This window comes from Carassius auratus, chromosome 48 (assembly GCF_003368295.1).
Source record: "Carassius auratus strain Wakin chromosome 48, ASM336829v1, whole genome shotgun sequence".
Taxonomy (NCBI): domain Eukaryota; kingdom Metazoa; phylum Chordata; class Actinopteri; order Cypriniformes; family Cyprinidae; genus Carassius; species Carassius auratus.
In genome coordinates, this window is record NC_039290.1 from 6,226,147 (window position 1) to 6,370,325 (window position 144,179).

General features: G+C 37.5%; 6 protein-coding genes and 1 long non-coding RNA gene across 11 annotated transcripts; 3 read left to right on the forward strand and 4 right to left on the reverse strand.

The window, feature by feature from the left end:
- Nucleotides 1–2,465: 2,465 nt before the first annotated feature.
- On the reverse strand, nt 2,466–12,261 carry LOC113065297 (growth hormone-releasing hormone receptor-like). Its single transcript, XM_026236532.1, has 8 exons — nt 12,211–12,261; nt 11,332–11,485; nt 9,236–9,296; nt 8,754–8,823; nt 8,519–8,610; nt 6,144–6,273; nt 4,040–4,081; nt 2,466–2,567 (listed from the first exon to the last, which is right to left on the reverse strand). The coding sequence occupies exons 1-8, from the start codon at nt 12,259–12,261 to the stop codon at nt 2,466–2,468; spliced, it is 702 nt and encodes a 233-aa protein (XP_026092317.1).
- A 1,557-nt stretch (nt 12,262–13,818) lies between these two features.
- Nucleotides 13,819–16,122, reverse strand: LOC113065356 (uncharacterized). Its single transcript, XR_003278996.1, has 3 exons — nt 16,014–16,122; nt 14,689–14,796; nt 13,819–13,911 (listed from the first exon to the last, which is right to left on the reverse strand). It is a non-coding gene; the product is annotated as an uncharacterized LOC113065356 (long non-coding RNA).
- A 17,763-nt stretch (nt 16,123–33,885) lies between these two features.
- LOC113065650 (FYVE and coiled-coil domain-containing protein 1-like) lies at nt 33,886–56,785 on the reverse strand. 4 transcript variants are annotated; one of them, XM_026237093.1, is made up of 18 exons: nt 56,673–56,785; nt 55,334–55,440; nt 54,817–54,923; nt 52,459–52,584; nt 51,405–51,511; nt 48,644–48,787; nt 48,355–48,448; nt 45,722–48,208; nt 45,121–45,213; nt 44,310–44,428; nt 43,940–44,107; nt 42,152–42,304; nt 40,738–40,961; nt 39,125–39,266; nt 37,607–37,699; nt 37,287–37,497; nt 35,991–36,100; nt 33,886–35,388 (listed from the first exon to the last, which is right to left on the reverse strand). In XM_026237093.1, the coding sequence occupies exons 2-18, from the start codon at nt 55,392–55,394 to the stop codon at nt 35,313–35,315; spliced, it is 4,515 nt and encodes a 1,504-aa protein (XP_026092878.1). In that variant the 5' UTR covers nt 55,395–55,440; nt 56,673–56,785; the 3' UTR covers nt 33,886–35,312. The 4 variants fall into 4 exon arrangements, with proteins under 4 accessions (XP_026092878.1, XP_026092877.1, XP_026092875.1 ...); XM_026237092.1 differs by having other exon boundaries at nt 55,334–55,443; nt 56,673–56,773; XM_026237090.1 differs by lacking the exons at nt 55,334–55,440; nt 56,673–56,785 and adding an exon at nt 55,124–55,317 and having other exon boundaries at nt 37,607–37,696.
- A 3,199-nt stretch (nt 56,786–59,984) lies between these two features.
- On the forward strand, nt 59,985–61,699 carry LOC113065357 (chemokine XC receptor 1-like). The gene is made up of 2 exons (XM_026236580.1): nt 59,985–60,868; nt 61,309–61,699. The coding sequence occupies exons 1-2, from the start codon at nt 60,092–60,094 to the stop codon at nt 61,366–61,368; spliced, it is 837 nt and encodes a 278-aa protein (XP_026092365.1). The 5' UTR covers nt 59,985–60,091; the 3' UTR covers nt 61,369–61,699.
- Nucleotides 61,700–69,092: 7,393 nt separating this feature from the next.
- Nucleotides 69,093–72,314, forward strand: LOC113065358 (uncharacterized). Its single transcript, XM_026236582.1, has 4 exons — nt 69,093–69,305; nt 69,930–70,993; nt 71,083–71,399; nt 71,592–72,314. The coding sequence occupies exons 1-4, from the start codon at nt 69,096–69,098 to the stop codon at nt 71,942–71,944; spliced, it is 1,944 nt and encodes a 647-aa protein (XP_026092367.1). The 5' UTR covers nt 69,093–69,095; the 3' UTR covers nt 71,945–72,314.
- A 2,082-nt stretch (nt 72,315–74,396) lies between these two features.
- On the reverse strand, nt 74,397–77,844 carry LOC113065298 (protein-glutamine gamma-glutamyltransferase K-like; the record flags this gene model as incomplete). Its single annotated transcript, XM_026236534.1, has 11 exons — nt 77,382–77,844; nt 77,056–77,247; nt 76,674–76,925; nt 76,440–76,558; nt 76,145–76,252; nt 75,888–76,065; nt 75,662–75,800; nt 75,379–75,571; nt 75,145–75,298; nt 74,717–75,001; nt 74,397–74,554 (listed from the first exon to the last, which is right to left on the reverse strand). Coding segments are annotated over exons 1-11 (2,202 nt in total), but the record flags the coding sequence as incomplete, so codon positions are not given.
- Nucleotides 77,845–94,680: 16,836 nt separating this feature from the next.
- On the forward strand, nt 94,681–99,857 carry LOC113065651 (terminal nucleotidyltransferase 5A-like). Of its 2 annotated transcripts, XM_026237095.1 has the most exons (4): nt 94,681–94,753; nt 94,862–95,118; nt 95,276–95,703; nt 96,899–99,857. In XM_026237095.1, the coding sequence occupies exons 3-4, from the start codon at nt 95,317–95,319 to the stop codon at nt 97,679–97,681; spliced, it is 1,170 nt and encodes a 389-aa protein (XP_026092880.1). In that variant the 5' UTR covers nt 94,681–94,753; nt 94,862–95,118; nt 95,276–95,316; the 3' UTR covers nt 97,682–99,857. The 2 variants fall into 2 exon arrangements, with proteins under 2 accessions (XP_026092880.1, XP_026092879.1); XM_026237094.1 differs by lacking the exons at nt 94,681–94,753; nt 94,862–95,118 and having other exon boundaries at nt 95,129–95,703.
- The last annotated feature ends 44,322 nt before the right edge of the window (nt 99,858–144,179 follow it).

The following is a 144,179-nucleotide window of genomic DNA, read 5'->3' on the forward strand; positions in this document are numbered from 1 at the left end:
AAAGTATTTCTACCTGACTTTTTCTAAGTATTACCTGACTGTAGAAATAAAACTTTAGCAATGAAGGTAGAAATATTGTTAAAGGTGAACAGGCTATAAACTAATCTAAAAAAAAATTTAACAATAAAAATAAAGCGAAAAAAAAAATTTAATAATAAGTGATGACTTGCGGTGAATCGATTCATCTGAACTGATCAAAGAATCAATTCGATAAAGTGAATTGGACGTCCTAGTGGTAGCTGCTAGATCCAAATTAGCTACTTCGTAAAATTAATTGCAAAATTGTGTCAAAATTGGGCTTGTTCGTAGCAGATTAGATGAAAATGCTCGTGAAAACATGCAAAAATTACTTTAATAAAATAAACAAATAAATAACGAAGGAGGAAACATGACTTTATTCTCATTAAAATAAGTATGATGAGTAAATACAGTAGTAGTGTTATGTATCGAGCAGCAGAGGTCAGTGTTTATTACAGACAGACTAATCTTTAATAGATTTCTGAAGCCTGGACATTTGGCAATTCTGTAAATTTTTCCTGCTATAAAAAAATTATAATTATATTTTAGACATTAAAGTAGATATAACAACATTCAACCAAAATCAGAAAAACAATGAGCAAACTGAGCCAGCTTGCTTATGGACATACACATGCACATGACAACATCAGCTTAACTGCACTATTAAAGGGAGGAAAATACTAGACAAAAAATCCTAATAAAATAAATAAATACATCCATTACACGGATAGAGCATTTATAAAATTGGTAATATTTCCATCTCTGTAAAGCTGATGATTTAATGCATTTATACACTTAAGGACATTCCAAGAGCATGTGAAAACAGACAGATAAACAAATAATGTATTACAGCTGAAAAAATATATACAGTATAATACAATATTTATATCAAAAATAAGTTTACAATGCTTTTACTAGCTGTTTATAGGCAACAAAATATAAATGCACATTTGGTGAGAATAAATAATCAAAATAATATCTTAACAACTAGGCCTACTAGTTTGTCAAGCAGCATAACGTAATGTTTGAAGTAGGCCTACAGCTAAAATAACTGGAAGTGAATGGCACCAGAAGCCTCACACATTCAAGTTACGAATGCTATGTTAAAATGAAAATTAAATACATCAATCATTTTTTTTAAGTGACCAAGAAAGAATCGAGCAGCAGAAATGAGATACCAGTGCTAGATGTCAAACTTTCAGCTTCGAGGGGGGGTTTAGTTTGAAAGTCAGTTTCTTTATACATTACTTTCAGTCTTTGCTACAAAGATGCTTTTGAACATTTATACTGTTATTGCAGGAAAAAATTATGTAGGAACAAATGATGAGCAAACTGCAGGGCATGTTATCACACTATGGGATTGTGGTATCATTAATTTTTATTTTTTCAGTAAACTTACGATTCTTTGTCATGTTGGTTTTACTATTTTGCAAGTTGTCTGAGCAGTACAGCCTAACTACATAAACTAAGTTCAAATACACATAATATACAAAAATAAAAATAAAAAAAATTAATTCTGTCTTAATTTGCTCATCAAGTTGTTTCAAACCTGAAAGAGTTTCTTTCTTCTGTTAAACAGAAAAGTTATTTTGGAGAATGTGCAACTGTTTGGTTACCCGCATTCTTCAAAATATCTTCTTTTGTGTTAATCAGTGCAGGTTTGGGACAATATGAGAGTGTGTAAATAATGGCAGAATTATAATTTTTGGGTGAACTCTTCCTTTAATGACAAGCGGCAGCATGTTTAGTACTGTTAGACTGCTGTCACTTTAAGACCTGCAAGGCATCTAATATACAGAAACACAGCTGTTTTTCTCTCAAGTGTTTACTTTGACTTTATATGGGGTAAGTTGTCACACATGAGAACTTGACATTAAACTACCTATTACAGGCATTTCAAATGTAAACAGAAATATAGTTATCACACACAAAACAGCTTGTGAAATGAAAGATAAGGACATATAAAAACCTCTGTTTTTGCCAACAGAAAGTGTAGCTTACAAACTCTACAAAATTACAACATATAAAACATGTAAAAACTTGCCCCGGTTACTTGAATCTCACTCAGAAATCCATGAAATCTTCCAATTAATCTTTACATTTCTCTATTTTAAATAATGTACTTACATACAGATAAATACATAAATATTAAACCTGCCATACTGCCTTATATTGAGTAATTTTTTACAGTTTAACATTTCAACAAATAAATAAATATTATAATTAAATATCTGAATTTGAAGTGCAACAAATTTTGCATTACTGTAACTAACTGTTTTGATTGTGTGTAATTCACAGATATACTCTCTTTAGATACACTCTTTAAGTCATTGGTTTTCATATAAACTGAGCAATACGATCTGCATTTAATAAAGCTGTTTCATTCAAATGTTCATGTATTCTGGAGGTGTTGAGGTCTGTATGGAGGCACTGGTGAGTTTTAGTGACTAGAATGGAGTATCCATCTGACTTCCTTTGGCTCCAACAGGGACGACAACGTAACTCCCCTCTTGATTTCGCATCCATCGTAAGCGTATTTCATTCTGAACCTGACAGACAAACATATATATAATCACAAAATCCCACGAGAGACTTCAATCAAAACCAAACCTAAATCTAATGTACATTCTAAAGGGGTCATATGATGTGATTTCAGGTTTTCAAGTTACAAGCTGTTCGTGAATAGATAAGATTCCTAAAGTTGCAAACACTAAAGTCTCAAACCCAAAGAGACATTTTTCATAAAAGTTAAAGACTTGTCTACGTCTTCTTAAAACACCTCGTTTAAACACGCTCCCCGAGTGTCTACGTCACTGTGTGGGAAGAATAACATAATGCCGCCCAATTGTTCACACAAAGAAAGAAGGTGTAACTTTGATTCTCGCAGTTGCCATCGAAAAAGCGGCGCAAGGACTGTAATTGGAATATGGTTTATTAGGACAGGACAATATTTGGCCGAAGGACAACTATTTAAAAATCTGGAATCTGAAGGTGCAAAAACATCTAAATACTGAGAAAATCACCTTTGAAGTTGTCCAAATGAATACTTGGCAATGCATATTACTAATCAAAAATTAAGTTTTGATATATTTATGGCAAATATCTTCATGGAACATGATCTTTGGGATAATAGAAAAATATTTCTTTTTTTTTACCCATACAATGTTTATTTTGGCTATTGCTAAAAATATACCCCAACGACTTCAGACTGGTTTTGTGGTCCAGGGTCACACATATATATGGTGCTGTTAGAGATGTAAAGAAGAATGGGTGCCATCAGAATGAGAGTCCAAACAGCTGATAAAAACATAATAATCCACAAATAACCACATGACAGGATTTGTTTCTTACAAACATACAGTGTTCCCCTTCATGATACATTAACTGATGGACTGGAGTTGTGTGGATTACTTGTGATGTTTTTATCAGCTGTTTGGACTCTCATTCTTACGGCACCCATTCACTGCAGAGGATCCATTGACGAGAAAGTGATGCAAAGCTGCATTTCTTCAAATCTTTTCAAATGAAGAAACAAACTATCTTGGATATAGATTTTCAGCAAGTTTACATTTTTGGGCGAACTGTTTCTTTAATATATTGGATGTTAAAAATGATTTTAATTAAATGTAAGACTGAAATACAATGCATTATTATTATTTATCCTTAATTGCATATTGGCCTTTAAGCAGTCCTCTTGTTAATTTCCCAATCGGTTTCATAATCAAATTAATAAAGATTGGCAAACATGTTTGTCAAGGATTTTATTGGGCCAGATTTTGAGTACAAATGTTGTTTAGGTCTCTGAGAACACTGATTGTCTCCATTCAAAAACAAACCTGACTTTCAGAATCAACTGTAAACAAGCCGGTTTGTCCAGATATCTGACATGCATGCATTTTTACAGTTTGCAAATGCATAAGGGCATTGCACTTAAAGAATCTAGCTTTTAACACATTATTATGAATTTTGTAGTGTATTTTGTATTTTTATGATGTGAGAGGGCTAAATAATAATCACTCACCTCCTGGTTCAGGAAACAGTAGAGAACCGCCACAATAAGACCCTTAAGAAAATCAATGAAGAGAAAGTGAAAATAGAATTAATGTTCCTCAGACCTGTAATAAACAATTCAAAAAGACTCAGAAACGTTCTTTAACGTTTCATGGATGTTTTAAAAATGTTTACATTTGCAAAATTGGAAGTTTATCATTTTAGAATAATTCTGCACATTATAGTCAATGTCTAACACGAGAAATTAAGTTTACAAATGGTATCCACAGAACAGATTGTACTCTTCAAATTTCAAATTACAAACATACAGGTTTGCACACAGCACACAAGGATGAGTAAATAATGGCACAACTGTCATTTTCAAGAGAACTATCCATGTACTTTCAGATCAATAAGCCATACACACACACACACACACACACACACACACACACACACACAGCCTATATACTGCCCTAAAATAGATGTCTTAGGATATCAAACCTGTCACTAGAACCACTGTAGACTTTGTAAACAGGAAATAGCAATCTGTAAATTTGAGGCATTTCTCTGTCTGTCAGTCATTTTGCACATTCAGGGTGAGCTGACATATCTGACTACTCAAGATTAATAACAGTCCTGCTTCAATGTTAGCCTTCAAAGAAAGTAATTAGCATTAAAAAAACACACATCACGGACATCATATAAAACCTTTACAAGAAAGCCTTCATGTTATGTTTCTAAACATCCTGCATGGAATTAATCTTTAAAATTAATCACCGGCCCTTCAGGAAACTCAATTAGGGTTCTATCTAACTAAGTAATATCTCTAAAGCCCCGGTGTCCATCTTCTGTGTCAACAGATCAAAGGTGAGTATGAGGTCTGCTCGGAGGTTGTTTTGATCTGAGCTCATCTGAAGTAAGAAAAAAGTACACTATATGACTTTTACAAATCTGAACAGAACATTAGGCATCATACACTTTCGGATTTTGTAAATCGATGAAAACTGAGAAAAACTGGTCATCATATACCAAACAACTAGGGATAGCACACCGAAACACAACAAAATCTCGCAGAAACATGCGCCTTATTGTTAGTGTGTGTCACATTAAAAAGAAAAAAGCTATTTGCTGCTAGTTAATATGACTACCTTGCTTGTGCTGCATGTTTTTAATTCAGTAAAAAGAACTGGTTTTAAAGTTTTGTGAATCAGACTACTTTTGTTGCTATCTATGTTTTTGATTTACTAAATGGAACCATTTTTAAAGAGTCTTTTGTTTGTGAATCGGACTATACTGTTTATTACATGTTTTTGATCCAATAAATATAAATGGTTGAAAAGAGTCAGTCTGTGAATCAGACTATTCTGGTTGCAAATGAATGAATGTTTACGACTGACTAAAAGAATAATTTTAAAAGAGTTAATTTGTTTGTGAATCGGACTGTACTTTTTGTGCTGCGTGTTTATGATTCAGTAAAAAGAACTGGTTTAAAAGAGTCATTTATTGGTGAACCAGGCTACACTGGTCACTACAAGAGTCATTTGATAGTTATTTGGATTACCATGGTTGTGCTGTATGTGATTCAATAAAAAGAGCCGTTTGAAAAAGTAATTTGTTAGTGAATCGGACTGTACTGTTTGTGCTTTGTGTTGTTATTATTCAATAAAAAGAAATGGTTAAAAGTCATTTGTTTATGAACTACACAGATTGGTTTTTATGTTTTTGATTCACTAAAAAGAACCATTTTAAAAGAATCATTTGTTAGTTATTCGGACTACACTGAATGTTTTAAGACATTTGTTTGTGAATCAGACTGTACTGTTTTTCCCGTGTGTTTCTGATTCAATAAAAAGAACAGAAAATATAAATTTGTTCATGAATTGGACTATACAATTTGTGCGGCATGGTTTAGATTCACTAAAAAGAACCAGAATCAGAAAGAGTCATTTGTTTGCAAATCATCTTCCAAGTGCTGAAAACTGCAGACTGGTTCTGATTTTTGGCAACTAAAGCGTCAACAGGCCCAGACTGAAGATCTGGTCAAAAATGGTGTCTTGTATTCCAGCCTTAATAAGTGTATGCGTGCTGTGTTTGTGTTTAGGCTGTGTTGTGCTGATAGTGGGCTGAATAACCTGGAAGGAGCCCAGACACAGCTCGATGCACAGCCGCAGGCTCACGTTGAAGTAGTCTGGGAGAAAGCTGAAGACCATGTAATGAGTGCCGAAGAGAGGGATGAGGAGGAGGGTGGACTTGGTCAGTCGTCTGAGGGGAGGAGAGATAAAGTGTTATTTTAGGGTGAACTGTTCCTTTAATATTCATTTGTGTCTTCTGTATTTGCACACTGATCTGAATAACCTTAAATGAATAAGAAATACTGTAATGTTGTATTTACTGTATATCTTCCAGTAATATATTTTCTTATGTTTGTATTGTTCTTCATATGTGAGCCAGATAAAAATATGTATTAATGTAAACATATCTGCAGTGATTATTATAATTGCTGATTTTAAAACATAAATGAAAAATGTGTAATTTATAGAACCAACATTCTGAGCTTAAAGAGAAAGAAAACATTCATCTTCTCACACTCCAGACCTGTGATTTTCTTTCTTCGTAGAATACAGAGATTTAGTAACCTTTTTCAGAGAACAAATCTGTATAAAGAACTGTTGCATAAACATAGTCTTTATAACTTGAAAGTCAACTTTGTGTGAAACTGAAAGTGAGCTATACCTTTAAGGTCCCTCAGTGTTAAATATATTAAAATTTCACTCAATTTCACAGTTTAATGAACTCGCTGTGTTTTTTTTATTTTTATGTATTAGCACCACTGCAAATATTAACCATCAAATATTCTGACAGAAACTCTTAAAAACCCAGTTTAGAGAGTGTAGCTGTCATTCACAGGCCTGTGTTACATCTTTATATGTATGATTATGAATATAAACACAACAGAAGCAAACACTACTTTCTGGCAAAAACAAAGAGCCTCGCTCTTCATGATGTCACCATTAACAGGTCATAAAGTCATAATATCTCTCCAGATATTATGTATGAGCTGTGCCAGGCAGAAGTGTACTGGAAATCATCCTTGGACACCTGGATGTAAAAACAGTAGTGAAATTTGATTGCTTTGTTACTTGGCAACAGCTTTAGCTTTAGCTTTAACTTTAACAGTTTAGCTATATGAACTGGCGGAGGATTCGTTTATTGTGATTTTGTTTTTAGCAAAACAATCGATTACAGTTCGAGTACAATTAACATCTTTCAAAAACATAATTCTTCAAAACTTTTGATTACCAGTGTATATAAATAAAATAAAGCTCATTCAAGCTATAATAATTCACAAATAACTCTGCTTGAGGGTTATCTATTAAAATACCTAAAATTGCAAAGCAATCTTATTTCCAGTGGTTGTCATGATCACCAGTGCTGCTATCTGCAGGTCTCCGTGGAGGGAAGTACAGTAGAAACGCTTTAGAGGGTGGAAGAACAAACTCACTTAAGAGAATTACACTTCCATCAGCTGCAGTGGCTAACAATGATCAAAGGATCAGTGACAATGATATGTCGAGTCCACATCAATCTCCTTCAGCGGCATTCTGGGAACTCCATTTTATTTCCTGTCAGTTATTTCCTTGCATCTTAGTTTCACTCCATGCATTTCATTACCACATCCCTGGAGAGCCAGTTTTGTATAACATCCTGTCCTACTCAGATAGACTCAGTACCATAAGACATTATTAAATAATCTGATCTTACAATGACTTTCATTGGCGTAAACTGATGTTGTCCAGTTGATTCAGTCATATAAATAATAATAAATAATAATTAATGCAACCAGTCAGTTTAGATTTTTGCAGCATTTATTAATGTTGGTTCATTTTAACATCCAAACATATAAAGTAAAACTCAAACTATTAAAAAGTATTTTTGGTAATGAACTTGAAATAAAATAAAAACATAAATATTAGATGAAAAACTTGTATTAGCAACAGATATGAAAAAAGTTGCCCTGCAACTAAACTGAAATATGCTGAAGTTCTAAAACAACTTAAAATGAATTAAATGTAAAAAGAAATATTAAATATAAATGACAAAAGTACATGAAGGAATTCAAATTAAAACTGAAAAAAAAAAATCTAATTAAAAATATCAATAAACCCTATAATTGTATACACTAATACATTATAATATTTAAGGAATATATTAAAATTAGCTCATGCATTTATAAACTGGAATGAACTAACAATGAAAAATAGTATATTTATAAACTAGCATCGCCTTTCAGTTCATAATACCTAATGCATTTAATACTAAAGTTGATGCATTGAACCTAGTAATCTGTTAGGCTCCCATCACTTGAGCCACGCTATCCCACAATCCTCCACACAGACCTGCTGCTCAGCTCCCATAGAGAATGAATTGAAAACACCCACTCATGCATTTACTCTCCCGTTTTGATGTCCCTGCTCATGGGTGTGTGGTGTTGCCTTGATTTCTGTACCTGTACTGAGCCGAATTGTTGAACTGGATCAAGCGAGGGTTCAGTTTCTGCACCAGAATCCTGATGATGTTCACGAAGAGAAAGAAGTTCACCTGGTTGGGAAGGTAAACGGGAAAATATGAGCTGAAAAGAGCTCATGAGCTTATGAGCTTTATATATATATATATATATATATATATATATATATATATATATATATATATATATATATATATATATATGAGCTTTATCTCACCCCTATGGACACCACAATTGGACCCTTGATGATCCACCAATAAGGAGAATCTTCATTTATGTCCCAACACCTGAGAAAATAAAAGAGGCCTGGATAAGACAGAGCTGATTCAAATCCATCGCTTTTCTTCTCTCACACAATCCACTAAAAGACTGTGTCCAACTGTGGATCTAATGAGAAATAAAAACACTCAACTGCTCTCAAAGATCATGTGACCCGGTAGAAGGTCAATCAAGTCATTCTACTTTTCAGCTGTTTCGTTTCACTGTGTACTGCTGTATAGAGCTGAAATGATAATAAAGTCTCTCTGACTCTGACTCTGTTCTGGGTCATTAGCCCCAAGTCTTGTACCAGACTAGCAGCCGACTGAAAACATCAAAGGCGATGAGACTGAATCTCGCTTGGCTTTAAGAACTTGTTCAAACCCTAACACTAGTATGAGGAAGCACCACTAAGTAAGGTAAAGAAAAACGTGCAATTACTCTGTGTCCTCAAAATATAGTCTAGAGCAGATCCAGAGGATGATGCAGACCAGGGGAAAACCTGCAAGAAAAGACAAGAGACAGACAAAAAGATTGAATAACATAATAATAAAAAGCACGGATAATATACCTAGAAGCTATTACTTTAAATGATTATCATGGTAATGACACTGCGTGTAGAATAAGTCAGACTTTATTCAGTGACATGCAGACAGAAGCACATTTCAAAAAATCTGAGCTATGCTGCATGAAACATAAAGTGCCTTTTAGTCAAATGACCAAAATTTGGCAAAATTCTAAATTAATAACTTAAGCAATTATGAAAATAAGCTTAAACGTTTATGGAAATTATCCAGCATTTAGACAGTGTTCATTAAGTATTAAACATTTGCACAAGAAATCATCGATTTTCATGTACTTACTATAAAAAATAAATCTCTTAAAAGTCTGCATGGAATGCAGTTTATAACCTCTTCAACTTTCCAAAATGTGATACAAAAGTATGTGAAGCAGGGAAAAGATGCAACACGTGATTTAATCCTCCAGGAATTGACTAGAAGCATTATACACCAAAATGTATCTCAGATTAAAACTAAAAATAATTCTTTAGAGTAATATGCACTGATCACTGACAATAAACTTGTTCACAATAGAACCTGGAACAGGTATAAGAACAAGAACTGTGATTTGCACATGATCCGTGCATCTCTGTATTGAGCATCGACAAGTTCATTTGAACTCTTTCTTTCAGAGTCTGCTCAAATCACAGAAATGCCAATCACATAAGTTGTTCTGACACTTCTCAGCCCTCCCGGGGTAACAGAGACAGGGAGAGGAGAGAGAGAGATATAACTGGAAACTGAGAAACAGAAGGATCCTGCTGTACTTCACTGATTGGAGCAACTGAGACTGTAATAGCTGCTAACATCAGAAAAATAACAGGTTTCAGAAATACACATCGTAATGTACAGTCAGTAATGTAATGGTTATTACTGCAAAAATAAAACCCTAGACTGATCGTGATACACATACATTACTCTTTACATACATATATTTCCATTCCAATTATTAGCATGGTTAAGATGTTTTAATGTTTTACGCTTTTATGCTCATTAAGGACGCAGTTATTTAAACAAAAAAATTAAAAGATTAAGTAAAACAGTAATATTGTGAAAAATTACTAAAATAGCTGTTTTCTATTTGAATCTATTTTAAAATGTAATTTATTCCTGTGATCAATGCTGTATTTCCTGCATCATTACTCCAGTCTTCAGTGTCACATGATCCTTCAGAAGTTATTCTGATAAGCTGATTTGCTGCTCAACAAACATTTATTATTATTGTTGAAAACAGTTGTGCTGCTTAATATTTTTGTGGAAACCATGATGCTTTTTTTTCAGGATTCTTTGATGAAAAGAACAGCATTTATTTGAAATCTTTTTAACATTATAAATGACTTTATTGTCACTTGTAATCCATAATAAAATTTATGGATTCTTGTTGAATAAAAGCATTGAATTATTATTAATATCAATGTTGAAATCAGTTGTGTGTATATATATACCATTTGAGTATCCTGACACTGCAACACTCACTCAACCAATAATATAATTTTGGTGCGGGACTGTGTGTAAATTTGACCAAGGGCAGATGGGATACATTGTTGATGGGATGTGTTATTACTTTTGCTATTTCATTTGGTCTTTGGTCTCATTTTTTGGTCACACTGCAAATATAACTATAATGACACAGAAGAATGATACTGTTGGCATTTTTTTCCAGCTGATAAACAATAAATACACTGACAGCCAATCAGAATCCATCCTGCTTTAAAAGAGCTTGAGCATTTAAAGTGACAGACGACAAAACTGCAATGCGCTTACAATAAACAAAATATTATATTCATTGTTATACGTAGTTATCATTCTTGGTGTGAACAGACTTTTAGTTACAAAAATAATATCAGGACAACAAACTAAATTAAAGTTTTCATTGTTTCTTCCTTTATTAACTCACATAGTCTACACTAGTAGATGAACCTCGTTTGTGATGTCCAGAGGAAAGTGTTTGGGAGAGGACAGATATGAGCGTCTCACCCCAGCCCAGAAGAGCGAAACTCCAGAGACAGCGGCGGCTGCGCGGGAAGGCCGAGACCAGCAGAAAGTTCAGATACACGGCTTCAACCAGCAACCAGAAGAAATTAGTCATGATGCAATAATGACAAAATACCACTGACACCTTACAGGCCACCTGCAGAGAGAGAGAGAGAGAAAAAGAGAGAGAGAGAGATGCTGAGAATGATAAACAGGGCATGACGGCAAAAAAAGAAGAAGAGATAAACAGATGGAGAAAGCCCAAACTCAGCAGGAAATGACAATGACAATGACAATTTTAAGGATCTTTCCATAAACAGGGCACAAAATAAACTCGTAATACATTTTTAATTACGTTTTTCTGTTCTTTTTTTAAATAAAAAGGTGATTTTTCAAACCTTTTTAGGTCTGTGTTAAGATTTATATTTCCAATAAAAGCTGTTCTTTTACTTTCTATTCATCAAAGAATTCTGAAAAAAAAAATGTATTATGTTTCCACAAACATATTATCAGCACAACTGTTTTCAACATTGATAATAATCAGAAATGTTTCTTAAGGAACAGATCATATGAGAATGATTTCTGAAGGATCGTGTGACACTGAAAACTGGAGGAATGATGATGAAAATACAGCATTGATCACAGGAATAAATTATGGTTTAATATAGATTCAGATAGAAAACTGTGATTTTACATTATAGTAATTATTCACAATTTTACTTAATTTTTTTTTGTTTAAATAAATGCGTCCCTAATTAGCATAAAAGAGTAAAACATTAAAACAATTATTTAAATTGTAATAATATTTCACAATATTAAGGTTTTTACTGTATTTTTAATCTAATAAATGCTGGTTACACAATATCAGGCAATATCACATACATCCTTCATGGAGAAAGCAATCCCAGAATGCACTGAGTCACAATCAGTCATGTTTTGTCCAGTTCTCTGTGAGGACTGTGGTGTTGATGGACTCACTGTAGAGAGCGTGCAGTGATCTGTGTCGTCACTGGAGAACAGCGTAGCATCTTTGATAAACACAGCCACCGATTTCAGGATGAAGGTGAAAAACAGCTGCATGTGGATGTAGTTTCGAGCACAGTGTAATCGCCTACAGAATACAAACAACAGGTCACTTCTTTCATTTTAAAGAACACAGTTTTTTACCAACGCTGGAAAATTATTTAAAGATGTATAGCCAGTGTTAGGTTTATTTAAAAAAAATATTACTCACAAAAGAGACTAAATATATTAAAGCAGGCCTTTTTTTTACAACAACTTTCAGGTTACATGAGGGGATTTTGTATTTAGGTTTGGATTTTTCTGTTTTGTCCATCAATAAGAACTCATTGTAAAGGCACAGTACCTGAAGAGCATCAGTATTGCCACGGCAACAGAGAGCGACAGCAGTGATGCTCCATATCCAACAGTATAGGTCAGCTTCACAGTGGCAAAGTATGACTCCTGAGGGACAAACAAGCAGAAATCAATTACATCTGAGACCATGTTCAGGACACAGAGTCGGTTTAAATACAAGAAACATTTCTCTGGATACAGGGGTAAAGTAGTGAATCAATAGATCCATCATTATTTGACGCAATGATGAATGAATGAATAATCATTTGAATCAAACCGACATAATTATGAAACCCTAAAGTCAGTTTATACAGATTTTTTTAAAACTTAAAATACATTTTAAATATTTATTTTTTCAAAAATGTAAATTAAAATTAGTTTGAGTTTACTATTGTCTTTTTAAAGCTGCATTATGCTTTTTTTATTACTCTAAAGTTGCGTTGAAACAATCTGTATTGTAGAAAGTGTTTATAACTAAAGGTGACTTGAACTGACACAAATACACACACACACACACATATATAAATATATATATATATATCCATTTTATATTAAACATTAAATATAAAAAATAACTGTATTTAAATAAAATAAATGAATGTAACTAGATTAAAATTAAGTTAATTAAATGATCTGGAAATTGTATTTACAATTGATGTATTCATTTATTTCTATATTAACTACATATTAATTACATATTAACTTATTTCATCATAAAATGAAAAACTATAAGCCAACTATAAACTATAAGTGAGAATTATGACATACAGACATAATTTTTAAAGCCTAAAGCCTGTTTATAAAAAAAAAAGAAAAGAAAAAAAAATTCTGCAAAAAAAAAAAAAGATTTTTATTACAATAAAAATGTAATATAAAGTGTAGTATAGGTAATATTCAGTTAAATCAATGTTACTAGATTTAAATTAAGTCACTAAAATTATTAAGTAATTCTTATTATGAAACATGTATTAATTTAATAATAACTTTACAATTAATGTATTAATATATTTGTAAATTAACTTCATTTATTAGAACATAAAATTTAAATCCAAAGCCAGATCATTTGGTTTGAGTTCATACTCAGATTCTTGACTGTGTCTTTACAAATGAGTCTGAATTTCAGAGCATGTGTGACCTCTGGGATTTCGTCCTCAACACTGCAGGCCTCATGGTACGGAGGGAACGGATGTGACCAGCCGCCAGGCGTACAGTTACGACTCACTATACCTGGAGAAATCAATGATAGGTCAAAAGGTCAATGACAATAATGCAAGGCAGTCTCTGCAAGCTTTTAAAAAACAACAACTTATAACAAATATGCTAATACGGTCACCAGCACTTTCAGATTAAATGAATAAACACAAGTTGACATTTCATGTGGTTTGTATTGACTTCTTCTCTAGAGAATGAGCTGCAATGCATTAAATTAGCTTGTGCTTAAGCTGAATGTGAAATGAAGCCTGTTTCCTTTTCTACACCAGACAGAGATACAAGGATGGAGTGCAAATTTCATTTGAGAGCTTTCAGATGTGAATGCAGTGTTGGTTGGTCGGGCTTAGACCAGGTTTAGTTTGATATACTGCTGGATCTGTGGAGACTTTAAAAAGTTACTGCAAATATAAAAGCCTTTTTTTGGGTCAAACTTAAGTCTTGGTAAAGTACATAGTACAAAGTCAAATATTGAGGCTGTGCATTTTACCATTTGAGGTTTCAATTCATCTTCTCAATGTGTAGAGTTAAAACATCACATAATGACCACAACATTCCTTTTGATCATTTTCAACAAATAAAAATGGCCCATTAAATTAAAGTTAATTTATTAAGTTCATGTACAAATTTCTCTAGTTAGCATCTCAAATGTTGTTTATAAAAAAATAAAAAATGCAATGTTTTAATTCAATGCTGGATAATTAAAAACAAGCACGAATATGGCAGGACTGTTTTTAAAGTCCTGAACTTTAAAATTCAGTTTTGAATCATGCACAAGTGTGTTGTGTGTCGTACCCGTGTTGTTCTTGATGACAGAGAAAACAGCAGGACAGGGCGAGTGGATCGTCTCACCCACTGCAGCCCTGGGCCAACACACTACTGAATCCCATACTGGCAGACAACCTTCACAACACACACACACACACACACACACACACACGCACACACATACACACGAAGAGCATGTGTTTATTCAGTAAATACCCATGCACTCAAGCAGCATCTGACAGGCTATCCGTGGCATGTAACAGCTTGTATTTGCTATATAAATGTCCAGTTTGCCATGTTGGATTGGCACGAGTACATGTGTGTATGCGAATGCCCTGCAAAGCCGCTGCCAAACACGACTTCACTTCTGGGATTCACTGGGAAACACAAACGCAAGGCGCTGCATTTCAATGAGTCTGATCTTGTACTAAACTCTGTCTCTGAATGTCACCACTGACAGCTTGTGGCAGTGCTAAATGCCATGCAGATGTGATTTATTTTAAATGACATCTCAAGTGTTTGTGACCTGTTTTCATGTCATTTCAAATAAAGTCAAAAAGTTGACAGGAGAAATTACTGATGATGTTGTGGTTTATTTATTTTAGAAATAATACAGAAATTAAAAACATATAGTAAATTATTTTATAGTAGCTGAATTTCCAGTTTGGGGTCAGGTTTTGAAAGATTTTATACTTTTATTCATCAAGAATTCGTTAATTTGATTTAAAAATTAAATAAAATATGAACTCAGTACTGACATTTATAATGTTACGATATATTTCTGTTTCAAATAAATGTTGTTCTTGAACTTTCTATTCATCAAAGAATCATGAAAAAAAATTACAGTTTCCACAAAAACATTAATCAGCACAATTATTATGATTATATCAGAAATGTTTCTTGAGCAGCGAATCATAATATAATGATTTCTGAAGGATCATGTGACACTGAAGACTGGAGTGATGATGCAGAAAATTCAGTTTACATGCATTTTAAATATATTCAAATAGAAAACTGTTCATTTAAAATGTAATGATATTTTACAATATTTTAGTACATTTTTTATCAAATAAATGCAGCCTTGGTGAGCACATTTAAACACATGTAAAAATCTTAATGAACCCACATTTTTTTGTTATATAATAGCCCTGGATACATCTGAGAAATGTTTGAGTTTATATTGAGATCTGTGACTTCTGATTGCAGAACACAGTTTCTGAGGAGAAAAATCTGAGAAGCATTATGCCTTAACAAAAGTCTCCATTTGCTCTCAATTGAAACTCAGCGCTCTTTAGCACGCTTCTCACATCCCACGTTTAAAAATCTCATCAGGAGCGTCGGTTTATTTCTACCTGAGGAGCTGCTGAGGTTCCCGAGATCTGTGATCTCTCTGAGACACCGCTGTTCATCTCTTGCCAACTGAAAGATATACTCACACTCAGGATGCAAACTAGACAACACCTGCCAAGAGAGAAAATGAAATGTGTGAGTGAGTGGTGCATAAAAATGCAGGTCTACCTTATAACACAACACTTAAAGATCCATCTTCAGACACTCAGGCTCAAAAAAAAAAAAAAGAATATTACTATCAATTGCATTTGCAATCCTGACCCACTTTCCAAACACAGAGAGAGCATGTGATAAAAAAGATTGGTATTAACAGCACAGAACAACATTCATTCTGACTGCATTAGCAGAAAGGTGAAATTTCTTATTTTCAATCAATCTTCAATTTAATAAATACACCATTACATTTCAAATGATTGCTTCCTTGGTTTTTGACAAGGGCTACTTCATTAACAGCCTTAACAATTTCAGCATATGTAGTGTATGCACAAACACACGCATATATGCATGCATTAATTATGTACATGCAATCACAGCGCTGATTCAGAGTGTCTCCAATCAGACACTTCAGTGTGAGTTTATGCAGGTTAAAATGTTACTATGATCTCTAGCAGCTTTTGAAAGCAATCACAATCAACAGCAATTTAACAAATATAGATTTTCAAAGGCCTTTCATAAATGTGGTAAACATGTGGTACCAATAATTCATAATATTCCATAAATCATTTATAGTAAAGTTTCTGAAATGGAAAGAGAACTGTTTTTTGTTTTTACTCAATTTACTAAAGATTTACACACAAAAATCTTTCTTAATAAATGTATAATTTTATAGCCTTATACGTATATGGAAGGGATAATGCATGGCTAGCTGTGCATTAAACATTTATTATGAATGGCGTGGAGTTCAAGAACCCTGGTTCCCTATCTGTCGGTCACTACGAGTTATGTCGACCGACAAATGGGGTCTCACTTGGGAGGCCAATCATCTCTGATTTTAAGAGAAAACGCCAATGAAATTGGCAAGTGGATTAACACACCTGAGCCACTCCCCGTGCCAGCGGGTATAAATAGGGCGACAGGTGCATCCACTCATTAGATTTTTGCTTCGGAGCCGAGTAGTCGATGAAGAAGATCACTACAAAGCCATTCATCTTTGTTTTTGGTAGAGCTGTTCCTGGTCGGTGTGACGGCGCGTTACAGTGGTGTCCCTGCGAGCGGCGATTCCCCTGGGCGCTTCGGCTAAAAGAGACAGTTCTCTAAAAGAGCAAATCACGGACGATTCGCGTCTTTTTCAAGATGCCGTTTCGTCCGTGTCCTTCTGGATGCGGTCGTTTCCTGTCTTCGGTTGACGGTCACGAGCGTTGTCTGCAGTGTCTGGGCGTCCAACACGCTGAGGCTGCGCTCGTGGATGATTCATGCGTCTACTGTGGGCGTATGAACATGGCAGCGCTGCGATCGCGTCTCTCACTCCTCAAGGGGAGTGCAGCAGACCCCTCTGTCGCCACCCGTCCCGGTCTCTCTGGCTCGAGCAGAGGGCCGCCGGCTGGCGCTCTGGGAGATCTGAGGATCACAGTGAGAGCTTCTCCGCCGGGCCACGCCCCACGGACCTCTCACTCCTCACGCAGCGACTGTCCCGTGCAGCTGCCGATTGATTCTGCTGGGCCGTCTCACAGCGGTCCCAGCGTGTCTTTCGGTGCGCCGCCCGAGGACCAGATGTCGATTGCTGCATCGGGGGATGGGTTATCGACCTCTGAGGATGAAGGTTCGGCGGGGCTGCCCCCCTCGGGTGTTGTCGCTACTGCCGAATCGGACTTGGAGTTGTCGGCCATGCTTGCCCGGGCAGCCGTGAGTATCGGACTGGAGGTGACTACACCGCCCAGTCCCGAGCCCTCACGGCTGGATGATTGGTTTCTCGGCGCGGGACGCGGCTCACAACCTCGTTCTGCTCCGGTGCCTTTCTTCCCGGAGGTGCATGAAGAGGTGACGAAGTCGTGGACGGCCCCTTTCACGGCCAGAAGCCGCTCTTCTCCCTCTTCCATCCTCACCACCCTCGATGGCGGGGCAGCCAGGGGGTACGTAGAGGTTCCCCAGGTGGAGAGGGCGGTTGCGGTGCACTTGTGCCCACAAAACGCCGCCACTTGGAGGAATCGTCCGCGCCTCCCGTCCAAGGCCTGTAAGCTGACGGCCGCACTCGCTGCCAAGGCTTACAGTGCTGCGGGCCAAGCTGCCTCTGCCCTGCATGCCATGGCTATCCTGCAGGTACACCAAGCCAAGGCACTCAAAACCATGCACGAGGGTGGTACCGACCCGGGGTTGATGCAGGAGCTGCGCACGGCGACCGACTTCGCCTTACGGGCAACGAAGGTCACGGCGCGGTCCCTCGGGAAGGCGATGTCCACGCTGGTGGTCCAGGAGCGGCATCTCTGGCTGAACCTGGCTGAGATGAGGGACATGGACAAAGCGCGCTTTTTCGACGCCCCCATCTCCCAGGCAGGCCTGTTCGGCGACACTGTCGAGGACTTTGCCCAGCAGTTCTCGGCGGTACAGAAGCAGACTGAGGCCATCCAGCACATCCTGCCCCGACGTGTCTCTCCGGCTGCCACCGTTCCGTCGCGGGTAGCGCCTCAGCCTGCTCGTCGCCGTGGGCGCCCCCCTGCGTCCTCTACGCCAGCTCCGCCCCGTGCTGAGAGTTCTTCGAGGCCGGCGCGTCGAGCCCCGCGCAGGAGAGCGGCGCCCCCCGTGTCACTCCCGGCTGCGAAGTCCTCCAGGAAGTCGACCAAGCGGCCCTGACACGGGCAACTCGGAGATGCGGAGAACTGCTCCTCAGGAGATGGCGAAGACAGCGCCACTCCTTCCCCCGGAGGAGGGCCGGGCGGAGAATCTTCAGTTTCTGTTTTGTTCTGTTCCGCCACTGGCCGGACGGCCAGTGGTACCCACATTTTCAATAAAAGAGCAAATTCTCCTTCCTCCGAGTTGCAAGGCTCGTGGCTTGACAATGAGCGACGCACAGCTTCCTCACTCTCACCCACGACGCCCCCTTTCGCCAGCGGCCAAGAGGTCGCGGTTCGGAGACGCAACGCCTCTCCACGCGTCTCTGGCCAGTTCCTCCGGGAACACGAGGAGTGTGGTTGCGATGACCCAGGACGCTGTGCCTTCTGGGCCTTGCGGCACGACTCCCCATCGCTGCACCACTGCGGGTATGTCGACTGTCCCTTTGGTGCCACTTGTACGGTATCTGGGAGCGTGGCTTGCGCTGCCCAACCCGTCACGCTGGCTCATCCGGACGGTTCGACTCGGCTATGCGATTCAATTCGCCCGGCGACCCCCCAAGTTCAATGGCGTGCTCGAGACTTCGGTGGCAGTCCAGGACGCCCCTGTCTTGCGCGAGGAGATTGCTGTCCTCCTGGCGAAGGATGCAATCGAGCCGGTCCCTCCAGCCGAGATGAGGACGGGGTTTTACAGCCCTTACTTCATCGTGCCCAAGAAGAGCGGTGGCCTTCGACCTATCCTGGATCTGCGAGTCTTGAATCGGGCCCTACACAAGCTCCCGTTCAGGATGTTGACGCAGAAACGCATTATCAAATGCGTCCAGCCCCAGGACTGGTTTGCAGCGATCGACCTGAAAGACGCGTACTTTCATGTCTCTATCCTCCCTCGTCACAGACCGTTCCTGCGCTTTGCTTTCGAGGGTCAGGCATGGCAGTACAAGGTCCTCCCCTTCGGGCTCTCCCTGTCCCCCCGTGTCTTCACGAAGGTCGCGGAGGGCGCCCTTGCCCCACTTTGGGAAGTGGGCATCAGGATCCTCAACTATCTCGACGACTGGCTCATTATGGCCCGGTCCCGAGAAGAGTTGTGCGATCACAGGGACTTCGTGCTTCGGCACCTCAGTCAGTTGGGGCTTCAGGTCAACCGAGAGAAGAGCAAGCTCTCCCCTGTGCAGAGAATCTCTTATCTCGGTATGGAGTTAGACTCGGTGAGTATGACGGCACGTCTCACCAGCGAACGTGCCCACTCAGTGCTGAACTGCCTGAGTTCCTTCAGAGGCAGGACAGTGGTACCACTGAAACACTTTCAGAGGCTCCTGGGGCATATGGCATCCGCAGCCGCAGTCACGCCGCTCGGATTGCTTCATATGAGACCACTTCAGCACTGGTTACACTCCCGAGTCCCGAGATGGGCATGGCGCCGCGGTACACATCGTGTCACCATCACACTGATGTGTCGCCGCCTATTCAGTCCTTGGTCGGACCTTGCCTTTCTACGGGCCGGTGTGCCCTTGGAACAAGTGTCCCGGCACGTTGTTGTCACAACAGATGCCTCCAACTCGGGCTGGGGCGCGACATGCAACGGGCAGGCAGCCTCAGGGTCCTGGACAGGACCTCGACTGCTTTGGCACATCAACTGCCTGGAGTTGCTGGCAGTGCATCTAGCTTTGCGACGGTTTCGTCCGCTAGTGCTGGACAAGCACGTGTTGGTCCGCACGGACAACACTGCGGCTGTTTCGTACATCAACCGACAAGGCGGGTTACGATCACGCCGCATGTCTCAACTCGCCCGTCATCTCCTCCTCTGGAGTCAGACGTGGCTCAAGTCGCTGCGCGCTGTCCACATCCCGGGGGAGCTCAATCGTGCAGCCGACGCGCTCTCACGACAGCTCACTTTCCCCGGGGAATGGCGACTCCATCCCCAGACGGTCCAGCTGATTTGGAGTCGATTCGGGGAAGCCCAGGTAGACCTGTTTGCTTCCCACGAGTCCTCCCACTGCCAGCTGTACTATTCCCTGTCCCAGGCCCCCCTGGGCACAGATGCACTGGCACACAGCTGGCCTCGGGCTTTACGCAAGTATGCGTTTCCCCCAGTGAGCCTGCTCGCACAGACACTGTGCAAGGTCAGGGAGGACGAGGAACAGGTCCTGTTGGTTGCGCCTTACTGGCCCACCCGGACCTGGTTTTCGGAACTCATGCTCCTCGTGACAGCCCCTCCCTGGCGCATCCCCCTGAGGAGAGACCTTCTCTCTCAGGGGCTTGGCACCATTTGGCACCCGCGTCCAGATCTCTGGAACCTCCACGTGTGGCTTCTAGACGGGACGCGGCAGACCTAAGTGATCTGCCCCCAGCAGTGGTAGACACTATCACTCAGGCTAGAGCCCCTTCTACGAGGCAGGCCTATGCTCTGAAGTGGAGTCTGTTCACGAATTGGTGTTCTTCTCACCGAGAAGACCCCCGGAGATGCCCGGTCAGAGTCGTGCTTTCTTTCCTGCAAGGTAGGCTGGAGCGTGGGCTGTCACCCTCCACCCTGAAGGTGTATGTGGCTGCCATTGCAGCACATCACGATGCAGTGGACGGCCGGTCCCTGGGAGGCATGACCTGATCGTTAGGTTCCTGAGGGGTGCCAGAAGGTTACATCCTCCTAGGACACCCCTGATTCCCTCCTGGGACCTCTCTATTGTCCTGGCGGGACTTCAGAGGGGTCCCTTTGAGCCGCTGGATTCGGTTGAGCTGAAGTTCCTGTCTCTCAAGACAGCGCTCCTGATCGCGCTCACTTCCATCAAGAGGGTCGGGGACCTCCAAGCATTTTCGGTAAGTGAAGAGTGCCTTGTGTTCGGGCCGGCCTACTCTCACGTTGTCCTGAGACCCCGGCCTGGATACGTGCCCAAGGTTCCCACCACTCCCTTCCGAGACCAGGTGGTGAACCTGCAAGCGCTGCCCCTGGAGGAGGCAGATCCAGCCTTGTCGTTGCTGTGTCCCGTAAGAGCGCTCCGCATATACGTGGACCGCACCCAGAGCTTCAGAAGCTCTGAGCAGCTCCTGGTCTGCTTTGGAGGTCAGCAGAAGGGGAAGGCTGTCTCTAAGCAGGGGTTGGCCCACTGGATAGTGGACGCCATCGCCTTGGCTTACCATTCCCAAGGCGAGCCGTGCCCCCTGGGGGTGAGGGCCCACTCCACACGGAGTGTGGCCTCCTCCTATGCGTTGGCGCACGGCGCCTCTCTGGCAGACGTTTGTCGAGCTGCGGGCTGGGCGACACCTAACACCTTTGCGAGGTTTTACAACCTCCGTGTAGAGCCAGTTTCCTCCCGTGTGTTGGGTAACAGGTAATTGGCGGGAAGGGCTGGCTGGGTGTCTCGCTTGCTGCGCCATTCCCCCTAACACGGGGATGTGAGCGCCTTCTTCTCCCAGTAGAGTTCCCCGGTTGGCGTACCCTGGTCGAGCATCCTCCAGCACCCTCGGCGTCAGACTTGGCGGAGCAGTCTGTCGCCAGGCCCAGTACTGGCGTTAGCATGCCCGGAGCCGGTCAGCCCCCGTACTGGGCTAGGTGTCCATATGGCTGGGTTCCCTGCGGGTAATCCCATATGTGTATTCTTCCACGGTAAGGTTTCCCTCTTGGCAAACCCGTGTCTTCCCTTGACAGATCGCTCTGTCGGTCTCTTCTGGCAGCCGTCCCATCCCTACTCCAAGGTAGGACCTGCCTCAGAGGCCCCTTCCATATGTAGTACTGCCCCCTGGGTCAGTCCATATCAGTATATCCACATGTCACCTCCCTACGGGTAGGATGTGGTCTCCGTAGCGACCCTTCCTAAGGCTCGCTTCCCCATTGTCTTGCCAGCTGAAAGAACAAATAGGGAAGATTTGAAGCAATCTTTCACTGAAGGTTGAAATCCCTTCCATTTACTTTATGTGGGCGGAACAGCAGCATGGCCTTCTCCAGCAGCGATGTACTCACCCTTTGGCCCCTTCGGTACCAAGGTCAGTGAATTTGCGCTGGGGCTTTGGGAAGGTTACGACCTTAAGCGTAGCTTTTGTGGCACGCCAAGGCTTGTCAACAATTGCAGCGCCTCAGGGTTGTGACAAGGTTCAGGTTATGGCGTTTTCCATAGGACCCCATTTGTCGGTCGACATAACTCGTAGTGACCGACAGATAGGGAACGTCTCGGTTACGTACGTAACCCTCGTTCCCTGATGGAGGGAACGGAGACGTTATGTCCCCATGCCACAACCTTGAACCATTCGCTGTTGCCGGGACACGTTCTCGGCTCCTCAGCGTAAAACCTAATGAGTGGATGCACCTGTCGCCCTATTTATACCCGCTGGCACGGGGAGTGGCTCAGGTGTGTTAATCCACTTGCCAATTTCATTGGCGTTTTCTCTTAAAATCAGAGATGATTGGCCTCCCAAGTGAGACCCCATTTGTCGGTCGACATAACGTCTCCGTTCCCTCCATCAGGGAACGAGGGTTACGTACGTAACCGAGACGTTCTTTGATGAATAGAAAGTTCAAAAGAACAGCATTTATTTGAAACAAAAATATTTTGTAACTTGTTTTTTTCTGTCACTTTTGATCAATTTAATAAATTCTTGTTGCATAAAAGTATATATTTTTTCAAAATTCTTTATAAAATCTTTCAAAAACCAACTTAAACAGCGGTTATCACATCAATAGTAAGCCAATGACAAAAAATTCCCCACCATTTGCCAAGAATAACTCCCATTTAACATTTACTTTGATACAAGTTCTTGCCAATAAAACTGAAAAGTTAAATAAATATATTATTTTACACATGAGAGTAAAAGCTCATCACTATGCTCTTCACAGGCCGCCCGATGAGGCTGGTTGTACATGCTATAGTCTGTCTTTAAAGGTAAATCATCTCTAAAGCGGTCACGTCTCTGCTTTCATTGAATGAACAACACAGGTCAGCAGCAGGGTATTGTTCATTAAAAGATTTCTTCAAAAGCACTGAGCCGTTCGACACCATAAACAAGTCTACAGAGAAGGCAGTCGTCTGTGAGGTGCTATACTCTCATACAGCAGCACTATCTCATCCTAATCTTCTCATATTTACTGGGTTTTCTCTACGTTTATCTCTCTTCATCTCCTTCTTTTTAATCCTCAAGCCTTAGAGACGCAGTAAACTGATATTATCACTTGCCATTTTCAGTCTCTTAAGAAAAAATAAAATAAAAATCAAAGCACAGCTGGGAAACAGAAACGGAGGGAAAACTAGAAAAACAATTCAATCAAATAATACTAAATAATGAGAAAGTGGAGTGTTTTTAGAAAAATTTGACTCCTGCACATTGCAAGCAGGGCTTTTATAGACAACTAAAACATCCTGATCAGACATAAAGCTGAAATAAATTATAATATATATATATTTATATAAAATATTAGAGAAAATGCTATATACAGTAGCAATGTATTATTTTGTATACATATTAGAACATTTATTTATATTTTTTTCAACTTTTTTTATTGAGTAGATTTTACATTTTTTGACAGCAGGTAACAAATGTATAGTTAACAAAAAACATTACAAAGTGGGACCAAAATGGCATCTGTACCCGATTCCCTTCCCACCTCACCCCTGAACAGACCCAACACAGGCCCATAAACGAGGACAAACATACAGATACATGTGTACCAACAAACATTCAGCAGTATAGACACACACACACACACAAGTACTTGATAAGGTCAAATTAAATTGAAAATAAATTAGAAAAAATAAATAAATAAATAAAGTAGGGATTCAAACCTCCAAATCAGGGGATAGGTTGAGGGAATCAACCAGCCCTAGGAAAGGGTTCCATGTTCACAAAAATTTTGAGGTAGCGCCTTTCAGAGAGGATCTGAGCTTCTCCAACCTCAGATTGTCAAGCACTTCTTTTATCCAACGATCATGTGTGCGGGGGGCGGGGAAGTTTCCAATTGAGCAGAATTAGCCTCCGAGCTAGCAATGATGTAAATGCCAGGGCCCTTTCCAGTGCAACAGGGAGGTCAGCGTCTGGGGAGACGCCAAAAATGGCTGATAAAGGGTTGGATGAGTAAACAAGGTGTCGAAAAAATTAATCTCAAAATTTGTCAGCTTAGGGCAGGACCAGAACATATGCGTATGATTGGCAGGGGACTGGTTACACCTTCTACAGGCATCAATGACATTAGGGTATATTTTAGACAATTTTGCATTTGTGTAGTGAACTCTATGAAGGATCTTACACTGGATTAGACCATGACGTGCGCATATAGAAGAAGAGTGAACCATAGCCTTAGCATGGCCCCACTGTTCAACCGTAATAGCCATGCTCAAGTACCCTTTGAAAGGGTACCAGGGTGTGCAGAGGTAGATCCTAATGACTCGAACAAAACAGAAATGCATTTTCTACAATTGGGGTGTGTCGCCAAGAGGGAGTCAATCAGTGTTTCGGGGGGACGATTTGGGAAGGGGGTAAATGTTTTCTTAACAAAGTCTCTAATCTGAAAAAAGCGGAAGAGGTCTGAATTTGGCAAATTATGAAGAGAAGAGAGCTCTGTGAAGGATGCAAATTTATCATCCTTATATAGGTCATTAACACAAATAATACCATTACTATGCCAGGCCCTGAATGCTAAATCTGACCTTGAGGGGGTACAGACATGATTTTGGAGCAGTGGTGTCAAGATGGAGGGACCCTGTAAGCCTAAACACTTCCTGATCTGACTCCAGACCTTGAGCGAGAGGGATACAATCGGACATGGGCCTACAGGTCCTAAAGGCAAAGGGAGGTGGGAGCATAGGACCGACCGCAACGGGAGGTGTGCGCTTGATCGCTCCAAATGTACCCAGGCAGGAGGTGAGGCGTCCTCACTACGAGGGAGAGTGGTAGATGCACCCATCGTTCAAAATCACTTGCAGTTTTTGCGACCAGGGGTAAGAAATTATTGCGAAACAAGTCAGATACGGCCGTTGTAATATGAACCCCCAAGTAGCTAAATCCGTCATTACTCCATTTAAATCCTGAAAACGAGCGTGGGAGCTGCTTAGCCAAAGAGATTATTGCCAAGAGCTCACTTTTCTGGTAGTTGAGCTTGTAGCCGGAGTACGTACCGAACCGATCCAAAACATTCAAAATGACAGGGAGTGAGGTGACAGGGTTAGGGATATACAGGAGCAGGTCATCCGCGTATAATGAAAATTTATGTGTTACGCCAAATTGCGTGATGCCATTGAAGCCTTCTTCCGCACGGAGCCAAATGGCCAGAGGTTCTATAGCTATGGTGAATAGGAGTGGAGACAGGGGACAACCCTGTCTGGTGCCTCTCCGAAGTGAGAAAGGAGGTGATAACATGCCATTAGTTTGAACCAATGCTGTTGGTGATGAGTATAATAATCTAACCCATAGAATAAAATTCTCACCTAGACCGGACCTGTCCATTTCCTCGTATAGGTATCCCCACTCGACCCTGTCGAATGCCTTTTCGGCATCAAGAGATACCACGATTTCCAGGATATCATTATTTGATGAGTGAATGATGTTGAGTGGTCGTCTAATGATATGAAAAGATTGCTGGCCCAGCATAAACCCTGTCTGATCTAGTGAAATAATGGAGGGCATTAATCGTTGAAGACGGAGTGCAAGAACCTTTGCAAGAATTTTAAGGTCTACATTGAGAAGTGAGATTGGCCTCATATTAGACATTTTTGAAATATTTCTAGACTAAATGGAAACTAGAAATTTTGCCTTGGCTACTAACTTAAATGTTAATAAATGTTAATGTTAATAAAATTTGAAAGGAAAATAATGTCATGACCCACAATGTAATATCTTCCTTAAACTAGGCTTCTTAATCTGTATGCAGAATAGGTGTTCTTATTATTTAAGAGAAATATGACTGTGACATTTGTTTGTAAGTTTAGTGTCATGCTGTTTAAATTGATGGAATCTATTGACTGGATATGAGCATGAAATCAATCAAACCTCTGTCTGAGATCTTCCTCATAAAAGCTGACAGTGTACGCAGTAATTGAATCACTGCTGTCTCTGTCAGGATTCTGGACTGTTCTGTGTCAGGTTTGCCCCTGTTTCTGTTCCTGTGTTCCCTATTGGATCATGTTCCTGTCCTCGTTTAGATAATTAGTCATTAGTCATTAGTCATTCATCCTGTGTTTCTGTGCAGTCTGTCGGGTCTAACAGCTGTTCCCTGTGTTGGATATATGTTGGAAACTATTAAAATCTCTTTCGGTTATCCACGGCTCCATGAGTTGATTTGTAAATAAGCAGCATCATTCAAGGTCTCTCTCCATTCATTAAGTCTCACACCCACTTCATTACGCAAAAGAAATATTTTCGCCATGCTCCACGCTCATTTCCATCTCATACTGGCGGATGCTAAAATTGACCCGGATACTCCGCCGTGTTCAGAGTTGCAGTAGATTTGATTGATTAGATTAAAAAGGATAGAAGAAAGCCATTGCTTTTGTCACTAATGCTTTTGATTCTCTGGACATGAAATAAAAAGAGAGTCCATTAATGCATTCATGCTGTTATTATGATATCACGCACAATTGGATTCCATGGATTTCAGAGCTGCACGCTGTGGATATTTTACCCCACATGCTCTTCTGTCCGTGGTTTTATTTCTCTCTTTCTGCTATTAAAGAATGCAATTCATCAGAAAAATTCAATACAGTTATGGGCTTTTACTTTATGGTTTTGATCCTGAGCTGCCTAATAGTATTCAGCCATAATAGCACTATGTTTTCACCTAATTATAAACTAATTTTTAATCAAAGTACAGTAAAAAATAGTAATATTGTGAAATGAATACATTTCAATATATTTTTATTTGAATATATATATATATATATATATATATATATATATATATATATATATATATATATATATATATATATAATATTATTTCTGTTGAATTTTAAGTCTCAAGTGATCCTTCAGAAATCATTTTGATAAGCTGATTTGCTTGCTGCTGAAATATTTCTAATTATTAATGTATCATTGAGAGACAATTATAGCTTTTATTATTTTTTATGTTTTATTATAATATTCTCAATTTATTGTAATTAAAGTTTTTGTAATTTTGTTGTTTTTGCCATTTTTAGTAGTTTATAAATACTATTATATTTCATGTACACTTTTATTATTATTATTATTATTATTTTTATTTTTTTTTGCAGTTTTGAGTTATTTTGACTAATCAAGTTAAACCAAATGGGCAATGTTTTTAGACAAATATTTTATTTCCGTTTATTTTTATTCAAGAAAATATTTTTATTAACATTTTTATTTATTTATTTTATTTTTACTAAAATAAGCCTGCAGAATAAAAGTGTTAATTTCTTTACAAAAAAACTGATTATCTGAGAAAAAAAACAAAAAAAAAAACAAAAACAAAAAAAACATTCTTATTATTTCTGCAATTAAGTCGTGCTTTTTTTAATCAGCTGTTTATAATAATAATAATAATAATAATAATAATAATAATAATAATAATAATAATAATAAAAACCTAGCAATTTACAATTCATAAATGAATTACTCTTGTGATCGGATTGAAACAGATTTGTGAAAATGTCTGAAATGGTTTGTGTTTCAGTTTGATTTATTTGGATAGATCGCTCATGCACTGGATCAAAAAGAGCGAGTATATTTACCTAAAATTCACTGACAAAAAAATGTCTTCTATCCTCTGTCAGTAATGAAGCAGCTCTTTATTGCAAGTGCAGTTTGTGAATGATTTATATCCATTTGTATCAAGATATGGGCACACTTTTCTGTGCCCCAGTACTGATGGCTACAAATGCCCTGGATATATTTAGAAATATATCTTGAATCTTTAAATTAATGCAATAACTAATAACTAATCTGAAAATGTCACACAAATGCAACCACTGATTCCACTTATGAATTCCAAAGGCCTGAAATGTTAATGTCCTTCAGCAAAGAAAATGAAAAAGAAAATGCTTATTTGTACAGGCACTTAGAAGAAAAAAAAAAACCACCTGCGCCATATGAAATCACCGGTCTCGTTTACAGAGAGCTCTATTATACTGTGCATTCTCTCTGGAGAACATTAATCTCCACTCTACACGACAGCATGCAGATCCATTAACTGCCCCGTTTCCAACAAGGGTCCCCCAGTTCAGATCGCAGATGGCGCTTGTGCCTCCACATTTACTTCCTATTGTGGTTTTGCAGTGCATTTGCCAAGGAAATGGGCACACAAGTGCACAACCAAATGCACCAGAGGAAAGTTGAGAGCTCACTTATTTTTGACAGCCAGAAAGCCTGAGATCATTTCAAAGCCTTCTCCTGGTGACGACATTCACATACACCTGTATTTTCCAGCTCCCGCAGGAGACGTAATGAAAAATTCAAAACTAAAAGTCATCATCAAACACAGATGAGATGACAACCTTTATTGCAAGAAGGTTAAATTAGATGTGTCCAAAAATTCCCGTATCTGAAGTCATCCTGACTCGCTCTCCAATCCGCACTGACATAGGAGAATTTAACACTCCACAAAAGAGAGTTTTCTCTTTTCTTCAAAACTGCAAACGGCATACTCTAACCTCTAACCTCAGATAGCAACCTTGACACCAGAAATGTTGCAGTTTCTGTTTTTCATCAATGCTGAGGTTTAGAGTGGCTAAAACACAGAGATGTGGGTGATAGAGGAAGATCATGACCGTAGGTCTTCTTTAAAGGTTAATAAGTTATCACTAAAATAAAATTTCCTTAAAGAGATAATTAATGGCACTTTTACTCCTGGAACACTCGGTAACCATTGCTGCATCAAAAATTGCATACTTCCCTACTATATAGTAAGCGAAAAACAGTATGTGAGCAAGTGTGCTAGTAGCATGTCCGAAACAGTATTCAAAAAACCGTGAGCAAAAATAACCAGATGATGAAATACCCTTTTCTTACACTCAGGTTCTGAAGGGTGCATTCTATGGACACTTTACTATCCCATGAGGCCACAGGAGAGGATTTAAGAAGGGCAGTGAAGCAATGCAACTCATGCAGGCAGGTTAAGTTATGACTGACGTGGTGGTGATGTAGAATCAGGAGGCGGGGTTTAGCCTCTACGTCATAGAATGACAAATTCCTCAACCATTCATTTGCAGATTGGCTTCAATATAAGCCATTTTTAGACTAATGAGAAAGAGCTCTTACAGAATGCTTTTATAATGCAATGACCTCTAATGACCAATGTCCAATGACCCCTTTAACGGTGGCAAAGCAAATTCTAAACAAAATGTAGTAACTAACTACTCCGTAGTCTTCTTGTCCTCTGTCTTCTTGAACATGGGCGCAGCAGTAAAATAATTGGTTAATGTAATAAAAATTGATATTAGCTTACCTCGCCCTTTTACCATTAAAAATTAAGGATTGCACTGAAATATTATGTTCAGTTAAGCCCCGCCTTCTTTGATTTGATTGGTCATTGGCATTGACAATGTTAGACCGCTATTTAAAAAAAAAATATGCCTGCAATCATAAATATACAGAAGTTTTAAGCGGCCATGCATTATTATTTTTTTCCTTCTTGTTTTCTCGTTATAACTACTTAATGTTCTCGTTATCTCGACATAACGAAAGTCGCTTTCTCGTTATCTCGACATAACGATAGTCGCTTTCTCGTTATAACGACTTAATTTTCTTGTTATCTCGACATAACGAAAGTCACTTTCTCGTTATAACGACTTCATTTTCTCGTTATCTCGACATAATGAAAGTTTTTTTTCTTGTTATAAGGACATAACAGTTTTACTGTTTCTATAGTAACGAACTCAACTTTGACATGCATCTGGACAACCATTTAGGCGCTCTTACCGTAGCCTATATTTCAGCAAATTTTGCTTCGCCTAGGTAACAACATCTACAATACTGTACATGCAGTAAATAAAGGGTGATTGATCACTGTGGATTTTTCCAGAGACAGTACACCAAACGTTTTGTTTTTGTAATTAACATGTTTAAATGGCAACACCGCGAACACTTCAGAAGGATGCAGAACTATTCTAAGATCTTCTAGAGCTGCTTGGATTTAACTCACTTTTAATTTTCCCTTTATTTGAAATAAAATTATATAAAATTTGTACTTTTTAGTAGTCATTATATGCTGTGACAGATATATCATGTGCGTTACAAGCTTCTGTTTGAAAAGAGCGTTTATGTGTACATGTAGTACGTGTTTGTGTGTGTGCAGAAAAAAAAAACGATTACAACATTATAGAACAATTAAATTGAATTAGCCTATGCACTTTACATATACATCACATTTCTCATCAATATGGTTAACAATAAAGATTACGAATAAGGAAAAGAAGCACATCACAAATAGCCTATCGTTAAATCCCGTCCTACTGTAGATAAACAGAACATCTCCGCTTATTAACTACCTAATCATGTGCCTAAAAGAACACAAATAAAGATATAGGTGCGAAGAGAATAGTGACGTCAACCTTGGTTTTGATAAGCAGTTATTTTATGACACAGAACGCATTGTTGAAACTCATCTAGCAAGAACTTAATACACAAAATAATCATATTGATTCAATCATTTGACATTTATGAATTAATTAAATGTCAGTAATGAAAAAGACTGCACAAATTATAGCGATCACGAGGAAGGTCCGTGTACAGTAAAGTGGATAGTGTACAACACCCCATCAGTTATATTCAGGTCTATAGTGCCACCAACTTCTTAGAAAAAATTAAGTCGTTATAACGAGAAAACAACTTTGGTTATGAGGAGATAACAAGAAAATTAAGTCGTTATAATGATAAAACGACTTTCGTTATAACGAGAAAATGACTTTCGTTATGTCGAGATTAAATCATTATAACGAGAAAAAAAAGGAAAATAATATATATAATGCATGGCCGCTTAGAACTTCCATAGCCTACTATGTTAACCAACTATGCTATGTTATCCCAAAATGAGCAGTATGGTTTTCGTTGCACACTTGTTTTGACTAAAATAAATAATAAGCAGTAGAAAGACTGCTATGCAATAATAACGGGATACCAATTTACCAAATGAGCTTCATTGCAGAGATTCCTTTAATCCACACGATAATGAATTGTTATTAAGAAAATCCGCTGAAAACCCCTCCCTCCAAGGATATTATAGACAACATGCTCACAGAAAATGATTGATAGACAAAGAGCCTTTTGATTTTCCAGGCTATTATCAAACAGCGCATGCCGCTCTCTCTCTCTTTCTTTTTCTTTTAATTTTTTTCTCTCTTGCTGTTTAGAGAGTCTATAACAATCGCCGACTCCAGCTTTACTAAAGCAGCGCATCGACGGGATATTCCATGCAAAAATGTATTAGTTAAGATCACATAAGCGGCATCATATTCTCAATGAGCCAAAATAATGTTTAATAAAACAATACAAAGTTAAATTAATAAAAGAGATATGAAACACAAACTCTCAGTCTTCATTCTAAGCGCGTGGAATAATTTAATTAGCTTGCCAGACTACAAAATCCGTTCAAAAGTCTGTAGTTATAAAGATGCTTCTTACACAAATGTGACAAGATATTAATTTCAGGTGTGACTCATTAAATGAGGTTGTGCATACTCACAGTTGTAAGAGATGTCAACCACAGGACCCCGCGACACGAGCGCATGTCTCCAGCCGTGTCCACAGCGCGCGCTGACGGCTGTAGTTAGATCAAACGCTTTATAGACTGAATCTGACCAATCAGAGGAGAGAGAGAGAGGAGAGAGCGCACATCATTCACAGTTCTGCCTTCAAAACCTCTGCATCTCTGCTGCAACTTTTTACAGCTCGGGTTACTTTCCTCAAACCAGACAAGGTCCATCGGGGCTCTATATAGACCCTAGGGTTCTTTACTTAAATCCAAACAACCTTTATGCCAAAAAAGTTTCTATATAAGCAGAAAGACCCATCTTTGGCACACACACACACACACACAAAATAAATAAATAAAAACATTTTACTGACACACCTTTCATTATGAAGAAAATCAAAATTTAAAATTTAAAATGTAGGCTACTTCTGCTCTTTCAAGATTAAGTTTTAAAATAATTACAACATGATCCTGTACACTGAAAAAAAAAAATGGCACCATCCAAATTAACTGGTTTTACTGAAGTCTAAAATACTTAATATCACTTATCAGCCTAAATACATTCATTTATAGTAACAAAACTATCAGGAAGAAATAAGTAAATGTGTATAGCAGTGAAGAAGGTTAAACGCGTTGTAAACCTCCGCAGTGTGGACAATACAACTGATTGTATTTTGTCAATTTAAGAGGACACAATTAATTCAAATAAAAGTGTGCATACATAAACACAGATTTGGGTTAATTTCTGTAACTGTTGCAGTATTGCAAAGTGATATATTGCTAGTGATAAAGTATCTACGAGCAGTTTAAGTCAATTAAAATATAAGAAAAATTTATGGGAACCTCTAAAGGGTTCTATATAGAACTTTTTTTTTTCCAACTACAAAGAACCCTAAAGGATTATTTTGATTGAACACTTAAAAATGGTTCTACAGTATATAGAACCTTTTCTTGAGTGTGCAAGATTGGGAGATAACATTCTTAATTCTGATGCAAATTGTTATTTTTTTTATTTTTTTTTACACATGAAATAAATAAAGTTAGTTCAGAATTTCAAGGAAAAAGTCTGAACTGTGAGAAAAAAAAGTCACAACTACCTTTTTATTTTTATTTCCTATAGCTTTAACTGGCTTCCATCATATTTGTTTTATGTATTTTTTATACACTTAAAATTGTGTACTCTGTATTGTTTTTTTGTTCTTTTCTTTCTTTCACAATGAATTTGTTGGATAATATTAATATTGTACACTTTATGAAAACTGTTTTTCATTCTACCTGGAGAAGGTCGCCCCCTCATGTTGACATCACGACCAACAATGTCATGCAAACCACCAAATTACCAGCAGAAGATCTAGTGAGCAACACACCACAGTGTTTCCAATACAGACTCAATCAGGCTATTCAAAAAAATGTAAAACGCTTGTTTATCATCGTGTGCATGTATACAGACAAGAGTATGTTTCTGAACAAACGAAGCAGATGCACTTAATGTTGAACCAACTCAACTTTATTACATTTAAAGGGTTCAGCCATTTGTAAACACTGCACTGTGATTGCATAGATTCACAAATATCATCAAATTCAGTTACATTCATGAAATATTCACAATTTCCTGAACAATCCATTAAAATGTATTTAAAATGCACCAATTTATTTAAAATACCATATGAAAACTCCTGTAAAAGAGCAAGTCCTATTAGGAAAATATGTAAAATTGCGCAAAATTCAAATAAGAGCTTGAGATACAATATAAATATATAAACAGATCTTCATAAGAGCAGCAGTCTAGTTCAGCTTTGTCACTTGGAAATGTATGTGAAACATACACCTGGATAAACACGAGTGTCTTGGATATTTGCTTTTCAAAGTTGTTAAAACCAAACAAGACACGTTTAACAGCCTTAGTGTTCATATTACTAGTGTTTGGCCATCTACCAGGATGAAGATTCAGTAATGCATATACAGAAAGGAGGAATTAAAATTGAACATGTCAAAAATACTATGCAATCCAATTTTATAAGATTAAAAAACTGAGCCTTATATTTTGCAAAAATAGACACTTTGTGCAAGTGCTAAATGACTACATAGTATCCGCCATTTAATTCAATATATTGTATACAAAATAGTGCACGGAGTAGATTAAATAAAAAGTGCCATATTTACCTGTATAAATTGTGAATAATTAATGCTTTAGATGACACAAGAATAGTGAGCAGATAAATATTGCTGTGACAATTTGACAGTTGGTGGAGACTACAAAAAGATAGTAAAACTGTTATACTTTCAGGACTATGTCATGACACATCGGAGAAAAAAAAAAAAAAAAAACTGGAGTGTCGTAAGCATAGCTTGTTGCTTTTGTGAAGCATGCAGTTTTACCTTGTATGAAATTCCTAATGTAGCATTTCTTTAAGAAAATATGTCAAAATACACATTTTTCTCTTTTCCCTGTGTACTTGGTAAACTCGGAGCACATACTATCGTTTTGGACAACCGTAGTGGAACTGTAGTGTGATATCGATACAAACTGCTGCCATTTTTGGATATCTCCAAGTCTTGTTTGCAGACTTAAATTGTATTCTCTGTCATATGCAGCTAGAAATTAAAATGACTTCTCTGAATTGCCATTTTTTAAAGGAATAAATCACTCAAAAACCTCCTTAAAATCTACTTGGCTTCAGGTCATCTAAGATGTAGATGAGTTCAGAACAAAAAGCATTTTCCAATAAGTACATATGCTGTAGAAACTGTGAATAACCTGAATGCTATCAGCGATAAAACATGACTTTAATACTACTCTAACCCATACAACTCTAAAACAGAAACTCTTGGCACACAGGAACAGGTCTGAGATGAATAAAGATGAAAATAAAGCACATCAAGTTCACACGAGGACGCTACACACCACAAAGCCACATTTAAGGGAAGTCACTTCCATCATAGACGATGGGCTTCTCAATGGTCAGCTGGTAGTTGACCTTCTTGGAGAGAAATCTGTAGAAAAGAAAACACAGGAGAAACAAGGATCATTCCATCCTACCAATTAATAACTACACTGTAAAAAAATTTTTTTAAGTTGTAAATAAAACAAAGATTACTGCAAAACGATTGAAAACAATATATGTTATTTCAGTTTTTCTACTTCAAAATACTGTTCAATGTGTTACTTGCCATTTCTTTTTAACTGTTGGCCAAATTTACTAGAAATATCTGAGTGAATATTGCTTTTATAACAAGCTTTTTTCAGTGTACTGATATCTTAAAAAGTTATTATAATTATAGTGCATAAGCAGCTAAAAGCACTGATATTGTTTCCAGTATTTACTGAGCTTGTCACAATGTGCATGTAATATAGTCCCGTGAGTTTGTGAATTTTGGACTTTCTGCTTTTATAAGACCTTAATTTGTGGATGGGTGAATTAATACTTTCAAGACCCACAGAAAGCCAATAAAATGCACTGCACAACAAAAAAACAGCCTACTATAGTAATCATGAGCAAAATACTACCAGTCAAAAGAGTAGATATTTTCTGTGAAGCACAAAAGCTCTGAAAGGTTCTCCGGAGTGTATAAATGCTACCTGTGTGTTACTGTACCTGGAAAATGAGTTATCGAAGATGAGTGTATAGACTCCAGGATTGCGGACTTTCAGTTGGCCCTGTATGGTCTCTTTATGCGAGTTACAGCGTGTGAGAGGAATCAGAACCTGAACCACAGGGACATCAAATAGATTTAGCACTCTAAGAGGTAAAAGGGCTGCTTTATGGTTATCATTTTAAGGAGTGAGAATAAAGATGGATGCATTTGAGACACTGCCACACAGAAGGGACGTAACAATGCAAGCTGATGCAACGTCTGTGAAGACATGCAGCAGTTTGTATTAGCCTAACTGATTATTATTCAATATACAGTTATCATACACAGTCTAAGTTACTGTAAATAACAAAGCTGGGTCAATGTTGGGTCGAACTTACCAAATTGGGATAAAGATTAAATAAAGTAATATAAGTATTTGATGAAAACTTGCCAAAACTAAAATAATAATACAAACAATAATAAGTTGAAATAATACAACTAAAATAAAACTGAAATATACACATAAAAACAATGAAATTAATAAACAGAATAATAATATAAATGACAAAAGAACATAAAAATTATCAAAATTCTAACTGAAATTTAAGTGCAAACTGAAAATATACAAATAAAAGCGAATTCAAAATAAGTATAAATACTAAACAGCATATAAAAAAATTAAAACAACACTGACTAGAAGTTACCAAACACTAACTACATTAGAGCTACTTAGTCAGGCAGATTTGATCATTTAATATTTATTAGTAACATAAAAAAAGAGATCTTAATTAGAATGGAAGCATCGAAAGTGCATGCATAAAATAGCAATACATTTAACTAAAATAATAAAAACCAAGAATGTTCAATAAATTATTTTAAAATTAGCAGGAAACAATGGTATTTAACTAAATATTATTTATAAGGTTTTAGGTCAATAAAAAGCCTAATTTTCCGTTCCATTGTATGGAAAAAAAATGTCCTCCTTTTCCACAGAAGGAAATCAAAGCAAATAATCATGATTATAATATTTGAATGTTTCTTCTAATTTATTTATAACTCCCCAACACTAAAAGAGGGGCAATTTTTAGAGTTATGGGTTTTTTTTAAGACACAGAGATACCTATTACCAAATTATCTGAGACTCTGCAGAAATGCATTGCAGTTTTCAAAAGACTATCTACTGAGCATCACACTAACAAGACAGTTATTTTACAGTGAGCAACTTTAGTGATGGTCGACTCGTGCCTGTGCGAATGAGTCGTCTGTGGCACCCTTTGCAAACCAAACAGGTGTTGAAGGCCGTGTGTGTGTGTTACCTTGGCCTGCTCAACAGGAGTGTCAAGTGTCTCTCTGTACACCACAGTGAAGGAGATGTTCTTGGGCTCAGAAGAGAAGACCCAGCTGATGATGGGCCCTCGGTCGCCCACAGTGATGGGAACGGCACTGTAGCAACTGGACTTGACAAACAGTTCACGGGAACCATCACCGAAATGAAGAATCTGATCTATATCCAGAGGCACAGAGGCACTACAGAAAGACATGCACCCAATCAACTGAAATAAGAACTGTATAACCGGATGAGTATGTGTGTGTGTGTTTGTGTGTGTGTGTGTGTTTTCCATAGGCGTATACTAACGTGAGTTCTCCTGACTTGAGAAGGGTGATTTCTGCATCCTGTACAGGGACCATCTCTTCCTGTTCATCAGGTGTCATGTCACTCGATATGCTACTGTAAAAGACAATCATCAGAAACAGATGGAACACTGTTTGAAGCTATAAATAATAAAATACAGTAAAGACAGTAATTGTAGAATAATATTACAATTTAAGATAACGGTTTTCTATTTTCATATATGTAAAAATGTACGGTAATTCATAGCTGTATTTTCAGCATCATTCCTCCAGTCTTCAGTGTCACATGATTCTTCAGAAATCATTCGAATATGCTGTTTTGTTGCTCAAGAAACATTTCTGATTATTATCAATGTTGAAAACACTTGTGCTGCTTAATATTTAAATAAATAAACTAAAAATAAAAATCTTTCCATCGGGGAGTGCATCTAATTACAGAAACCTTGTTCACCCACAGGAAAATGATCTTTTGAGGTTGCTGTAGAATTATATGCCAGGCAGGTGCTCATCTCAGAGTGACAAATGTCAGGAAATGCACGCAAAGATGGCATGAAACGCATAAATTGACAGTCATCATCCCCCCCTGCAATCAGTCTCCCGGCAGGACTTCCTGTCTGTCTGTAACACTTATTTGTAGAAGCATCACAGCACAATTTTCTAAACAGAGGCCGGAGATGCAGCCTGGGGAATCTTGATAACACTGCTACAAACTGACACATTCGAAGTGTGATTGTGAGGACATGGGAATGTTTTAGCACATCCATTGTCTCTGGTCTCTTCATACAGAAGTGAACAATTCTTTATATGATTTCATTTAGTAAATGCGGTTCCTTATTTAGTGCATTTATGATTCTTTTAAGGTTAAAAGAATGGAATATGTCTTGCAATAAAAAGATGCCGGCTTTCACCTAGCCTTATTCCAATAATAAGTCTGAAAGCATCATTATTTGCAAAAACTACACACGTTAAGCAGCATATACCTTAAAACTGAGCTCTTATTTTTTGTTTACTTTTACCTAAATTCAAATGGAAGAAGCATATCTGAAAACCAGGTTTAAAGTTAGATTAGTTCAGCAGGTACACTGCTGTTTAAAAGTTTGGTGTCTGGAAGATTTTTTCCATCTGTCTCTTATGTGTGTTATATTTGTTTGAACAAAAATACAGTAACAAAAAGCATCATCACTCCAGTCTTCAGTGTCACATGATTCTTCAGAAATCATTCTAATATGCTGCTCGAGAAACATTTCTGATTATTATCAATGTTGAAAACAGTTGTTCTCCTTTTGTTCAGGATTCTCTGATGAATAGAAAGTTCAAAAGAACAGAATTTACTAGAAATAGAAATCTTTTGTAACTTTACAGATGTCTTTGAAGTCACTTTTGATCAATTTAATGCATCCTTGCTGAATAAAAGTATTGATTTCTTAAAAAATCTTACTGAACCCAAATTTCTGAACATTAATGTTTTTACAGGTGGTGTTGTCTGGGATCATTTGTGTGTGTGCGCATGTATCATCCTTACAGGTCTCCAGTTTGTCTTCCATCTCCTCCTCCTTCCTGTGACCCGGTGGTGGTGCGCGAGTCACTGTCATAGGTATCATTCACTTCCTCCTCTGTTATGATGTCAAATGCCCCATCATCCGGTTTGTCGCCAGGATCTGTGACTGCAAGTCAGGACACGGGACGTTATATTAATATGACACTGACCCATGAGAAATGTAAAAAATTAAAAATTCTGCCTTGTCATCTAACTGAAATAAAACAAATTGAAGAACTTAAATCACTACAACTAAAACTGAAGTAAAAATTAATTCAAGCTAAATATAAATCTTAAAAAAATAAATAAATTAGAAAATGCACAAAGGAAAAATACTAATACTTTAAAATTAAAAGGAAATATGAAAATAAAATGTATTTTAAAATATTAAAAATACTATATCACTATACAAATAATATTACAATAATGCTAGGTGGCTCTAAATTCACTAAAGTTTTCAAGTATCATTATCCAGGTTTGAATTACTGATGATACATAGATGGCGCTGTCACATGGTACTTTACTTTTCTCAGTGCTGGTCAGGATTGAGCAATCACAGTCTGCAGTGAACGTATATTGTTTTGTTTTTTTTATATCTAGAGATTGCTGGAGATGATTTCTATGTGCATGTCAGGTATCAAACCTTGAAATCAATAGGATTTGAACAGTTATCCTTCCTTTAGTACAAACGTCAAATGTCCGAATTTATATTGAATCTGGCTTTTTGAACCACCAGACACCTTGAGAAAAACATACAGATATATTTATTAACAAGCAATATTTGCTGTCCAGTACATCAATGACAGGATTGCTTGTTACAGTCAAGACAAATCTATGACGTTCCACCTGTCAATTATGATGACAAAGCTCTCTGCAGCAATTTCTAGTCTTTTAGCATTCAGGAATGGACTTCCCGGCCAGTCAATCCATTCATAAAGACATTCTTCAGTCACTAAAGATGAATGCCAGGCAGAACAATACATTTAAGCCCTTGAAGGTTCTCTTTTGAATCTGTGCTGCTACTGTATATTCACACACACACAATGAAAAACCCACTCAACGGTGACTGTCCTTTTTTATCAGTACTTATGTAGAGAGTTTACAGGAAAGAAAAGTAACTTTGATGCTTGCTGAGGGAGTTTTGAGGTGCTCTTAAATGGAAAAAGTTTCCTGAATTTAAAACATAAAGAATAACTACTCTACAACTACTAGAATAATTTTACATTCAAGACCTGCTGGGAAGGTCATACTTGCAAGACTACTAAAAAAAAAAACTATGATATAATAAAGAATAAAATGGACAATTCAGATATCTCTTTTTTTTCTCTGTCAGGAGGCAGAAAGTTTTTCAGCACTAGTGCAACACAATGAAGAGTAATTTAAGTTTGAGTATCCATCATGAGAAATGCAAGTTAATTGCACGGGTGTGTCTTCATGAATCAGCTAAACGAGTAGTTTTTTTCTGGCTACTTGTCATAAACAAAATGCATTCAAACTAAACTACACAATTAACGTATATAATTATAACTTTTCACATCGCATTCATGTGCAATCAACTCATAAGTATTGGTAGGGTCTGTTTTTGGCTGCATGTGTACCTGTAACTCTTGGTGTGGGTATATAGGGTGGTGGTGGTTGACTGGCAGCATTTGGAAGAGGCGGAGGTTGATTCTCTGATGAGCTGTTGAGTTCGGCTTTCGTGAATCTTTCCACCACAGCGCTGTGCTGTGTGTAGCACTCTCTGCAGCAGCGCTCCTTCTTTGAGTTTTTGGTCATCACAAAATTATTGCTGCAGTAGTAACAGAAGATACGGCCACACAACCTGCCAAGAACACAGTATAATTAAAGTCAGCAGATTTGGAACAAAATAATAATAATTTGAAAGTCAATTTAGGCGTCCAAATATGTTTTGTTTCCATTGCTAAAAAATTCATACTCAGTGTAAATAGTTGCAGAAAATTGTTGGCAAATTACTTAGCAGGTCTTAAAATAAGAATTCTATTAAATTTATACATAATGCAAAAATGTTATAATAAGTACTGAAAACTGTTTTCAAAATCAAAATTTGCTGAAAATGTAATCTCAGGCCAAGATGTAGGTTTTGTTTCTTCATCCCCATCTCTTGCTCACCAATGGATGCTCTGCAGTGAATGGGTGCCGTCAGAATGAGAGTCCAAACAGCTGATAAAAAGATCAGGACAATCCACACCACTCCAGTCCATCAATTATTGTCTTGTGAAGTGGAAAGTACTTAACTTCACCAGAGGTTAGCTGATTGACTGGAGTGGTGTGGATTATTGTAATGTTTTCATCATTCATCATTCTGACGGCACCCATTCACTGCACAGGATCCATTAGTATTCAAGTAATTTAATGATTGAATTCTCCAAATCTGTTCTTGGACTGCCTGATGGTGAATTTTAATTTCTGGGGTGAACAATTCCTTTAATGTACTCAATGAATTGCAGTAAAACCTCAGGATGTGTCTAAAAGACCTGAGGTGAGGATTGACTAAGAATGAAATGGTATTTATTTGCAGGTTTCGTCTGCATTGTTTCAGCCAGATTGACTAAAGTCATTATGTAGATCAGGTAGCAAAGTAAACAGCCAAAGATGTGTTGTGTTTGCCCAGAAAAAGACAATGATTGAATATAAATTCCTCCAGTGCTAAACCACATACATAAACGCACATACAGACACAACAAATTGATTTGGACGCTCAAAACTCACTTTAAAATGTATGCATACTGGCGTTAATTAAACAAAATATTAATTGTGCACTTTACAATACATACTCTCAATGAAGTGTACTGTAATTTCATTAAAAAAAAAAAAATCTTAGCACATAGTGTGCTAAACTACCGTGATGTGATTGATAAATCTTTCTGAGCCTTTCTTCAAAAGATGTGTACAATACTTCTACTTCTAGTAACATTAATATCCATGCATTTTTTTCTGTAGTTTTTTGCATTTCAACTTGAGATCAGAGAGGGTGTTATGGAGATCACCAGCCTGCAGTGATGGCGCCGCAGCCACCATGTGAACTGGCCCTGGCAGCCCAGACAATGTGTGGCCTCTTTATCGACCAGCCACCACTGCTCCTCTGCTCTCAGCTTCTGCTCGAACTCCAGAGCATCCGATTTCTGCCACAGAGCATCCTTATCCCTGAAACACAGATAGAAAAAAGAGAATATAGAAACAAAGACTCTCAAAGAAATCTCTTTGGTTCTCTTTTGTCTTTTGGCGTCCTCAATGTCTTAAAGCACCTTTCATGGTTCATTTCCTTTTCATGTCAAGGACAGAGTTTTATTACATCTGCAGCGGTTTGATTATGTGAATAATATTATTCACCTAGAACTCAATAAGCCATGCACTTAAAAATAGCAAATAACAAACATCTGCTTGCGTGTGAGTGTGGCAGGAATGTTAAAATACTGAATTAAACCGAGAGAGGGTAACAACAATCCAGCAGGTGAGAATGGGCTCTTCTCTTGATTTTTTATGCTTATTGTATTTTAATATACAGACACTGAACACTGCTATTATCAGTTTTTCTTAACATCTCGATAATTCAAGCAGCTTCATCTGTAAAACAGGTTTTAGTCTTTTTAAAAGTTTTTTCTCCTCTGAAGCGTGACTGGAGCTTTTTATTTCAAGTAGCACAAGATGACATACAAGGTAAAGTAGTAAAATAAATTGAGGTGCTTGTGTAACCCCTCTCACCCGGGTCCTCTCTGACGCTCCTCGCACTCGCTCCGAGCGGGGCTCGAACCCGGGTCTTCCGGCATGGGAGGCGGACGCACTAACAAGGAGGCTAAATGGCTACAGCCACTAGCGTCTGTCGCTAGTGCGTCTCTTGAGATCGGGGAGTGAGGTTTACCTGCACAGCACTACTCGCTGGCCTCCGTTACACTCACCCCCCTAAACCTCACTCCCATCCGGGTCACGGCACCAATGTAACCCCTCTCACCCGGGTCCTCTCTGACGCTCCTCGCACTCGCTCCGAGCGGGGCTCGAACCCGGGTCTTCCGGCATGGGAGGCGGACGCACTAACAAGGAGGCTAAATGGCTACAGCCACTAGCGTCTGTCGCTAGTGCGTCTCTTGAGATCGGGGAGTGAGGTTTACCTGCACAGCACTACTCGCTGGCCTCCGTTACACTTGGATCAAGAGAAAAAAGTTTACATTTAAAAACAAAGTATAAAATTATTATAAAATTATTATTTTCAATTATTTTCAAACAAAAAATCGTCCAGTCATTTTCATTCAAAAACAATATATATATTTAGTTTTTGAATGAAAATGACTGGACGATTTTTTGTTTGAAAATTTTATATTTTGTTTTTACATGTAAACTTTTTACACACACACACACACACACACACACATATATATATGAACTAAAAAATAAACCAAAAGAATCTCCTACAAATCATCCAATTATTTTGACACCTTAACTTATAAAAGAACAAAACTAGTAATTTTTGCATCAAAACTATTTCAAACTATTTAAAGAATTTTCAAAAAGTAAACTTAATCATGATTTTCGTAAAAAATATATTTACACCAAGAGTGAAATTAATAATTCTCAATATAAATAGGTGGAAATCTGTTTTTGTGGCAAAACTTGCAAGGTGTGACAGAGCTTTACAAACATGACTAGACATGTTAGAAAAACTGGATTAAGTTCAAACCTAACCTATAATCATGAAACAAGCTAGCTAATAATAAAAAATGAAATGACCTTGTTTTTAGGTAAGGAAAAAGAAGTTAACCCTGAAGTGCAAGGCTATATACAGACCTGATAAGTTCGATGAGCCGTTCCTCCAGGTTTACTTTGGTTTGGCCCAGATCCTCCAGCTCTGCAGTCATCCGGAGATGCTGATTCTGAGTCTCTGACAACACTTGATCCAATTTCTGCTTCAGTTCTTCCCTCTCTTTCTGTACTTCACTAAGAGCCTCTTTGGTACTTATGGAGAGAGAAAAGGAAAACAGAAGCTAATAATAATGCATACAAATATAACCTAACTGATTACTAAAACTGAATCTCTTCCAGGGTTCAAGAAATCCTTATGAAGATCCAATTGGAAATCCATTAGTGATGGCTTTTACACAAGCAGATCCATTATCTGTACTTCATGAGCGCTTTTATTGTGTTTTTGATCGCTTACCTTGATACACTTTCTTGCAGTTGCTGTCTCTCACACTCTCTCTCACGCATTCGAGTCTCACAGTCAGTGATGTGAGAGTCTTTCTCCTCAATCAGATGAGAGTATTCAAGATTTACTGCCTAAAAACACAAACAAACAGCCAAATGCATGAACACAATCTGTACACAGAAACATAAATCATTTACATAGACTGACACTGTACAGTTATTTTGTCTCGTTTGGATTTATTACATGCATTTCACTACCGTTGTCCATTTCAAGGCACAAAAGTATTACCATCTAACATCACTATAGTTCCACAGTACTGCTTTTTGTATAATAGCTTGTTTTGTGATATTCTTTTAAATACCATGGTGCATGAACAATAATTCAGCATCTTGGTTTTACCATCAAATACACTTGACCACTGTGCTTCTATTATAAAGTTTTTCACAGAGGAATAATAGTTTGTTTTTTTTATTACAGAGGCACTTATACAGACAAACAGACAAATAACAGCCTGCACTGTTCCTAATTATAGACTTAATGAGAAGCAAATGCATCACTGTCTGGCAATTAACCCCAATCTCTTGTCTTCTGTTCCACTGTCTGGCACAGTGGGTCTCTAATGAACAAGAACAAAAGGAGCAGCGAGAGATCAGACATTCATCACCTATCAATACCAGTGTTATCACCCAACAGAGATGAATAATATTCATTCACATGCTGGTATTCAAAAAGTATTTGATGATCATGTAGCTCAATTACATAGAAGTATTAAAAGTGATGCTGTTAGTCTGGCCTCATCTGGCTCAACATTTGCATACTATACCTCTAACTCGGATAATTTGGCCTCCAGCTCAGATGTCTTCTTCAACTCCATGTCTAGCTGAGTTTTCAACCCCTTAATCTCTTCATTAAGGCTCTAGATTAAAAAACAAATACTAATAAGGCCTATATCAAGAAAAAATGCATAAAGTAGTTAATAAAGGAAAATATTTGTAACACTAAGATCACCATTTTACTTAAAAGTACTTGGATTTCTGTTAATCAAAAAGCTACTGATGCTGCATTCATATCAACACAGAAATACTGTAATTATGAGTAAATACTGCCTTTTATATAGCATTCACATGAACTTGATTCATGACCAGTTTTTCTCACTTAATTGTGTGACATGTAAAAACATGTTATACTGTTTTAGATACTATACACACACACACACACACACAACATGGTTTTGTTTTATAATTCTTCTATAATGCATTTTGCATTATGAGGGTTTTATATAAACAAATTATTCCAGAAACATTGTACAGAGTAGAGTTGTCTACTTCTTATTACGGTGATTAAACCATGACATGAACACAGCACAAGTATTTGACAAAATAGATTTGAAGTGATAATGACTGATGATTCTGGGATTATTTTACCTTTATCTGTTTTTTTAAAGTCATACTCTCCGTGCTCATCTGAAATTTCACTGCGGCGATCTCTTCACGAGCAGCGTCCCGTTCACCCTCGGTTTTGTCCAGCAGTTCCTTTAGTTCCAGCACTGTTTCTGAATGTTTTTCCATCTGCTGGAGCTCTTCTTGTAGACTGGAGTTTTCTTGGTGAAGAGCCACCAAGCTAGCATTAAGTCGCTCTATTTCCTTTACTCCTTGCTGTTGAAGTTCCTGGATCCGAGCAGTTTCGGCTGCCCATTGTTCCCGGGCCTCTTCCCGCTCTGCGGTGAGCTTGCAAATTGTCATTCCCAACTCTGCCATTTCTGTGTTGACGCGATGGAGACCCTCCCTGGTCTCTGTATTCTCCACAACCAACCTTTCATTCTGGGCCTTGAGATCTGCAAGCTCCTCTTGGACTGAAGTGAGTTCAGCAGTGGTTTTCTTGCATGTGGACGTTTCTTGATTCAGTTGCAAAGCTATGGCATCTACCCTTTGGCTTGACTGCAGCAGCTCTTTCACATGCAGTCGATTCTGCTCCTCTGCCTGCTTCTTTAACTGCTCGGTCAAGGTTCGTAGCTCTGCACAGGAAGCATCTGTGACCTCCAGCTTTGCTTTGGTCTTGTCCTTTTCCTCCACAGCACTGTAAAGTTTAGCCCTGAGATCAAGCACCTCCTCTTGAAGCCTAGAAACCTCTTTCACACTCAGTCCCAGCTGATCTTCCAGGAGAGTGACTTTTGAGGCAATCTCTTGGGTCTCTTTAGCATGGAATGCACTCTGCTCAAGTTGGACCTTCTCCACAGCTGTCCTCTGGGCCTCAAGAGTCTTAATCATCTCTGTTTGTTTAACTAAGGCTCTTTCGGTCTTTGTCTTCTCCATTTCCAAATCCCTCTCCCGACCTTCAAGTTCTTCCACCCTTCCCTGGAGCTCCTCACAGAGCTTCTCCCAATCCTCAATTTGGGAATCCTTATCTTTAAGCCGTGCCGTCAGGTTTGCCTCATTGCATCTCGCAGCTCCAAGACTCTTCTCAAGTTCAGCAATCTGGCTGTTGATATTGCGAATCTCCTCCTGCATGGCTGTGAGAGATGCTCTAAGAGTCACCTGAACCTCCATGTTGTCCTTGTTCTCCAGTTTCAGTTGACGAATTGAACTTTCTGATTCCTCCAATTGCAAGTTGGCCTTATGCAGCCTTTCATCCAGACTTCTGTTCTCCTCTCTGAGCCGCTGCTCTCTTTCATCCACAGTCACTTTGGCATCATCAATTTGCGCTCGCAACTGCTTCTCTGAGGCCTTCAATCCAGCCAGTTCACTCTCCAGGGAAGATTTGTTTTCAAGCAACTCCTTCTTGGTCTGTTCATTTTTGTTCCCCATCTGGAGGAGCTTGCTGTTTTCCTCTATTAGCTTGCCACAGCTATCTTTGTATTCCTCAATCTTCTTGGCCTGCTCTTTGGTGCTGTTCTCCAGTGCAGATATGGTTTCTCTCAGATTCTGTTTATCGCTTTTAAGCTTCTCTGATTCCTTTTCCAAATGCTGGACTCTCTTGATACTGGAGAGAAGACTGGACTCCTTAGTCTTCAGCTGTGTCCGTGATGTTTGCAACTGCTCTTCCAGACCACTCACCTTCTTCTCAAGCTCTTCTTTATCCTCTTGCATTTCCTTCCGCTCCACTTTGGCCTTCTTTTCCATAGTTTCCTGAGAGTGCTGGAGATCTTGCAGTTGCTTTTGCAGGTTGCTGGTCTCCTTCTCTCGCACTGCAAGTGCCCCTTGAAGTTTGTCCATGACATTACGGTGCTCTTCTGCGCTGGTTTGCAGTTGCTCACCCTTTTCCATCCAAGCTGCCATTTTCACCTCAGTCTCTTTGAGTGCTTCATCCTTCATTCTGACTTTCTCAGCCAGCTGTTCCGCCTGCCTCCTCCTCTCTTCTCCTTCTGCCAGAGCATTTATCCTTCCCTTCTCAGCCTCTTTCAATTCATTTAACAGCTCGTGAATCTTCTGGGCAGAGTTGAAGTCACTGGCCGCCCTCTGGCCTTTCTCATCCAATACCCCGTCTAGCCTTGCCATCAGTTCTTCATTTTTCCGTTCTGCTGCTGCCAACATGTCCTGGAGGTCCTTATAGGAGGCCTCCCTGATAGTCTCACGTCCCCTTAAGACCTCCAGCTCATGGGATAGTGCTTGTTCGCTCTCAGCTAGCACCTCCAGGTTCCGCTGGAGCTCCTGATGGTTACCTTGAGCAGCTAGAGAGACATCCAGCTGCCTTTGGAGCTCTACCACAACCCCGTGGAGTTCACCTGCCTCTCTGCCAAACTGCTGAACCTGGTCGAGGAGCTCCCTTTGCTTTAATTCAGACTGGTCCAGCTCCAGACGGAGTTCGTCTATAGCACTGATGGATGAATCATTTAGTCCACTGGAGTTTTGGACAGACACGTCAGATAGAAGTCCAGGTCCAAAGTCTGGACTCCCAGGAAACTCATGGGCCTGCTACAATGAATGTTAGAGGAAATATACATAGAATGAAAGAAAGAGACACAAACAAAGCCATCTACTGGATATAAAACAGTAGTTTAAGTATTTCTAAGTTTAGAATGATACATGAGAACAGGGATCTTCAAAAGGTGTGCTGGTACCTGAGAGTATGTACTGGCCAGACTGTTGATGCTGGAACTACGACTCGGTGGTTTCCACATGTGACTGGGGGAGCTAGTAATTCCCAGTGTCCTACTGTAAGATATTTTAATTATATTAACTGAACATTAATCAGCTCATTCAAACAAATTCACACACATACTATTTCCAGGTAAATGGTAAATGGACCATAAATTAGAAGCATTATATGTGGGCCAGTGTTTTTGTAGTAATATACGGCTGATGTTTCATTGTTTATATTAGAAATATATAAATTCATATTCTGCTTACCTTGCAAAAGTGGGCCACTCTGAGTCAAGGTCATGACCCCTGGATGCAACATCAAATTGAACATCATTGAGCTCATAGAGGTAATTAATGATGTCCACACTGAGATGGGGTTTCAGAAATGGGCTCCGGGAATTATACCAGTCACTACAGAAAAACACCAGTTAAAAAAATTAAATAAAATAAGGCATTAAAAAACAAAGTCTAGTTCTTCAGTAAGAAATAAAAATGATGGCACTCCAAATCTTATTACATTAAGGGTTTCTGCAGGTGTTTATGAAGGTAAATGTAAGACCTTTTAAGACCAAGTAAAGAAAATGTAAAGCTGCAGTAGGTAACTTTTGTACAAATTTATTTTTTACTTATTTGTTAAACCTGTCATTATGTCCTGACAGTAGAATATGAGACAGATAATCTGTTAAAAAATCAAGCTCCTCTGGCTCCTCTCAGTGGTCCTATTGCCATTTGCAGAAAGTCATCCGCTCCCGGTAAGAAATAACCAATCAGAGCTGCGTTCCGTAACTTTGTTTGTGTTCAAAATGTAGAAAAATTTATATAATAAGCGAGCACCCCATGAATCCATTTTCCAAACCGTGTTTTTAGCTTGTCCTGAATCACTAGGGTGCACCTATAATAAGTGTTTATATTCGGACTATTTTAGATTGCTTCGGGGGCACCGCGGCGGAGTAACCCTGTACTTTGGTGATTCTTCATAGACATAAACAGAGAGAAGTAGTTCCGGCTACAATGTTCTTCCGCAAGACGCAAGCAGTTCTGTTTATTAACCGCTAGAGCGTCAAAAGTTACCTACCGCAGCTTTAAGGAATAAAATGATACAATGACACATCAATATGTTTTCTAGTGTAAATGTCTTAAATGTCAAAAGTCAAGTGACTTTATTATAAAGTCAAGTCACTTGAACTTGACTTGACTTTATAATAGTGTGGCGAGTGGGGCCTCACTCCTTGTTCCCACATCCCTCGGCCCCGCCCCACTCGCCACAAATAGTAATGCTTCAAAGTTTGAAAATAAAGCTTCCAACACATCTTCATTACTTTTTAATTCATTTCACAAAAAAACTTGAATACAACTAGAATATGGAAATAATGTTTAGACTACCTTCTGATCACACAGAAAAAAATAAAATAAAAATGTTTGTATAAACATACATAGCACAGACCTATAAACCTTGAGTAAAAAAAGTAAAGGTGATTTCTTTAAAGAGGGAAGCCAATTTAAAGAAGTAAAACTGAAAGGGAAGCACTCTCAGTATTGTTTCTACTGAATTAAGCTGTGTGTTGTTAAAACACTGTAAACAGAACAAGCGGAAATGGCAGCTTATGCACAAGTTTTCCCCTTTTTTGGTTTAGATGGTGAACACAGACATCAGCATGAATAATCATGCATAATGGCACAACCTATTTCAGGTGTATTTCTCCATAATCACAGAAATGCTGCATGAAACCATTTTGTGTATTTGCTAAACTCTGGCATACAAATGTTGGATTACAATAAGTTATTTGATGAAATGATTAACCTTGATTAAAAACTTGATTAAAATATCAAGTTGTATTTCCATTTTAAATTATTAATAAAGTAAAATATTTAATTTACTGCCATGTTTAAAATGCAGTCACACATTGCTGCATATATGCAATGCACATCACATATACACATTATGTATTTTTTGCATGTTTTATTATTTTTATTAGTTTGAAGTTTGAGAAGTACTGTTAAAGGTGCAATAATAGATGATTATAACAACATTTATTTTTCAAATGTCCATATAAACTATTTTATAAAACTTTTGTTATTGTTTTATATATATATATATATATATATATATATATATATAATATTCATATTTTCATATTTCATACACCAAATAAGTTAATTATTATCATTATAACTATTATTAATGTCCATATTGTATATAGTACTTGTCAAAAGTTTGAAACATTAGAATTTGTAATCGTTTGTAATGAAGTCTTGTAAAGAATTTTTTGTATCATTACTCTAGTCTTCCACTTTACTTAATATTGTTTTTTCAGGATTCTTTGATGAATAGAAAGTTCAGAAGAAAAGAGTCTGAAATTGAAAATGTGAAAATTGAATCTTTTGTAAAATTATGAAAAAAAATGTTACTGTCATTTTTATTAATCTGATCTATGTTTGCTAAATAAAAGCATTCATTTCTATTTAAAAAAACACACACACTCAAAACACACACAATTAAAATTTGAATGGTAGCATATCGAGGTTTCTGCATAATTAAGCAACACTACTGTTTTCATCATTGATAATAATAAGAAATATTTCTTGAGCAGCAAATCAGTCACTGAAGACTGGTGCTGAAAATACAGTTTGCATCGCAGAAAAAAATATATATTTTGAATCATATTGAAATAAAAACCATTAACTTTAAATTGTAATAATATTTCACAATATTACTGTTTTTACTGTATTTTTTTAAACAGAGACTTTATCAAAAACGTTAAAATGGTAATTTTCCAAACATTTAACAAAGTACTGCATTAATGTAAAAAAAAAAAGTCATACACATACATGTAGAAACATTGCACTGACACACTTTTCTTTGTATTCATTAAAAATATATAAAATAATAAAAAATAATAATGTCAGGAACATTTCAGTGCAATATTTGGAATTCAAACAAAGCCTTGGCTACGTGTCTGAATACTAAATTCTATGTTTATTAAGAAAGATGTGTAGCATGACAGGTGAGGTGACAGTGAAGTGTTACCTGGTGACCCTGTGGTTCATGAGGCACTGCTGGAGTGTGTCAGCCAGCCGCTGATGCACAAGTGAGTAACGGATAAATGCTCTGCCTTTACCCAGAGACGTCTTCAGCTAAGAGAGAAAAAGATCAAAGCTTTTACTGCCACTCAAGTATCTGCACTGTTCAAAAACATATCGGACATTATTCAAATTTGAATGGCAACGGATCAAATAGTTGTTGTTTTTTTGGACATTTTTCAAGGTAGTTGCAAGTTATTGCTAGGATTTTTTGGGTGGTTACTTACTATTTGAGGTGAATGACATTTTAAAATGTTAAAACTTTTTAATTGACAGTATTTTTTTCCTTTTAAACTGGTGGATGTTTGACTTTTTCTGTGTGGCATAATTAAATACCTTTGTTTATACATGCATACAGACTACAACCTGTAACCAGTCAAAGCTGAATAATTTACCTATTGTTAATCAAATTTAATTCCCAAAATTCAGCATCTATGAGACCGAAACTGACCACACCACGAAACATGGAAGTTGGTCACCACTGTAGAAGAGCTCAGTGTCAAGACAGTACAAAAAATCTGACCGTGAACAATATCAAACAGCTTTCAAGTGGAAGTGGCTCTTTAAAAAAAAACATGGCCTTTAGATCAGCGTAATAATGCGGGCAGACAAGGAACAACCTAAACAATAGTATCACAAGAGAACTGGACAAATCTGACAGGAAGGTTTGTTTAAACAATAGGTCTGTTTTTACAGACAAGAGATGTCCAGTAATACAGCACATCATAATAAAAGAAAGGGTGGTTAAAATTGACCTTTTTCCGCTTTTTCATGCATACACAAGCAAGAGAATAATACATTTAACAATAAATTATTACTATTATAAATTAATAATAAAATATTAGTCACATAACTAGTATTGTTAGTTAGTTATTAATAAGTGAATGTGAATGATACAGGTTTATGAATTTTTATTTCCTGTATTACATGTTTATGCATTTGCATTAGTTTGTTTTTATTGCTAACATTGTAAAAAAAATGAGAGTGAGATTGATATTAACCTCTGGAATTGATTTAACAAAGCGGATTCCATCGTTTGCTCCTCTGATTTTGGCCAGGCAGTCGCTGAAATAATCCCAGTAGTCTTTTCTGTATCCCAGAAATGTTGTTTTCTCCTTCTGGTCGAACTGAGCAACACAACAATAACATAACACTTCAGATAGATGACTGAGAAACATCTTAAAAGCAGGCTCAAAGAAGTTTAAATGAAAAAGTAAAAAAAAAAAACCTTAAGGTATGAAAAGCTCTTCTACCAACCACTAGATTATGAAAATAAAATTAATGTTTTAAGATTATATCAAGTTATATTTACTTGAGATGCAATTACATAAAATAATACTTTCAATTTTGAAGTGGGTTCATGATTAAAACATCTGCCAACGAGCTCAAAACTACAGTGGCCCATAGAGCTCAATGCACTGCAAATGAAAAAAAAAAACACATGCAAACAGAAAAAACACCAGCAAATTAAGAAGACATGGTTATTATAGTTAAACCCTAGTAATCACAAATGACACTAACCATAGTTTAACTGTTGTATTTGTGTAGTAAGTACACAAATGGAAATCAACCCCCAAAAAATGGTACTTGTAAAAAATAGCAAAGACCAAAAACATAATTAATACACCTTTTCTATAATATAATTATGGTTAAGAATCACACACACTACATGCTGTGTGATTCTGTATTTGGTCGTTTTGTGTGTATTTGCAGTGCGTTTTTGTATTTGGTCGTGTTGTGAGAATTTGTAGCACATGTGTTGACAAAATGATGAAGATGTTTTCTTAATTTGCTGGTGCTTAGACGGTTTCATCGGGCGCATGCGTCTGACCCTAAGTTAACTTCTGGTCTGTTTTTGTTTATCAGTCTGGCCATGGTGCTGTCTACAAACACAGTTAAAAGTTAAGATGATGAGTAGTAGACTGAAGTTGGGCTCAAGACTCAGGAGGTTGTGCTGTGGGATGTGTTTACCATATGTGTATTTATTTGTGGTGCTCACAATATCAAAACTGACAGATTTTCCAAAAGGCTTCATTGAATAAACATGAGCACGTACTGCACGTTTAAAAATCAAAACGAGGCGCGGGTGTTTTTATATCACTGTATTTCTGAAGGAAGACTATTTTTAATTAGTCTACAAAATTTTCGATGTAATTTTCATTTCATCTCACATGTTATATGTCTGATAAAACAGCATTTGTGAGCTCAGCGCTGCTTTGTGTACAACAGTTACCCGGGAAACCTGTTTCTCCCGCTTTAAAGCACCTCCTGCAGGTGGAGAATGAATTTGCATTTTCAGTAAGTCTGATTTACATATTTTCAAGATTCAAACATATTTTGGATGTTATCAAAAATAATCTACTCTAGATGGACTACTTAGCTGTTGTTATTGATTCTATTTGGAAGTCTACCGGAAGTTAAGTTAGGGCCACAAAAGCGAGCATGCACAGTATCGTATGTTTATGTCGTTGCCGTTGAAAACGTCTATTAGCATGTGCTTTCTTAAGTCGCAGTGTGTTGAGCTCTCTCGGCCACTGTACATAACAAATTCATTTAAAGGGAAAACATATTTAATAGCCCATTAGCCAATTATTTTTATTGCTTTGTTTAATTTTTCTAAGACATCATCTTACATTTGCATTCCAAGTGTATCTTGATTAAAGCTGCAGTAGGTAACTTTTGTAAAAATATATTTTTTACATATTTGTTAAACCTGTCATTATGTCCTGACAGTAGAATATGAGACAGATAATCTGTGAAAAAATCAAGCTCCTCTGGCTCCTCCCAGTGGTCCTATTGCCATTTGCAGAAAGTCATCCGCTCCCGGTAAAAAACAACCAGAGCTACGGTCCGTAACTTTGTTTGTGTTTAAAATGTAGAAAAATTTATATAATAAGCGAGTACACGATGAATCCATTTTCCAAACCGTGTTTTTAGCTTGTCCTGAATCTCTAGGGTGCACCTATAATAAGTGTTTATATTCAGACTATTTTAGATTGCTTCGGGGATACCGCGGCAGAGTAACCCAGTACCTTTGTGATTCTTCATAGACATAAACAGAGAGAAGTAGTTCCGGCTACGATGTTCTTCTACAAGACGCAAGCAGTTCTGTTTATTAACCGCTAGAGCGTCAAAAGTTCCCTACTGCAGCTTTAAATAACAGTAAAGTTAAAAATCCTTGTTTTAGCACAATGCTTGATTGGCAGGTGAGAATGTGATACTGTTTTGTTGGTCAGGCTGCATGAGAATTTACACAACAAATACAATGAAATCATACGCATTTTTAACAACTTTGATCTATCAAATAAGAATTTTTTGGAGCCCGTTTACATCTTTTTTTCCGTGTCCATGTCTCTGACCTGAAGCAGGTACTCCAGTTTGTAGGAGAATTTGTGCAGGTTGGTGCTGTCATCTGTAATGGGCTCGCCGTTCTCCTTATACTCTTTTGTCAGTTCTGAAACAGCATCTGTTAGAAAAGACCATCAGAATAAAGCAAGTATGACAATCAAGATGACATCAAGATATGTAAAGGCACATTTTAAAACAGAGGAACACACTGCTATTAATAATGATCACAGACAACAAAACCCAATTTTATAGTCATTTTTTCAAGGGTTTAAAAAGTGTCTTCTTTATCCCATTTTTAGTTGTATGTCTTCCACGCGCCTTTCATCCTCCTCAGGAACTGATACGGCACACATAAGGGATGAACTCTGACAAGCAGGTCTCTCTGGTTTTGCATTTCTCTTTCCCCCATGTTGAAAGCCAGCACCCTGAGGACTGTAACTGCACGTGCTCCACCATGGACCACATGTCTCTTTTCACTCTCTAAACAATAGCTCTGCCTCTCTCATGAAAGCCAACGCACATCCGTACCACGCAGATCTCTGATAATCCGTTGGATCTGACCCTCCCCGACTGCAGCACCAGCGGCCATGGTCTGACTAGTTTCCTGCCAACAAGGTCAAGAGGTCATCCGTAGTCTGCTGAGTGAAAGAATCACAGTAACTAAAGATAACTCACATTTGATATGCACATTATATTTATTCATAGAGAAGCATGATATATCAGTAATATTAGTGATTTTGAGTGGTATCCCTTGTTGTCCTCCATCAAAATCCACCAACATATCTGCAATTCCAAATTTCTTCAAATCTGGTATTATAATGAAACAAACTCATCTACATCTTGGATGACCAGAGAAAAATTTTGGATTAAGCAGTAAAGCATCACTACTAGTGCTTATACTTTTTTCCCCTTTCTATGTATGAATGCTTTATTTTCCAAGTAGTAGAGATCAATTACATTTCTGATTATTTTGGTATCGCTATAATCGGGATCATTGCTGAAATACATCAAACCAGTTGTCCTGAATGTTTCTGCTAAACTAGGCATCTTTTAAGCAGAAATACAAAATCTGGTAATGTAAAAGCTAAATATTTTCACTATAAAAGGAACTACTAAAATTGTACCAGTCGCAAGCTAAAGATAATTTAAAACAAGGTGAGAAAAACCTACTTCTCTAATCTATTTTAACAGTTGGTTTAAACTGGTTTGGTGAAGATTCTGTGAAACAAAAATACTAAGAACTAATAACAGAAATTTTGCTGACAGTTTTGTTTTTATATATACGTGGCCTTAATGTATAGATAAATAAAATATAGACATATTTTCCATTTAAGGCATTTTAACTTATCTGGTTCTTCTTAAATAGTCAAATGACATTCACTGCGTCTACTTTTTTTATGACTACCCAGAATTTAAAAAATCAAATTACAAAATGATCACACATGCCATCTGAACCCTCAGAGTGGAACAGATATAAGATCTATAAGAGAAAAAAGAACATGCATTTTTACTGTACTGTACTGTTCGCTAGAAACAGCTGTTTTGAAATGTAAACAAACATCAGCGTCCGCGTTCTTTCACACATTCCTTTGTCTTTCACTGTAACGAGTTCTTTGGTATGAGTTCTTTTGTTGCCATAGAAACCAGATTTAAAATATATATATATAGAATAATAACGAACAGACGTTCAACTATATAAAAGTTATGTCATAAGGGTAAACAGCCAGTCACGCGCAGGATGACATGTCAGAATGTTTATTCCGGATAAACGCGGTTTTTAGACTGAAGTTGGCATGCATTTATTACAGCTGGACGTTTGTTAAATGTGTTATAAATGTACTGAAAGTGAAAAAAGAAACTGACGTACTTCGGCTTTTGTAAGGATCCGAAAAGGTCCACTTTTAGTTCACATCGCGAAACAACCTTGCTAGGCTACGTTTTGATTGACAGAAATTTCCTCCATAGACGGCAGGCTTCACAACCAATCTCCTTTTTTATTGGACCGAGAAAAATAGCCCCGCCTTAGTTTGGTTACGATAACAAAACAGCCCGTTCTCAGTGAGATGGATTTGATGACGATTTTGTATGATCTTGGATTATTTGGTTCTTTGAAACTCATTATAGGCCCGTATTCAATCATGAAAAATCTTAGTGCTACGAGTTGCTCCTATTAAAAAAATTCTAAGAAAAGTCTGAGACATGTGGGTGTTTCCTCTTAAAATTAAAGAAAAATATCCTAGTGTAGAAAAAACTAATTCAGAAAGCATCTTAACCCTTAAAAGAGGTTTTAAAGTCCAGAATTGTTAAGAGTACTGACGAGGACATTCAAGACGTTTATGAGTCTCTTTAGCAGTGGAGAAAATGGACAAAACTTGAAGAGGGAGAATACATGTGTTGCGCAATGCATAGGTTGCCACCTTCAGTGAGCTAAAATAAGAAACACCCATTCACGACGGTTCAGCAGCTGTTACCTGGATGAGAAACATTTTTAAATTATTTTTTATTAATTTGCTTAATTTAGGACTACATCAAATCTAATTAAACCCGACTCTTAAACTGTTGACATTGGTTGATTTTCCCCCTTGGGTTAAAGGTTTGAAATGTTGCATAAATTAATTTTGCATTACCTATGATAAAAGTGTGCTGTTAAGTTTTGTGAACGAGGGCCAGTGGCAGGAAGCTTTTTAGCTGTGTTTATGATCAATATGCATAACAGTTACTGTAAAATATTTATCTTAGGTAGGACAATGGAAATTACATATTTTGAGTTTTAAAATGTGGGATATGGCCAGTGCGCTACTTTGGGCACTACTATAACCACCAATCATCCACACTATAGACCCCTGCTCCTCACCTCTGTCCTCTTTTTGGAAAACTAAACTATGGTCACCCTATTTTAAACCGCGCAGTGCTGCGCTCACACGAGGGCTTTAACGGTGCACGTTCTGGAGACTCCATCATTGACCTTTTCTATTTTCTTATGAAATTAATTGCAAAATACTTATTTGTTGATTCAGCTTTTTGGCCTTTGTAAAGAACACTCCATTTTATTTATTTTTTAGATAATATGCTCACTTAACATAGATCATCGAATCCGATTAGTCCGTTAGCATCTTGCTCAAAAATGATCGAAGGGTTTCAATATTTTTAAAAACTTTACTCTTCTGTAGTTAGGGTGAATTGCCCTAATGTGGGACATTTTTAGCATTTCAGATTTCTGTGACATATTGCGTTGTGTAACCAAAACATTAAATTTTCACCGTTTATTTCCTATAAAATGTGTTAAGTATGACAGTGTTGTGTATTGAGTTATGGTTTAACCTGTGGAGGGCGATGTAGCTGACATGGGAATGAATGTTTGGTACAAACAAAAAAGAAGAATAAAAGTGAAAGTGAAGCTAGTGTCCGGCTCTCGTCTGTTCTGCTGTGACTATTACAAGGTAAAACGTAACAGACAGCAACTAAAACAGGAAAAATCACACCTGTAATTTCAAATTGAAGGCTTATAATAGATCCTACTTTTAAAAGGGTCATTTTATTTCCTTCTTCGGCAACCAACCAATCAAAATCTTCAAAAAAAACTGTATAGCTAGCAACAGGGTCAGCCCTGCTTCCTCACGGAAATAAGTCAATGACATTGAATTAATAAAGCATAAAAAAAAAAAGATAAAAGTTAAGAGCTTTTCTTCGCTCACAGTTGTTCTCAAGTGGTAGTGTCAGGAATACACAGGATTCAATTGCAGGTAACAAAAAGTTTATTTCGCCCCCACTGGGCATACAGGGAAACAAATGAGTGAGCACTAAGAGCACAGGGCCAAAAAGAAACCTCAGCGGGGACCGTTCCTAGCGTCTTCCGTGACACAACGTCAAAGTCACACCGATCTGAGCGTCCTTGGAACACAGCGTCGAAGGCCCACCAAACTCCCCAAATGAGACCATAGAGTGCAGAGATGGGCTGGAGTCAGGTCTTGGGGGTCCCAACAGAAAAGAGATGCCAGGGCTGGAAGCAGAACCAGTCAAGTCTGACAGGATACGGTTCCAGACAAACATTAAACAACTTACGACAGTCTGACAAAATACAGAGCACGAGAGGAACTAAAATAGAGGAGAGCTAATGAGGAAAGAGTGGCTACAGGTGTGACAGAACACAGAGTATTAATGATAACGAGTGGGAGGGGGAAGAAACACATGAGCTGTCAAAACAAAACCCATGTGTTCAGAGACTAGGCACACAGACAACAAGACAAAAACACAGCAACTCAGACCTAGGTCATGACAGGTAGAGCATTTCATTAGCAAGTGCAAGACTGGGGGTTTGATTCCCCGGGAACACATGATAGGTAAATATTGTTAGCCTGAATGCACTCTAAGTCGCTTTGGATAAAAGTGTCTGCTAAATGCATAAATTAAATTTGTAATTTTACAAGTGCATCTAAAAAAAAATTTAATATCATGGAAAAGTTCTTTATTTTTTGTAATTTACATTATCTCAAAATGTTGAATATTCTCTCAAAGATCAATCAAAAAATGATTTACAAAAAATGTTTAAGACCTCCAAAGCAGGTTTGAACTCAATACTTGGTTGGGGTTCCTTTTGCATGAATTACTGCTTCAGTGTGGCGTGGCATGGAGGCGATCAGCCTTTGGCACAGCTGATGCGTTACTGAAGTCCAGGTTGCTTTAATAGCAGCCTTCAACTCCTCTGTTTGACAGATGTTACTTATCTACCTCATCACAATACCCCATAGATTATCAGGTCAGGTGAGTTTGCTGGCCAATCAAGCACAGTAATATCATGGTAAAACACCCAAACCCCACCGAAAGGTTTTTTGTGTCAATGTTCATCATGCGTACATGTAGGTAGGTTTGTTGAAAAAAAAAAGAGGAAGAACAATCTCCTCTTCAAGTATATAAATAGTGAAAACAGAAAACACACACCTCTACCACATATCTGATCGTCTGTCTGTTCAACAAGGTCAGCTCAAAAAGTCTTATATATTTCATTTCAGATTATTTTGATTCTGAAGAGAGTTTATTGTCTTGCAAACTGACAGAGAAAAGCAACAGGTAAGAACTAAATAATAAATGAACTAATTTGGTATTTTTAAACTGGAATAAATGTAGATAAATTGATTAATTTAACTTTTTTTCTCTTTCTTGTTTTGTCTTAATGAAAAGGCAGATTTTATCGACGTTTGAGTTGATTCTCCACATCAAACGTCGATAGGTTATAAAGAAACAAACCAGATCTGCTCTGACTGAAATAGTTTGCTGTTACGGAGCAACATGACTAATGAGACTGCATCATATGAATATAGCCCATTCTATGAAGATGAGATGTGTCACAAAGAGGAGGTGGTGAAAGTCGGATCCATTGTTATTCCGATCTTTTTCACAGCAGTGGTTGTGTTGAGCTGCATCGGTAACATCCTCGTTCTGGTCATCCTTGCACTCTACGAGAGCCTCAGATGCCTGACCAACGTCTTCATCCTTAATGTAGCTCTGTCAGATCTGCTGTTCACTTTTGGACTACCGTTTTGGGCCTCGTACTACATCTGGGGCTGGACATTTGGAGACGCTGGCTGTAAAGCTGTGAAGTTTCTGTTCTACCTCGGCTTTTACAGCAGCGTGTTGTTTTTGACTCTAATGACTGTTCAGCGTTACATGGCAGTGGTTCATCCTCTGTCTGACTGGGAGAGATGCAGAGGCCTTTCAGTCTCTCCTTTTATCGTTTGGATCCTGAGTGGAATTATTGCACTGCTTAGTTCACTTCAAAGCGAAGTCATGAGAGAGTCTGAAAATCTGTACTGTGAATATGGCAGTGATAAGTGGAAATATGGCATTGTTTATTTTCAAAATGCTTTTTTCCTCTTTGCATTTGTAATCATGGGTTATTGCTATGGCAGAATGCTTCAGACAATCACCAAATCACGGACTAATAAGAGACACAAGACTGTTAGACTAATATTCTGCATTGCACTGGTGTTTTTTATTGGTTGGGCTCCATATAACATTGTCATGTTCCTAAAATCTTTGAACGTCCATCCATTCACAGACTGTGACGTGAGCATTGGTCTAGATTATGCATATTATGCTTGCCGAATGTTAGCTTTTACACACTGTTGCTTGAACCCTGTGTTTTACGTTTTTGTTGGAGTAAAGTTCAGGAATCATCTAAAAATGATTCTGGTGAAGATCTTTAAAAAAAAAAACCTCAATTCCAGTCAAACCAGATTGGCAAAAAATCAGTCACAGGGTTCAATGTATTAACAGAAAACTCAAGTACTTTTACTGATTGCAATGAACTGCAATGAACTAATTTTAAAATACAGTGTGAATCATATAGAGATGCTGCTGCTGCTATTTTATTATTATTATTATTCATATGATGAAGCTGATTATTTGTTATATAACTTTTTTGCGCCATTTCAAAGCTTCTGCCAATATATACAACTGTTAGATCTGCGTGATTAAAATGTATAATAATGCATAACATTTTACAGGATAATTCCTTTCTCTATCAAGCAGCAAAAACATTCAGTTGTGAGAAAATTATGTTCTAAATTATAACCGGTGTTCTTACTTTTTGTGGTTGAAGTTCTCAATATTTTGTAAATACAAATATAACTGAAAGTAAGTAATGAAAGAACCCCACCAACAAATATGCCATTAGTAATGCAGGAAATTTTCCAATATGAATTTAAAATATATCTATTCTTCTATCTTTTACTGTATATTATGACTTTTTATGTTTATGTCACTGTTTGTACAATTTATTAAATGGATAATGCAGAGTAAAAGTAAAATACTGCATGAGCATAAAATATGACTCCAGTTTATGCAGCTACACTCTCTTAAAAATAAAGGTACTTTTTGGCATCTATGGTTCCATGAAGAACCTTTAACATCCATGGAACCTTTCCATTGCATAAAAGGTATTTTATAGTGAAAAAAAGTTTATTGAAATATTCTTCAAACTTGGAAATAATTCTTGTTCACTCTTCAATGGCATTTGCTCTTGCTCCAAAATCTTATAGAGGGCGCAAAAGGATAATACATGTTTGAAGGACTTCCACATTTACGCACCGTTTCCAAACAGTTAAAATGACAAATAAATGTATACTCCGAAAGGTCCACAAGACATGTGTGATTATATTACTGGATGCTTGAAACTGAACGGGAGAATGCACATTCTAAACAGCTTATTGTAGAGGTAAGTTAAATGCAGTTCTAATCGAATGCGCTGCTGCACGGTAACGCACACACAAAGAGTAACAGTAGCTCATACGTCATGTGCAGATCGATTGCGCACAGAATCATTCACTGTCAACGCTGTTCTGGGATTTCTCAATAAAATAGCTTAGAAACTAAAAAAGTTCAAGCATATGTTTGTTTATAACTTAATCCCACGAGGTCACTTAGAGAGACACTACCATGTAGAAATAATTCACACACGCAATCGGGTGTTTTTCACAGCTCAAGACTTATTTGTTCATTAATGATGACATTAGCGACTAGTCGACTTCAACTTGACTTTCATCACATAAAAGTGTGCGCATGCACACTGGCTCATCTATCCTGAGAAATAAGCTTTTTATAATGCTATTTGAGCAAAAGTAACAACATTTATGATGTAAGGTTTAATTGCTGATTTCGAATTTGAAATTTAATCATAAGCTTAGTGAACAGTTTTGGAGAATTTTATATTCCCCCATTCAAAAAGATAGGAGCTGCACTTGGATGCCTGAGAGGCGTTTCAAAGATGGCCGCCAAGTCACATGACTTGTCTTAAAGAGACAATGGCCGCATCCAAAAACGTAGGCAGCTGACTTGCTGCCTCGCTGCGGTATCAGGCAATTACTTTGCAGCCAGTGTTTCTGCATGAAGGCACCTCATGAACAGGACATTTGGACAGGCTTCTGAGGTAGAGTAATGGTTTAATGATCTACAGCAAAATATAGAGAGCTTTGGTGATAACTAAGTGGACATCATTGTAGAAATATTAATTTCTCGCTAGAAGTGACATAAAAAGTGGAAAATGTTGATCAAAATGGGTATTAACCGTTACATCACAAAAAACAACATCATAAATACTAAAGACTTTAAATTAAGCAATGCCATCTTTAAATCAATTATAAAGCGCCACAAGAAAAATGGAAAAAGACAACAGCATTCATCACCCTTGTATCAATGAGTCTGACATGGAGAAAAGAAATGTAAATTCACCTGCGCACTGTAGATAACCTGTAATATTATCCATATCTAAATGGTCTTTCATGTGGAAGGTATAACATTTGAGTTTAGGGACATGTCCATTTAAGTAAAAGCAATTATGTTTATGGAGGCCAAAAGTAGCCAAGTCATTAGATAGCTTTAGAGTTTTTGTGGCTGGGTATTTTATGCAGAAGCCTAAGTAATAAATGAAAACACTATCATAAATTCAATATCTTTCACTTCCTTGCTCAGTGGAGAAAAGGAGAGACATATCGAATTAACAGAGGTGTTCACACTTCCATATTTTGTTTAGAAAAATAAAAAGAGGCATGATTGGTATGATACCAGTTATAGGATCACATTCATAGACATTTTAAGAAGGATATGAAATACTGGTTAAAAATGTGTTGACAGATGTTTTGATCACATCCAGTCATATATTCAACATATACTGTATGTCCATTTAAAGATGTAGCCTACTTTTGCAAAGATGGATGTCTAGGAAGCTAAAATAAAATTTATTTTTCTCACACTGGTCTTGCACATACACATTAAATAGATTTCCTGTTATCTCTCAGCTCAAGAATCTCTTTTTAGAGCGTATTTATCAGAGTGCAATAAATAAACTTCTCAATTCATATCAAGGCAAAGCGACTGTAAAGCGAGAGTACATATGTAACTATTTTTGTATGATTTTGAAAGTTGTAAATTATTTCCTGCTTCTACGTGTAATTTCCCCCCATTATAGCAAATGAAGTTACAAATCAAGTGACAATGATTTTGATAAAATTATTAAATTCGTAAAATTCGTAGCTGTTTAGCCTACTGGAAAATGTGAGCACAAGTGACTCTCTTATAAAACTATAGTAGAGAATACTAAAATTCAAAAGCATTCAGTTGAATATCATGTTCTAAATTATAACCGGTGTTCTTCTTCCCTTTTGTGTTTGCTGAAGTTTTAAAGTTTTTGCATATAAAAAAATAACAAAGTATGTAATGAAAGAAGCCCACCAACAAATGTGTTGTCATTAAATCATAGAAGAGGTGACACAGTTTATGTTATTTGGGCTTTTTGCTCATGAAAAAAAAAAAAAAAAACAGGTGTCTGGTCTGTCATTAAAGTAGAGCAGTAACGTCAAGTGTAAAGACCACAAAGCCACTTCAGCTTCCTCTGTGAAAAGAGTCTGAGGGATGATTTTCTTATTCACAGCACTCAGAAAATCAATATGCTTTTTTTAATACATTGACTTGACACGTTCGTATAACTTACAGTTATTGTACTTGGTTGATCTATTAACATAGTTCATGAAACTGCAGCTCATTTCAGATTTTGGTCGTCTGCATTGGTCAATTTATGTGCTTTTCTAATCACCACTGTGCTCTACAAGGTCAGTATCATCAAGAATTCATATATATATATTCATTTGGTTAAGGCAAGTTTACACCAAACATTAATAATGAACAATACTGCACAACATGAAGAAGGTCGTTATTCTGTCCCAAACACGTACAGTAAAGTGGAAAACCTATACTGCAACACCCCATCAGTTGTATTCAATTCTGTATTGCCACCTGTTGGCACAGTTATGTAATGTACAGAACAACTTTTGTTATGTCGGATCACGCACGAGAAAATTAAAGGGATACAGTTCACAAGAAAATAATAATAATAATAATAAATAAATAAATAAATATATATATATATATATATATATATATATATATATATATTAAATACCCCTTAAAATTAATTTACTTCACGTTTCTTTGTAATTATTAGTCAAATTTACAAGCAATTTCTGAGTAATAATTATTTCAACAACTATTTTTTTCTGTATAAAAATCCTTTCACATTATAAAGATTACTATGTTTGACAAGAAAATACTATTTAAAGGAAAACTCCACCGTTTTTTGAAATAGGGCTTATTCACATTATTTCCTACATTTAGATAGGTGGGCAAATGCATTTTTGTGTCAGTGCATGCATTGTTTTAGTTTGACCGGGTCGGCGTTAGCTTAGCTTAGCACAATGAATGGAATCCTTTGTTGCCAGCTAGCATGGCCTGAGTAAAAGTGATCAAAAAATAAAAAAAACCCACCTAATTACTTCTTGTGGCCTGCGTATTCACAACGAGTACAAATAGCGATCCAGATTAACACTAGGCAATTTCCTAGGCAGATATTGACTTGGGACTATATTATGGGGAAGCACAGGCGAAGCACTGCTACTTCGGCGCAGAGATATCACGCAACACATGAAAACATCAACTCTATGTGAATACAGGTATAATATGGGTCGATCTATACATGCGTCATGATTAAAATAATCACTTACTCTGTGGACAGCTGTCCATTTGGTCCATTCGGCGTGGGGCGTTTTTTCCAGTTCACTTTGTCACACCGGAAAAAAAAATCGAGTACTGCAGAATGGATCAGCGCCGTGAAATCCTCTGTAGATGTGACACAACTTCGGGCACGCTCATCTTGATCTGACTTGTTGAGCCTGGTCATCAATGGCAAAAACATGTCCCACTCTCTACAGCAAAGACACTCTATTTCCGTCGGCATAGATTGGCATATTCCCCCACATTCACACCACCAGTTCATGTTGGCTCTCATCCTCACGTCCTCAGGCTGTTGAGCGATCGCAACCTCCTCCTCCTGTCGTTCTATTTTCAAAGCACGCAGGTCGTCTTCTGTAAACTCTGGTTCAAATAGGTATGGTTCTGGTTCTTGACTGTCTGAGAAGTCACCCTCTTCGTCTCTCTCAAAATCAGCCATGTTCATCGCCATTCGTGTACTGTAAGGAAAATAGCCAGGCTGCTACTATTCACGCCGGTATGTTGACGGAAGTCGTGGGATTTCATGTTTTGTGTGATATCTCTGCGCCGAAGTAGCAGTGCTTCGCCTGTGCTTCCCCATAATATAGTCCCAAGTCAATATCTGCCAAGGAAATCGCCTAGTGTTAATCTGGATCCCTATTTGTACTCGTTGTGAATACGCAGGCCACAAGAAGTAATTAGGTGGTTTTTTTTTTTTTTTTTTTGATCACTTTTACTCAGGCCATGCTAGCTGGCAACAAAGGATTCCATTCATTGTGCTAAGCTAAGCTAACGCCGACCCAGTCAAACTGAAACAATGCATGCACTGACACAAAAATGCATTTGCCCACCTATCTAAATGTAGGAAATAATGTGAATAAGCCCTATTTCAAAAAACGGTGGAGTTTTCCTTTAAGTCTTTCTTTTTTTAGAAAGACTTAAATAGTATTTGAGTCTGGCCAAATCTGATCTGGCTAGTTTGCGACTCCAGAAACAAAATGAGCAATGAGAATTCAATTGACAAGAAGTAGGCCTAAAACTATAGCAACCTGTTGTGTCGCAAAGAGGAGTGGGAGAAATTCGGATTCATTGTATTTCCATTTTTTTCATGTTTGTGTTGAGCTGCATCTGTAACATGCTTATTCTGGTTTTCATGGTGCTCTACAAAAACTGAAATCCCAGGCCATGAGATTTTCCTCAGTTACTCCTATGAATTACTAATGATTATTAAATGCTATGTGAATAAATGATTATAAAAGGACAAGGGAAACCATAAAAATAAAAACAACACATAATTTGCACTTGAGGATCTAAGGATCCTTCACAGGCATTACTTGCTGATGGTTTTACATCAGTAATATTATAAATTGACAGTTTATTGCTGGTCTGTCATTTTACACTGTTGTCATTTTTATATATATTTCATATTATTTTAAGTTGAAATTAAGAGGTCCAATACTATGAAAATCACACAGCACAAAAAGTAGAATTTCATAGATATTGTTTGTTGTTCATTTTTAAAATATATATGAACTTAATACATGACATAGACTATTTATTTAGCAAAATCCTGTCATTTTAATAATTCCAATTAAGCTCAGTGAGTTCTCTTTAACCTCTTCTCTTTACCCCCCCCCCCCCCCAAATTATTTTGTTGTAAGTTACCAGTGATTTAATGATTTCCTTTTTTATTTCAGACTGTTGGCAATACAGAATATCACAATACCGAAGTGAATCTACTTCATCTCGCTATATTGTGCCCTGACCCCGATATACCATCCGGTATACTGCCCCTAAAGAGCTAGTATAACTGTATAATCTCATAAATGCACTCTCAAAAAAAATAAATAAATAAATAAACACCTGAGACTGTGTAATGCTGAACAACCAAACGTTTATTAACATAAATTATTATGTACATTACTATTTACACTAACAAAAAAATACAAACATAACAAATCTAAATAAATAAATATAATAAACTTTTTCTATTATAAACACTATTTACCCTAGAGTAGACTCACGTTTATGTTGACTGCAAGATTCTACGTTAAGGATAAGGCTAATTGACATTCAGTTACTTGCTAACGTAGTATTCTATTATCCTGGGTAATACTATCACCAGTTAATACTATTTTCCACAGTAGAATATGCATTTGAAAGCCTGGTCAGTCACTACTGCTAGTTTATTTGTGTGGCTAGCTAGTTATTTTGCTTACTTACACTACTCTGACTCTGCTTTATGAAAAAGCTTCTTATGTCCCTTTTGCATAAGGCATCTACAAAGTAAAAAAAGGGGCAAAAAAAAAAAACGGAATATTAAAATGTTTTTACTCTGGCCTTTGTATGTGGCAGAGAGACAGCCCTGGTAACCTACTGTCGTCGTCGTCAACATGCGCGCGCGCACACACACATACACACACACACACACACACACACAGCGCGCGCGCATCACCCGCTCGCTGCTAGTGCAAGCACAAAAGTAGTCCCGGTCCGCGCGTATAGCCTGTCAGATACCCCGCCGTCAATCAAATTACAGCGTTTCTTGTACTGTCGTCATCCTGGCCGTTAGAATCGATCCAGTGCAATAGCAGTGCAAAGATCCAAATAGCAGTTTTTGTTAAATAGTGGTGGGGACAAATTTGTCATCTCAAAATATTGATAGGGACTAGTACCTAGCGTCCCCCCCTAAACCTACGCCCATGCTTGCATTACTTGCTGGAACTCCCGAACTGACTCAAATGATTCGCGATCCTGCTCCGTACTCCCAAAATGACTCAAATGATTCGCAAACCCCCTACGAATTCTCGAATTGATTCAAATGATCCGCGAAGCCACTTCGAACTCCCGAACTGATTCAAATGATTTGCGATACCCAAATTGACTCAATGATTCGCGAACCCGCACCGAACTCCCAAACTGACTCAAATGATTCGCGATCCTGCTCCGAACTCCCAAACTGAATCAAATGATTCGCGAACCCGCTCCGAACTCTCGAATTGATTCAAATGAGCCGCGAATCAAGCCACTCCGAACCTACGAACTCCCGAACTGATTCAAATGATGTGCGATCCCCAAACTGACTCAAATGATTCGCGAACACGCTCCGAACTCCCGTACTGACTCAAGTGATTCGCGATCCCGCTCCGAACTCCCGAACTGATTCAAATGATTCGCAATCTCCAAACTGACTCAAATGATTCGCAGACCCGCTACAAACTCCCGAACTGACTCAAATGATTTGCGAACCCGCTCCGAACTCCCGAACTGGTTCAAATCATTCGCGCTCCATACTCCGAACTAGGAAGAACGAGGAAGCATGCATTGTGATGGGTGCTCTGAAAAGCGGCAGCGCAGGCAAAGGATTAAAACCAGAGGTGGAAGTAACGAATTACAACTACTCACGTTACTGTAATTAAGTAGTTTTTTGGTGTACTTGTACTTTTATGAGTATATTTTTAAGTCTGTAATTTTCCTTGTACTTAAGTACAAATTAAGTTAAGTAATGTACTTCGCTACTTTAAAAATCACATTCGTTACTAAGTACTTGTACAATTTGAATTAAATTAATATTCAAATATTTGACCAGTATTTGGATATCCAACAGAAATAACTGATCGTGGGCGGGCCAATAAAAACCCTTGTATTTGGACCGGGAAAAAAAGCCCGGTTTTTGGAGATCCATTCGTCCTCGCACGTCCTTCACTGTGAAGGTGTATTTTAGTGTTATCAAAGAAAGTATATCGTTGGCGTTATGGACATGGAAATTCGAGACGCTGAATTCATTGAAAATTCCGAAGAAATACCGGATGATGACGAGTGCCCATGGCCGCACCTGGAGGAGCTGTTCACATACAGAGGAAGGAAAGGAGACAGCGTGCAAATGCAATGCAAACTTTGTTTGCCATCTGCAGTGATTTCAGCTTACAAGACTTCAGCCTCTAATCTCAAAAAACACATTATGGTAAGAAGACTTATAACTATATTTATGTGATAGTTGTTTTCGTTTTTAATGTTGGGTAGACCTCACGATAATTTGACTAAAAACATCACTTGAAACATGAGCTTCAGCGTTATAGGTGACGAGCACATAGACCGTGAAAAAAGATTTAGCATTTTAAAGTGGCGGTCAAAGTTAAATTTTATGTTATTGTCAACAAATTGTTTAATTCATTTTGAATCCGTGTTTTATGCTTATAATAAACGGTCTAATAATGACTCTTTAATAAAAACAGTCTCTTGCCGCGACCCACTTGCATAACAGTGTAACTGCACTGATTGACAGCCTGTCTAGATTGCGCATGTGTCAGTGCTAAATGCTGATAACTTTTGAAATATTTGTAGGGTACTTTTGGAAAGCTTTCTTGTCAAGTCAGCTTTTTTAAAATGTAAAATAAATATTTTAAAAAAATTGTTTATAATTAAAAAAAAACCAACAAGCTTATTTCTGTTGCATCATAATTCATTAATAATAATAATAATAATAATAATAATAGACCATTTTTATAACTTGATTCCCATAAAAATTATATGAAGAAATGATATGAAGTAATATAATTTCCTTTGTATACTTCCTTTATCTTTTCAGAGGAAACATCCATCAAAGATTGATCAGTACAATGACATTGTGACAGCAGCAGCACGTAGTCAACGTAAGACCACAGCCACACCAAACAAGCTCTCATCAAGTAAACAAGCCAAGTTACCAGATGTGATGTTGGCAGCTGCAAGCAAACGTGTCCCTCAAACAACTGTTGACAAGCTAATCATCAATTTTATATGTGAAAGTGTACAGCCATTTACAGTGGTAGAACAGCCAGCTTTCAAAGAATTAATTACCACACTGCAACCTCAAGCCAAAGTCATCTCCAGATCCACCGTCCGTACCAGAATCTGTGATGCTGCTGACGACATGAAGAAGACTTTGATTGCAGAATTGGGTAAAGCCAAATTTGTTGCAACCACCACAGATTGTTGGTCAGCTCATCAGAAAAGTTACCTTGGTGTAACTTGCCACTGGATTAATGAGGAGACCTTAGAAAGAAGATCTGCAGCACTAGCATGCAAAAGATTAAGGGGGTCTCACACATTTGACGTGATTGCTGGTGCTCTTGATGATGTCCATTGTCAATACAAGATTAGAGACAAAGTAGTAAGGACCACAACCGATAGTGGATCCAACTTCCTCAAAACTTTCCATGTGTTCGGAATGCAGAAAGATGCAGAGGTAGATGACGATGAAGAAGACATGGATGCTCTTGACGCAAGTGACCATATTGAGTATCATGATGCAAGTACAATCCTTGATGAAGACTCTGGTATGGAATATCAACTACCCCCTCATCAACGATGTGCATGTCACTTGCTAAATCTTGTGGCAACAACTGATGCTTCCCTTGCAGAGGCCATGAATGACACCTACAAGAGGCTTTTTCGTGCAACATTTGCAAAATGCCAGGCCATTTGGAACAAAACTGGGCGATCTCATTTGGCTAGTGAAGTGGTAGAGGACAAGTGTGGGCTACAGATCATTCGCCCCAATGCAACACGTTGGAATTCCACCTGTCTTGCCACTGAAAGAATTATACGCATCATTGATGAGAAAGGTGAAGATTCCATTAGGGGTGTATGTGACGAACTCAAGGTGAAAATGTGAGTAATATTAGTTACCATGAATGCAGTCTTTCCCTATAGTCATGATGTGGCTTAGTTGTTTGTTATAAACATGTTTTATCTTCCAGGTTGAGTCCTGCAGAAGTTGCATTCCTCCGGGAGTATAGCATCACCATGAAGCCACTGATGAAAGCTTCAAACATCCTCCAGTCAGAGTCCAGTGTTTACATGGGATGGCTGCTGCCAGTAATCCACCAGCTTCTATCCAAACTCAACAGACTAGAGATATCAAGCAAGACCTGCACACCACTCATCAGAGCCCTGCAAAATGGCCTGCATAAGCGTTTTGGACAGATGATGGAGGATCCAGAATTGGCTGCTGCTGCAGTCCTCTTACCCAAGTTCAAGACCTCCTGGACTGACAGAGCAGATGTTATAGAAGCTGGTAATTTCAAATTTATATGATCTCATTTGTGTCTTTAACTGCACACCTGTATAAGCATGCATACTTTTATAACATATCTGTCATGGCAGGCCTAAAATGTTGTTATTAAAGTATAAAAGTGATTTAGATAATTTTAAGTGTGGGTTTACAAAAATTCTCCCATAAATTTAAGTAATTTTTTTCAAATTACAGCCTTGACATACTTGAAACAACATCTTGAAACTTCAAAGAATGAGGGTGAACTTCAAAGAGAGTCATCTGATGATGAAGATTTCTTCTCCAGACCACTCTCCAAAACGTTGCCAAGTCCATTTGAGCTTGATGGTTACCTTGCATGTGCCTCGGACAACATGGAGCTGCTTCATTCCTTTCCAGCAATCAAGAAGCTGTCTCTGAAGTTAAACACAGCTCTGCCTGCCTCTGCTGCATGTGAACGGCTTTTTAGCTGTGCAGGTCTACTTTTCACATCCAAACGAAGCCGGATAGACTCTGTGAACTTTGAAAATCAGCTTCTGCTGAAACTGAACAAAAGGTTCAGAAAGTGAAATGTCCTAGAGTTTTTAAGGCCTTTGCCCAGTTGTTGGTTTGCAGTTAAAAGTTCATACTGTTTATACATGTTTAAAAATCATTTAACATTCAGAACACATTACTGGGCTTATACGTGTTTATTTCTATAAAACACAAATTGCCTGTGTTTGATCCATTCATATTTCTGATTTGATTCAATGGATTTGATGTTAATTCAATAAATATCACCGGCTAAAAAGTAATTAGTACTCGAGTAGTTTTTGAGAGGGGTACTTTGTACTTTTACTTAAGTAGATTTTTAACACCAGTACTTTTACTTGTAATTGAGTATTATTTTAGCAACTACTTGTACTTGTACTTGAGTACAAATTTTCAGTACTCTTTCCACCTCTGATTAAAACCTCTATTAACACAGATGTCCAAATGAACATACCAGTACACTAAAAGCATGTTCTTGCACATGGAGAGGTGGCGGTAAGCTCAAGAGCTATATTTGGAAATGGTCGGTGGTACCAGTGCGTACCGGCCACTTAAAGCACTGTATGTGTGTATATATATATATATATATATATATATATATATATATATATATATATATATATATATATATATATATATATATATATATATATATATATATATATATATATATATATATATGCTGTTATTTTAAGGGAACTTTTTAAAGAATAATTGTATATATATATATATATATATACAATTATTCTTTAAAAAGTTCCCTTAAAATAACCAATATTTTTTAATAAAGCTTAATGGGAACAGGGGTGAGCTTAAAGGGTACAAATAAGTTGTCACCATGGAAAATACTGATGAACTTCTTGTGTTCCCTGCCCCAGTCCTTAAGACTGTATATGGTTTCTGTTTTCTGTGTCAGTTTTTCCTAGACTCTAGACAATCTCTGCTGTGGGTTCCCGATCAGACTGTTCTGTCGTGGTGCTCTTCTGTTCCACCATGGTGGGCTCCTGCTCCTCCGGAGTGTGGGGGATTGAATTTGTTTTATTAAAAGTGGGGAGGACTCATCCCCCATATCCCCCTGTATTCTACGCCCATGCATCCATATAACCTGTCCTCTCACCCCAAATTCAGTATTTAAGGTTTGTTCCTATATTTCTCCCATAGTAAACAGTGCCTGGCCTAAACAGGCCTCTTTTAAAATGACCTGTTTACAGACTGTAAACAACTGTTATCACTGTCCCAGCAACTCCCCAGAAATAACAAGTAAAATAAGTACAAAAAAATCAGAACAAAAATGGGGAAAATATGATACATTTTTTTTGTACTTATTTTTCTGTTATTGTCGGCAGCAGCTGGCACCGTGATAAAGATTGCGATCGACAGGTTGTTGACCACTGGTCTACAGTATATTAATATTCTGAGGTTTTAGAAACAAGCAGTCTGCAAAAGTTTGGATAGTTGTGTATTAAATTCTATGTTATGAAAGTATATAAGACAATAATGTACAGCATAACATGACAAGAGGAGTAAAGGGTCATTTTAATAGATCCCTCTGAATATCACAAACTGACACAGTTTATTATGCTGGATTCTTTTTATTTGTATTTTTTTTGAGCTACACAGGACAGAGTAACCAACACCATTATACAACTACTTCAGCTTTTAAATGAGGAAAAACATGTAAATGAATATTCAGAATTACATTTATAAGCTTTCAAACTCATAAATGACAATTTCCAAAAGACTATAAAAAAACAAAAAAAAAACAAAAAAAAAAAAAAAACAGAAAAGATGAAAAGACAATATTGTCTTGCATAAAGCATTAGTGCATTTGTCTGCAATTGTCTACTGCAAATCAATTCAGTGTGAACGTTTTCTATTCAGTGGAGCCATGACGTTTCTTCTGTTTTGGTTGTTTGATTGGTTTAACAATGCTGTTTGACAGCAATGTTGGAGAATCCATGAACCTGAGTGAGCTGAGGAGAGTCCAGTGAGACCAGAAGTTTCTGTGGGCCGTGACACGTGGGAATAAACTTCTCTGTCAGGCACACTGTGGCATTCCCTGCAATGTCACTGTGAAAGAAGGAAAGATGATTATATTACTATATATATTTATTTTTTATTATTATTAAATAATCATAAAAACTGTTTAGCAACATATATTGAATTTACCATTATGTTCAGCAATCATAATTTATATAATTACTAATTATTAGTGCAAAAATAATTAATTATTTTATTGAGTAATTAAATCAATTTTACCCATAGTTGACAACTCTTGCATGCTGCTGTCCAAGTCCCACAAAGCGGAATACAGAGTTCTTCAGGACACGAGGCAGTGGATTCTGGAAAGTGATTTTGACTGGCACTTCTTGACCCAAGACAGCATCACTTACAGGCTGAGAAGAAGCACATACAAGACACAATTTAACACTAAATAATTCCAACCAATCAAAAGATTCAACAGTTAAACTCTAACTTTAAACTCACTGCGACAACAAGATCTGGTGTGCGCAGTCTGAAGTTGTACTGGGTGGCCAGAACCTGCTTCGTCTGAGCCACGTGTCCAAAGAGGTTGAGCATCAGTGAGGTGTGATCCACCAGGTGTTCCTTATACTCGTCATAACTCAGGGTCCATTCCAGAGCTCTGCCTATTATAGCAAAAATGACAAATACTGAATGAATACTCATGCTTTCATTACAAGTCTCTTTACCCATAAGCTGCATAATGCCAACTGGGTGGTATCATGTATTGCAACTCTTTATCACTTCTCACATTCAGCTTTATCTTTGAACTCTTTATGATTTCTTACATTCAGAGGGCTTGAGCTCGATGCATGTCTGGTCTCTCTTCAGGAAGGTCTTCCTGACTCCGGTGTAGTACGTGGCTGCAGCCTGGCTGTAGAGGGTGACGCTACGAGGTGAGCTGCATTTGTTTTTAAGATTGATGTAAAGCAAGGCATCCTTGCCCACACATAGTCCATCCTCTTTCAGGCTGACTTCACAGACAACATCCTCAGGACAGGGCAGTGGGTATGTGCATCTTCTCAAGCCATGACGAAGAGCTGTTTCCAAAGCAGTGCTCTTCTCAGAAGAACCTGATCAATTAAAGACAGAGTAAAACGGACATATGGTTCAATCGCAGGAGAAACACCAAACTTCATAATTTCAGTAAGCACCATGGTTCAAAGTATTAAGGGGCTAAAGCAGATGTTTTAAGTGAAATGCTTGTGGGTTTTACCATATGGGTGTTTGTAGAAATTTGTGATGTCTACACGTTGATCTGAGCCGACAGCCTTGGTACTGATGCAGTGACCTACTACATCCTTCTCAATATGAACAACACCAAAGGTCCCGTCACATCTCCGCTGCCAGTAAACCTTATCATTGTTCACCTAGAGACACAACAGGAATCAGAAGTTATAATCGCTGTTTGTAAATTGTATGCAATGGTAAATTAAAGGAAATAACGCACTTCTGCAAAAAGGAAGGGCACATCATGCTTCAGGAAGACCTGCCCGCTGCGGATCGCAGCAACAGAGGTGGGACCACAGCGGAAGAAGCCCTGGCTGGTCAGTTGAGGAGTGGAATCAACCACCTGCCAACCTCCAAAACCAGATGGCAGGTCTGGCCGAGACATCCAGGCCTCATTCCACACATGGTAGTTCCTACATGGAAGAGAAGAAGAAAGATCTAGAAACACTTCATGGACATTGAGAGGAACTCTTGGTGACATTATAAATGGTAATGATACTTACCAGATTGGATCACGGTTCATGTGATCGATCAGCTGAAATTTCTCATCCAAGTAGACATCAGTTGACAAATGAACATCAGTGTCATGAGCAGAACAGAAGTTTGAAACTGGACGAGCAGGAACACCCAAACACCTCAACACTACGAGAAAGAGAAGAACAACAAAATAATTACATCTGTAATCACTTTCTCAAAACTTCTTCTTGTCCAGTCTGCAGGAACTCTTACGTGTGTTGGTGACTCCAGCAAAGGCCAAGCTCTGTCCATACTTGACTGGCGTTCCTCCACATTTGTAGAACTGTTTCAGGATGGCACTGCTGCTGCACCAGGATGTAGGAGCAGTTCCATCTCCATAGCAGTGTGACCAGTTACCCACCAGCACACCACTGCCTTTGCTGGCAATAACCTGTTAAGGAAAGACAACTGAAAATATTATAGAAATACTGAATAAAAAAAGTGTTGATAAGAAGGAAATGAAGACTCACCATGTTAGAAACCACTCTGGAAATGTTAATGGGGCTTCCCCACCCTGAGCAAGGTGTACAGCTCTTCTCCAACACATACATACACGCAGACAAGATTCCCTTCTCAAACTAAGAATCACAGAGGAAGAAAATTAGATATTGTGTAAAAAAAAAACCTTCATTCTAAATTGTGAACTTTTATTTCTCAAGTATGGAAGGTTAGGAAAAACAAGAAACCATAGCGGTGCCTTAGTCTCTAACATATCATGAACATCGTTGAACTTTCGTAATATATTAATGAAATGTTGGCTCTTACTTGACCAAAGTTCCATGTTTTGCAGCCAATCTGCTGCTTAGTTCCGTAGTAGATTCTGCCCATGTCATTCAGCACATACTCAGCTCTCTCCGCCTCATCACTCAGGTACACACAGTCATCTGAGGAAGAGAACAATGGACTTTAATCGGAAAAGCATTTGTTTTCTTTCCTCATTTTATTACATTTTCATATTTAGGTTTCAGTTGTTATATTAAAGTATAATAAAACACGTACCTTTACACCAGGGGTTGAACAGCATGTAAATGTCATTTTCAGGAACATAAGGTAAAGTGAATCTTCCTCCTGGACAGTGTGTCACGACACTGAGCTGGTATCGTCCAACACAAGCAGTCGGAACAGAGTTCACACACAGTTTGATTCGGTTTTGGGCTCGTTCCACAATCTTTGCCCCCCAGCAGTCTTTCTTGAATTCTTCCACAATTGGAACGATCACATAAGTGCCGTCCCGGATGGATGGGATATGACCTGTTAAACATACCAAACAACAAGAGATTCCAGTGATGGTAGAAATGCTGGTTCAGCTCCTCACATGTTCCTCCTCTACATATGTAGATACAGTATATTCTCTGTTGTCTTGGATCTTTTAGAAACTAACCTAGTTTGAGCTCCAGGTGAAGCTTGTCACAACTGGGATTGAAAGGACGGCACAGATCAACCCACATGTTGAAACTCTGTCCTCTGCGGACGATGAGATGGTCATCAAGGAAACAATGTGTGTGATGCTCCTGACGATTCAGTCCGGTCCTGCACTTGAGAAGGTCGACTTTACTCACCCGGAGGACAGCATCTGAGAAAACATAAAAGCAGAACACAGGTAACTGGTTATCAAACAAATAATTCATTGAGTTATTATGAGTAAGAATAACACATTTCCCATCATACACTGCAGGACAAAGATAAAGGAAATGTGAAGACTCTTACTCTCTGCTCCACAGACTTGCGTGCTTGTACAGTCATCCACATAATTCTTGACGACGACTTCCTTTGTGTCATAATCATGGCATTGAGCAACAAAACCGTAAGGATTAGCGTATGAAGTACCGCAAGGATAATCATATGAAGTACCGCAAGGATAATCATATGAAGTAGCGCAAGGAGTAGCATATGGAGTAGTGCATGGGTTAACACAAGGGTTAACATATGGGTAGGCATAAGGGGTAGTGCATGGGTCAGTGCAAGGGTTAACATATGGGTAATGATAAGGGATAGTGCATGGGTTAACGCGAGGGTTGGTGTGAACCGTTGTGTAGTATGCTGGTTTCCTCCAGTTGTACTCCTGCAGTTTAATGGCTGGGAAACGGCCAACGCTGCAGAGGTTTTTGTATGGGTTGTATACAAAAGGCATGCTGGGCAAAAAAGAAAGAAATGAGAGTCATGAGTGTGATCTGTAATTGGTCAGTAGATGGTTAATAATTCATAAATTAGTTCTCTTTGTTCTTAGAAATCAGATCTCCAGTTTCTTTTTAAGCTGTAATTACTAGACAGCAAAAACATATCCTTACATGAAACATCAGGCTGTTCCCCCAAAATTTAACTATATAAATTTCATACCAGTACAATACTTTTTAAACAACTCTTGATCCACAAAACTATGAATTCTAGATGTCAGCTTTCTAATAGAAATGAATAATTTAATAAAGTTTCAAACAATGTCTGAGATGATTACTTACATGGATGTTGTCCTTGTCTGTTCAAGAGAAACTGAACTGAAAACTGCTGCAGAAAGTGAACAGTAAGTCCTGCTTTAACCAGCTTGTGGCTCGTTCTGTAGTTTGTCTCTACAGCAGACGGGATATTTATACTACATCTCCATCTCCACCCCATCCACAGCTCATAGCTGAAGTGTGAATAGTTGTCCTCTTAAGAAAGCCATTAAAGGATTTTGAGTCATATTCATTTAATTGTTTCTTTTAGAGAATTAATGGGACAAATTAACATCTTAGTTGAGTTGTTCTGAACTTTAATTTTAGATTAACATCTATACCAGAGATTAACAAACAGGGTCATTAAGAAATATATAGACACATGTTGCTTAAAAAATGTTTCTGATATCTCAATCTCTGAGAGAATGTTAATGTATATAGCGATAATTAAAATGCAACATAAACATTAAGTAGTATATATATATATATATATATATATACTACTTAATGTTTATGTTGCATTTTAATTATCGCTATATACATTAACATTCTCTGCAAGTAAATTGCAGCATTGTTAAGAGTCTATTACTCTTACATTTATTCTCATGATTGTCAGAACAAGGATGACTCTTTGATATATGACTGTTAGTCAGTTATTAAATAGAATGACTCATAAAATTGGAAAGCAGAGAAAATGAATATGAAAATTATCATGCAAGAGAATGTATTTATTTAATTTTCATGTTTTATTCTTTAATTAAATTTAATACAATTTTTGGAAGTATGGAATCTGATTTCATAACTTCAAATCATTATGCACCTTTGAATTTATAAACTTTTTTTTATAAAAAGCATTTTCAAGTATGTCATGATTTTATTTAATTTTTTAGTTACAATATAATTGTTCACCAACCCCAACCTGAACCTTATCCTCCACCCAGAAGGCGTATGAGAAAATAAGTAGAAAAAGCCTTTAATATGACCAATTAAATTAAAATGACCCAAATACATCCATAAATCAACGGTTCAGCACATTATTAAATGAATAATAACTCTGCAAAGGCTTTATCAAATTGATATAACTACAGTGTGTCTAGTAATTCTGTTCAAACTTGACAGAAAACAATGAAAAGGACAATATTCATTTATTCAGTATTAATTGAGTCCGACCGACCGTCCATCAATCCATCCTTTAATCCAGTTCAAAATCAATCCATGTCAAAATGGATTTACTTAAAATGTCTTTGTGTGAAATCATTTTAGTAGATTTTTTCCATACAATTATCTTGTCAACTCAAACTTCAAGAGAAAATTAAGAAAAGTCAAGGGATTCAAGTTCATGTGCCATTTTTCATGGGAATAAATGTCAGGCTCCGTGCGGTCAGCCTTGAAATGTCACTGATAAACAGTATAACCACTACAATTACAATGTAACACATGTGCATCTCCCATTCCATTCTGTTTATCAAACCATACTAGTTAAGTCAGTAAAATCAGTGTGTGATGGTGTGACACAGTTAATTAAGATATTGGATGGAAACCAATATTTTGGAGATGCAAAACTCTGATAAACAGGGTTGCTCTGTCTACTGTAAGGTATTTTATAATTTCTATTATGTATTACAGACCACTATTATAATGCTCTAGTCAGTCTTACCCATAATTAATCTGACATGCTGCAGACCAAGTCCATCAATATGGAGGAATAGGTGGAATTTTCACTTTAACTAAACACAATAATATAATATAATATAATATAATATAATATAATATAATATAATATAATATAATATAATATAATATAATATAATATAATATAATATAATATAATATAATATAATATAATATAAATATTATATTTTTTTGCAGGGCTCTATCCATTCTAAAAGTTCAACTAAAATTTCCACTGGGATACCTAGATGCTACACCACTGTCTTTCATAATTTCTTAGTTCTTCTTCAGCATTTCTTAAGCTGCGGTCCCAGCGTTGTTTCTGATATCCGCATTGGACAGACCTTCCTGAAGCATGATTCTCCATTTGTTTTTCGCTTAAGTGCATCAGATCCTTAATATATCTCCCCATGAACATTTTGATGTTTCTCTCTCATGTAAACACAAGTGCTATATAAGTTTTGTTGATTGTGTTCTAGGAGAACAATTATAGTCTACTGGCAGCAGAGATGTGATGGGAATTCTGGTGTTGAAAAATGCAGTTGGTTGCTGTATCAGCACCAAAGATGTCAGCTCGGACAAACTTTGATATCACACACCCCTCAAAGATTCATGAGGTGAAAAACGATGATCTGGGAGTGAAGTATGCCAGAATTGTTAGCTGTGGGTAAGATTAATTCAACCTGATCTCAAGCAGATCTGTGACTTGTTGGGGAAGCAGGCCCAGCTGAGCGGAGAGTTCCACTGGAAACATCTCAGGCTGATGCTCACAAGTCCGGGGGTAAGTATACAGTGAGCTGCTAACACTCCCACCACCTTTACTCCATGTGTTTCTCTGCACAGGCCCTATGCAGCCAGGATGCAATCTACCCAGGTCTCCTTCACTCCGTTGCAGGCCACCACGTACCTTGGGTGCACCACCAGCGGAAGCGGCAAGCAGGCCCCAGGTGAGGACATATCCACCTCCGCCACCGGTTTTTGATATATCCACCCAGAACCATTTCGCTCTCCTCCACGAGATGGAACGCAATGCTGTGATCGTCAGAGACTTCATCATTAAAGTGCACACTCACTGGTTTCTGGTTGTACGTGTTCTCTATGTTTCTGCACAGAAACTCTTGATCCTGAAGGGTGCAAGAGCATTTTGCACATGAGGGTTAGCAACACCAAGCTGCGGCAGACAGAAACACTGAAAAATTCTCTCAGGAAATCCTCAAAAGATACTCTGAATCTTGAAGTGAAGTGACATTCAGCCAAGTATGGTGACCCATACTCAGAATTCTTGCTCTGCAATTAACCCATCCAAAGTGCACACACATAGCAGTGAACACACACCCGGAGCAGTGGGCAGCCATTTTTATGCTTCATCACCCGGGGGTTCGGTGCCCTGCTCAAGGGTATTGTCATGGTAATGCTGGCCCGAGAGTCAAACCCACAACCCTAGGGTTAGGAGTCAAACTCCCTAACCACTAGGCCACGACTTCCCCGCTTGAACGCAAATGCAGAAAAACTAACATGGAAGTTTTTAGAATTGCACGGAAAAACAGTATGTCCAGGTATAGATAGTCTCTAAAATCTGCCAGGACCAAGCATATCCGCAAACTTCTTGCTTTATGTTGGAATGCAGACTTAGAAGTGTGTTACCGGCACCTGTCCCTCAAGTGGACCATAGGAGGAGTGTCAATGGTTCAATTGAAAGAATGGGGTGGTAATGCACTTATAAGTCTGCAATCCGCCATAAAGCAAGAAGAAGAAGACACCTCATGCTCCTGCTTGAGAGAACAGCTCAGGAGGTGGTGCTCAGGAGAGTTCTAACAGTTCGGACATTGTCTGAATCAGAGGTAAAAAGCCATTAAAATACTGTTCAGTTTCTTGTACAGACCGATCGTTTTGTGTCTTTACACATCAATGTATCATCACGAGCTGCAGGGTTTAATTTGGCATGTTTTTTTTTGGTTTTGTTTTATCGTATGTTTAAACCAGGATTCCCATCCAATTACATTATACTATAAGTGATATACTGCAATGGTTTGAGTTAAAAATCTTGGTTTGTGTTCTACTGAAGAAACAGTGTCACGGCTGGAAGAACCGTTGTCTCATTTTGATCTTGGGTGGGTAGGGTCTGGTGTTTGTCTCATTATCACTGATTGTTTTATGTGGGCCTGACCGCTATTTGTGACATCAGCGGCAGCTGTGATTCATTTCCAGCTCACTATTTATTGCCCTGTCTTTCGTCTTGTGTTTGTCAGATCGTTGTTGCAGTCTCCTGTGTGCGTGCCTGGTCTTTTCGTCCTTCATAGTTTCCTGTGTCACTAAAGACCAATGATCGCTCACTCTTGTTTCACCGTGGGACCATCTCAGTCCCTGTGTCACGCTCTCCTGCTGTCTGTTTCTGGACCTGATCCCTGGCTATCGGAGTTCTTACCCCGTATTCACAGTGTGACCTTGTTTACTCTCTGATGTTCTGTGTTATCTTATTTCATTAAACTTATTGAACTTGCATTTGCTTCCGTCCCTTTTTGCTGTGACAGTCACCTACATCTTGGATGCCCTTGGGGTAAGCAGATAAACATTACATTTTCATTTTGGGTGTACTGTCCCTTTAAGGTTTGTTGCCTATTACACACAATAATAAATAAAGGCTAAAGCAGGCTACTGAAAGATCCTAAGTAGGGTTAATTGCAGGCTGGAGCAATGGGCATGGAGAAAGGTCATGATTGGTCGACAAAGCTGTCTGTCAGGGTGTGGGAGTAGGATTAGGTCTGGGCTAGGGGTAGTTTCTGTTGTATGTTGTACTGATTCAACTTTCTACATGTCAATGGCTTAAGGCTGCAGCTATCCCTGTCTCAAAAGAATGGAAAGGTATATTCCTGAAATATATTTTTAAATCTATTGGTATATGATATTCGAGTTGAAAATAGATTTTACTGAGCTTCACAGTTTACAACATATATTTAGTACATATTTAAAATACATCTTGGACAGACTATTCATTTTTATGTTTGTTATCGTATGGGAAACTTTGAATATTTTTAGCATTTTAAAGCCACTAACCCAGCAATTATATTCCACATCTGTTAGGTATTTTTTACTGTTTTCTCTCCATATTATGCCACATTCCTCAGGGTTAAGAAGTGTAATTATTCATGTCAGGATGTGTTTTCAGCAACCTTTTAAACGTTCAAAGAACTAACTTACTAAATAAAGTTTAAACATTGCTTAAACTTACAAAAACTTACAAACCTTATAAACATGAATCTATACTGTAATGCTCAACAGCCTAATTAGAACCATAGAGTTGTTGTTGATTTCATGATCATTTCATCCACAGATTCATAGTACTGCAAGAGAAAAACTTTTATTGATGCAAGAGTGAGGACAGATTATCAGTGCAGCTAAAAGGAGTAAAAAAATCATTGAACACAACCACATATTGTTATTTGGTAGGTTGACTAACAACATGAAGCAGTTGAAGTTGTGTATTACTATAATAGTTCAATACTTTATCTTAAAATATGTGCAACTACAATTTCATCACATAATTCCAAAATATTACCCCCATAAAAACAATGTCTGGCATAAATCATAATAAAAGCAAGTTCCTAATATTAAATGCACCCTTTGGTTAACCCTTTATATGGATTACATATCTAAAGTTCTCTTTTTTAACTCTGAAAATCAATCCATGTGAAAAGCATGCTGAAAGCTTTCTGCTCCTCCGCTTATTTGAGAGATTGTACACTTTTCTTTGACAGCAATGTCTAGGAATACATGCACCTGAGTCAGCTGAGGAAAATCAAGCAAAGCCAGAAGTTTGTAAGGGCCAGGACACTTAGGAATAAATGTATCGGTCAGGTTCACAGTGTACTGAGTCTCTGGACTCTTAAAAATAAAGGTTCTTTATTGGCATTGATGGTTCCATGAAGAACCTTTAACATCCATGGTGTGTACGTGAGACAGAGAAACTGAGAAAAAGATCCAAGTTACATGAATAACTGCCTCAAAACAGTATATGCTTACTGACTAAATTAAAAATCATTTTCATACCTCAGCAAAAATAAAGGGTGTGTCATACTTGAGGAAGACCTGCCCGCTGCGGATCGCAGCAGCAGAGGCAAGGCCACAACGGAAGATGCCCAGACTGGTTTCCTGAGGAGTGGAATCAACCACCTCCCAACCTCCAAAACCAGATCAGGTCGAGTCATCCAGGCCGCATTCCACACATGGTAGTTCCTACATGGAAGAGAAGAAGAAGATTAGAAGTATGATCTTTGTGAACAGATTCAAAATAGAGGAGACAGAGAAACTATGTTTGTTCATTAGATAGCTTCCACCTGCCTGCAAATATTTCGGTAAGTTTTAACTAATTCAAAGTAGTGTAAGCAGGAAGATGTCTTAAATCTGCTTAAACTATCTAATCCAGTGAAAAGCAGGTCTTTATAATAATGCATACAAGAAAATGTTGCAATGGAGATTCTTCACTTTATGCTTTTTCAGGAACACTGCAAAGTTTAGATCAAAACTGCAAAAAAATAAAATATTCAATGTACGTTCAGTGCATATACATTTCTCACCAACAGGTGGTGCTCATCAAAGCACTAATAAACTGTTTAGTAATAAACAGTAATAATTTATTAATAACAGGTGTGCAAAAAATATTCATTTTTAAATATTCATAATAAGCAGTTTTAGAAACTGTTCTATTTTTGTACTTGTCCCATGACACTATGCTGATGTTACTGTACACAATGAAAGAGGTTTATACAAAACCTTATCAGATTGAATCATGGTTCAGGTTATCAATCAGATCATAGTTCTCATCAAGATAAATGTCTATTGTCATAGACACATCAGTGTCATTGTTTGTTCCTGGACGAGCAGGAATGCCAAAGCACCTCAACACTACGAGAAAGAGAAGAATATAAGTGGATTACATCTCTTTCTCAAAACTTCTTCTTGTCCAGTCTGCAGGAACTCTTACATGTGTTGGTGACTCCAGCAAAGGCCAAGCTCTGTCCATACTTGACTGGCGTTCAAGCAGTTGGAAAGGAGTGCACACACAGTTTGATTCGGTTTTGTACTCGTTCGACAATCTTGGCGTCCCAGCGACATTTCTTGAATTCTTCCACTAATGGAACAATCACCAGAGTGACATTGCAAATTGATGGAACATTCCCTGTGGAATAAAAACAACAAGAAATAACCAGGGTTATCATCATAAACTAAAACTATATATATATATATAAAAAAACTTGTGTTACTTAATATAAAATATTCATTAACTCAAATAATAATAATAAAAAAACATTCAGTTTATTTCAGTTAGTTACCAAGGCAGCATTTCTCATTTATTTTTGTAGTTTAAAGTAATAAAATAACTAAAAATTAAATAAAAATGTATAAAAATAAATAAAATGACACAAACACAACAGAATTACTAAAACTTAAAAATTACAATGAAAACAGAAGATACAAAATGAATGCCAAATAGTATGTTAATGATACTGAAATAGCACTGTAAACAACAGTGATGGTCTTAAAATCACATCATCGCTAGACTGATCGATAGGACCTAACCGACCAAGTTTCAGCTCCAGGTGAAGTTGGTCAGATTTTGGATTGAATGGCCTGGAAAGCTCAATCCACATCTGGAAACACTGTCCTCTACGGGCAATGAGGTGATCACTGTGGCAACAACTGGTGTGATGCACAGCCAGACCCTTTCCAGAAACTGTCAGACTCCAGATTAATGGGAAAAGTGAAAGTGAAAAGTGAAAGTGAAGTGACATTCAGCCAAGTATGGTGTCCCATACTCAGAATTTGTGCTCTGCATTTAACCCATCCGAAATGCACACACACAGAACAGTGAACACACACACACACACTGTGAGCACACACCCGGAGCAGTGGGCAGCCATTTATGCTGCAGCGCCCGGGGAGCAGTTGGGGGTTCGATGCCTTGCTCAAGGACACCTAAGTCGTGGTATTGAAGGTGGAGAGAGAACTGTTCATGCACTCCCCCCACCCACAATTCCATCCGGCCCGAGACTAGAACTCACAACCCTTCGATTGGGAGTCCAACCCTCTAACCATTAGGCCACGACTTCCCCAAACGGCCAGTGTTGCAGAAGTCGTTGTTCGGGCCATACTTGAACTGAGACATACGGTGAGAGGCAAAATATAAAGAATGAGATTGATATTAGTTGTCATTTAAGTGATCTAAAATCTTTTGTTGCCTTTTATCCATCAAGAAAGAACAAACAATCTGCAATAAATATATGAATTGCATATAGTGGTGTCTCTCTTTACAAAAACAACATTTTGATCATTTTTAGTTGATTGATTTAGTTCATGCTCTGGCGTGATTCTGAATCTGAAGATATTTTTGTCCCTGTTTGGTAAAAGTTAAACTCAAATTACTAAAGCAGAGCAAGTCTGGCTGGAACCACGGCTTCTTGCGCTGTGACACTTCTCTACACTTTAATCATAATATATTCACTTTTTGTTCTCTTCCCCGTGAAAGGATTTGAGATAAATCACACAGGTTAATTTGAAAAACAAACTGTGATGGTGCACATTTATGGCTTAGTGTAAGTGTTCTGACTATAATTGACAGAAGAATGATTAAACTCACAGGCAGAGCTTGTAATTGAGCAATTCCAGCATAAAGGAACACATAAGCCAGTTTATGGAATATGCTAGCTGTACAATAGCAGTTTAGACACACCCAAACATTCTTTGTTATTGCTGTTTTCTATATTTTAGATCCATAGTGAAGTCACTAAAATACAGTGAGGTTTATGTAAATGAATGAAAACAGCTTTTTTTCAAATTCGCCACCCTCTGTCTATTCAAATACTCTTGGGCTTCATACTGAATGATATTATATGTTTGAAAAACTGGAATTGCAGTTCTTTGCGGAATTATATTCTATGCGTGGGTTGTGATCCAGTGCGGATGAATCTGTTTCTAATGATCGATTAACTCATATCACATCAAACCCTGCAATTTATTTAATTTAAAACTACGAAACTTACTATAATAAGTTTAATAACACATGATAGGTAAAAATTGATAGCCTGAATGCACTGTACTGTAACTTGCTTTGGATAAAAGCGTCTGCTGAATGCATAAATTAATTTTTTTATTTAATTAAACTTTATTACAAAGAAATGGCAAATAACATTAAAATTGTATTTCCTTGTAGAACATACTCTAATAATAATAATAATAATAATAATAATAATAATAATAATAATAATAAAATCATTTTGCAAAGTATTAAATACATTTGTAATTGTTTCATATTCAGTGCAGTGTAAAATGCTCAGCATCCAAAACTACATATCAATCTTCAATGTTGGCAAAATCATTTCTGCGTTGGTCTGGTAATAGGAAGTGTCTTAGACACACGTATACCAAGAAAACTCCTTCTTTACACACCCAAAGATCTTTAGAAACGCAGAAGCACTGCAGGTGTGTAAACTATTTAATTCTGAGGTTCATAACTGTCACATAACCTCCATCATCAAAACCATCCCAAAAATGGCAAAAAGCATAAAAGGAAGGAATCAGAACGTGAAATTAAGTGTAATTTACATCTTAATCATCAAACAATAATCAGAGTAGGAACATTTTTTTAATGCTAATGTAAATATAAATGTTAGGTTTGGCAATAATGATATACCATCAGTCAAATTATTTGTCCAGTGTCTATTAACTGACACACAATGTGCCTAATTTCTGATCAGGGGTTGGACACATGCATTTGAGTAAATTAACCATTAATGGTGGGAAGCGCTTTATATGAATGATAAATCTAACCTTGCAATATGTTTGATCTGGCCTCAATTAAAAGCTATTATGCACAATCATCCTGCGTGTTATAACACCTCTATATTAGCCTCTGCAGGAACGGCTGGTTTTCCCAGTGAATTATCAGATCAGATCCCTTTGCTCGCTATACAACTTGACCTTAGTTTGTGTCTCCTCATTTGGGTAGTTCTTGTGCTTTAAAGTTTAGGGAGGATACGAATATTATAATGTTACGTTACAGTTTCAGAATAAATGACTTTCTCAGTAAATTATTTATTCTGGATACTAATGGCACTAATTAGGTCAGTAAAGTGTTGCATTTATGGTACTGACTGTACGTACAGTAGTATATCAGATAGGGGCACACAAAAATTCTCCATTATTCTCACAATATGATATATACTGTATGTAATGGCAAGGTAAGCCCCTTATACTTGAGAGCAGCCACGTACAAGGTGTTTCTTGGAGCTTATAATCTACTAAAGAATGATCATGTGACTTTCACTTTTACACCAGGTGACCTGTAAATGTGACAAAACTGTTTCCAATGCAGTTTTGCTTAATATTCCTTTCTCAAATTGCCTTAAAAACCACCTCATGTGAGCATACACACTTTTTTTTTGTGATTTTTGAGTGTTTACGAAATTGGCATGTTTCACCTCGGCCTATTTTCGATTTGTGCAGATTGAAAGGTAATGGAAACGCAACTTATGTTGTGATGAGAAATAAAAGGAAGAATTGTCAGGTCGTCATATAAAAAAAAAAGGAGTCAGCTTGTACGCATCTTTACCTGCTCACTGATTTAGCAAAGCTGCACATGTTTTTCCCATGGTTCAGTCATCTTAAATTGTGTCATCATAAAGTGTCTAACAAGAGAACATTGTGGACAGTGGTTTATATATTTATGGTTACGGTTTATATATCTGTTCATACATACATGTTTAAATTAACTAAGCAAGTTCGTTCAGAATTAGCAAAATTGCATTTCTCAGTAAACAAGTAGACTACTGTATGATTATATGCAATAGCTGTATAGTGGCCATAAGGGGGCTCTAATGAGCATCTTAACCTTCAGTCCTTGCGAGTGAAACCGCAAACTGCTGTCTCACTGTTTCACCACCCAGAAAGACATAACAGTGAAGCGACTGGTTCACTAAAACAAATTCAAGTGAGCTTTAGAAATATGCAAATTACAATTAAATGACCACAGTGTTCATTTCTTAATAAAAAATGTCTTTACAAACTAGTAGTAAAATATATGTAAACATATACAGGTTTCTACAGTACATTGCACATGTCTGCGTGAATGGTATGTGAAGGTTTTGTGACAAATATATAAATGAAAAGGCCATAAACATACTATAAAGTTAAGAACACACATCTGGAATGAGTTATTATTGTGTTTTGTGTGAGAGAGAAAGCATGAGTGTGTGTATATGTGTGAGTGTGAAACCACACATCACCAGGAAACAGAATCCGGAGTGAACATGCGATTTCAGCAGAACTGTGAAAGCCATTTCATTTCCTCTCCATGTTGTTGTAAGCAACCTCTCCTCTGCTGGATTCAGTCCATATTCCACAACATGAAAACAAGAGTATCAAAACAACACCATTTCATTTAAATGATCAATAATAATTCATAATGCAATAGTAATTAATTAATGTAAGGATCACTGGTGTTTCAGTTTAAGTCATAACTTAAAAACTGTTGCAACGGAAAAACACAATGCTAATTGCAACTAACCATGTAATCACAGATAGGTAGGCAAATAGGCTTAGCCACAAAACACAGTAATTCATTTGTCATTTGGTAGAAACTAATCAAACTGAGACAATGACCGATTGTGTGATGTGCCTTCATCCAATGAACAAAACTACATTTAATATAAATTGATATAAATTAATATGGAAGTCATATCAATCATTTTGCAAATTTCATGTATATATATTATCACAATGACCTTCATTTAATTTAAGCTACATTTATTTTCAAATAAAAATATTTATATTTTGCATAAAGAATCAAGCATATTTTAAGGACTTTGAATTGCATTTTGAATTGCTTTTCATGACAATTAATGTTTTTTATTATTTATGTTAATATATATAAATGTTTTATTTTAAACAAAATATAAATAATAACAGAAAAAAATAAACAAAACCTTTTCAAAATATCTTATATTTGTCCAATGTTTGTTTCCAGTACCCTAAAAATGTGCATGTTAAGTAATTTACACAAATTTTAAGAAGTTTAATTTCTATCAGAAATATTATCTAACATGACTTAATTAGGAAATGACACCAACAAAGACATTTGTAAGGTACAGTAATAACTGCACGTTTTCAAGCTTACATGTATGTTGTACATACTTCATAAAATGTGATTCAATTACAAAATGCTTGTTCATATATGTTTATCTTGCTTAGTTGCTTAAGACTTATTTTGAGGCAGTTCCTTGGAAGAAAATCTGATGTATTATTGCGGCCAGCCTCTCTAAGAGGAAGACACACTTCCCCAAACAGGACGAAGGTCAAATTGGTTAAAGCAGCCTCAGGTTGAATGCCTGTCCACCAAAAAACATCAACAGTCAGGCAGGTCTCTTTGTAAATCATACTGTACAGTATGTATCAGGTTTAAAACTCTTCAAACACTTTTTTTTTTTTTTACTCCCACTTCACACAGAGGCATGAAAACACAACATGTACACTTCAAGTTCTGACTAACCACAAACCAGTCATGCACCCAATGAGGTTAGTATCATGAACAAACAAAACAAGCTAGCGAAATCTCTGAAAGTTGCCCAACTGATGGCAACAGACATCTGAACAAATGAAAAATAATGCAGTTATTTGTAAAGTTGTAGCATTAATAAATAATAAATATTATACATATTTATTATGAATTGTTGCAAATTTTTATGGCCTATGTTGATGGTGCTTGAGAAGGTAAACATATTATTTTCTCATGATTTCTCTTTAGATTGATTGATAATTTATTTATTTATTTATGTTTTGCCTGGCCACTGGCAACAATACAGAATAAAAAAGCAACACACATACACAAACACACACACACACACACACCACACAGAGAGAGAGAGAGAGAGAGAGAGAGAGAGAGAGACTTATAAAGTCAATTACATAAAATGTTATTTGTCTAATTTGAATTTGTAAAGTAAGACTGATTACCCCTTGGTTAACTGCTAGTTGGTTAAACTAGACACAGTCTTAACATAGTGGCTTTGTTTATGTAACTGGTCCCAGTTCAGTAAACTTTCACGGGCGTTAACAGAAGTAGGCTATTATTAAATTTCAGTGTCTTGAATATGATTGAATTAAAAGTTCAAATGTGTTGTAATAGTTAACCAAAACATGGTTGTTACTTGTTTTTGTTTTTTTTCATTTACTATTTTTTATTTTATACAGCCAATTTAACTTATTGTAAACCCTGTCTGTGCACAAATAAAATAAAGATATTGCAAAATAATATTTAAGAATATATTTTCATTTCATTTTAATGAATGTTGCAACTGCCCCTCTGGACTATTGCAAACATCCCCTCTTGTGGGGTCAGTTGCAACATTTGACAACTGTCATGTGTACATGTTAAAGTAGTGCAGGTAAGTAGCTGACAGATGTGGATGTTTTCATATTTTTATTTTTATATTTTACTTTGTAATACAAACAATATCTGAGAAACTAAAAGAAATGCAAATGCAATCCTTCCCCACTCTACTCTAATATTAATCAGCAATGGCAATAATTTGTTTATTTGGCAAAATGAGTTTGTTAAACGGTGTGAATCGAGAGTACAGTGACTAAACAGTGCTGGATGAAATAGATATTTACCAAGAGAGTTAACGTCGAGAAATTGTAGATACTGCTGAGTCGCGTATAAGCAGACAATATATATATATATATATATATCGTATTTTCCGGACTGTAAGTGGCACTTTTTTTCATAGTTTGGCTGGTCTTGCGACTTATAGTCATGTGCGACTTATTTATCAAAATTAATTTGACATGAACTGAGAGAAATGAACCAAGAGACAACATTACCGTCTACAGCCGCGAGACGGCGCTCTATGCTGCTCAGTGCTCCTGTAGTCTACTCTACACTGAAGACATAGAGCGCCCTCTCTCGGCTGTAGACGGTAATGTTTTCTATTGGTTCATGGTTCTAAAAAAATGTGACTTATAGTCCAGTGTGACTTATATATGTTTTTTTCCCTCATCATGATATATCTTTGGACTGATGCGACTTATACTCAGGTGCGACTTATAGTCCAAAAAATACGGTAAAAAACAAACAAAATCTATATATATATATATATATATATATATATATATATATATATATATATATATATATATATATATATATATATATATTATTATTATTATTATTATTATTATTATTATTATTAAAAATAATCAAATAAAAATGTAAACCCAAAGGACTTCCAAATAGGTCTGTCTTCAGTCATAGTTGCCTAACTGGCTGGAGTTGCTTAATGCTGGACAGTATTTACTGTGAGTTTTTAAAAACCGTGGTAATCAAATTCGGTTTTAATTCTAATTGAAATATTAAACAGCAATAAAATGTAATACTAACTGTTGGGAATGTTATAGTATTTCATCTGTTTATAACCTCTATTTACACGTAGCCAGTCATTCAGACTGATGGCAGAAGGATATGTTAAAGAGCGTGACACACACTTTCCCTGTATATTTCAACCAATCCAATGATGACTTTGAAACTCCTGAAGTGTTTCAAATTTTGTGTGTCGAATGGATCAGACATTCAGCCTAAGGTCCAGGCTACAGTAACAGTTAATGAACATTTTTGATTAAGGCAATGTACGTTACATAATATATATACTACAGTGAAATAGCTTAATTGAGATTTTGGGGTCATTCGTGTTCTGTTGTAGTAATTTGTCCCAGTACCCACACTGGCAGTCTTTACACTTCAGCATGCTTACTCACATGACGTTTTTCCTCTGTTTGGCCCAAGTGTAAGTGGGTGTGAAGACCACAAGTTTGTGAATAACTTCTGATTAACCAATGGCACAGACCTACAACATAGTACTGTAAAAATGCAAGTTATGTTATGTTTATACTGACATGCATTTTTAGTGAAGAAGACACTGTTTTATTGTTTCCTTTGAAGAATGAAAAGTCAATTAAAAAAAAAAATAATAATAATAAAAATAAAAAAAAAACCTTGGTAGTACATAGTGATTTTTAGTATGAGGATGCACAAGGCTATAGACTGTATTCACCCAATCAATGACATTGACACGGCAAATATGCAAATAAGGACATACTGTATGCTTCATGGTTGTGAATTATACTGTATATAATGATACTGTGAGTTTTGTAAAAGCCAACGTGGCTAGTGGTGTGGGTTAGAAAGAGAGAGTGAGAGAAAGTGTGTAACTATCTCGCCGTTATAGCTGTGGTGGTGGATTGGCTAAAGCTTCATCTGATCTCATTGAAGAAGTCAAACATCAGTCTTTGTTTTACCTTGACACTGTCTAGCTACCTAAGTAGAAAGATTTTGTGAGACAGACACTTAAATATAGTAGGCCCTCACATTTCTAATTTTGTAACATATATTTTAGTGTGAGCTAAAGAGAAAGCATATGGGCAATTAAAAGAAAAACAGTGTGATAAAGTTTATGACTCTTGGTTTGTGTGTGGAGAGAGAGAGACAGGAAACTCCTGACCACTTCAACTGACCCTGAGGAATGTCAGATTCCTACAGATCCAGTCAACATCACATGCCAACAGCTAATGGGCCAGATCACATTTCCCCCGGGAAATTAAAAGAAAATGATATTGTTTGCATTAAAGAAAACAAAGCACATTTTAAGAACTATTAAGATTTTTTAAATTGCATTTCATGACAATAAATGTTTTTATCATTATTTCTATCATTTTATGTAAATGGTTTAACGAAAAAAAAATTTTAAATGTCAAAATTCTATAAAAAAAATCAAATTAATAAAATGTATTCATAGTTACAGTAAATTTATGCTGTCCAGATTCAAAATAAATACAAATTTTTCTTTCTTTTCCTCTCTTAAACACACAAACTCACACATTCAGTCGTTCAAGAGTCATGGTGTAGGGGGTAATCTAGAATAATCCTGCTTTATTGGCTGTTACCACTGTGACGCAGGTCCGCTCCCCCTGATAGATTCTGGGTGACATCTAACCTGACGTGACATTACGGCCAGTCCTTTATACTCACGCACTTACCAACTTGTCTTCCTTACACAGACACACATACACATACACACACACACACACACACACACACACACACACACACAGTTACACACGTCGGTCTCACTCCCTCACAAACACAAGTTTGCATAGCCATCTAAACAGGGAGTTGATTTTCCCTTAGTCTAGTAATTCAATTACTATAGACTAACCCTAACACACAATCCAAGCCCTAAAATAAAACCTGCAGCACTTTTAGAAGCGAATAAAGACAATGGAGTCTTTATGAAGCATTTTTCTTTTAAGGATGTCCACTTAGGACATATATGGAGTAGCTAGGTGCATTTTTCAGCAAAATATCCCCTGAAATAAAGCATGGTTTTATTTATGTCACATGGCTTGTTTAATGTGCTTCAGAGACTGAAACATTTTTACACACATTTATAAAAGTACAATTCAACTTCTTTCTCTAGAGGGCAGCATTGACATTCACTGTTGTCTATAAAGGCAGAAAGGTCGATTTTTAAGTAATTATGTACCTCCACTCTAATTTCCTTTAGAAATTCTGTCATTTTTGACTCATATATATAAATAATTTTAAACATTGTGTTGTCCTGTATCAATAAAGTTGTTTCGTTGTGCCATAGAAACAGAATAAATAACATAAGACAAAAATTCTAAGCTATACTTTGCTCATTATAAATGTTGCTGTACTGTTTTAACAGGTCGGTATATGGGTATAACTGTGAATAATATCACTGTAGTAGGTGAGGACTGTCTGGATTGGTGCGCGCAGCTATCAGTCAAAGTCTCCGTCACTCCTGCATTAGTTTACGGGTTAATCTCTACGCGTCCTCACTGTGTGCAACCGAGATGATATGAGTAACCAGCAGTTTACACAGAGCCACAGCTGACAATGTGATCTTGCAAGTAGGTCTTCCATTTAATTATAAATGATTATGCACATCAGTATTCTTTAGTCCGCACTTTAACATGATCTGCATATTACTGGTTGACCTATATATTTATTTTTTACAGATAAAAACAAAAACAACATGTAAAAACTCGAAGCTTCCAACTTTCGCTTTGGTTGAGGAGAGGGACGGGGTCTTCTGCTATTTGACATACGTATTCTTGGAAACACGTGCCCTTTATTGTCGGACACTAAAACTCTTTGCAATCATGCAGCAATCATTTTGATCATCACGGTCCCCCAGAGAACCACGCTCGCCACGAACTCCAGCTCTCTGAGCAAAGGCGCAAACTGGACATCTGGAGAGCTTTTACGCACAGAGGTGAGGCGCAGCTGCGAAACGCAATGCATAGACGTGCATATAAACTCTCGCCCGACTAAAAATACTTTTTCTACATTTATTTAATGAAATTGTGATATTTTCTTCTTTCATCCGCTACTTGTTTCGTGTGATTTGGCCCAAAACGACCCGATTGTAGGACTATTTAGGCTATAACAGACCGATCTGTAACCACTCGCCATGGAAGCGAATCTAAGTAACTTGAGCGTGCTGAACTGGGAGCAGGTGAAGCGTCTCGATGTCATCCTCACCGAATCCATCCCCATTCACGGCAAATGGAACTTCCCCACTTTGGAGATGAAGCCTCGGGATATCGTCAAAGTCGTGCGGAGGCGCATGGAGGAGCGCAAGATTCACGTCCGGGAGGTCCGGCTGAACGGTTCCGCGGCCAGTCACGTTCTGCACGAGGACAGCGGTTTGGGCTACAAAGACCTTGACCTCATATTTTGCGCGGACCTGAAAGGAGAAGTGGAGTTTCAGACCGTCAAGGATATCGTTCTCGACTCGCTCCTGGATTTCCTGCCTGAAGGAGTGAATAAAGAGAAAATCACCCCAGTTACATTAAAGGTGACCATATTATTTGAAAATTATGTTGATTTGTTTAATTGTGTTGCGCCCTACTTAGTTTAAACCATCATAAACTGGTCTTTTTTGTATTATTATTATACTTTTTTTTTTTTTTTCAAGGGGTTTTGGCTATTTTTCAGCCTGGAGACCCAGCTATAAATTTCAGCAAACCAGCTTAGTCTGGTTTAAGATGTTTTTAAGCAAGTTAGCTAAAAATCCTTGCTAGGAATTGAAAAGCTGTGGGTTCAAACCTCGCAAGAGTTGTTTCGTCACCCTCCAGCAAATCACTTAACCTCAGGTTACTCCATCAGGACTGTCCTTATACTGTCAGTTTGGATAAGAGAGATTCAGCTAAATAACCACTTTGTTACTGATATAATGTATATGTTTAATGTGTTTAATAAAGGGGAAGTGCACGACCTGCTATGATTAAACACTGACTGGATCTAGACATGTCCTAGAGAGCGTATATTACATTTAAGCTGTAATAAGATAAGGACACAGTAAAAATTCTGGTTTCTACTACAAATAGGATTTGTCTAAACCAATTTACGATGGATCCGCTTTCTCCTCTCTCTATTTAATGTATGCAAAGGCAGACAGCCTTTTTTTTTCTTGCCCTTTTGTGCATCTTTTAACATATTTATATTTTAAAAGGGTCGTATTTTGCTCTTTTACAATGATTTTGTTTTGGGGGTGTATTAGAACAGGATCTCATTGGTTGTTGGAAAAACACATTATTTTTCACATATTTTACATTATTACAACACCTCTCTCCCCAGTCTGGCACAAAAGGCTCAAATGGTTCCCTTTATCCAATGAAGGCCCACCTTCTGAAATACGAAATGTGCTGTGATTGGTTAGCTGGTCCAGTGTGTGTTGTGTTTGACACCACTTGGCGCCTGATCTGAAAATGTCATGCCCATTATTATAGCCAACTGCCAGCTTCAGTGTAAATATTTAGTCAAAATCAAATCAATTCCAGCACGATTTAAACTCGGATGATTGTAAACACTCTAAGTCCATCTTTCTTGGGAAATCTAGGGTGTCTCAGACATAGTGATGTCACTCCCCTCTCTGACTTATAGTGCAGCTCAACCAGTATTTGTGATATTACAAATCCCGGAAAATATGCATTGTAGTCCAAACGAGTCGTTCATTGTAGTTTTTGAAAACCTTTTTTCTCTTTCCTCAGGAGGCTTATGTGCAAAAGATGGTGAAAGTGTGTAATGATTCAGACCGTTGGAGTCTAATCTCCCTCTCCAACAACAGCGGGAAGAATGTCGAACTAAAGTTTGTGGATTCCCTGCGGCGTCAGTTTGAGTTCAGCGTTGACTCTTTTCAGATCCGTCTGGACTCCCTCCTCCTCTTCTATGGGTGCTCTGAAAACCCTATGGCTGAGACATTCCACCCCTCCATCGTGGGAGAGAGCGTTTACGGAGACTTCAATGTAGCCTTGGACCACCTGCAGCGGAAACTGATCTGCACGCGAAATCCAGAAGAGATCCGGGGCGGCGGCTTGTTGAAGTACTGCCACCTGCTGGTGCGGGGTTTCCGTGCGGCTTCGGAAGTCGAGATGAAGCTTCTCGAGCGCTACATGTGTTCCCGGTTCTTCATCGACTTCTCAGATGTGGCGGAACAAAGGCGCAAGTTAGAGTCCTATCTGCAGAATCACTTTGTGGGATTAGAGGATAGGAAGTATGAGTACCTGACCACGTTGTACAGTGTCGTCAATGAAAGTACAGTATGCTTGATGGGACATGAAAGGCGACAGACTCTGAGCCTCATCACCATGTTGGCGGTACGTGTTCTGGCAGAACAGAATGTAATTCCCAATGTGGCTAATGTCACTTGCTATTACCAGCCTGCACCGTACATTGCAGATGGCAACTTTAGCAATTACTACATTGCTCAGGTGCAGCCAGTCTATGCCTGCCAGCCCACCCCTACATTCTCGCCATGGTTGCCCTGCAACTGATCAACTTATAACTCAGATTTTGTCCAACATGTTTAATCAGAGCACTCGCCCAATGAGACTAGTTGACAAGTTTTTTGTGTGCTCTACAACATGCATGAGGAAAACCAATACTTTCCCAGTTGGCTGTTGCCTGCTTGCTGCCAGAAGAAGCTACGAGCACGCCGGATGAGAGAAAGGGGGTGCAGGGGGAGGTGAGGTACCTTGGATTTGTTCCAGTCAGGCAGCACGGTCTACCTAGGCTTTCCTACAGACCTACAGAAGCACAACACTGTTTTTGAACATATGTGTGTGTAACAGACATACTTGAAGAATCAAAGGTATACCACATAATGTGTTGAAAGGGCAGACAGATTAGCAAGATACATTTTTGATGCTCATTACTCATGCTACCAGACTGAAATGAATGGACACATTTCTCGAGCCAAGGATATTCTCATAGATACCAGATACCCAAAACAGTGCCTTAGACTGAAAAATTAAAGTCACTCCGTGAATGACCCTGAAGTATGTTAGTCAAGACATCTTTATGGAGACACATATGAGTGAAGGTAATGTACAATAGCAAATGGATGATGAATTTTGAAGGCCATTTGATCATGGATTTCCAACAGATAGTTGTAAGACTTATTTTTTTATAATTTATTAATTTGGGGGGTCCGTATGAAAGGGTTGCTGTATGAAGAGCCATTTTTCCATCTAAAGCAACTGGCAAGATTTGTATATCTGTGTGCAAGATTGAACATGAGAGTTTTCCACAGTTTCTTGTCTCATCTAAATTTACCTCAATGTACTGTTGGCTCAGTGCGGGTTTAGCTCAGATTAAACTGTCCAGGGCAATGCCATTATATCTAATGCAGAGAAGTAAAACAGGTCACTTTTGAACAGGAATACAATTAGTAAAAATAGGTTATGTCCAAATTGTTGTTGTAATATCCAGGTTACCTGCCGTCTTTCTGAAGACCTAATTATCACACAGCCACCAAATCCAGAGATTAAATCTTTGACACATCTAACCTGCATAACCTGGGGGATTAAGACCAACAGAGAAACAGCAGCTCATTTAAGACATATACCAAAGATATTCTTGATATTCTTCATTACAATATTTGTCGTAAAAGCATCTACATGCTGTTGGAAATTAATGCAACACAATCCCCCACTTGAATTATTCCATGAAGTCTGAAAGTGAGTGCTCTGACATATGTTAAGGCCCCCAATGCTCCCAAATCCACACTTTGGCGACGCAATGCTGCATAGCCTGTCCAGTAGTAGACTTAGGGTGGAGACTGGGCAAAAGGGGGACATTAGGGGCACTTAGGCACATTCTTGTTTAGAATCTAAAGAAATGGGACCCCCTTCGTTCACATGCATTTGATGGCTGTATCTTAAGGCCATGTCCCAAATGCTCCTCTAAGGCTTTGTGGTCCTCAGCAAAGTCTACAATTCAGTAATTTAATGCTGCATAGATTTTCCAGTAGCAGTCCAAAGGTGTAAAATGGGTAAAAGGAGGGCATTGGGGCACTCAGGAGCACCTTTCAGAATAAAAAAATAAATGGCCATATGTCGAGGCCTTGTTCTAGATGCTCCCCTAACCCTTGCAGTCCTCATATGAGCCTACACTCTGGTGATACAATGTTGCATAGTCTGTCCAGTAGATTTGCATTAACTGATCATACAGAGATGGACACTTTCCTCCCATATTCTCACTCACATATAATCTCCTATTTTTCTACTGAACCTTCTATTTTTGTACATGTTTGAGCTGAGGTCTAGGTTAGGACCTTAGTCTAATGCTGTGAAAAGTTACTGTTGTGTTTTATGAGTCGAAAGAACCGGCCAAGCAGTAGTGCAGCAAATTCTCAACAACTGTTGATGTAAAATTTCATTTTGAGTCATTGCATTTGGGTGGCCAAACAAGTGAGTATGTCTCAGTCTATGTGTGTTTTATCTTCTAAATTAAACTTGTATGTGAATTCAGATGTGGAATTCTGAGCTCACTGCTGTCAATATTGCGATGCATCATGTATTTGCAAATATGAATGACTCATTAAAAGGTGATTTCTTTTTTAAATACATTGCCTCAATGATGTTTGTTACCAACAAAATGTCACACACAAGTCTCTATTTAACCCTTGTATCATGTTGTTGTTCTATAGATTATCTCTTCCTGTTGTGTGGTTTAAAAAAAAAAAAAAAAAAACTATGATATTCACACCCTGCTGATAAGCCAGCATTTGTTGTGTTTTGGATGGTTTTACTGGTTAAAAGCATGCTAAACCAACACGAGCACTTTCTAGCACAAACAAGCCTTGACTAGCCTAAAAGCGCAATGCCGTTGTAAGATAATGTTTTCACCAGGAAACTGTGTTAAAAACCTACATTTTTTTCGAATGTAACTAATTAACACTTTGTTACCATGCCATCTGTTGTTGCAATGCAACAGAAACTGATCTGTTAGTCTCTAATGCTTAAAGTAGCAGTTGGTCAGTCTGTTTATAGTACATCATGTAGGCTAAACAATGCACCAATCTACCTGTTTAACGATTTCTTAAACTTTGTACTTTGGCAACGGTACATCTCTCACCCTCCAAGCTATCTGCTATGGTTTCATCTTCGCTTCCTTCCTCTAAACTGTTAGCATCTTTTGATGCTAACAGTGCTATTGATACTTTCTGCTCCACTCTTACATTTTGTTAAGACACTTCTTGCACCACACCTTCTACCCCTTGGTTATCTGATGTTCTCCACCAACATCGCTCTAAGCTTAGAGCTGCTGAAATGTTTATCAGTCACTCCTTTCTTCCTTCTCTGCTAATGCATCAACTGCTAAAAGGACATACTACTATAACAAAATGAACAATTTGTCTAACTCTCACATTCACTTTAAAACGTTTTCCTTGCTCCTTTGTCCCACCAAACATTTAGAAAGGCTCGTATAACCCCAGTTCTTAAGAAACCCACCCACTGGGGTGCTTCAGGGATCAGTTCTTGGACCACTTCTCTTCTCTGTCTACATGGCATCATTAGGTTCTGTCATTAAGAAACATGGCTTTTCATATCACTGCTATGCTGTTGACACTCAACTCTACCTCTCATTCCATCCTGATGATCCGACGGTAGCTGCTCGCATCTCAGCTCGTCTAACAGACATTTCTTGCTGGATGAAAGACCATCACCTTCAACTCAACCTTGCCAAGACAGAACTGCTTGTGTTTCCAGCAAACTCATCTTTTCATCACAATTTCACCATCAAGTTAGGCACATCAACACTCCAACACTCTTGGCAGGTCTGCCAGCCAGTTCTATCAAACCTTAATGTATAATTAATCCAGAATGAGGCAGCAATATACATTTTTAATGAGCTGAAAAGAATGCACATCACACCTCTGTTTATCAATTTGCACTGGCTACCAATAGCTGCACGCATAAAATTCAAGGCATTGATGTTTGCCTACAAAACTACCACTGGCTCTGCACACCTTCATTACTTCAGACTTATATGCCCTCTAGAAGATTGTGTTTATTTTGCCATCCCAAAGAAGCACAAACTCACTTTTACGGACTTATAAATTTAATGTTCCCTCCTGGTGGAATGACCTACCCAACTCAATCAGAGCAGCCGAGTCCTTAGCCATCTTCAAGAATTGAAATTCTATTCTTAAAAAAAAACAACAACAACCAGCTTTCTCATCTTTTTGTATTCTGTTTTATTTTACTTTACTATAAAAATTAACAAAAGCAAAAAAAGACCTCTAACACTAGCTTGCTCTATTCTTTTTGTATTCTATATATTTTTTTTTTAATTTATTTATTATATTATTTTAAAATCTGTGTACTGCGTTAAGATAACTGAGACTTGTTATAGCACTTGTATATCATTTCTGTTTTGTTGATTTTGATTGCTTCCATTTTCCTCATTTGTAAGTCGCTTTAGATAAAAGCATTTGCTAAATGACTTTTTTGAAGTTTTTGTTTATATTCACCTGATCTTACATATGGTTTTGCAAAATTAAGATTAACATAACTGAGTTCCTTTGAATTAATGTGAATCTGAATTTAATTTTTATTGTTATTTTTCAAAACATGGCTGTGAAGTCAACGAACGTGGCACTGATGAACGTTGTTTTTCTAGTTAATAATTACATGTCTACTTCTCTACATTCAAATTGCAATTCTGCATCCTGTTTGCTACCTCAATTTGAAATCAAATTTAAATTTAAAAGGCATTTTGGGAAATCAGTAGATTTGGTTCACTTTAATATTTAGACTTTTGTTCAGACAAATAATTTACATTCCCTCTCTTAATGTTGGAAGGTAAAATTCTATCCTTACACAAATAAATTTGTTAAATGTTGCTCACTGTTGCTAACAGTTTTTTTGTACCTTAAATAGTTAAATGTGACACAAGCAACAACTTGGTCATGGAGTTTGATTTCCAGGGAATTCACATAAAAGTTCATGCCATAATGCATTAAAGTTAACAGTGAGTGTTACATTAGCTATGTGGCAAAGGGAGCTAACATAGCTAACACCCACATTAATAGGAGCCTAAATAGTTTAGTTCCCGCTTTGGCATACGTGCACTAGTTTACCTTGCACTCTGGGTTCAGCTGGCCGATAAATTGGGTCTGAGGGCATGTTAACGTAAAGTGGGCTGGGCTGTGTGTTATCCTCTTGTTAAGCAGCACTTTGAATATGCTATATTTAGCACTCCATGAGAGGGATATTAACCCATCTCCCCTAATCTGATTAAATGCTTAATAGCCCTGTGCTCAACAGTCTAGGGCAGTTAAAGTGCTCGGGTTCATGAGTATTGTACACATTCGCCCAGGTGAGAGCGCATTCCCTTACTGTCAAATTAAGATTGTTTTGTCAGTGTGTCCTACATTTTATTGAGATGAAGATACAGAAAGAAAAAAAAAATGATTCAGAAAGAAAATGGTATGCTGAAAGTTCTTTCCTTCTCAAGTTCACCTCCTTCTCATGCTTTGAGACAAAGCAAACAAAAGCTCGCTCTGCTAAGCTGCAATCTTGGACAAGTCATCCACTGACCCAGCCTCAAGCTAACCATGTGACATGCTAATTAATCTGACGGTGTGTTTTTACTTATTCATTTGTGCCATTTGTATGCAGTTCCTCATGCTAGGCAATCCCTTCCCAAGACTATGAACTGGCACCTCATGTGCTATTTTGAGAGAATTGAAACCAACATTCCTACTGTCTGTCTTTGTTCAATCTGGAGTGCCTCCTTGTGACAAAAATGACATACTGCATCTTTAATGAGCTGCGGAAAAATACTTCAGCTGCTTCACAATATTGCAACAGATAAATTGATCTGTAGGATGGCCAATGAATACTGTTTAATGGCTTCGTACTTTCAAAACTAGTGCATGCCATATCAGAGCTGTTTGATTAATGGATTACAGAAGGTTTTGCACTAGTTCTCGAAAACCTGGGTTTGGTCCAGATTTCATAAAGTGTGTTACACAATGGACTCTGGTTCTTAACCATACATTTAGTTCCTTCATTTATGAACACTTTTGGCCCTCTGGACCTTTTAAAATGATCATATAGCAAAACAATGTCATTTGCTATGATAGCACACTCATTATTGTTATTTTTACATTGCTTAGATTATCTATAATAATGTGTAATATTATGTCAGAAAACATGATTCAATTTGAATGGCTTTTGGATTACTGCAGAAAATAAATGTTTATTATCCCTACATGGTTTAATAATAATATTAACCAATGAACACAAACGGTTTGCATTTTGAAGCCAAAATGCAGTCACTAAAACTAAAAAGCTAAACATTTACAAATCACAACATGGTCACATTCCACCACTGATCTTCCAGCTCTTCAAATCTTCATTTAAAATCCACAAATTGGAAAATATGCATTAGAATATTTGAAAGAGCATGATTACAAATGAGACAGTAAAAGTGACTATAAGTAGATGAGTTTTCATGCTCGGTGTGATGACATTTAATTTCACAGACAACCTCAAGAAGAATTTTGTTTGCAATTATTGTTAAAATTTATATATATATTAGCATATTACTGATATATTTTTTTTAGCTGTAGAATAAAACGTGAAAATATGTTGAGCTTGTGTTAACAAAATACCTTATTTCAGATATTTAACCAAAACCCCATTCAAAAAACTCATTGACTTCAGGACGATGGAACCGGAAGTGCATAAATGTAAACTGATTTCTGAGTTTTAAGACTTATTTATGCAGCAAGATCATGTTTTCAGAAAAACTATCTTTCAGTGATGTAAGCCATGAAAACCACAGATGCATGCGTTGTTGTTGTGGACACTGAGCGTACAGTACGTCCTCCGGTTCCCCCTCTTTCAAACAGAGCTGTTGTTTGGATTTCTCTCTGCGGGAGACAATGACCTCTGACTCTTTACTGATCTTGTCGGTTGGATTCTCATTAGACCAATGAAGAATATTCCAGACGAGCATATCTCTGTTCTGTCTGTGTGCAATAGGAAAAAAAGGAGGGGGAGTAGGGTTTCACAGAATCGCAATTTCGCAAACGCTCGAGCCAGCAGCAATAATGCAAACTATACAGTTTAAAACTCAAAAAAACTTTTGCTGTCATTCAAAAGGATAGTTATGAAAGTCGTGATAGTTATGTAAATATTCTAAATCTCAAAATTCTGATCTCACGTCTCAGTTCGCAAAACTCATTTGGCTGTAAACGTAGCATTAGGAGACAGCCAAACAAGACATTTTCAATCAAACATTAATGTTAATGCTGACCGGCAGTGTAAACACAGACTGATGAAGGCCTCAGAAGGGAGTGAGAGATGCTGTTTGGGTAGCTAGTTATTAGTGCATGCTGAAAGTAATACGCAGTGTCCACATTGACTGTCATTTTCCTTCTGCTTAATAATAACACGGGTGAGTGTACTTGCCTATGCAGCGGGTGGGCATCTGTGGCAGGAGACTTGATGGCGGAGTAATGTGAGATGAAAGTATTATGGTCCTTGGACAGATTTCTGCGTAGGAATGAGGGGGCTTTTCCACAGAATCTATAAATCTGCTGATAAACAGGATGAGCCAAGTGCAAATCTGGCAAAAGCCACGGCTCCTCCGCACACAGCCATATTACTGTCTGAGAATGTCATTATGGGAGCCTGCAGAGGGATACCAATAATATGTCAGCTCGAGGGTTATCAAAGAAGAACGCTTGATTAATCTCCAACAAAAGCTATGCATCCAAATTCAGTGGCTACTTAAGCCACACGTAAAGATTTCAAAAATCAAGTGGTTGTGTGCAAATCATAACCAAATTACTGTAAGTAATTTGTTTTCAATTTGAATTGTGGTTGCAAACTGAATGCAAAATCATTCCATTTGCATTCAGTTTAATTTTTATTAACATTTTAATTAAAAGAAATGAACTGAAATTAATAAAAATCATTAAATTGTATTTTTCAGGATGGAACGCTAGACAGAATGATAGATAGACAGAATGATAGATAGATAGATAGATAGATAGATAGATAGATAGATAGATAGATATGCAATAAATGGTGCACACGCTTTTCTCCAGACTAACTTCACTCTTCTGAGACATTGACTTTGAATCAAGTGTTTGAATACCTGCATTATCCTCTTATGATATTTCCTTCACTGACCGTGCATGTGCATGGATCTATAACTCTGTCCGTTTGCATTGTCAGCGGTGATATATTTGTCTCCATAACTCCATAACCAGAACAGACGCCTCCTGCCACAGCTGCTCAGTAACTATTTCTCTGAGCCTGTTTGTAGAGCTGGAGTCTTTCTCTTCATGCTGCAGATGTGCAGGCCTTTGATGGAGGGGAACATCTGGAGCAGCTGGGCAGGAAAGAGCGATATGGAGAGCACCCTAAAATGGCTGAGATAATTCATCTCACTCCTCAGAGAAAGATTTCACTTGTAGCCCAAAGTTTGTATTATTTAAGGATTATGTGTCAGAAATAAGCTTCATAGAGAGACTTAAACTGATGTTCATCTGGCTTTACAATGCACCTTTCCTCTGAGACCAATCAAAAATATGCCACATTAAGAACAGTGGAAACTACAATCGGATAATGAATACACAGTAGACCAGAGAATATTTGCGCACTTAAGCATTGTAGAGTTTATGAGTGTCATTGCATTAGAAATATCAAAGCATTTAGTTTGAACACAGTTTTCAAAAATATTTCACAAAAGCTTATTAGATTAGTTGGTTAAAAGTAAAAATCTAAATCTAAAAAGTAAAAATCTAGTTAGTTCTGATGCATGGATGGATAAAAAGATAAATAGATAGACATGAATGAATGAATGATGCATGCACAGATAGATAGATAGATGGATGGATGGATGGATGGATGGATGGATGGATGGATGGATGGACAGATGCAGATGAATGGATGGATGGATATATGGATAAATGGATAGATATACATGGACGGAAAGACAGAAATAAACCTCTTTTTCCAGTCTTCTCTCACAAATCCCATAAGAAACTCTTTGTGGATGATATCTACAAGCGCCAAACTGTCTATAAGCGTCATTCAAATCACCAATAAAAGTTGAAAATGCAATAAATCAGGAGACCCTTACCAGAACGAAGGAGGAGACTAGCATTTAAATGGTTCTTAGATATTCAATAGGTTCAGTATTCAATAGAAGTTATCTATCACTGTGATGTGTGGCTGCAGGCGTTGGTTATTTCATTATCCAGAATGGGAGCAAAAGGTCAAAAATATCCCTGTGTGTTCACATAATGCGGAAAAGGGATATGATGAAGATATACAGCTGGAAGTTTCACAATTTTTAAAGCTATTTCAAATAAATGCTCATAAAGGATCATGTGACAATGGAGAATGGAGTAATGATGCTGACAATTCAGCGTTGCATCACAGGAATAAATATGATTTTAAAATATATTCAAACAGAGAACCATTATTTAATAATAATATAATAATCTTTCACAGTGTTACTGTTTTGAATCGAACGAATCATAAAAATGGCAGGCTATGAAGTTAAACTCACCAACAGCTTTAGAGATTGTTACCAGAGTCGTAAAATGCAATGTGTTCTTCTGAGTCATTTATATGATCTGTCCTATCTAAGAACATCTTGTAAAATAGAAACTTACCATATGTGCAAATCCTCATAAACTCTGACATAAACAAATCAAATCCTAGGAAAGAATGTACAAGCACTTATGAGCACTTGCAAAGGAACTGATCCGTTGTTTTGTCACTTTTCATATAGAGTTTGTTAAAAAGCTCGTAATGATTATCTGTCTCTCATACACAGGCACAAAGACATGCTGTTGTAATTATGCATATAAACGTCTCCCAAGATTCATTAATGGAAACAGATTTCAATGTTTCTTGCAATTTATTCACCCTTTTGTTCTCCTGAGGCTATTCTCCACTGTCACAAATCATAGTCTTTATCACACCCACAAAATAACGTGCAAACACCTGCTTGGCCCATACACACACCTGTTCTGAGGTAAGTAAAGCTTTTAACCATTAGTTCACGAGTTCACCCTTACATCTAATCTGAAGGCAAATAGTAGGCATATTTTGGCGTGCTGTCCTGGGGGAGGGGTCCGGGCCCGGAGCATAGCCCGAACCCAAATAACTCCCCCTATCCCAATTTGGGATAAATAGATTAGAAGTGAGGAGTTGGGGTGGAGGAGGGTTGCCGAAAAACTGTCGTGGGACAGGAGGTAGGAAGACTGGATATATATACGCGTGCGTGCTATAAGATGATTAGCTAAACGAGATGCACCTGTACCAAATTGGATGATTATCTGATCGTGCTTCTCCCGAACTTTGTTAATAAAACCACATTTCACGAGTTCACCCTTACATCTAATCTGAAGGCAAATAGTAGGCATATTTTGGCGTGCTGTCCTGGGGGAGGGGTCCGGGCCCGGAGCATAGCCCGAACCCAAATAACTCCCCAAAAGAAGCTTAAAGCCATAGGACAGCAGCCAGAGAGATAAAATTTAGTTGCCCCCCAAAATATGCGTGTTGGGAAGAAAATGCAGAGCGACCTGGAGAGCCCGTGCAGTGTTCGACGAGAGCTGCGGCTCGCAACGTCTTACCAGCGAGCCCTCCATGCCGCTTATGGGAGGAGCACAATGCCAGATATCAAGAAATGAGGGACTCTTGCTGCCTCCGAAGGGAGCTGCGGCTCTGCTGCACCGGAAGGGAGAGTCCCTCTTGCGGCTGAGTACGAGGCGCGGTTTGTTGCATCTGATGGAGGGCTCTCACTGCGACTGAAGGGAGCCAGCGACTGTATCCCATCGGGAGGGAGATCCCTGGCCGCCATAGAGTATGCAACATAACTCGGACGGGGGGTTCACACTGCGACCGAAGGGAGCCGTGGGTCTGCTGCACCAGAAGGGAGAGCCCCGTCAGATGCTAAATAGGCAATGAGATTGGAGCCGCGGTTTGGCGCGTCGGATGAAGGGCTCCTAATGCAACCGAAGGGAGCCAGCGGCTGTACCCCATCGGGAGGGAGATCCCTAGCCATCGTGGAGCATGCAACATAACTCAGATGGGGGGTTCACACTGCGACCGAAGGGAGCTGTGGGTCTGCTGCACCGGAAGAGGAGCCCTAGTCCGATGCTGAGAAGGCAAAGAGACGCGACTGTTGGAGGGACTCCCGCTGCATCCGAAGGGAGCTGCGGCTCTGCTGCACCGGAAGGGGGAGTCCCCCATTGCGGGTTTATGGAGGCACGGTTTTTTGCCTCTGAGGGTTCTCCCAGCCTCCGTAGGGGGTTCGCAACTCTGCAGCAGGAGTGCTGCCCCGGAGGGGAGAGCCCTGATTGACGCTAACTAGAATACGACTGTTGGAGGGACTTTTGCTGCGTCCGAAGGGAGCTGCGGCTCTGCTGCACCGGAAAGGCGAGTCCCCCTTGCGAAGCGAGGCATGGCTTGATGCGTCTGATGGAGGGCTCTCACTGCGACCGAAGGGAGCCAGCAGCTCTATTCCCCCGGGAGGGAGAACCCTATCCGCCCTTGAGCATGCAACATAACTCAGACGGGGGGGTTCACCCTGCGACCGAAGGGAGCCGTGGGTCTGCTGCACCGGAAGGGAGAGCCCCATCAGATGCAGAATAGGCAAGAAGATTCGAGGAACGGTTTGATGCATCGGATGGAGGGCTCCTGCTGCGACCGAAGGGAGCCAGCGGCTGTGTTCCCCCGGGAGGGAGATCCCGGTCCGCCCTTGAGCATGCAACATAACTCAGACGGGGGGTTCACCCTGCGACCGAAGGGAGCCGTGGGTCTGCTGCACCGGTAGGGGAGCCCCGTCCGATACGGAGTAGGCAAGAAAACGCGACTGATGGAGGGACTCTCGCTGCGTCCGAAGGGAGCTGCGGCTCTGCTGCACCGGAAGGGAGAGTCCCCCTTGCGACTGTATAAGCGGCTTAATTTGATGCATCGGATGGAGGGCTGTCACAACGACCGAAGGGGGCCTGTGGCTCTGCTGCACCGGGAGGGATACCCCCATCTGCCGCTGAGCGCGCAGCGCAACTCAATGACAGATGAAAGGCTCACACTGCGACCGAAGGGAGCCACTGCCCAGCTGCACCGGAAGGGAGAGCCCTGTCCGATGCTGAAATAGGCAAGGAGATTGTAACGATGGCTGGAGGGCCCTTACTTTGGCCGAAGAAACGATAACTGAGAGGCTTCTATTATTCAAGTACACAACATGATTTAAGGAGGAATATATAATTTTTTTTTTTTTTTTTTTTTTTTTTTTTAAATGTCTGATGAACAACAACCGAGGGCATCTATCGGATTATGTGAGAGGCCCCTTTTGAGCTGCTTAAGATTAGGGCTGAAACGATTCCTCGAGTAACGCGATTACAAAAAAGATGTAGGCAAATTCCTCTGCTTCGAAGCCTCTTTTAATTTATTCTAAATCTCACGTCGGGTTCTTTCGCAATGAAATTTTATTTATTTTTTTTTTTTTTTTCTTTTTGAATGAATTAATCAAAATAGGTAATTGCACTTACATCCGATTCACGAATTAATATCTCTAAATATTAAGACGGAACAGTGTTTAAATGTAAATCCTGCATGTTCTGTGTGTAGTCAACCCGACTAAATAAAGGTCCGGGGTCCTGACATTTTATCCTACCCATCAGATTTACTGTGCATGCGCACATCAGTATAATTAAGCAACAACACATTTTGTTACTCGATTAATTTTTTTTTTTTTTTTTTTTTTTTTTTTTATACCAGAGTCGTTGATGAAATGAGGGTCCATCGTGAATTTAGATTGGGCGTTCCGGAGTTAGACAAAAGCGAGCCTGATGAGGTTGAATTGGAGAATGGACATAAAATATATATTTTTATTTATTTATTTATTTATTTATTTATTTATTTATTTATTTATTTATTTATTTTTGAGGCTCTTGCGGCAGCGAGAATTGCGGCAGTAGGGAAGGATGGAAAGGGCTCCTGCGGGAGCAGACACTGCTATGGCAGTGGTGAAATATAGGTAGAGGCTCCTGCGGGAGCAGACACTGCTGCGGCAGTGGTGAAATATAGGTAGAGGCTCCTGCGGGAGCAGACACTGCTGCGGCAGTGGTGAAATATAGGTAGAGGCTCCTGCGGAAGCGGAGACTGCTGCGGCAGTGAGGAAAAAACAGAAAAGGCTCCTGCAGGAGCGGAGACTGCTGCGGCAGTGAGGAAAAAACAGAAAAGGCTCCTGCGGGAGCGGTCAATGCTGCGGCGGTGGGGAGATACAGAGAAAGCTCCTGCGGAAGGATGGCTGAAGTGAGGATTGACCATTACAGATAGATAGGGCATGTTAGGAGAGTTAGCTATGGTAGATTAGGAGTTTTAGTGAAAGGGGATGAGCTGGCGTTAGAGGGGTTGGCTGAAGAGGGTTCGAGATAGATCTATAAATAAATAAAATAATCGGCCTGACCAATAATAGGTCTTGGTACCCTCTGCCTTCTGGCAAATCTGGAGCTGGAGGCCACTGAACAGAAAAATGGTTAGTAGCATGTGGGTCGTGGGAAGGGGCTGGGGTGTGTGATGTCTTGAAGAACCTGTGTAGCCTGCACTGCTAGCAGAAGTAACAGGATGGAAATACTGAGATGTGCAGGCCCGTGTTGCAAGTAAAAGTAGCTTCATGCTTGCTTTGGCTGCTGTAGTTGTTGGCTGATTTGACAATTGCTCAAACCTTGTCTGAATTAATACAGTCCTGTTGGAAAAGCATCTTTTCCTCTTGTTTTGGCCTTTGGGCCCTTTTAAACAGCCTCCGGAGCAGATAAATTTGGGATGCTGTTTTCCTGTTGTAGTATGGACTGTGAAAATAGAGGCTTTGAAACAATGTAGCATGTTTAGTTTTGTAAACCATTGTACCAATAGACATGTCTATAGCAGTAACGTTAATTGCAGTAATTCAAATTCAAGCCGTTTCTAAAGACATTTACTTTGCATGCTTTTCATATAACAGTCCTAAAAAGACGATAGAAAATTTACTCACACTTGTTGTTCTGCAGCCAAACACGAGGCAGTAGCGTGAAAAATTCTGAATAATCATGCCAGTAAATGGTGAAATATGTCCTTAAATAATTGATCCTGCCGGAATAATTGCATGAAACTTATGTCTGTATCATCTCAGTGAGGTTTAAACATGCACAGTAAAGCAAATGTAATGTCTTTAGACATTTCGGTGTGGATGACAACTCTGCAAAAAGCCTTTGCTTCGTGGTTAGAAAGTGGCATCGTCATCGGACAAAGTTAAGTCATAACGCCGTTTAACAAATTTTGGCGTCTTCATAAGCGCATTCTATATATAACGTCTATTTAAATTGTTCAGATGAGCAAATCACGAGGTTTTCTTGCATGATTAGCATTTTAATTGTTTGGTCAGACGGTTCATATATTGATCTATATATTCACGTTCATAAATCGGGGATTAAACGTGGAATTTATCTTTTGTATGCTAAATATGTAAACAATATGTGCACAGTACCTATAACTGCGCTTTACATTTTGCAAGATTGACATGCTAAATGGCTAACTGACCCGGTTTACTCTCATCTTAACAAAATTGATAAGAGTTCCTTGCGTTTACGAACGACATGTATCTGTTTAATCAACTCGACATGTATACCGGTTTAGTCCTTTCGTTCACGAATGAGAGCTCTCGATCTCTGAGACTCATATGAAACTCGCTCATTGTGGATGACAACTCTGAAAAATTCTTCATGAATGAGTGTAAACCGAGAACGATTCGTTCGCCTAGAAGATTCATTCGAAAAAATGATTCTTTCACGAACGACATGCCACTACAACAACGCACGGTCTTCGCCGCTAGTGGAGGCAGCATCGAACTGCGCCACGGCTGAAAAAGCGAGAGAGGTTTACTGCGCTGAGAACTGGAGCACGGCTGCGATCCAGCATTATAATAGAGCCCGGTCCTGGCGAGAAAATCGTGTTGCCGAGTGAGGCGAGCTCAAGGATTTGCACGAGCTTTTGGCCACAACGTGTGGCTTGGCGAGAAGAGCAGCTGACGCGATGACGCTTGTTGGTGTTCGGCGGATAGATATCTTCGTCGGAAGGAAGATTGGGCCTGTGATAAGATGACGGACAGCGCGAACCGAATGCTGACAGAGCGAACCGAATGCTGACAGACGGTCTATGCCGAAAAACTGTCGTGGGACAGGAGGTAGGAAGACTGGATATATATACGCGTGCGTGCTATAAGATGATTAGCTAAACGAGATGCACCTGTACCAAATTGGATGATTATCTGATCGTGCTTCTCCCGAACTTTGTTAATAAAACCACATGTAAAATGAAAACGTATCCGGCCCTTGAGAACTTGATGGTGAAGTTCAGCTTCAGATCGGTCATAAAGTACATGACATAACTCACAAATGTTTCAGACACACATTGTACTGATAATCAGATTAGTACACTCTAAAAATGGCTGGGTTAAAAATAACCCAATTGGCAACCCAGCACTGGGTAAATATTGGACAGAACACATGCTGGGTTAAAGTAACCCAGCATGCTGGTTTACACATTTTAACCCAGCATGCTGGGTTATTGAGAAAACCCAAGATAGAGTCATTTTTACCATTTGTGGGTTTGCATTTTTATGATTCTGGGTTATTCTTGCTGGGTTATTCTCATAATTTCACTTTTGCTTAACAAAGCAATCATGGACTAATAAATAATGAAGAATACAGGTTATTTAGACTGTTAAAAAATATTTTTAATGCCATCTGACATTCAAAAATATTTACCAATGACAAACAACATGGAATTTTCCCCTTTTTTGTTTCCAGCAAATGCAAAATAAATAAATAAAAATCACAGAAATACAGTTGCAATAAATAAGAAAATTATTTCTGAATGACCTGTGTCTAGCTGTTTAACTATTACATTTTGAGATTTTTAGCTATTTAAATACACAGTGAAATGACATTGACAATTAACATTCTTTAAATTTAAATGTAAAATCATTTAAAGATGTCCTTAAATTTATATCAAGTATATAAAGACTCCTACGTAGGTAGATGTGCACTGCTTAGGGTAGTTCAACATATAGTTTACCCAAAAATGAAAATTCTGTCATTTATTACTCAACTTCATGTCGTTACAAACCCGTAAGCCCTTCGTTCATCTTCAGAACACAAGTTAAGATATTTTCGTTGATATTCGAGAGCTTTCAGACCAGGGTGAATAATTAGTGACAATTTTCATTTTTGGGTGAACTATTGTCAAACACTTAAGCTCTGAAGCAAAGATCTACACCTGAGAGCAGTGTACTCCGTTATAGAGCCTGTCTATGGAAGGACAATTTTCAAAAGGAGTTGCTAATTATATTTTCAATTGCGTTTTCCACATGTGACAAATTGTGACAATCCAAACACAATTGCAAATCTTGAACAAAAACACTGTTTCAAAAACACTGAACAAAAATTACGGTTTCAGTTTAGTGACTGCCAAATTTCAAATGGAAAAACAAAGTCAGTTTGTAGCTGTATTTTCCATGTATTATGAGTAATAAGCCTGTCATATTGATCAAATACTGCATCATAGCAGCTTTACAGTATTAAATAGGAAAATAGTGTGTAATAATGCAAAGGGACAAAAGTAAACACTCAGTTTTCAGTTAAAGTCAATTCGTCATTGATTCAGTGATTTATCGTCCCTCTGTGCAATCAAGTGGATGATATCGCTTGATATTAATTGTCCCCAACTAAAGAAAAACAAGGAACCAAAACTCTATCGGTGACAGAATGGAGAAAAATCCTTTGGAGAAACCAGGCTCAGTTGGGGGCCAGTTCTCCTCTGACGAGACGAAACCAGTAGTTCAATTCCAGACTGCAGCAAAGTCAGATTGTGCAGAAGAATCATCTGTTTCCTGTGGTCTTGTCCTGGTGCTCCTCTGAGACAAGGTCTTTACAGGGGATCTGTATCTGGGGCTCTAGTTGTCCTGGTCTCCGCTGTCTTTCAGGGCAGTAGAGGTCCTTTCTAGATGATGATCTCCATCTGGTCTGGATACGTACTGGATCCGGGTGACTGCAGTGACCCTCTGATCTGGATACCGACTGGATCTGGTGGCTACGGTGACCTTGGAATAAGAGAGAAACAGACTAATGTTAGCATAGATGCAACATAAGAACAAGTACATGAGGTTTTATGAATTACCATGTCTGTTTTTTCACTGTGTCGCACATGTTACATGCCAAAACTCAAATGGAATCTTTAGCATCTGAATTTCGAATGACTCACATTGAAAACTGTCAATTTTTGTCAGAGGTGGGACCATACTATGGAGAGTGTTTGTATTGGGAGGTGACGTCACTCAAAGACAACTGTGCAAAATGCTTTGAACAATGGAGGTTATAAGGCACTACTAAAGGCAGCTGCCGCTCCGAGAGATGTGTGATAAAGAACAGACAGTGCAACCCGGATCTCCCTATATTCTTGGCACCTCACACAATAAATAATTCTGTCATTTTTACCCCAAATGCAGCTACTATCACCCGCTAAATGTTAGAGCCACCACATGGTACTATTGGTCAATATTCACCATTAACCAAATGCTTTTCACCGGAGGAATAAAATATAGGGTAAGATGCAACTAGGTAAATAAGAGTAGAACTGCAATGTTGTTTGCTGACGTGCATCAGAGTGCAAACAGTGAGAGTTTTGGGGTAAAAACCACAAAATATCTCCCAATACAAACACGCCCCATAGTATAGTCCTACCCTTGACACAAATTGACAGCTTTCTGTGTAAGGCATCTGAAATACAAATGCTTTTCAATTGAGTTTGGACTATTTCACAATGTATATGTCCACATGTGGAAAAATACAATTAAATATACAATTTGCAATTCCTTTTGAAAATAGTCCAGAATATCCTTACCTGTCCATTGATTATGATCAATGCCTGAGAGATCTGCTGTCATTTTTAAATCGCCACAACAATTGGATGGGGTTTTGTGGACTCTGCTCAGTTAAGGAATTCCATGTTTGTTCCAACTTTTAAAATAAAGTTGAAAAAAAAGAAAAAATACAAATTGTTTTAATAACAGTGATTCAGTTCAATTAACTGTGTGAAGTTAATCATGAAATTGACCCATCATGACTATGAGTTAAATTCACCTATGAGTTGGTCTACAGAAGCAGAATATGATATATTGATTGGCTGAAAGGTGTGCTTTCAAACTGTCTAATCAATGGGATGTTCCAGTCATTATAAATCACAGTTTTATGTTAATATGCTGGCTATATCAAACACACACAGTCACTGGCACAGATAAGGGAGATTACACTGCATGCGCGCACACAGACATTTCTATGACAAGTCACGTAGGTAAAACAGTCCATATATAAAAACTTAAAGATGTACCAAAGTGATAAGGACAAGTCAAAAACACGATCTGGAAAATTAATATATGATGTTTACGCTCATAAATTAGGTACATTCTGGTGCAGCTTTAACTATATGGTTAACGTTAGTTGATTATCACAGACAAACAATTATGTAAAATGTATAATAAACACGAACTTACCGTTAGACGCCTCAATAAGACTGCACTCGACGAGTTTTTCTCTCACAAATGTATCCATGCGCTTTTCTGACAGGAAAAAAAAAACACATTTTGAATTATAATTTGTATGTAAAAAGACTTTATAAACCACAAAAGCATCAAATCACTTCACTAACGCGGCCAGCGTCCCTCGCTGTGCGTGCGCGCACTTTGAAATGCCCTGAGACGTCGATTCTTTTCCGGGAATCACTTTGTTCGAGAATTACTGAACCGGTTTACTTGAACCGGGTCGTCGGTTCTTTTAGACCTGCGGTCCGACTATATTGTACGTAATTTGTATGATTTAAATGTCGATATGGACAACTGCAGGCGTTTACATTAGAGCAGAAAGTCGTATTCACTTTTTGAACTCATTTGACTCACTTAAATATCAAATTCGCTTTTCAGTGTCAGAAACTACTTTTTCCTCTATTTTCACAGGTATTCGCATATTTCAGCCATCAGTCACTGTCTGAAACTTAATAAAACTTTATTAATCTGTCGTCTCAGATACCTTAACACGATTATGCGAGTCGCGTAACGTAGGTTGGCCGTTTGAGGTAAACAGTTCATCATTTAACGTAAATAATGTTGGCCTGTAGACGTTTAACAGTATTGTTGCTGCAAAAAAAGTTATTATTCTGCCAATTTAAAATAATTATTATTGAAAACATTAAATAAACTTACCTTAAAACAGTTGAAAGCCGTGGCTTTGCCCCGTTGTTCTTCCAAAGTGACAGTTGGGGAGCAATTTAAACATCTTCAAGGCGCGTTAAATAACCCAGCGCTGGCCTGAAACAACCCAGCGACGCAACCCAGCAGGTTTAACCCAACACATGGTAAATTGAAACTACCCAAAAGTGTTTAAAAAGAAATTAAATAACCCAACAAAATGACCCAACAGACTCAACCCAGCATTTTGGGTTAAAAAATAACCCAGCCGTTTTTAGAGTGTATATACATTCAAATATAGCAAACATATTAATTTTTTCATTTTCAAATGTGCATTAAAGCCTCTGGATCATATTTGATGAGCACAATTTTAAGGGTTCTAGATGATCAAGATGATCAAAACTTTTCTTAAAAATCCCTCTATTACATGCCTTCTGTCATGATCATAGACTGTATAAAAACATAGACGTACTGTAGTGTCCATGACATCACCCGTAGACTCCTGAAGAGAGTTTTGGAGTAGAACTTCACTTGCGTTAGCATTCCCATTGACTCCCATTCATTTTGGCATCATTTTGAGAGCGAATAACTTTACATCTGAGGGGTTTAAAGACAACGTTTGCCCATTAATTATTTCTAAAGATACACGACAATGTATAAAGGGCTCCATTACCTTCAATGTTACATTATGGCCCCGTAGAAATAGTTTTTGTAAAAATAGGCTAACGATTGCGTCATAACCACTCGACTCTCTGTCGCATTACCGTACAGACAGGAGGAGAAGCTCGCAGGCAATTTACTTAATATGGCGTACTGGCGTTACATTTTAAAATACTATACAAAATAATTAATAAGAATACTTACTCCTGCTCACTCACGCCAAAGAACTCCCCGCTCAAGCTCGCCGTCTCTGCAAGATTAACGATGGCAGTTTTGACGCACAGCTACTAGAAGATTTACATCTGTCAGACAGGTTGCTGACGTCAAGATTAGTTTGAGTCTGCGCGTCAGAAACGGAAGTGCTAAAAAACGCTAAAAATGGGCTTCACTTGTCTCAGTTGAGTTCCAATGGGGTCGCTGTGTCCATTTCTTTCACTGTCTATCTATGGTTTTTGAGGCCTAAAGTGTGGAGAGCGAGCCATTGCCATCTTGGCAGCGCGTCACCGCGCGACTCTCCTGGGCAATCGAAAATGGGCAAAAGGGCGGGAGCTGGTTGCTGAAACCACGCCCACTTAGCACGACGGCTGTGACAGCAGTGGCAATTCACCTGTCACTCAAGTGGCCAGGCCCTTAATTATGCAGAACTTTAAGGCTTAATATAATTTAAACGGATGAGTTATAAAAAAAAAAATGCACCCCCCTCACAGTTCACTAGTCCAAAATATTTTTTTTTTGCATCAGGCTGAAAACATGTTTTTTTTTTCTGCTGTAAAGTTGGGCATTTTAACATGAATTGCAGTTTTAATCACTTCCTTCACTAGAGAGAGAGAGAGAGAGAGAGAGTTAGAGGTTGCTGCTCGGTCATGACTGATAGTTCAGACTTTTTTAGCGAATAAATATAACAATAACTTTTATGTTGCTAGTAATATTTTAAAATGAGTAATATTGTAGGTTTACTTAATCATAATTTTATAGAAAAATAATGTTAATATTAAAGTATCAAATATGATGCATCAGGCTTTTGAAGAAAAAGTTAATTTTGTTTAACTCTCAATCATCATTGTATTTTATTGCATTGCATTATATGTTTAAAAACTTCAGAGCTTTGTTCATAAAACTAAGCATTTAAATATAATCTTACAAAAAAATATTAGGTTCAATAAACTATTATCACTGACTATCATTTCATAGGCTTTACAAGGTTTTATTCTTTGGTACCTGATTGGCACCTGACCTTAAAAAGAGGATGTTTCAAGCCAGAATAAAGTGACACTGGCCGAAAAGGAAAGCCTTTTCAGTAGTAGAGAAAGGTACGCTATATAAAGTATTAGTTTCTTAAATAGTTCCAGAAAAGTGGATTAAGAAAATAAACAGTAGGACGTCAGGTAGGCTAAGATGTATGAACTGGAAGATAAAGAAAGAGCTAATTAACTTTTCTCTTATTGTGAACTTGAACTTTTTTTATCTCCCATTGACTCCCTCTTTTCATGCCATTTTCCTCCTTGTGTCTCTTTCTCTCAGTCCGTAAATCTCACGTCCTCAAGCAGCTGTTGGGGAAGGAAGACATACTTATTAATCCATTTCATCTTTGCCAGAAGGAGATGCAGTAAATTTGGCCTTTCACACTCCTCACACACGCCGAGCCTCAGACTATAGAAACATAAAAAATGAATAAATCATACCGTTACTGCACTCACAAGACAAGAGTTGACAACTGAAAACACGGGAGACTAGACTTGCAACTGATGTCAGCAGAGTTTGTTCTTGGCATGCTGCTAAGATAATGGTGTAATACACTTAGTACAGTAATAAATATGAGAACATATTACATTTTCAATATCATCAATATTTCCCCCCTCACTGGTTTTATTGCAATGCATTCTGGGATTCCTTCTCTTTGAAAGATATATGAAATATTACTTTAGAATTCTGCTAAAACAAGTCATTCTTATAAGGCAGCTATCAGTAAGGTAAAAATAATACTTTTTTTCAGCAATAATGCATTAAACTGATCAAAAGTGAAAATAAATGTTATAAATGATTTCTATTTTAAACGAATCCTGTTTTTTTTACTAGTATTTTCACTACATTTCTATACTATTCTACATCATCGCTCTCTTTAATCTTTACAATTTCCAGCTGTGTGTGTGTGTCTGTGTGTTTAGCACAGCTGTTTTACACCTCATTTAACACCTCATTTGTTGTTTGTTTCATGTTTTGTCCACATCTGCAGATTTATTCTCTCTCTCTCTCTCTCTCTCTCTCTCTCAATTTCCATTTAGTTTGCTTAAGTGGCATGAAAAATGATGTACATTTGTATTGTCATAGTTTTTCCAGCTTACAGCAGCATCACAGAGTATAAAATAAAATAAAATAAACAGATATTCAGTAGAAAGAGAATGCTTAACAAGACAATCCTTGTGGTAGATATAGATGGATAAAACAGTTCTTTTTTTGGCAAATTTTCTATTTTGTGGCATATGTTTATTTAAAGATGATGAATGCTTTGGCCCATGGTTAGCACATGTGTCCAGTTCCTTCTTAGATTCTTTTGCACATCCTTTATCTGCTGAGCCTGTGAGTAATTCATCAAGGTTTATTCACAGTTTATCCTTTCATCGCATATTAACAGTCTGTCATGTATTTTTACAGCCAAATTGCATTGTACATTGTTTTAGTGTTTGGGTTTCCCAATAGATTACATAATCATGATTTATTTGTGATGAAATCTGGTTCAATCTAATTAAAGTTCAGAATGTTAGTCTGTAGAGTGTTAAGTGAAGTGAAGTGAAGTGACATTCAGCCAAGTACACACACACACACACACACACACACACACACACACACACACACACACACACACACACACACACACACACACACACACACACACACACACACACACACACACACACACACACACACACACACACACACACACACACACACACACACACGGAGCAGTGGGCAGCCATTTATGCTGCAGCGCCCGGGGAGCAGTTGGGGGTTCGATGCCTTGCTCAAGGACACCTAAGTCTTGGTATTGAAGGTGGAGAGAGAACTGTACATGCACTCCCCCCACCCACAATTCCGTCCGGCCCGAGACTAGAACTCACAACCCTTCGATTGGGAGTCCAACCCTCTAACCATTAGACCACGACTTCCCTAACTAGGCCACGACTTCCCTAAATTTGAACATCTATATACCAAAATATTTATGTCATGCATCCTTTTTAGACAATAGCGCACAAGTTCGAAAGATACCCAAGGGATAAAATTACACAGGGATTTGTGTTGTCTTTGCTCAAAAACACTGAAATGGGTTGAAACGCTGCCCATCTGTTTTCTTTCTTCTTTTTTTACACAATGCTGACAGATGTTTCAACATCATGTTTCGTCATATAAACCTGTGCTCTGTAAAAGTGTTTTTTATGACCCAGCTAGCCTGGACAGTTACATTACAGACAGTTAGAGGTGTTGGGCCTTTACTCCTGAGATATATCATCTTCATATGAACTGCTACAGCTCCCCAATGACATTACAGCTCGCACAGGAAGTGTTGCACAGACCTCCGATTTCTCCCGTTTTCCACATAAAATACATGTCAAAGCTGCAATGAGAGGGAGGGTATTTACAAAGAATGAACTGCGTCATTTGTTTTCACATGTTGTCTGTGTTCTTTTGGCACAAACATCCCGTTTAAATTGAATTCTGTTTCACAAATTCTTTTGTTGAAATCAAGTTGCGAATGGTTGAAATAAAGTTGTCGGTTACACATTAAGCTGGCATAAGAGAGCGTATTCGTAGATCATCTTTAAATACGTACTGTGCACTGCTGGCTAGCCATCATGCTTTGGGGCTGGGGTCAAACCAGAATTAATTTTTTTACATTTGTGAAGCATATCACCATACTAGCATCTGATTAAGTTGAACTCTGGGAAAGTTTTGTGGTGAAATGAACAGTAATATGCTACAGTGATGCAACAAGATTGATTCATTTCCGCAGAGTGGTATTGTCAGACATTTCAGTGTAACGGTTCAAAAGCGATTCTGAAGTTCTTTTACAATAATCTGCATCTTGGATAAGTTTCCTTCATCAAAGTTTTGCACTTATCCTAATACAATAGGCCTAATACAGACATTAATGCACAAACCACACAGATAAGCTGTATAAAACAGTCTCCATGATTTAAATTAACCACTTAAAATATAAGTGGTTAATTAACAGTACCATGCTCACCATAGTTGAATAAGAGACCAAAATGTAGTTTATTTTATTTAACTGAAAGCCAGCTTAAACAATGCAGTGTGCACTACACACACATTCAATTCTATGGAAATCATCCATGCAAACACGCACGCACAGGCACACATACATACACACACACATTATAAAAATTCCTTGTGAAAACATTTTTGGTTACTTCAGACCGCCCAGAAATGCACAACTGACAAATCATTTTCTGACAGTAGTCATTGCAGACTACATTTTGATCATGATTTAAAGAAATGGGGCAACTAGAATTCAGTTGAAAATTCAAATATATAGTTTATTTATATAAAAGGTATATTTGTGTATAAAGTTGCTTATCATAGTGTTATTGCCATTCCCTGTCCCACCCACTTCTATGAGAATAAGGAAGTTGCCGCCACTAACTGATAGCGATGAACCATTGGAATTACTTTCATAAAACAAATTCATTACACACCTTATTGATGATAAATACTTTATATGGCAAGCAGATGAACCCAGAATATAAATGCAATGCGCAAAGTTTAATACGAAATGTTTTCCCATGGAATTTTCTTAAGAGTGTAGGATGCTTAGGAGCAAATTCACTATATAGTTTACATAACCTAGCATATTTCTGGGTAAAGCCTGCATCTTATTTAGTGAACTGGACTGGATCTGCTGCCACACTCTCACTGAGAAAGTGGAACTGACAGAAGAGAAAAAACAGATCTAGATGTGTGAAGAAAAGAGGGAATGAGTAAGAAAACCAGCTATTTATCCTGCACATTACCAGGTTTTAGACCAACTCTCAAAGCGCTGGAGGTGAGGACTGGAGAATGTTTGTCATCCAGTAGGTCATGTTTCTGGAGCAGATGATGTGGGAGAGGACCATTGTTCTGCAGTCTAAGCGTACAGCAAGGATTATAATGAGCTCTTTGGGCTGTTCGTCATCCCCTGAGCCAGATTCGGTTCTGTCTGCAGGGTGAGGTAGACGAGAACATCAGAACCAGATGTGAGATCCAACTCGCTCTGGCTCGGACCGCATCAGGAACCACACTCTGTTGTTAGCTGATGACTCACCAGCTGCTATTGGCTGGTGGCCACCCCCAGAAAACAAGACAAAAATCATTATTTGCTGTTTTGTTGATAGTTTTGACTCTTTTGCAATCTCTCAGTTTTCCCATTCAGAATATGCTAATCTTTTTGACATATTGTGCCATTTTGAACTGTCCCATTAATCTCTATAAAATCTGCAGTAAAGCCGCAGACATGCATTTCTTGTAATCTCGTCACTTGTCACAACTGTAGAACAATATTTACTACTCCACTAATATAGGTGGTGAAATGAAAAACTGACAAAAAAATAAATAAATAAAATAAAAATAAAAGTCTCTGGCATGCTGTGCATTTCTTTTCTTTTTTAAACTTGGATAATTATACACACACACACACACACATATATATATATATATATATATATATATATATATATATATATATATATATATATAAAATCTATGAGAAGAATGGATTTTGTGCTCATACTGTCAGTACAATATTAGGACGGGCTGGCAACCACTGGTATGCAAACTAAAAGACAAAATAGATTAAAATTATGTTTTTATTTAATTGAGAGGTTTACTTGAGCAATCTTGAAGAGATTTACCCAAAAACATTGTCATGCATGCAAAATCTCTCATCTCTCATGTGCATGTGTCAACATTTTGTGTAATAAAGTGCAGCTTCCATCTTAACCATGCATAACGTTTTTCTTCCCACTGAATAAAAAAAGGCTGCATGACAATGTTTTTGGGTAAATCTCTTCAATATTCCTCAAGTAAACCTCTCAATTAAATAAAAACATAATATTAATCTATTTTGTCTTTTAGTTTGCATACCAGTGGTTGCCAACCCATCCTAATATTGTACTGACAGTATGAGTACAAAATCCTTCTTCTCATAGAATATGCAAAACAAAGCAACATTATTTTTGCAGGTTCTGTGAAACAATGCCCAAAATCTAAATATGAATTCTGAGAGCAAGGATTATAATGACAAAAACAGATTCATTCTGAACCTTAATTTATGTGGGTTGGCTGTAAAATAATAACCAATTTAAAACTAAAGTAATACCTCATGCTAGCCTTGACTTACACCACTGTCTAAAAGTTTGGGGTCAGCAAGATTTATTTTATTATTAAATTAATATTTTTATTCAGCAAGGATGCTGTCACGTGTATGTTCTGTTCTTCTCTGCCTTGTCCTAGTTTTCTTTGTTGCTTGAATATTTAATTTATTATATTATTAGTCGATCGGTTGGTTCAGTATAAATAGCCCTGCCTTTCCTAAGTTTCTTTGTCTTTTCTGCTGTTGTGCACAGTTATTAATGTTTTTCCTCTGTTTCTCCCCATATGGATTTATAAAAGACTGTTTTCGTTTGCCTATACCTGCTTTATTGTTCTCCATCGAGCTTCTTCGCTTGGCGTCACCTGACAGCAGGGGCGGATCTACCGGGGTGGCATTGGGTGGCCACCCTTGCTGACACCCCAGTTGGCAGCAACGAATTAAAGGTTATGGCCAATTTGAAAATTTACGAGCGCGTATCTTTCGTTATTCGTGATCCCGCTCCGAACTCCCGAATGATTCAAATGATTTGCGATCCCCAAACTGACTCAAATGATTCGTGAACCCGCTTTGAACTCCCGAACTGACTCAAATGATTCGCAATCCCGCTCCGAACCATAGACATATATAGGTAGACGCCCCATCGAACGCTACTGCCTATTGGCACGAACGAGCCGTGGAGCCGCCATCTTGGACCGGTCGCCAGCTCCACACCCAGTGTAATTTGTTTGCTAGGTGCAATGTGCTGTTAGCGCAATAAATTAATCATATCTCACTGAATACCTAACTGTTTTTGACGCGGGTTTTTTTTTTTTTTTGCTGCAAAGGTCATTCATGCAGCTATGATACAGGACACATGATTCAGCGTATTTTAATATTCATAATAGTCATATCAGAATATAATATATAAGTGACCAGACGCCCAAAGTCTAAATATGTGAGGTAGGATATTTATAAATCACACACTATAAATATGATAAAGAAGCAGAAACAGATAGTTGCAGTAAAATAAGATATTTTAATAATTTGAAGAAACAATTTATTATAATTTGTGACATATACACTCTCTCTCTCTCTCTCTCACACACACACACACACACTTCTCCCTCCCTCTCTCTCTCTCTCACACACACTCACACACACACACTTCTCCCTCCCTCTTTCTCTCCATCTCACACACACACACTTCTCCCTCCCTCCCTCTCTCTCCATCTCATACACACACACACACACACACTTGTGAGGTTATAAAACAACTGCTCTCTTATAATTATTTCAAAAAAATCATGCAAAATGCAGAACCACCAAAGAGGGAGAGAGGGTGAGATGACAGGATGAGACAAAACAATTTAGCACGGACACACACACACAAACCTGCTCCAACCCCGTCTACAGAAGTCATGCAGTTTACCATGCTTACTGCCTGCAATGCATTGTAATGTAACATTGAAAAACTGGGATTTTTTCAGTAAAAAAAAAAATACTAAAATTTGACAAAAAATATTTTATTTTTGTTATAATTGTGATTTTATAATATTTAGATATGAATCCAAATGAATCCAACTTGTGAAAAGATATCTTTCAGGTAGTCAAATAGCAAATAGCACATAGTGGAGCTCTATAGCCATCTAGTGGTTAAAAGTTTTTTTTTTTTTTTTTTAACTTCATTTTCCAAAAAATGGGTGTAAAATGTTACATTAAATCATTTAAAATTATCCATGTTATCCACATGAATGAAAGTTAGAAATATGTGTCTTTTATAAAGTGAATTTGACATAAAATGCAGTTTTTTGTAAAAAGCCTATTTAAATAAAACTTTATTTATTTATAGAAATTTAGAAGATATCATAAATCCTCCAAAAACTGCACAAATGTTGAGTAAAAACATTAACAAACAGAGTAAAATTACATTTGTAAAATATATATATATATATATATTATCTTGTTACAAAATTAAATGTTATTGTCAAAAAACACGAGTGTGGACAGGAAACGAAGACCATTGGAGGTTTAATATACATTACTTCCTGAAATCACGTGCGCAAACACAAATAACAATAGTAGTAATAATAGTAATGTTAAATCTTACTTGTGAAAAGTAATCCCGAGCCGTACTTGTGATGGTCCACCGATTAGAACAGGAAAATGCTTCACAGTGCTCTGGCATCTTAACTGCTGCTACGCAACGAAACTATCATAGACAGTAAAAGAAATGGACACAGCGACCCCATTGGAACTCAATTGAGACAAATGAAGCCCAGTTTTAGCGTTTTTTAGCACTTCCGTTTCTGACGCGCAGACTCAAACGAAGCTTGACGACGTCAGCAACCTGTCTGACAGATGTAAATCTTCTAGTAGCTGTGCGTGAAAACTGCCATCGTTAATCTTGCAGAGACGGCGAGCTTGAGCGGGGAGTTATTTGTCGTGAGTGAGCAGGAGTAAGTATTCTGATTAATTATTTTGTATAGTATTTTAAAATGTAACGCCAGTACGCCATATTAAGTTAATTGCCTGCGAGCTTCTCCTCCTGTCTGTACGGTAATGCGACAGAGAGCCGAGTGGTTATGACGCAATCGTTAGCCTATTTTTTACAAAAACTGTTTATACGGGGCCATAATGTAACATAGAAGGTAATGGAGCCCTTTATACATTGTCGTGTATCTTTAGAAATAAATAATGGACAAACAGAGTCTTTAAACGCCTCAGATGTAAAGTTATTCGCTGTCAAAGTGACGCCAAAATGAATGGGAGTCAATGGGAATGCTAACGCAAGTGAAGTTCTGCTAAAAGATGGCAGCCCCCACCCGACTTCAGCTTCCGGTCGAGTTCCTTGCCCCTTGGGAACTATAGGAGTACGACCGGTTCAAGATGGCGGCCGCAAATCTAGTCGCCCAGCGGACAATAGGGCGTCTACTTATATGATGCTCCGAACTCCCGAACTGACTCAAATGATTCGCGAACCCGCTCCGAACTCTCGAATTGATTCAAATGAGCCGCGAAGCTGCTCTGAGCTCCCAAACTGATTCAAATGATTTGCGATCCCCAAACTGACTCAAATGATTCGCGATCCCCATAACTGACTCAAATGATTCGCGATCCCCATAACTGACTCAAATGATTCGCGATCCCGCTCCGAGCTCCCAGACTCACTCAAATGATTCGCGATCCCGCTACGAACTCCCGAACTGATTCAAATGATTCGGGAACCCCATAACTGACTCAAATGATTCGCGATCCCGCTCCGAACTCCCAAACTGACTCAAATGATTCGCGATCCCGCTCCGAACCCCCGAACTGACTCAATCTGCCTAGGGCATCAACTCCCAGAGGGGTCACCATCCCAGTTGCTCCAAAAAAAAAAAAAAACTTCCTCCATTCTCCCATCCGCGCTCGCGACCGCTCGCACCTCATGTTTGCGGCTGAATGTTCATAATTGATGGATGAATCCAATCCAGCGAAGAGAAAAGAAAAGTAAAAAAAAACAAAAAAAAAACAGACATAAGGTTGGCTTGACATTGAACGTTCGAGAGTCTCAAATTTAGGGACCGTCTCTAAAGTTACATGCGATATTGGTATACACTTTTCTAGCGTCAGTAGCATTTGAGGAGAATGACTTATAGTCATAAAAACAACATAATTGTTCATGTAGGTGTCGGCTATAATACACAATTGAATTGAATGTTTGATATTTATCAAAATAATCTGTAAATCATATGTAAATTATGCTACTCTTTCACATGGGCTCAAACGAAAATTTGAAGCTCAATAGCACTTGAGGAGAAAGACTTGCAGTCATAAAACAATTGTAATGTGTTCATTTAGGTGTCAGCTACAATACACACCTTATAAATTTTTAATATATATTAAAATAAAGTATAAATCATTTAGGTAAAAATGAGGCCCGTTTATCACTTTCAGGCATATTCCTGTGAAAGTTTTTTTTCTTTTATTCAGGTTCCCTTATGAAAATTACCCATGGTTTTAACTATAAATAACCTTATTTGTTACTTCAAATAATAATTTACAAAGTATTAATATACTGTAATTTTTTTTTTTTTTTTTTTTTTTTGCTATAAAAACAGACCTAAGCCATCAATAGCCTTTAAAATGACTTAAAATGCATTATATAAAAAAGAATAATGATGCAATAATGATTGGTTAATAATAACACTGTTACAATACATAATGTAGGCAAATACAAAATAAACAATTTATGTAAATGTTATTACAAATGCCATGTGATTGCTGCTGTTACACGTACAGGACAATCAAATCCTTGTTTAGGCTACTGACCAAATATTTAATTCAATTATTCACTAAATCTTTCATTTTTGGAAACCTTGTTGCTATAGATGACACAGCCTTTATAATTTCTTCAACAAAAATAAACCATGGTTTTATCATAGTAAAACTGCTTAGTTTCCTCATTCATGATTTATGAATGCTTGAGACTATAAAATAAATTAGAGTCATATTAAAGTTATAGCCATAGGTAAATGTCGAGAGCTACAATTGTAATTTGTAAATAATACAATTTATTCATTTAGTTTTTAATTTTTATTTGCACTATGAGAGCATTTACCCATTTCGTTTGATAAAACTATCATCATTCATTCATATCGTATATACAGACTGACAGTAATGGCAATGTCTTTATGACAACCTGTCAAAATAAAATCTTGGTACAACTTGAAGAAATTCAAACAGAAATATAGTACTATTGCACAGTAGAGTATGCTATACTTCAAGTAGGCCTATTAGCTTATAATAATAGTTTATTAAAAAAAAACTCGGTCTACAACTCACCAAAATAAAAGTTTGGTGTAACTCAAAGAAATTATGTAAGAAATTGCTTAGTAAAATATACTTTAAAAAAAGATAAACTAAAACGTTATTTTAAAGGAACATCACACAAGTTTTCATAGAATTTTTAATTCAAGCTTGCCAAAACAATAACACCATATTTTTCAAAAACAATTTCTAAAAGTACATTTCTATTTGGGCCTATAATGTGTATTTATTTATTATTATTGTCAGCTAATAAAACCTATGCTTCAGGGACCATATTCATATAACATCTAAGTCTAAATGTAGATCTTGACTGGTTGAGTTAGATGATGATTCTCTCAAGCTGCAAATGTCGTTGGCTGTTAAAATCTTGTGTTTCTTATAATAAACTGACATATTGATAACACTGAAACTTTTATAATGCTCTTAATTACATGTCGATGCATACTGTATGTATTAGTGAGTGTGGTGGTGCTTATGGGGTATGGTCACTTATTCCTTATATGAACTGTTTCAAATGCAAGACATTGATTACATGAGATTAAGTTTGTAAATGATAGACTGTGTCCTTTTATAGTGTGCATATATTTTTATCATCAAACTGTGATAACTGTGACTAAATTCAGTATATATACGTCTGCCATATGTTGCCACCCCTCAAAAATTCCTGCCCTCTTCTCGCCACCCCATCAATATTTTTCTAGATCCGCCCCTGACTGACAGATTAATTAAACTGATCAAAAATAAAAAATAAAGACATTTATAATGTTACAGAAGACTTCAAATAAATGCGGTTCTTTATATTCAAAGACTCAGTTTAAACTGAAAATAAAGAAGCTGTTTTCAACATTAATAATATTCAGAAATATTTCCAGAGCAGCAAATCAGCAGAGTAATGATGAAATTTCAACTTTGCATCACAGAAATAAACTACATTTTAAAATATATTCAAATGGAAAACAGTTCTTTTAAATTGAAATAATATTTCACAAAATTATCATGCTATTTCACAATATTATCCATGATCAGCATATGAGGCTTCTTTAAAAAATATTTGACCTCAAATGTTAATGCATACTGCTTAAATCAATGCATTTAGCACTAATAAACGTGATTGCAGGTGAAATAAGGTTAAAGTTATTGTTTTGGGTTGCCTGCTGGGGTTTATCAAAATCTCTGACACCAGTAAACATCTCACTATTGCCTCATCATCCAGCTGTCCCAACACACATGATTCATTAACTGCATAAAATCGTATGTTTGTGCATGCAGGGTCTGCAGGGTGGGCGCAGAGGGTCACTGGAGTTTATCGAAGCAATTGATTACATATCTCAAGCCGTGCAGATGTGAATGGGACGTGAGAAGGGCCGGATAAGGAGACAGGATATGTTATGGTTTTGATTAGACTGGCCGAAGCATCAATGAAGACCTGTCCTTAAAATGCCCCATAAGAGTGGACAGATGGGGTGACCTGTATTTCACTCTTCACGACAGCTGTTATTTAGCCCAGACTTGTTATGCAGGACGCAGCAGATCTCCTGCTCTCATCCTCTTGTAGCTATAGGACACTATTGGATGCAGCTGTGATGGTGCCGTCAATGTGACCACACTGCGTTTGCTGTCATAAGTTTCATTCAGGCCGGTTCTGGTTTATTGTTGCTGGATTTTAAACTCAATTCACTCAGCCCTGAACACAAATTGACTTTTAATGCAACAAAGGGGCTTTTATATTTCTTGGGCGAGCCACAAATAAACAGACGTAACACATCCCCGCTAAGTGTTCAAAGAAGATGGATGGCTTGGATTGTGGTATTGCTTTATTTTGGCAGGTAACAACAAAATACTGATTAGCAGAGGTTATGGAAGCTTCTATTTGAGGATGTTTTTATTTTTACTCACAAAGGATAGCTGGATTTCCCTTTAGATCATCAGTGCAGTCAATTTTTTTTTTGCAAATCTATGCCGCTACGCCAAGAAAAACGGCTGTTATAGCAAACAGAAACTGTCTTGTACCTCTTTTTTGACAATTCCTCTAGGCACGAATCATTTCTGTTAATTAATCTTTAAATTCGACAGCTGAAAGACTTTAAAAATCATTAAAATCATGTTTGTTTGTTTTTTTTTTCACATATTTGACTAATGAGAAACAGGTTCTGTATATTGCGCATCATTCAGGAAAGACACGTTCAAATGAGTTTAATAATCTCAATTGATATACTTTGCATGGATTTTGCATGTTGTTAAGATAATGATGCTTGACATTGTACTAAGCATAACACATCAGAATCAGAATCAGAATCAGTCAGAGCTTAATTGCCAAGTATGTTTACACATATAAGAAATTTGTTCTGGTGACAGAAGCTTCCAGTACACACAGACAACAACAAAAACAACAACAATAAGAAATAAAGATATATGAATAAAATCCACATACATCTCTCTCTCTCTTTCTCTATGTATATAATAAAAGACTATAAATTCAGAAATTACATTTGTAGTATTTTATGATTTTTTACAACAAAAATACATAAAAACCAAAGCAAGAAATTTACTCGAGAAGCAGCAAAGAATGAGAGATATTAAAACTTGTGGAATTTACATATTTTGTCTTACTGCACAAACATTCCTGTAGTTTTGTGAGAGAAATAAATGTTTTGCATCTGAAAGTTTTTCAGGGAACTCAATCATTTTGTGAGAGAGTGCAAACATTTTGTATGACGGCGTAAAGTTTACTGGGTGAATGCAATACGTTTACGAGAGGACACAAACGTTTTGGGAGAGAAAGTCTCTCAGGAAAATGCAATACTTTTAAGGGAGCATTAAAACATTAAGGGGGGGGGGGGTGAAATGCTATTTCATTCATACTGAGTTTTTTACACTGTTAAAGAGTTGGATTCCCATGCTAAACATGGACAAAGTTTCAAAAATTAAGTTGTACGTTTGAATTACTCTTTCCGGTTTGTCACAGGTTTCTGAAAGTTTTTTTCGAGTATGGCTCTGTGTGATGTTAGATGGAGCGGAATTTCCTTATATGGGTCCTGAGGCACTTCTGCCGGAAGAGCGCGCGCTCCCGTATAGCAGAGCACTGAGAGGCTGAGCACAGCCTGACCAGCGCGAGAGCGTCGCGAAAAGTCACAAAAGAAGTGTGTTTTTGGTTGCCAGGGCAAGAAAACCCTGCACAGATTACCAAAAAAAAAAACAGCATTTAGGGACCAGTGGATGGAGTTTATTTTTACAGAGCATCAACGGAGTTGTGCAAGTGTTTTTGTTTGTTCCCTGCATTTCGAAGATGCTTGTTTAACAAACAAGTCCCAGTTTGACGCCGGATTTGCACATTGTTTATTTCTTAAGGATAATGCAGTCACAACTAAAAAGGGTCACGATCGTGTGTTGGAACCGCAGGCGGTGAGTAAAACTGCTTCAAATATCTCTGTGTTGATAACTTAAAGCTATCGGCGCGTAAGCACATCAAGCAAAAAAACATGCGATGTTGGCATAAAACTGCATTTTCCAAATGTACACCTAAAAAAAAAAAAAAAAAAAAAAAAGACGACATAAAGTGGAACTTAGTAATTTTCCAAAACCGCTAAGCAAATATATACAGTTTCAGTACATACCACATAGAGACGTTCTGCTGTAGTCGTTGCTGCTGCTCTTGTTCAGTTTCAGCCTCGGGATCTGATTCTGGATCATAAATAAACGGCTGAATCTGACTGTTAGCCATGGTTTGTTTTTTGGATGATGGTTTTTTCCTCACAGTAATGTCACAGCTTCCAGCCGCTCTCAACGCAAAAGCCTACTGGCGCTCGTGATTCTTTAGCTCCGCCCACACGCCACGCCTCCAGCCGGTCGTGTTTTTCCGGGTAAAATCGGTGCAGACTATCTTTCTCTTATGAATATAATAAAACTAAAGACTTTTTGGAGTTATGAAGGATGCAGTACTACTCTATAGGTACTCAAGATTAACAGGAGATTGAGTGAAAACGAGCATTTCACCCCTCCTTTAAAACATACATTTTCATCACCATGTCCCTTTAGAGGCTCTATTAAAAATGTTCTTGTTTAAATTAAAACATTTCAATTGGAAACAAGATATTGGTGAAAAAACTGTGATTGTTTGACAGTGTTAATGCGGTCACTGATATACTCCAGAGCCCTTCTTGCTTCTTACATCAACATCTCGTTTTCTAATTCTATCAATCTCAGTCTCTATCTAATCATTACATAAACATCAAATGATTAATTACATTAACAAACAGTGATTTTGACATCTGAAGTGTGTTTGTTAATGACTGTGTCCATGTGTTTTTATGTTCATCGGTGTATGTGTGTTTGGCGTGTGTGATCGTGTTTATTTGGGTTTCTCTTTTTATATTACAGTGAGTGAGTGAAAGTGCTGATTAAAGACACAATCAGCTCTTTCTTCAGCTCATGTTATCTGGTTGTTATCCTCCACCCTCACTTTCGTCCACAGTTCACATCATCCAGTCACACCCAGATGTATTCGGTGGTTGAACAGCTTCACACTGTAAACACAAAACAAGAGAGTTGACTGAGTGCAAGTGGAGATAAAGTTCAGCTGCAGTAATCATAACATGTCATAAACACTTAGCCATCTCTAAAACACAGAAAAGGTGAAATCACTCTTTTGAGAAAATGCCCTGGAGAAATTGAAGTGCTTTAAATTCAAATAGGGAATAAAACAAAGACTTTAGAGCTGGATGAGGTTTTATTCACAGGAAACTTCAACTTTTGCTTAAAAATTTCAGCTAGTTGCTAAAAAAAAAAAAAAAAAAAAAAAAAAAAAAAAACATTACCCATATTAATTTACTAATTAATAAAGTACTAAAATAACTAAAACTAAATCAAATGAAAATAATAAAAATTAACAAATATCACACAGACATATTTAAAATAAAACTAATCACAATTACAAAATGTACCATGATTAAAATAAATATAATAAGACTAACTAAATGGTTTAGGGGTTTTGAAAAACAGTAGTAATTTTGATTCTTGACAATAAAAACTGAATATAAGCCACAAAGAAAAACAACAACAACAACAACAACAAAACAACAAAAAATAAACATGCCTGAAACCTTAGAGCAGAATATGGAGTTGTAAAGCAGTTTAAAACCTGCAAGAAATGGAGCAATGAATGTTTTACAGTTCAGTTTTATGATGAGAGGTAAATGGAATTATTTTAGTTTTTTTTTCGCTGACTAATAGAGCAAAGTGGAGGTCTGATTCAAGCACCACCAAGTCTGAATCCCACAGCATAAATATAATGCAACAAGAAAAAAACAATTCTAAAAGTTTTATTGTTGTGCATTGGTTTGCTGGCACAGATTTTTGACTATTAATGGGGACTTGTTATGAGTGGAAAATCTGGTACGAATCAAAAACACAAGCTTTTGTTGTCATAACCTCTCTTTCTCTCTTAAATCACAAAGACAGAAAAGATTGCATAAAGCACCTTAAGTGTAATTTTCCCTTAAGGTTGCCCTTAAGTTTCCCTTACACTTAAGCGTGTTGCATAAAATATTCCTTCAATTTCACCTAAGGGTTTCTTTAGTTGAAACATCATAGACACTTAGAATTTCTCTTAAGTATCCCTTAAACCCGTCAAGTGTTGCATAAAGCCCCTTAACTGTCATTTTCCTATAGGACAGCATAAGGGTTGGAAAATATCAACCTAAGTGTTACACAGAAGTCTTCTACAAGCTTTATATGTTAAACGGATTTTAATTGACACATTTATTCACATATAACATTACATTAAGGATTAGAGCCAAGCATTAATAAAAAAAAAAAAAAAAAACATCTCGAGATTAAACTCATTAAATTTCTAGAAAAAAAATCGAAATACAATCTTTAGAATAAACTCATTAAATATCGAGAATAAAGTTGTTGTGTTTTTGAGATTAAACTCGTTACATATCGAGAAAAAAAAGTTGAAATACAATCTTGAGAATAAACTAATTAAATATGGAGAATAAAGTCGTTGTGTTTCGAGCAGGGCCGTAGCTGGGGTCAGTGGGGCCCAGATGCAGGTTGTACCAGTGGGCCCTGCTTGAAATTGTTTAATTTGCATGTTCATTCTATGTATTTATTTGTGCTATTTACACAATGTTTAAGCTTGTTTAAGTAGCAGGTGTAAGTGTAAGTAGAGAAACCGAATAATTAAATGTAAAATAGCACTGCACAGTCTTCAATGCAAAATAAAATATACAGTCAGACCAAAGATACCTTCAATATTTAGTCACATTATCAGCGTTAATTTGCTATAGTTTAAAACATGGTAATAAAATAGAACAAGAACTTAATCAAATTTATCTTGATAATGCCTGATAAAAATGTGTGTAATTGATTACAGTCACACAAAACTTCAGACAACTGTTTAACTGTTTGCCAATATTTAAACAACTATCAATACTTTGTTAACCAAGTACCAAGCAATGCCTAATTTTGTTCAATCTATGGTTAATTAGTAATTAAAGAAGAAACACTTAAGCAAAACACGGTCAGGTCAAAGTGTCTGAATATATTTTGGTCCCACATAGTTGATCAATTTCACTGGTAGTCCACAATATGAAGAGTGTTTGGGTATAATATTTCGGTTCGGTATTGCTGAGACGCGGCTACTCTGATTGCGCAACGAACACGGCGCGCAAGTTGAGTTTTTCTGTGTCTTGTGTTTGATTGCTTTAAACTATTTTGAATGCTTAAATTGGCAAGGCTTAAAACACGTGAAAATGATAAGCTATCGTGATGACGTGCAGCAGTGGCTGGCCACAGTCAGTCGGTTGAGATCGTTGGGGCCCCCCCTTCAGCCGTGGGCCCCTATAATCGTCATCACCTTTCACCCCACTAGCGACGGCCCTGGTTTCGAGATTAAACTCATTACATTTCGAGAAAAAAAAAATGGAAATACAATCTTTAGAATAAACGAATTAAATATCGAGAATAAACTCATTCAATTTCTAGGAAAGAAAGTCGAAATACAATCTTGAGAATAAACTCATTAAATATTGAGAATAAAGTAATTGTGATTCTATATATCTAATATCTGGCAATAGTTTATATTTTTTTAATTATGTTACATAAATAAGTAACACAATCCACCATAAAACCTGCAAGAAGTAGTAAATAAGGAACTGCTTGAAGCAAGCTAGTGGTTTGCTGGACACTAGACACTACTTCCATATTTGTCCACGACACTGTTGTCATGTGTTTTCTACGTCAGTAAAGGCGATAACAAAGGGTAACTAACGTCATTGTCAGGTGACTGCACTGCTCCGTGTCACTGTTTAGAATGGGATTTTTTGTTTAAAACATTAGAGATATTGTTAGTAATCAGCTGGACAAAATATATAACAATAGCCTACTGTTTTTGGATATTTTACTGCAAATATCTTACAAATTGAACCTTTAAGGCAAAAACTTAAGGTGTTTTAATGCATCTTGTTTCCTTCTGGAGCATCAGTGAGCGTTTGAACTTTTTGTAATAGTTGTGTATGAGTCCCTCAGTTGTCCTCAGTTGCGAATCTCAAAATCATACAGTCATTGCTGGAAAAATTTTCTGAAGGGCAGTGGGCAGTTTAACTGTTCAGGACAAACAAGGGACTCATGAACCACCATTACAAAAAGAACAAAACAAACCAACAAAAACCAAGCTTTCAACGGGCAAATGACATTCAAATGAAACAATCTGGACACAGACAATGATCGCTGCAGTGAGGAGAACAAAGGAAGGGTAAAAAAAGAGAGAGAAAGGGAGGGATAAGAAATAGGAAAGAGTAAGGAAAATATGGGAGATTTTGATCAGAGAGAGACAAACAAGATACATGTTACCTGCTGCCATACTTGTCTTTTAGGTGAGAAAGAGTATTTATAAAGTTAAAGGGTCTGACCAAATCAAACCAAAATAGTTCCCCAGACTCAGCCAACACAGTCCTGGGAATTCAGCCAAGCTAAGAATAACAGCTTTGCCAAATTCAAGCCTTGACAAAATTCTCCCAGAACAATAAGAAATCTTATTATGGCCTGGATTGAGTGGCACCATGACGACTTAAATATTTACACATCAGAAATACTCACAATTAAATGACGAAGCATCAAAAGAAAGCATGCAGCCCTTCTGGACCCATTTACTGGAGCCACGTCATATAAGAATGTCAGAAGTCTGAATATAATCCATCTGGTAAATTTGCTCTTTGGCGACAACATGGCTGGACTGCTGTTTTGTAAAACCAAGTTTGAACCAACTGAAAAGGCTTAATATAATATATTAATAAAGGTTTTTAAGAGACATATGAGTCATACTTAGCCATCTGCAGCTGTAAACTGTATGGTTTGTAATATTCAGTCTTGAACGGATTTCAAAACATAGTTATTCTGAGCACTAACATCTCTAGTCTCGTGTCTTATTTATTACTGGCATAACATAACGGCCACAATGCTTCTTATTCTGGATAAAAACTACTCTTCCAAAGGGTCAAGAGTTTGAACCAGTGTTGCTTTCAAAAGTGAATTAATTGAAATAAAAACTAAATATTAGTTGAGAAACAAAAATGAGAAATGTAGACTTAACTGAAATAAAAATATATTTAAGCACCAAAATTTATAAAAATAAAACCGAAGAAACTAATAAAAATTACATAAGCATCAATTTCATAAAAATATGAATAAAAGCTAATCCAAAATAAATATTACTGTATATACAGTAAATAATTCTAAATGACACCACCAGGACCAGGCATGCAAAATAGTAATTAAGCTTTTTTCTTTTTTTTTCAAGTAATAGATAACTGCAACATAAATATAACATTTTATTATATTAATAAAAAATATTTGTAATTTTAATTGTAAAATTTAATTTAAATGTAATTTTAGTTTTAATGTGAACAAGTGCTTTAAAACCCTTTAAGGGATAATCCACCCCAAAAATGAATATATATTCTTTGTGTTTAACACAAGAAATAAATTCATGGAGGTTTACGACAACATGATGACGAGCAAATTACAGAATGTTCATTTTTGAGTGAAGCTTCCTTTTAAACATCCTCCAAAGATTCCATTTCAATTACACAAACCTCCAGTGACTAAGTTCTTCCTCGAAAGTGATCAAAACAGCCTGGGAACCAGACAACACGGCTTTGTTTAACAGTGGACTGACAAAAACTTGTGCATCGTTAACTCCCAAAAATTGATCTATGGACCTTAAATGAGCTGAGGATCTCTGAAGAGCAGACGAAGTCTACATAAAAGATCAAACTAGTCTCTGCTTATCAATGAGACACGCTTACAAGTAAAGCATCGTGAAAGAGTCGAGTGCTGACGCACCACATGAGAGAAGCTAGTGACTCATGGTGGAGGCAATGGGGATGGTGCATAGGAGCCTTGTTAGTGGTTAGAGTGACTGAGCAAGAGACATCTTTATGTCCTTGAACATATTTTAGGGGCCCATTAGCAGAACCTCCGGCGGTCGCTCCGTCTTGTCTCTGTCTCAGTCCTTCTTATTTTGCCAAGAAATATTTTTCATGCTTACCCTTTTTACTTATCCCTAGATTAGATTAGCTAGACACAAAGGTTATGATTCTTTAAGATAATGAATTGCATGATACACTGATTAATTGAATAAATATATCACAATTGATTGTACTTCAGTAACTGATGAGAAACTATGATTCACATCTTAATCCATTTTACTTCCCTAAAATGTGTGGTCATATTTTCTATTGTCCAGCAAAACTTTTGAAGGGCAAATTCCTGTCATTTTAATAGAAATCTGATTGGGAGTTTCATGTGAGTGGAAAAAATGGCACGCATTGTTAGTAACGCAGATTTGTTTTGTTGACCAAGTGATTTCTGTGTGAGCTATTTACAATTTAAAAATTACCCTTTTTTAAAATTAAACTAATGTGACCTCAACTTAATGCAATGGATATCTGACTACAGCATACAAATAAACATTCAGCGTTTATCATCAGAGATTGGTGGAAAAAACAAGGTTTATTGACAAACATTTCTATGTAACGTGCACAGATGAAATGCACAAATGAAATGGTTCAAAAGTGAATTCCATGTGACAACATAAAATTGTCCTTTTCTCCCACAAAAAAATGTGCTGAAATGTGACCATATTTTAATGCAATGTATTTCCAACTAAAAGCAGACATTAAACTAAAACATAAATGTGCAACTGATTTTATCTGATGGGAAACATTTGATTTTCAAAGAAAGTGTGAAAACATAAAAGATAAGAAAAACATTTAGTGGACTGATAAATCACTCAACACAAGACCAGGATCACATAATAATAGAGAAAATATGGTCACTTTAGCTAGCACAATTAGTTGTTACTTTGTGTTTTTAACATTTTTTAACCAGAACAAAAGCACACACAGTAATAGTTCACTAATGTTAGCCACATTGTCTTCCAGCTGGTCTTATAACATCAAGGAAAAACCTCAAACTTGTGCATGTTTTCCAACATCCAGGTCATTCTCAAACATCTAACAGAGCTTAATCGAATGCAACTGGACCTCTATGTCCTTCAAAAATATGTCAATTCCAGTGGTTTTTATGAGCGGACTGGAATTTTCTGCCATTGAATCTCCCTAATTCCCACAATGCTATGAAACTCATAAAATGATTTGACATTTGCCTCCAAGAAGGTGAGGATAGTGGTCATATGGGAGCCTCCGTGGTAGAAAACTAAACTCCACCCTGAGCAACAGTACAACACTAAACCTGGACCAAATTCACTCACTGATGGAAAAGAAAAAAAATATCTAACAGAAAAAATATTACTGTCACAATGGGCCCACCATCATCTCCTACTGTAGGCGTTTGGAAGAGGTGGGCAGAAGAGCTCTAAACATCTTTCAAGGAATAAGAGTCTAGAGCATGAAGTGAGTCAGAAGAACTCCAACCACTTCCCAAACATCATTAATCTCAATTAGTGTCTGGATACAAGCAGTCAACTCAGTGATTGACTCATTCAACTCAACATTTCTCTACTCTTCTTCTGAGAGCTGGATCATTATAAAACATGAGTCCCCGAGGGGTCAAGGTTTGGCTGGTTATAGTGTGTCTCATTAAGCCTTGTTGGCAGATAACTACCTTAACTACATCATCTGGACACAAAAATCTTCTTTCGTCATTCAAAATCAGGCGTCCTGGCTGAATACATGCCCCTGTCTATTTTTTGAAACCAAAACAACATCTTTACCCTTTATTCTTTTGGTGCTATCATCCAATCAACATCGTTATGACATCATTTTCCACCAAATAGTATGGCTCAGGTGATTGGCTTAAAAAAGGCATATTTAAAATCAAATACTTACAGAGATAAATTGAGAAAATAAGTGAATGAGTGAATGAAGATAGACAGTTTTTGCCTCTATCTTACATCAACAAGCAAACAAACAATAAATAAATAATGTGAGATTTATACACTGCCAGTCAAATATATTTAGGATATTTAGGATTTTGACATTGAATAGGATTTGGAATATTTTCAGGATTTTTTTTATGTTTCTAAAAGAAGCTTCTTCTGGTCACTGCATTTATTTGACTGTAATATTGTGAAATATGATTAACATTTAAAATAACCTTTTTCTACTTGAATATATGTTAGGTTGTAAATTAATTCTGCGATAAAAAGAAAAAAAAAGTACTTTTGTCACACCTGGACTCATTTAGTGTGTTTTTGCCCGTTACCCAGTTTGTGTCTTCGGTGTTGAGTTTGATTAGTTCCCAGGTGTGTCTGTTATCTTCCTCATGTGTTCCATGTCCCTGTTAATTTAGTTATTCCATCCACCTGTGTTTCCCCATTATCCTCTGTACATAAGCCTTTACCTTTCAGTTCTGTTTTGTCGGGTCTCCTCACTTGCTACTAAATCATTCACTTACGTGTGTCTATCGCTGTGCTCCTTGAGTTGAATATATTAAAAGCCTTATTCCGTTTATCCTCGGCTCCGTATTCCTTCAGGCAGCGTAAACCGTGACAACTTTAATGTAATTTTTTCACCATGATATTATCCATTAATTTCATAGACTTTCATGTTAACTTTAAAATACAATGTGCAAATTCCTTCAAGTACTTTGTGTCATATTTTTTTTTAAATACATTTATTAATGCTGGTAAACAATATAATATTAATATATAAACAGGGACACCTGTGCATTGCCTATTGTAAGTTTCTGCAGGTGCAGACATCCTCAGCCACTGCAATGGAAACGGAAAATAAAAGCAAATGTCAGAGGGAATTGAGTGGAGCTCAATATCAATTTCAAATTCCCCTTATTTTCATAATCACTTTAGAAACAGAGACATGACACTTTTGGTTGGCCAACAGTGTAACATTTAACCAGCCTTCAATGGGTCGTCTTAGGACTCAAACACACAATACTCTTCTGAAACCTGTAGACAAACAAAGTAAACTTGTTCCAAGACACACATTGTCTCATAGCAGTAATAAAAGCTGGCTACTGCGATGACATACTGACAGCTGCTGCAGGGATGTAAAGATGTGACTATTAAACCACCAACACACACATATTAACATACCAGTGCTTTTATTATCCATGCTTGTACTGCAGACAATGTGTGACTAAATAATTCAGAGATGTTGACGGATAAAAAGTGAAGCAAATACATAAAAAGCTGTCATGGCGGCCAGAGGAATGAGTTGCTGCCATAATCTTCTTAATCTATTTGTGAAATAAAATCTGCAGTCTTCTTTATATTTGATTTACTGGATTTAAAGTACAGCCAGAAAATACTATTATATTCCTGAGAGAAAGTAAAAAAAAAAAAAAAAAAAATCCACTCTGCTCTTGTTTATTTAGCCTGCTATTAATTTAGCTGGTAGACCAGCAAAATCATGCTAAAGCAAGAATGCAGTTTTATCATTTAGAAATATATTATTATTTACATATTTACACATTTAGAATCAACTTTAGAATATAGTATTACTATAATGTATATATATATATATATATATATATATATATATATATATATATATATATATAATATATATATATATATATATATATATATATATATATATATATATATATATATATTTTTTTTTTTTTTCTAGATAGATAGCATCAGCCCCCGGTAAAATTTTGCAGTCTGAAATGAAGAGAAAGTTTGTTTATATATATATATATATATATATATATATATATATATATATATATATATATATATATATATATATAATAAAATACAAAAAAATAAAAACACAAAAAACTGAATCTCTGAGTTGAAAAAAGGACCACATCCACATAAAATATAAATAAAAAATTCAAAGGCACAATTAAGAAGAACAATTAAGTATATAATTAAGAAGTGAAAGGTATTTGGTTCCAGGATCAGGATGTCACTCAAACTGATAAAAAAAAAAATCTGAAAGAAACTGATCAGAGAGGTGAAGAAAGTCTTAAACAGCTGCAGGAATTTATGACAAAGAGTGGTCATGAGTAAACAATATCACAAATTCTCCACAAACGCGGCTTGTAGGGCTACAAGAAAAAAAGCGACTCCTCAAGAAAGGCCACATGCAGTGATGACTGAGCCTCTGCCAAAACACACTCTGAAGATTCTGAGGCAGATGAGACCAAATTCAATTATTTGGCCTCAACATCAAACAATATGGAAATCCAATACAGCTGAAAAAAAAAGAAGCAATATATGACAAATTTATATTATTTAAATTACTAGGATGTATTTTTAGTCATTTAATTTTATTTTTTTGTTCTTATCTATTTAAGAAAAGAAACTTAAATATTATAATAATTAAATATACAATAATTAAAATAAATATTTATAAACTGTGCGCCTTTTATTGTGGCCAGCCTAAGGCAAACCTGTGTAATAATCATGCTGTCTAATCAGCATCTTGATATGTCACACCTGTGAGGTGGATGCATTATCTCGGCAAAGAAGTGCTCACTAACACAGATTTAGACATATTTGTGAACAATATTTGAGAGAAATACATAGAAGACATACATACATACATAGAGAAATTTGTGTACATAGAAAAAGTCTTAGCTCTTTAAGGGAAACTCATGAAAAATGGCAAAAACAAAAGTATTGCATTTATAATTTTTTTAAGTGTATGTATAATGTACACACACACACACACAATAGTTTTTTTATAAGTTGTTTTGCCATAGCTCCCACAGTAAATATACTTACAGTGTAAAAGATGCATTTGGGTCACATGTAAGATTGCACTGGGTGTTTTCCTCACTGTATTTGATCATAAGTATAACTGACTGTTGCAAACCTGAAATCAGAAGACTAAGGTAAACAATGATCCCTCACAACAGCTATAAATTAAAAACCATAATCAACACCGCAGAGTGCAAACGGACTAAAGCTCTCCATCCCGCTGACCCCAGCCCTGTCCGGAACAACCACAAGGAATGACTTACTCACATCAAAGACATTCTTGCTCTGAAAAAACTGGACTAAAGAAAAGTAGACTCACGTACAGTATGGGCTGAAGGAGTAGATTCCAGAGAGAAGAAGTGGGAATCATTGGTTCCAGGCTTGAAAAGCCCAGGAGAAAAAGCTTTAAGCTTAGAGCAGGGGTCAAGGTTTGTCTGGTTAGCTCTGCTGGTAGATGTTACAGCTACTTGTTGGTAACTACAACATTACGTGTGTAAAAAACATATTTGGGCAAAAACAATGTTTGTCCTTTGACAACCATTTCATATGAAGTCAAAAAAAGAAAAAAAAATATATTGTTTAATCAGTACCTGTTTTCATTTAGCAACAAAATGTGATTATTTTAAAAGGGGATGCTTATTTTCTATACCCACTGTATATATCCTTTGGTATATACAATATAACAAGCAAAAAGTTATATATAAAAAACTGTGTATATATACTGTATGTACTCTCTCTCTCTCTCTCTCTCTCTCTGTATATATATATATATATATATATATATATATATATATATATATATATATATATAGATAGATAGATAGATAGATATAGATAGATAGATAGATAGATAGATAGATATAGATATAGATATAGATATAGATATATATAGATAGAGAGAGAGAGAGAGAGAGAGAGAGAGAGAGAGAGAGAGAGAGAGAGTCAAGACCAAAAGTTTGGAGACACCTTCTCATTCAAAGAGTTTTCTATGACTTCTTGACTATGAAAATTGTAGAGTCACACTGAAGGCATCAAGGGCTATTTGAGCAAGAAGGAGAGTGATGGGGTGCTGCGCCAGATAACCTGGCCTCCACAGTCACCGGACCTGAACCCAATCCAGATGGTTTAGGGGTGAGCTGGACCGCATACAGAAGGCAAAAGGGCCAACAAGTGCTAAGCATCTCTCGGGGAACTCCTTCAAGACTGTTGGAAGACCATTTCAGGTGACGACCTCTTGAAGCTCATCCAGAGAATGCCAAGAGTGTGCAAAGCAGTAATCAAAGCAAAAGGTGGCTACTTTGAAGAACTTACAATATGACATATTTTCAGTTGTTTCACACTTTTTTGTTATGTATATAATTCCATATATAATTCCACATGTGTTAATTCATAGTTTTGATGCCTTAAGTGTGAATCTACAACATTCATAGTCATGAAAATAAAGAAAACTCTTTGAATGAGAAGGTGTGTCCAAACTTTTGGTCTGTACTGTATATATATATGCTGTATTTATTCACACACACACACAAACATTTTTTATTTTATTTTGTTTTCTACTTTTTATACATATTTCTATAGTACACAGTCCACTAGTAAAGCTAATTAAAGCAAATGTATTTATTTATTTTGAACCATGCTCTGGGCTAAACTCACAGAGAGCCATGGTTTGAGTTAGCCTGGGTCATGTCCCAATCTCCAAGCCCCACTCTCATGTCTACACTCTACT

What these genes read in the sequence shown, in the direction of transcription:
- LOC113065297 (XM_026236532.1), bottom strand. Translation starts at nt 12,261, where the DNA reads ATGACTGATTGTGACTCAGTGCATTCTGGGATTGCTTTCTCCATGAAG. An exon ending in CAATTGTGGTGTCCATAGGG is followed by an intron (nt 8,611 to 8,753) that starts GTGAGATAAAGC and finishes CTTCCCAACCAG; the next exon opens with GTGAACTTCTTTCTCTTCGT. An exon ending in TGTGTCTGGGCTCCTTCCAG is followed by an intron (nt 4,082 to 6,143) that starts GTTATTCAGCCC and finishes GATTTTCTTAAG; the next exon opens with GGTCTTATTGTGGCGGTTCT.
- LOC113065650 (XM_026237089.1), bottom strand. Translation starts at nt 55,214, where the DNA reads ATGGGGGAAAGAGAAATGCAAAACCAGAGAGACCTGCTTGTCAGAGTT. An exon ending in GAGTGGCCCACTTTTGCAAG is followed by an intron (nt 48,449 to 48,643) that starts GTAAGCAGAATA and finishes AATATCTTACAG; the next exon opens with TAGGACACTGGGAATTACTA. An exon ending in TTCGATAACTCATTTTCCAG is followed by an intron (nt 35,389 to 35,990) that starts GTACAGTAACAC and finishes TCTTTTCTACAG; the next exon opens with ATTTCTCTCCAAGAAGGTCA.
- LOC113065357 (XM_026236580.1), top strand. Translation starts at nt 60,092, where the DNA reads ATGACTAATGAGACTGCATCATATGAATATAGCCCATTCTATGAAGAT. An exon ending in ATCCATTCACAGACTGTGAC is followed by an intron (nt 60,869 to 61,308) that starts GTGAGCATTGGT and finishes AACATTTTACAG; the next exon opens with GATAATTCCTTTCTCTATCA.
- LOC113065358 (XM_026236582.1), top strand. Translation starts at nt 69,096, where the DNA reads ATGGACATGGAAATTCGAGACGCTGAATTCATTGAAAATTCCGAAGAA. An exon ending in GACGAACTCAAGGTGAAAAT is followed by an intron (nt 70,994 to 71,082) that starts GTGAGTAATATT and finishes TTTATCTTCCAG; the next exon opens with GTTGAGTCCTGCAGAAGTTG. An exon ending in AGCAGATGTTATAGAAGCTG is followed by an intron (nt 71,400 to 71,591) that starts GTAATTTCAAAT and finishes TTCAAATTACAG; the next exon opens with CCTTGACATACTTGAAACAA.
- LOC113065651 (XM_026237095.1), top strand. Translation starts at nt 95,317, where the DNA reads ATGGAAGCGAATCTAAGTAACTTGAGCGTGCTGAACTGGGAGCAGGTG. An exon ending in TCACCCCAGTTACATTAAAG is followed by an intron (nt 95,704 to 96,898) that starts GTGACCATATTA and finishes CTCTTTCCTCAG; the next exon opens with GAGGCTTATGTGCAAAAGAT.